Here is a 144,179-nt window from a genome sequence, read left to right as displayed (position 1 = left end):
AATGACAAATGTGAAACAATTCAAACGAGAAAAATAACGGCTTGATTTATGTACAAAATAATGAACGAAAAACAAATATGATATACAGCAACAACCGAACACCACTGAATTACAGGCTCCTGACCTGGGGAAAGGCACGTACAGAATGTGATAGGGTTAAACTAGTTTGAAGGCGCGCTAACCCTCCCCTAACCTGGGACAGTGGTGTAACAGTACAACATAAGAACAAACTATAAAAATCAGTTGAAAAGGGTTTAACTCATCCAATCGATACAAAGCAGAAATACATCTACCAAAAACACAGAGTGGACAGTTTAGAAACAAAAATCATGAAATGTACGTGGCTTTAATATGGAGCGCAAAAAACGCGTTTTGTCTGTGTAAAACGTATTAGAGGCGCTGTTAAATAAACAGTGTTGCCTATATTATGATTAAACAGTGCTATATCAAAGAACATGTTTCTTTTTCTTAAAGCTAACCTTGAATCTTCAAACATACAACATCACTCCTTCTGAAACTCTTATATCGACTGTGGCATGCACTTTCTTAGTTTATTTTTCTCATTAATATTTTCTTTGCATCAAATATCCTGACAGAAACCATATAAATATGTTTTACAATAAAATAGGAAATAAAAAAAAGATAGTGAATAAAGCACGACTAGGATCGGACGATATTCCTTCATATAGTACAGGGCGTCGGTGAGCGAGTGGTCTAAGTAGTTCCACTACTGTATCACTAGCTTGGTAGCACCGAGGTTGTGAGTTTGTACCCTATTTGGCGAAGGTGTATTTGACTGCAATCTCAATTGACAATGATTTTTAGTTTTCCTGCCAAAGGTCGGTGGTTCTCTACGAGCACTACGGGTTCCTCCACCAATAAAAACTGACCGACACAAAATAGACAACATTGCATAACAACGAAAAAAACTTGATATGAAATACAATCTTTCTGCTTCTTTTTTTTTTTTTGTTACTGGACTGCATAGGCAACAGTCAGTTGATACTTATATTTGTGTAGAAATTAAACATGTCAAAAATACAATGAATCAACCTACTTCCAGTTATGTTTGCATTTCTCACGGTTAAAGTAGACTTGATAAAATCATTTTCATCTTGGGTTTCCATTTCCACTAGTTTTCCTCCCACGTTATAACAATTATCCTATTAAAAAATTAAAATGAAATGACAGGTTTAGAATTGATTATAATTAAATAGATCTAATTCATCTTGGATCAAATCATCATCATTCTTTTGGTCGTTATTGTCTAATTGTAATTTTTTTATTACTTTTGAAAAACACGATTGCAAGGAGAGTCAATACGTCAGTTCTCTAAACAGATTATTCAAAATATATCTTTAAAACTTGAATGATCAAAGTTTTAATATACTTTTAATAATATTATTGATAAAAAGCCGATTTTTCAATTAATTCGACTTTGATAATGTATGAAGATTTCACAGTTACAAATGTCTATATGAATTAACAATTTCACTGGGTAAAATTCTTCGAAAGATATGTTACGCATTATTGTGATCTTTTCCGGACTCAAAGTAAAGCATTATTTGAACCGCCTTTTAAAATCTCCGTGCTATGCATATGAAATTAGAGGATTTATCTTTACTCAGCCAGAGATCGGGATAACAGCCTTTCTTAACACAAAACAAACACATTACTACAATATAATACAGGCGGATCTCAGTCTTTCGAAACAAAATACTGAAATCAACGTCAATTTATTATGAGAGCAAAATAAAGTCGTGCTTTGGTTTACAAATATCAAAATAATCTGACATATTTCCTAGTAATCATAATTATGAGGGTCTGGGTGAGGTTAACAGAATAGAGAATAATTGGCAAAACTGCAGAATATAGGACCCGTAAAAATAAGGAATAGAGAAAAAGAGGGCAAAAAATACAGAACAGAAAATATTGGGTGCTAAAATATAAAGCATTGAGAAGGATTGGCAAACAATATAAAGAAAAGTGAAACATAACCTAAAAAATTAAGGAATACAGAAATCAAGGACGCACATCCAGACCCTCATATTTTAGAACCAAATGTATATATGTCTTACCCGTGCCATTTCCCAGTTAACAGTGTCCTCAATTACTTTATACGTTGACGATGCGTAACTAAAGCATTCAGTACATGACGGAGGAACTGTAATGTAAAAACATGAATTATTTTACAACCTATGTTTTCTACGTTTAAATTGATTCAAATATATAACATACAATGATGAATAAAACCCGATTTTTGCGATACCATATATTTTTCAAAGTGCCATTAAAGTTTACTATTATCAATGATTATACTGTAAATGGAGAAACAAATGTTTTGCTCATATATTCTGCAGAGCTCAGTATATGCAATCTTTGCAAAATATGCTTTTGTCAGAATGGCTCAGCAATATATATTATGAAGAGATACACACAGTTATAATATCATATCATTATCACAAAACGATTCGAATGTTAGGTGGTTTGAGAACCTTAGAAACAGAAAATTCATAAATGGTTTCATTGCGTAAGGGTCTATCATGCTGATTATTCATCAACAGTAAATCATAAGCAGTATGAAATTTGATCATATATATTATCCAACAAATATTTAGTTAGTTTGTGTAGGTAATTATAAGTTGCTTGTTCTCCCTTTTGTTCTGATGATCCCAAAAATAGTAAACGTTATGTTAATTTTGAGATACAGAACCAAACTATCATCAATGGCGTTTGCTTTTGGAAAAATCTAATTTGATATGCAATGCCTTAAGATTAAGTTTAAAAGAGTCACCATAAGGGTATGGGTTTTTCCTTAGTAGTAATCCTGTTATAAAATGATATTGAACTTTTAAGTTATATGTTATTTAGGAGACAGAAAAATTTACTTTGATGTCAAAGTTTTCTATGAAGCTGAGCATAACCCGTCTCACTTATGGCTGAGATTTACGCCACTATGTTTCAGTTGACATTCTCTCGGAAGACATTCATGACGACATAGCATAACTACATAGTTAACTGTCCTTTGGTAGCAAGTCCCAGTTACTCACAAATTATATTCCAATCTTCAGGTTTTCACTACCATTTGAATTGAATGCAATATCATTTTTTGGCATGAGCAAGACACAAGGCAATTACTAGTTCTAATTTGAACTTTGCACTATTTTTTTATTGTTATTGATTCATTTACAGTGTACATGTATATATATCAGACTAAACATTGGGGTAAAATAAGAATGTACTTTCAGACAAAAATAGTCATAAATCGAGTGTATATGGAATCGGATAGTAGCTCTTACTGTGATTTTAATGAAAATATAAAAATAAGATGATGTGGCACGAATGCCAAAGAGACAACTATCCAACAAAGTTCAAGTGAATTGGATGTAAGCAATTATAGGCAATCGTACTGCCTTCAACAATGAGAAAACCGATACCGTATAGTCGGCTATAAAAGGCCCCGACATGAAACAGATGAAACTATTCCATTGAGAAAACTAGCGGCTTAATTTATAACTAAACCATTTACGAAAAACAAATACAAAAACAAAGCGTGTATTTGACAGAAGGACAATAGTCGTCATTACTATATATTTCAGAGCAAAAAGTATGTTAATTTCACCATAAAAAATACATTTTCATTTAAAACGTTTTGATGTAAACTATCATCAAAATATGTTTGTATAAATATATATCATCTATACTTAATTTGATAGTCTTTATTGAAAATTAAAAACAAAACTTACCATATAGTTGTTTCCGCATGATATTCAATCCAGTGTCTGAAAAAGTCGCAAGAGAACAATTTCCCGATTTATCTATCCGACAAATTGATGTGAATTCTGCAAAACTTGCTACACAACATAGATCTTGTTCAGAACATAACTGAGCACATTTGATTATGCTTTCTGCGTAAACGTCGAAGGTGTGTATGTTTGGCGACATTTGTCGGTAGTTTTGTATTTTAAAAGTCACCGTCATTGTTCTCCCGGTTACTATGTGTACCTTCATTACAAACATTATTATGATTATTTTCATATCCATTGTTAACCGAATTTATAGTTTGGTATAGTTCATTTATACACAACTTAATATAGCAATAATTTAAAGTATTCGTTTAATGATTAATTATATGCCATGGAAAAATTCATGTTGAAGTTACAGATAAAAACGGATTCAGTAAAATGTTGCTCTTACCCGCAACTTCGGAGAATCTAAAAATCTATCTTTATCTTTAATAAATTGTCGATATATAAATCTGACTAATTATCTATAGAAGAATTCAAGGTTCCGTATATTCTCTTTTATTGCTACAATCTTCAGTCATGGTAAGCATATATTATTTTCATTTGCATTGTAAAGAAACTCAGATGACAGCTCTACTTCATTTTGATAAATAAATTGTTCGTTTTAAAACTTCAACTATTAATCAAATGTATTGATTGCGGATGAATCCAATCAAGTTAAAACATTTAGTAATTATTACATTCTGCAATTAAAGGTTTTAGAAAGTTAATAGTTGTCAAAGGCAATCTTAACGGAAATAAATGAAATAATCAAGCTTTGAAATATTTATTTGAAATCCTAATATTGATAGAGGTATAAAATGTACAATACAATGTTGTCTTTGATCAACTACGTACGGAATGAACGTTTTATGTGTTGAATAATCAATCGAATGACAGGCCCAGATGACAACATACAGATTTAAAAACAATAAACTTCGTAAACAAATTGATTTTTTTATCATAACAATAAAAGTATATTTACACGTTTCAATTGTCATATATAATAACAATCCCATCCTCCTGTTCTCAATTATGTCATCCCCAAATGAGACTTATCACCTAATTTGTACTTACAATGCACAACATTACGGTAGCCACATGAGGACCATGATCACCTGAGATCACCAATGTTTTTGATAGGGTTCGTGTTAATCAGTTTGTAGCTTTCCGTGTAATGTGGTGTGTATTTTCATTTGTTCGTCGATTTTTTTTTTTTTTTTTTTTTTTTTTTTTGTCAGGGCGTTATCAATTTTTCTTCGACTTATGAATATGTCTTCTTGGTTTTTTTCGCCTTATTCTCATATTCAAACAACCGCAAGAAATTCAGATTGATACTTTTTTTACATAAAAGCATGGTTGTAAATTGATAAAAGTTGACATAAAATAATTGCATATATCAGTTCAATGAGTTAGTGATCGACTTTATCAATTAGATTAAGTGTTGTTTCGTTTCCTAGTAATGCATCCATGAATTGATGTAGCAATTTCAGACTCAAATGCAAATACAAATTCATAAATTAACATTTTTTTTTATCAGTTTGTTTTTCGGGGCATCTTTTAACAATGAATTCACGTTCTGAAGAATCAACAACTATTAAAATAAAATTTGCGATGATGGTAAATATTAATTATGATAATAATAACATGAATAAAAGAATACTTGTTAGAATAATAAAATGAATGATAACAATTGCAATCAAAATAACATAAGAATGATATTAATAATTAAATAATAGAAATAATGATAATAATAATAAAAATACAGAATAAAGAAACAATGACCAGTGGCACTGATTTCAAAAACAAAATCACTGTTAATTGCCCATATAGGAACAGAAACATTTATGTAATAGGACAAAATCACTGTTAATTGCCCATACAGGAACAGAAACATTTATGTAATAGGACAACGTAAACGTTGTCATAATCAAACATTAAACAATACCTTCACAAATCAATAATTTGAAATATCCGTTTCCACCTAAGATACGTTCTAGAGTTAATTTCCATCTTCATATCAAACTTGTTATGCCCTACCTACGATAGTAGAGGGGCATTATGTTTTTCGGTCTGTGCGTCCGTCCGTTCGTCCGTCCGTCCGTTCGTCCGTCCGTCCGTCCGTCCCGCTTCAGGTTAAAGTTTTTGGTCAAGGTGTTTGCTGAAGTTGAAGTCCGATCAACTTGAAACTTAGTGCACATGTTCCCTATGATATGATATTTCCAATTTTAATGCCAATTAGAGTTTTGACCCCAATTTCACGGTCCACTGAACATAGAAAATGATAGTGCGAGTGAGGCATACGTGTACTATAGACTATTTTATAATATGTGTTGAAGAATATCCTAACATTTTTGAAACCAAGATTCTTGTGGCAATCTGGATTTTTTTATAAAAATACAGAAAAGGAGTTCATCCACCTACGCTCACTTTTACACAATCTTTTAAGGAAAATCTTAAGACTTCATATCTTAATTAAAAATGGTTCATTTGTGATAGGCAGTTTTAAATGAAAACAAGTTTAACAGTATGGATAAGGATGTTCTAAATTAGTTAGATCTATCTTAATTTTATAACAGAGGTGAGAAAGTGTACGTAGGTACTGATGCCTACTAAATTAATTTGATAAAAGTTTAAAGTGATATTCAAACCCAACCTGATTCAAAAATATCAAGAATATCGGTTATAAACTTTAGGTAAACATCTTTATGATTTGTTCTGTAAGTCCTCGTCTTTGTTTAATATTTACATTTGCAATGCTATTTTCAAATCATATAATATCGTATTATATTCTAGCACTATCTTAGTATTGGGATGTTTTCTGTATTGCTTTTATGTACCGTTTGTGATTTTTCGGATTGAAACTGGAAGGAACACTTTTGATATCTAAACAAACTTAACACCGCCAACCGTTGAGGTAATTGTTTCTAGTGTAGAACATAGTCGGGATTTTGCTTTTGCTATATATATATTTTGTTTGTTTTGTTGTCATTTGTGGTTTTTCTTGTATGCAGTAGTAAGATATTCTCTATTGAATTTGTTAACATCTGTTAACACTCAGTCAATTTAGAGCATAAGGTTATGTGAATGAACTTATCTTGTGTTGGTATCTTCTGTTATTGTGCTGTTCGGTTGCTGTCTTAGGACCTATACACAACATATTTGTATATCTCCATTTGAAAGCTGTGACTGTATGCTCAACAAATTCTAGTACAGAGACAAAATTCAAATTCAAACAAGCGTTTCCAAATCTAACAGCGGCTAGGAACAACAACGTAAAAACATTCATCTCATGACATGTTTGTCATGAGATGCATGTTTTTACGTTATTGTTCCTAGCCGCAGTTAACAAACTTAAAACAACAAAAATAACAGACACGAGCCTTTCATCAATAGCGAATATATCATTTAACTTAGTCAGCTGTTACAGGATACATGAACACTAATGACATAAAAAAAGGAAGAATTAGAAACGCGCTTAGGACGCAAATTAATAAAGGGTTTTAATTTCTTTATTTAGTACTATCTATATTTAAATATATATAATTCGTCTCAAATTTAGCCCAACATTGTTAGATCTGCAAATTTGCGTGAGCAAATTTTTGTTCTTCTCTCAGCGGAATTTGAACCCCTGCTTCTGTGACATCCAAGCAGCAACACCGCCTGTACTGTGTCCAGCGCTCTTAACCACTCAACCAACTAGGCTATAAAAGGGCTATATAAATATATAGCTTTCGCTAGTCGAGTAATGCCTTTCTTCGTCGGCTTTATCTAGGGTTGTAACACAGTACATGATATATAGTTGCAAGTAGGATGGTCTTTCTTTCAGATCAGCTATGTTTTGTCTGTCGTAAAGGATAATAATGTAATGACCATGGCGTCACATCACATCTTAAGATTTACCTGCTTTATTGCATATGTTTTAGTCGCCAAAAACCAGAAATATAATAGTGTGTTATTGTTTAAAAACACATGTTCTGTGTTGAATGTATGCCTTATTTACCAAATACACAAGCTAAATCCATTTATTTACAAAGTAAATTATACGTAAAGGTAACAAATAATATAACAATTATAATTGAGTTAGATACTAAGTATTGGCAAGTCACGGTACTGACAAAAATGAAATTAAAAATAACATGAATAACATAGTTTAAAATCAAAAGGAATGAACAACATGTGTCATCCGGAAACATGCATGCATTTCCATTCTACCTCCAAAGAAATTTATTTATACAATCGTTATTTTTTCCATGAGGATTTTGGCAATGGCCTCGTGTGTAAGTATGCACGAGGAGGACTAAGTAAGAAAGTAAGTATGTGTCATCCAGAGACGTACATGCATTAATTGTACTGCTAGATAATTTATATATGCATTCATATTTATTTTCTTCAAGGATTTTGGTGATTGCCTTATGTGCAAGTATGCACGAAAGAACAATGTCAGAAAGTGAATACGTTTCCCTTAGCATTCAGGACAAGCACAAGTAAAAACAATTACATAACTGCAAACTAGGTAAAATTGATATCAAGGGCGGACCATTTGGGACTATCTATGATGGAATCAGATCTTTTATTAAAACATATTACGTTGGCAGAAACGGTATTGAATGCACTCTCTACAAAAGAGGAGACTAGTTTATAATTTTACCAGATAAAATGAGAGTTAAATGTTTATATGACATAAAAAGCATGGATAAAGGAAACGAATGTAAAAGATGCAATCTTTTGGAAAACAAACAAGCGTGAAGAACCTTTCGGTAAATAGGAGATCAGAGTTGTTATTTTGAAATAAATTTAGCATATTCGGCATCAATATAGCGCGATATTAGGATAATTTTAAGAATCAATGCAAAGTATGTCTCTATATAAACAATATCCCACAGCTTGATTTTCTTTTCAGAGTTTTCTGCAACGTTGAAATCTTTTTAAATATTACAAGAGCGGTACATTGTTATTTGGTTGAGCATTTTGCAAAATTTGAGACCTTGGTGGCCATGAAAATGTCGCATTTGTCATTGCCACGTTCCATCCACTTTTCCCAATTTGCTTTGTTTATTTTTGGCAGGATAAAGAAGATCTGTGTAATATTACATAGTTCATCCCTGTTTTAATGTGTTTGAGTTTCTCAATTTTACTTTTTTTTAGTGTCACGTTTCGAGTTATTCTTGTTTTTGCTGTTTTTGTTTTGTATTGCATTTACTTATTTTAATATGATCTTTCTTTTCTTTTCAGCTTGTGTCTCTTTAAAATAAGAAATATCAAAATGTTACCATCAAGTAAAAAATATACAATTAACATAACATACTAACTAAAAGGTAAGTTTGGAACTCAAAATCTCTAAAAAAAAAATAGCCTAATAGCAAATTCGGCCCAGCTGACAATGTTTCGGACTATTTAACAGTTAAAGTTGCAGTTAAGTATGGTTTTGTTTGTATTTAATCATAAACACTAAAATTAAAGTTGGATAAGGGATTTGAATACACAGAAATGATTTCTAGATAAATGTCAACATTGGAAACATCTGTGACAGTACTCAAAAGATACAACAAGCATAACTTATGCATTTGTTAAATTTCATGAAATCGGAAAACAAATTTAACCTAAAATATAAATAAAGAATTTTGGTTTAAAATACAATTAACCCCATATCGACAAATAAAGGAATAGTTTAAATTATAACAGGTCGGGAACACTACCTTATACGGATATGCATAAATTAGCTTACAAATGTCGTCGCAAATATAATTGTGTTTTTACGTATGACGCAATATCTTTACCTAGGATTTTGACCAATCAACTAAATGAGTAACAATGCATGATGGACTACTACGTGTTTACGAGCAACCGAGAACACGTGTTATTTACTGAAATACAATACTTTTTTTTCATGCATTGCGGGGTAAACAATTTTGCTTAGTTTTTCATCTTTTACATGTACATTTATAGTCCATGATATAAATATATTTATTAAAGGTATTGGTCACATGACGAAGTAACATTCAAGTAATTGTTTACAATAAACACGTGTGTGTGTTTACATCAAGCACATGGTGTGTGTTTATGTTCTATTTGATTGGATGGCATATAACCCGCAATGCGGTTTTACGGGTATATGCGCTCATGAGATTCGTGAAAAGCATGATTAAGTATTATCGTTTGAGAAAATAAAGTTATTCGAAGTTTGCCTATAGTTAACGTAGCAGCAGTTCTTTATTGTGGTATGTCTGACTCCGAGAAACTTCTAGATTCTGACCATGAATATTTGCCTGGTCCTAGTGTACATTCGTTGCCTGATGGTAGTTCTGGTTCATACTGGTAATAACGACTTGGTGGATACATTCTTGCTGTTTAAAACCTATCTTGACGGAAGATCGCTACTCTTCACAAAGACTTGGCCGTTGGCAATGAATACTGTGCTATCAAACTCAAGCAGGAAGTGTAAGTTAAACTTAAAGGTGAGGGTAACCAGATACAGTTCAATTTCAATTGTGAAATTATGGCCGACCTTGTTAAGCTTCAGAAGCGTATTCCTGATGAAGATGCAGCATGTCTTAAATTGGTATCTGGTGCTATCCTCAAAGTTAAGAAGCGTAATAAACTCATCTGCATTGCAGACAAATCTCCCGCAGGCTGGAAAACCGTCCGTGAATATGAGAGTGACGACCTTGCCTCCGACTCAGAAGATGAGAAACGCATTCGTTCTGCAGAAAGCCGTGCCATTAGGAGTATCAAGGAAAAGGAAAGACCTCATCCTTATAGAACCGTTACAGCTACTGTTTCTGCTCCTCCTGCTCCAATGCCCAATCAACATAATGTTCGACAAAACAACTATCAACAGCCGCCCTTTCGGACCAGCAAACGGAGGGAACCCTCATTTCATGACATCTGTTACAACTGCAACCAGCTTGGTCACTGGCGAACTCAGTGCCCCCTTTTCAGTACAAAACCAGCTGTCCCATGGACATCAAGGCAACAGAGTTAATAATAAGTATTTTAATACTACTTTTTTAGATGAAAGCAATCTTTACGGACAGTTTGAACTGTTTCTGTCACATGCTAAAGATTTTGATAATATTGATATTTCATCTGTTGCAAAGGGGGTAAAATATAGTTTACGCAAGCATAATTTATACAATTCTGGAAACATATAGGTGCAAATGAATTTGTTATCAATACTATCAAACATGGTTACGTTATTCCATTTTTGCAGACTCCTACATCTATGTAATTTAATAATAACAAATCTGCAAATGTCCATTCTAAATTTGTATCTGAAGCAGTTTCAGAATTACTGAATATCGAAGGTGTTATTGAAACTCAATTTCAACTGTTTGTTGTAAATCCGCTAAGTGTTGCAGTTCAAAGTTCGGGCAAAAAACGTCTGATTTTAGATTTAAGTTAACTGAATGTTTTTATTAAAAAAGAAAGAATAAAATTTGAGGACCGGAAAGTGGCTTTAAATTATTTCACAAAAAATTGCTATCAATTTAAATTTGATCTTAAGTCTGGATATTTTCAGTATGGCGTATGTACTAAACAAAAAACATATTTAGGATTTTGCTGGAACAATAAATTTTACTGTTTTACAGTGTTAGCCTTTGGTCTATCATCTGCTCCATATCTATTCACAAAATGTCTACGACCAATCGTAAAATATTGGCGAGAAAAAGGCGTAGATATTGTACTTTACTTAGATGATGGACTTTGAATGGGTAAAAATAAACAAGAAGCTTCCGAATGTTCATCTCTCGTAAAAACCTCCTTGTTAGAAGCAGGGTATTTAATTAACATGGATAAATCTATTTTTGAACCAGTACAATGTTTAGAGTGGTTAGGTTTAGTTTGGGATTCGTCTGATTTTTCAATTAGTATACCAGATAGACGGATTGATAATACACTTACATCATTGGTTGATATTTTGAATACCTTTCCTAATTTCACAGCACGTAAATTGGCTCAGGTAACGGGAAAGGTAATTTCTATGTGTCCAGTCATGGGTAACATAACAAGTTTAATGACCCGTTATTTACACTGGGCAATTGAAAACAGAGTAAAGTGGGATTTAAAGTTAATATTGGAATGTCCTGATTGTGTATTTAATGAGCTCACATTTTGGCTGAATAACATGAAAGGATTGAACAGAAAACATTTAGCAGGTTATTCTTTTCCTCACGTGCTTGTATATTCTGATGCTAGTAACGTAGCTGCTGGTGCTTACTCGATAGATATTGACTCTAATATTTTTCATCAGTTGTGGACTTTACAAGAGTCCCTAAAGAGTTCTACATGGAGAGAACTTTATGCTATTTTGTTGGCGTTGATGTCGTTTAAGAAATAAATGTGTTAAATGGCATACAGATAATAATAACTGTGTTTCCATTGTTCAGAAAGGAAGTGCAAAAGTACATTTACAAGAGATAGCTATTAATACTTTTAAGTTATGTTCTGAATTGAATATTACTTTAGATGTTGTTTGGATCCCGAGATCTAAGAATACAAAAGCTGATTATATTTCTAATCGGATTGATATAGAAGACTGGGGTACAAATAATTTTTTTTTTAAATTAGTAGATAATATGTGGGGTCCGCATACTGTGAACAGGTTTGCGAGTAATTTGAATAAAAAATTACCAAGATTTATTTCTAAATTCTGAAATCAAGGTGTTGAAGCAGTTGATGCGTTCACGCAAAATTGGAAAAATGAAGTAAATTGGATTGTTCCTCCAATTTCCGTTGTCTGTAGAGCAATCAAACATTTGATTTTATGTAAGGCTAGAGGCACTTTGATAGTTCCAAAGTGGCCTTCCTCGTCATGTTGGACAATGATTTTCAAAAAAGGTTCGCATTTGCAACCCTATGTAACTGATGTTTTAGAATTTCAACCAAATCAGAACATTTTTATTCATGGTATGAATAATAAGTCCTCGTTGGGATCTTCTGAATTCCTTTTTTAGTGTTTTAGCTATTATATTGAACGCTCAGTTCATGCAAGAATTTACTACAAGGCTGTTGAGCAAGGTCGCATGGTAAAGACAAGGCCAATCTAATGGCAAGGTCTCACCTGACATGGCCAGTGTGAAAAATAAATCTGGCAAGGTCATTTAAATATATTGTAAGCTAGTAGTAGTATAGTAGATTATATTTCTATTTGATATGCACGTTTTTCAGATATTTTTTTATGTGGAGTCTGGAAATCCTTGCCTAAGCCAGTCGACCAAGATTTGTCATCTTTATTTAACTGCCTACCTGAGTTCTGTCTCCATTCGAAGGCCGAGAATACCAGAAGAAAATACTCTTATGCATTTAACAATTTCTGTAAGTGGTGTAATAACTATTCTTATGTTAAACCTTTTCCAGCTTCAGATTTTTATGTTTCATTGTACTTAATACACGTATCACAGACATTTAACTCGTATGCTAAGGTTGAAGAATATCATTCAATAAGCTGGGCTCACAAACTAGCTGGCTATTCTAATCCGTGTAATTCACAGTTGTGTATATCGGTTAAAGAAGGAGCTCATAGAAAGATTGGACATGTTATCGTAAAAAAAAAAAAAAATCAAAAAAGAACCAATTACGCCAGATATTTTAAAGAAAATTGTTCATAAATATGGTAAAGAATAAAACAATCTTATAGAAATTAAAATTTGTTGTATGTGTCTTATTAGTTATGCAGGGTTTTTAAGATTTTCTGAAATGGTAAATTTAAAAAGATCTGATTCAAAATTTACTGATACACATGTCTCTTTGTTCATACAGAAAAACAAAACTGATCGTTATAGAGAAGGCACACAAGTTTTAATTGCTAGAACAGATACACAAACATGCCCTGTTAGTATGTTGGAGAAATATTTGTTATTATCCAATATAGATGCATCATCTTTAGATTATATATTTAGATCCATGTATTTATGTAAAAAAATCTAGATCTAATATACTGAGAGATCTTAAATCTTTGTCATATACTAGAGTTAGAGAAATTATATTATCAGCTCTGGAATCTATCGGTTTAGACAAGTCAAAATTTGAATTACATAGCTTGAAATCAGGTGGAGCTACTGCAGCTGCATCAGCTGGCATTCATGATAGATTATTTAAGAAGCATGGTAGATGGGCTTCAGATAAAGCAAAAGATGGCTATGTAAGAGAAAATGTAAGAAGAAAAACTGACAGTGTCTAAAAGTTTGGGAATTCAATTTTTATAAATATACTATATATGTGTATTATTCTTTGTTCAGATCTGCTTTGCTTTCTTTGTCTTTCGAAAGCCTGCTACACCTGTAGGCACACTTATCCTATTTATGTGTTGTTTTATTAATTAAATAATTTATATTCGTTTGACCTGGCGAATTAGAATATAAATATATTTATTAAAGGTAATGGTCACATGACGTAGTAACGGTCAAGTGATTGTTTACTATAAACACGTGTGTGTGTTTACATCAAGCACATGGTGTGTGTTTATGTTCTATTTGATTGGATGGCATATACCCGCAATGCGGTTTTACGGGTATATGCGCTCATGGGATTCGTAAAAAGCATGATTAGGTATTACTTAAGGGGTTCGTTTGAGAAAATAAAGTTATTCGAAGGTTGCCTATAGTTAACGTAGCAGCAGTTCGTTATATGTTTACCCACCCACCCAACCCTTTTATGAGTTGGTTATTGTTAATGTGGGCATATACAAATATTACACTATATCAATATGAATTTTTCCTCTTTTGTAGATAGTTTTTGATTGTGTTACTGTATATTCTATTATATGATTGGATTGGTAGTGTGCTTGCCTGAATTTATAGTGAAGGACTTTAGTTTGAAGAATTGTGAATGTAATAAATATTAAAGGCTGCTACACCTGTAGGCACACTTATCCTATTTATATGTTGTTTTATTTATTAAATAATTTATATTCGTTTGAGCTGGCGAATTAGAATATAAAGTATTAATTCGATCCATGCTCAGATTAACGAATAGTTGTTTCTATGCGAAGAAACGAGTGTTTGAAATACCCGAAATATAGCCATTAATGTTATTGATGATTGAAAGAAGATTTCAGATATTTGTCCACAAGACAGCAACGAAACAACAGTGAAAAACACAATTACCAATAATCTGAACTTTCATTCAGATAGAAGTTAAAAATAAGGGATAATCCTGGAACTTTGAATGGGTTCGTTAAAAAAGGGGACTTAGAGTGTGTCAAATATCTATACGAGGTCACTTAAATGTCCCAGCTTTTCACATAATTGATGTAATGATAATGTACCTACTTTTATGATTAAAGACTCTTAAATCGAGGAAGGGTATGTATTTATTACTTTGTCTCTAAGAAACAAACACAAACATTTTTTTAGAAAGACTGGTTTTCCATTATCTTGAAAAAAGATATTTACTATTATAGTATTCTGTGTAAAATTTATATATTCATAATTTGTCAGGTACAGTACATATATAAAAACTAATATCAACTATCATAAATCATCGAAACTGTTCAAGACATTTCTTAGTTTTTGTCTGAAAAGGTTAACCCAATCTATAAGAATTGATTTTTTTGGCATAGTTCATTTTTTTTTTGAGGGGGGGGATTTTTTGGGAATACTGATATGATGTACTTACTTTTAGATCAGGTTCTGATAAAAAGTTTACACAGCCATGCAGTGCAGATAAGTCTCCGTCTGTCGTTACATCCATATATAGTGTCGGGCAGCATGTAACGCCACAACCGGAACATGCTTGAAATTAAACAGTGTTTCAGTGCCATGTTCTTTGTGTTTTTCGAAGCAGCAATGTTTTTGGAATGGCATTATACAGGATACAAGAAATCCAAGAACAAATTCAAACAGTAAACAATATTTGTTTAATCTGAGCATGCAAACTGAATATTATGTTATATTTTACATTTAATACAGTGGCTGAACAAAAAAATTTGTTATGAGAGTACCAGACACTATATATATAAGGAGACAGATTTCCCACTAATTCCACGTGTTTTAAAGAGGTAGTAAACTCGTAGTAGCCCACAATGCATTGCTTTTCATTGAGTCGATTGGTCAGTTATTCAAGGCCATGTTTACCTTCTTTTTAGGAAATTACCATGCAAATCTGTACTGACGTCAGGAAATCTTGATTCACTAACGGTTCGAAAAGAGAGGCGAAAGATACCAGAGGGACATTAAAACTCATATGTCGAAAATAATCTGACCACGCCATGGCTAAATAAGAAAAAGACCAACAGACAAAAAATAGTACACAAAACACATCATAGAAAACTAAAGACGTATTGAAACACAACTACCGTAAAACGGTTTTATTAACAAAATGAATGCATGGGAACACCTTCTGGCATGGTTCATGATATAATGCCAATACTACTTGTTGGAACTGTATTAGAACACGCACGCTTCAACGTAAGTTAAATTCGCAAATGAAAGATATGGCTTCTGGACATTCATAATCGATCCATAGATAATCAACAGGTTTGTATGATGCTTAACAAAACTCATATCTTAGTTTATTTGGTTCACCGGCATACCAGTCGGTAAAGGGCATTAGTTTGCTGGGATTCCTTATCCATTCCATATCACTATCTTGATCAAAGTTGTATGCTCCAAGCCAATAATGAATTGCTGAAACAGAGAGAGAAATTAATTACTCTTCAATCCGATGCAACTGTTAACCTTGTGATAAAGAAATCTTAGTTTACAGTTCAAGTTTGATAGGATTTTGGAAATGTTTGTACTAAGGTTTCAATAATTGTCAGAGATGTATTCCTAAACCAATCGTTTGTCAAATCAAATAACCATTACTTTTTTCTTCTTACGAGGATTGCACAGACGTTATTTTCATAAACTCGTAAAATATGGCAGACTTATATTTGAATACGTCAGACGCGCGTCTCGTCTGTATATGTATCATCGGTGGGGCGCGAATGTGAAACAGTCTTTTGTCCGACTTGTGAACAGTTAGTACATTGAATTAACTAATGGAAAACATCAGAAATTTCAACAGCGATGCAATTGCTGTACAGTAGAGGATCGTGTAAGTATTATAAGTGATTGATTAGATGAAATAACGGTGGATAAAGGTTTATCATCTCCACGTGCATAAATTAAAAAGTTTACATATTTATTTTTTAATGAATGTCTACCTATTTTAGCTCATAAAATAAGGCACTAGTAAGATCTTAAAAATGTAGAAACTTAATTAAGCAATGTTTTTAAATACAATCGATATGATTGTGAATAAAGCCAGTGTAATTCTTAAAGATAACTGGCTATCTACAATGTCTATTTTTTCTGTTTTATTAAATCTCCAGTATGCATTTACACTAAATACTCATACCAAAAAATCAGATGTATAATTGAATGTTTTAGACGCACCTTTTGTATGCATATGTATCATTAGTAGAGCGGAAAACAGTCGCATGGCTAAATAAACTACGAAGTTGTAGAGCTCCTAGATTGCATATGTGCAATTTAAACTGAAACAAATATGTTAAAAAACACGCTCACCTCCAGTTGCTGCAAATGTTTCTTTAGCTATGTTTTTAATAAAAGCATTCTCCTCGGCGCTCTCTATTTCTGCTAAAAATCCACCACGACATTTACATTCCTCCTGTGAAGATCAATAATGGTCATCGTAAAAGTCTGAACTGCTTCTAAACACTGACTGCAAGCCAAATGTAATAATAGTACTGAATTTATAACAGAACATTTTAGAAAAATGACTTAACCTCTAACCATTACTTAATGATTATAGGTTAAAACTTATAGGTTATGTTACGACAAAATGTCCGTTTAAGACTTAACTTAATGTACGAATAATATTTCATGAATAATCATTGGACCCCATAAGCACAGGCCTAATTATTTGTAGACAGAGTCCTGACAGCATTTCGTGTTTTTGGGGTCTAGTTAGTTCGAATGTAGTATTGAATAAAAAACAATGTTTCACCTACCACTGCATTGGTCCAGTTTTTCGGATCATCGAAAACTTTATAAAGCGATGCTCCATAGGTGAAACATCCATTGCAAGTTATTGGATCTGAAATATAAACTGATAAATATCCACTGGTATTTAAGATATGTTCCTTGATTAACAAATATTTAAGGCAGTATGTGTTTCTTAGTTCGATCTTGATCAAACAGAAAACCAAACCAAACCAAAAGTGGAATAATGTACAGTATGAAACACGACATTTCCTAAACAATCAGACACACATGGCAGAAATAAACACATTATCAAAGTATGAATAATGTTTAAAGAAACGGAAAACTCTATGTGTTAGTCTTAGTAAAACCCCATCTACCAATCAGCTAATGTATGATATTTCATTTCAAATTACTTCGTAGGTATCATTTTGTTTATATACCTATATGGAGTTATTTCCTTTCAGAACCACATGTGATTCTTTTGAAGGAACAACTTGGACGATACCAAGTTTCAATGAAATATGCTTCAAGGTATATAATAATTACCTGCGTCAGGTCATTATTTACTCCTATTAAAATGCAAACTACAGAGTAGTACTTAAACATATTATTGATGTTGTTGCAATTGGGTTTTATTGTACAATTTTCTATCTTGACAGACTAGTTTAGACAGAAACAATCTTTTCCTCCGTTTATTAGGCTGGTATAAATACCTTTTACTCTTTTACATGACAAAATATTCCTAAAATTAACTATAGGTGAACACCCACGTTCTTTAAAAGAGGAGGGTATAATAATTAATCCTGATTCTCATTTTTTTTTTAATTGGTTTACCAGGCATAAGAGATCATAAGAGGCAAAACAATTATTCTGAAAAGTTCGTTAAAATTTGTTGAGAAAAATAATCTGCTTTTCCGTGATAAAAATGTCACGAAACAAGAGATTAATTAGTGAGTTTTATTTCACTTTAAAAATGAGCCGTAGGGCGTGTTTTTACCTAACAGCGAAAGAAAAAAATATCCCACTTCAATATGATCGAGCTTGTGGACATTCATAATCGACACAGGAATAATTAACATATTGGCATAATGCTAAACAAAACTCAAATCTTAGTCTATTTGGTTCACCATTAAACATTGATTTTGTCAGTTTGTGTGAACTTCAACTTTATAAATTTACCTAAGAGGTCGGTACTTTTTGTTAGACTTTTTTTCCAACGGAAATACTTCACCAACTATCTATAGGCTTATACTATCGTTTTCTCCACTGCAATATGTGTTTTGTTCTCTAACCACAATTAACGAACGTGTATTACCGTAAAGCGGGTTATTTTCGCGGGGTGTTTATTTTCGCTTATTTTGGCGAATAAATGAAAGTCGCGAAAATAAATTCCGCGAAAATTTATGCATACGATCGGTACTTTCTAATAGCTGAAGCGTTTTGTAAACGATCTATTTTTTTCCGGTTGGCAGGTCAATAACAGTATAGGTTAATTTTAACAAATTAATGCCAAAGGGCATTGTACATACATGTATTTTAAATCAAATGACTGTCAGGTGTGTATACGCTTATCAATAAGTGTCAAATAGATTATGAGTTTAAGGCACTCTATCAGGTAACTACCCTTATCAATTAGTGTCAAATTACATAAGAGTTGTAAATCGCTCATGATAATTTTACAACCTAATAAGTAAGTACATCAAAGGTCCGGTCAATTTCGTAACTAATCAACTGTTAAATTTACAAGAAGTGTGTATACCTGTGACAAATATCTAAGTTAACGGTATTCTATTTATTAACTGTAACAGAATATAATCAATTAATAAGACGTTATTCAGGTAAAAAAATCAATTAACCATAACCATAATAAGTATAGTATAAATTGAATGATAAAGTAATTGATAATACCTTCTAACATTGAATTTTACATTAGATATGATCCTATATTAAGTTATTTAATTTGAACTGAAACGGCGATTTTCTTAGAAAAATGACTTTAACTGTAACCAATACTTAATGGTTTTAGGTTCAGAATTTTCAGATGATGTTAAGACAAAATGTTCGTTTAAGACTAAACTTCATGTACTTATGATAGGTCATAAATACTCAATATCACTCAGTGATCCAATAAGCACAGGCTTAATTATTTTTCGACAGAGTCCGGGCAGTATTTTGTGTTTCTGGGGAATAGTTAGCTCAAAGTTAGTATTGAATAAAAAAAAATAAATTTCACCTACCACTGGATTGGTCCAGTTTTTCGGATCATCGAAAACTTTATAAAGCGATGCTCTATAGCTGAAACATCCATTGCAAGTTATTGGATCTGAAATATAAACTGAAAAATATTCACTGGTATTTAAGATATGTTCCTTAATTTAAAAAAAATTAAGGCAGTATGTGTTTCTTAGTTCGATCTTGGTCAAATAGAAAAAAAGCAAACCAAAAATGAAAAAAATACAGTATGAAACACGACAATTCCTAAACAAAGAGACACACATGGCAGAAATGAACACATTAGCAAAGTATGAATATTGTTCAAAGAAACGGAAATGTACATGGGTAAGTCTTAGTAAAAAACATCTTCCGATCAGCTATTGTATGATATTTCATTACCAATTACTTCATGAATATCATGTTGTCCATTCTTACTAAATTATGAATTTCAGACATTCTGCAAAGTAATGTTTTCGCAAAACATAATTAAATTTCTGCAAATAGAACACCCATGTGTCGTTTGTAATTTAAATGTTTTATTAAGAAAGACTTGTCTGTAAAAGCGACCATTACAATTCAAAACTTATCATATATAATACGGAGATGTGATGTTGACGTGATGAACCTTACGTCATAGCACCATCAGTTAAGACATTGTTTGCATAATCATGTTCTCTCCACAATCACAAAAATTTAACGATACATGATTATGATTTAATTTTTCCTACATAGGATTAGTTGCCTTACTATTGCCTTACTCATCAAGTGAATTTTGCGATCGATAATTTTATATTTAAATAATATTGAAACAAAACTCAGTGTAAAAGCAGTTGCGAATGAGGTTCCATGCGTCACTTTTTTCGGTAACAACACAACATTGCTCGGTAAAATCAAGACGACATGTTGATGTTTCCATGCTAAAACTTGCCGAGCGGCATTTCTTGTCATGAAAACAGAGCCATGTACATCCAAGCAATGTTTTTTGATCAATATCTATAGTATTTCCATTTCCCGTAATTTTTCGATCGAGTTCTATTTCAAATTTTACGTTTATTACTTCTTGACATATTGCTAAGAGTAAAACTACACGAAAGACAATGCTTTTCAAAATGAGACATGTCATATCAAGCCGATTGATAATATCAGATAAAGTAAGAGGGAAAAGTATCTCCTTATGATCAGATATAATTATATACAACTGATCAGGTTGATGTTATAGTGTATTTTTACCACAAATGCCGTTAAATAGATGGCATTAAGTACTATTCTTTTGTTTGCAAATCACATGGAACGGTATTTATTTTGCACTTAATGTAATTGATCGATATGAACTTAGACAAAGCAGACATTACAAATCCATCATTTTTTTCAAATATAATGAAGTAATTTTCCATTAAGCATAATTAAGTTGGGATGATCAAATGTTCCGTATATATCTATGCAATTGTTACTGTTTACTATTATCACCTTTTTCATAGAGTGATAGTTGACTGACACTTCCATTATTCTGGTTTTTTTTTTGTTTTTTTTTTTTTTGTTTTGTTGTTTTTTTTTTCAACGGAAATACTTCTAAAAGTAGGATGTTTTGCATAGGAGAGGTCATTCAAATAGAATAAAGAATTGTTGTTTGGTTGTTTTATATTTTACATATATTTTGACATTGCCCTACACAACAAAAGTAGAAAGAAATTAACTGAAAAATACGATATATTAAACTTCAACATAAATCATAATATCCGTGTATAAAATGTACTATATCATATATTAGAAATTGTTGAAAGAATGCTTTATAATAAGGAACTACTTGTATAAGTGATAAAGCAATTGTCCAAGTACAAATTCCCTTATAAAATTGAGAATGGAAATGGGGAATGTGTCAAAGAGACAACAACCCGACCAAAGAGCAGAAAACAGCCGAAGGCCACCAATGGGTCTTCAACACAGCGAGAATATCCCACACCCAGAGGCGGGCTTCAGCTGGCTCCTAAACAATAATGTGTTCTAGTTCAATGAAAATGGACGACACACAAAACTCCAAAACATATAAATGAACTAAAATTAAAATAACATACAAGACTAACAAAGGCCAGAGGCTCCTGACTTGGGACAGGCGCAAAATTGCGGCGGGTTTAAACATGTTTTGTAAGATTTCAACCCTCCCCCTATACCTCTATCCAATATATTTGTAGATAGCAAACTATGTTGACTGTTTACACATACGTGGCAATGGGTTCTCTTCGCATACTGATAACTAGACTGGTTCCCTGTCCTTTATCTGTTTGGCTCTGACAGATATAAGTATCTGAAATACCCGTATGTTGCAAGGGAGAGGACCAGCCTAACTGATAACCAGTTGAACTTTCACATGTTTTGGTCTCGAATGGAATTTGATTTATATGTAATATCGTAAATGTCGATTTTAGTGAATGTTATTTCAGTATTTCGACTTCAGATCACTTGCAAGAGATATACATATTTTCTAAATGGACAATAGTAATTATCCCTGATAATTGAACAAGGTCAAAACTCGGATAACAAGGTTATTATCATGTGCCCAATTTGACTGTCATAGAACGCAAGGATACTCTCGTTTAACTGACTTTTAAATGACGATATACGGTGACCCTTATTAACAAAAAAAGATTAGGGACACAGGTTTTCTATTAAAAGAGACCTTAAAAAAAGGCAACAGTAGTATACCGCTGTTTGAAATTCATAAATCGATTGAGAAAAAAAATGGGTTACAAACTAAAACTGAGGAAAACACATCAAATATAAGAGGAGAACTACGACACAACAGAAACACAGCATTAAAATTTAACACACACAGAAACGAACTATAATATAACAATGGCCATTTGCCTGGCTTGGTACAGGACATTTAAGAAAAAAATGGTGGGTTGAACCTGGTTTTGTAGCTAGCCAAACCTCCTGCGTTTATGGCAATGTTAAATATAACATTAAAATTACAACATTACATGACAGGACTACAATACAAATAAATGGGAGAACATATAGGACAGAGAAACATACGAATAATAGCTAACAAAAGGTACCAGGTTTAAAATTTAATACGCAAGACGCGCGTTTCGTCCACACAAGACTAACCAGTGACACCCAGATCAAAAAAGTTCGAAAGCCAAAACAAGTATAAAGTTGTAAAGCATTGAGGACCAAAAATTCCAAAAAGTTTTGCCAAATACGGCTACGGTTATATGTCTGGGATAAGAAAATCCTTAGTATTTAGAATAATTCATACTTTTGCAAACAGTAAATTTATAAAAAATGACTATATAATAGATATACATGATAACACCGAAGTGGTGACTAACTACAGAATAAAAACGGATACATAAAACAACATAAACCAGCACATAAAAATTCACAGCCGAGTTAGCCAAAGAAATCAACGCAAAAAACGTGACGTCACATATGAATTTCTGAAATTTCCCCAAAATAGGATAGAATTAGGATAGAATTCAAGATTTGGTTTATAATACTCATATAACATTTATTAATAACAATGAAAATTACAATACTAATTAATATAAAATGTAGTAGTAATTAGATAATTAATAGTATTATCTAGCTATGTCGGTGTTTCTTCTAAATCAAACTGTAAACCAAATATATCGTATAAATATGGTTGACCCAAACTAAAATCTAATTAATGAACTGGGTGGTTAATTATCTTTACCATAACACACGAATACAACAGAAAAAAATAAGATTTACAACTACAAACGATAAGACATTTGACAAAATCCGATGAGAATAACAAATATAACATCAAAACTAAATACATGAATTTTGGATAGAAAAGTACCGTGACACGTCTTAAAGCAATGCGAATTCACACTCAGCAAAACAGTCACAATCGGGAATAAGTCACGTTCGGTAATTAAAAGATCAGACGACGTAATGTCAAACCACAATCTAACACGTGGTAAAAATGTCCTTAGTTAGTTTGGACAAAGACACATCGTATGGATCGACCAATTCGTGATGGTGTCCGTAAAATTTACGGAGTGTCATTTTTAATCTGTCCTCCTCATAACTTTCTTGGAGCAGTTTCTGCGTTAGAAGCACACTCCTGTATATGAAGTCCGTATAGTGTGAACATGCACGAGCATAACGTATTAACTGAGATAGGTAAACACCATACGAAGGGGCAGAGGGTATGTTACTGCTGAGAAATGGGAAATTGATAATTGGGAAGTTGAAATCGTCCCGTTTATCATAGATTTTCGTGTGAAGTCGTCCATCTGTGTCAATATTGTGGAAAAGATCAAGGTATGAAGCAGTCCTTTTAGTATCAGTAGTATCCTTAATTTCAAGTTCACTGGGATATATGAGATGTAAGTATTGGCTGAAATATGGGTTATTAAATGATAGGACATCATCAATATATCGGAAAGTAAAATTAAAGAATTTCGCAAGGTGCTTTTTTTTTTGTCTTTTAGAAGGTTCTGAATGAATTCTGCTTCATACGAGTACAAAAACAAATCGGCCAGTAGGGGTGCACTATTAGTACCCATTGGAATACCGACTGTCAGTTGAAATATAAATCATCCAAACTCAACAAATATTACCCTATGTATCTCGACTCTTATGCTGACAAAGAAGCATACAGCCTGATTTATATCATATGACTGTTTTTCTAGCTAATTATATAAACATGCAATCATTTACCGGTTCAACATACTATGGTATTGTTCTTTTGCAATGAGTTGTTGTCTATAATCATTTTTATCTTGATGCAAACTCTGAAACGGGGATGAGATTTTTTGTATTTTGTTTTAATCTTACAATGAGACTAGAAATAAAAACTGATAAAATGTATATAAAAAAAAGGAATATGTGGTATGATTGCCAATGAGACAACTCTCAACATGAGACCAAATGACATAGAAATTAACAACTATAGGTCACCGTACGGTCTTCAACAATGAGCAAAACAAACTAATACCGCATACTAAGCTATAAAAGGCCCCAAAAGGACAACTGTAAAACAATTCGTACGAGAGAACTAACGTCCTGATTTATGTTCAAAATAATGAACGAAAAACAAATATGCAGTAAAGCAACAAACGACAACCACTGAATTACAGGCTCCTGAGTTGGGACACGCACATACAGAATGTGGCCAGGTTAAACTAGTTAGATAGCGCCAAACCCTCTTCTTACCTTGGACAGTGCTGTAACAGCACAAAACAAAAAGACACTCTACAAAACAATAAACGAAAAACAAATGTGATAAACAGCAACAAACAACAACCACTCAATTACAGGCTCCTGACTTGGGATAGACACATAAAGCATGTGGCGGGGTACAACTAGTTTAAAGGCGCCAACCCACCCCCTAACCTGGGACAGTAGTGTAACAGGACAACATAAGAACAAACGTTAAAAGTCAGTTGAAAAGGGCTTGACTCATCAGATCGATACGAAGCAGAAATACATCTAACGAAAATACACACCGTACGTGGCAAGGTACTTATACATCGCCACAACAAAAAAGACACTACGTACAGATCTGAAAGTACTCGCAGTTACTGTTGTCATTATTCTGACAAATGACACCAAGAGATCAATATATGGCCGTTAATTATAGACAAATTTCTATACATGCAATGTATATGTCAAGCTATTCATATCATACACCCGAGAAACTTCATTTCTTAACTAATTTGCTTGCAGCCTTTTGTCCTTTTGCTTCTGCTAAATATAGATAAAAGGTACTTTCTTAACAAGAAATATTGATAAACGTTTAAATACAGTTAGATGGCTGTCAAATTGAATTATCATGACGACTTAAAATATTAAAGGGTTCGACATAAATGTTACATAAGTATATATGTTAACTCATAAGTTTAAGTCATATAAATGTTGAAAAAAATGCGACACAAGTCTATGTTTTAATCTTGAAAAACAAAGTAGTGCATGTGAACGTTCACATATCTGCCAATACTAATACACTTAACCGTGGTCCTAGCAATATTAGAAAGTATTTGGTTTAGCAATGAATGTTCTTGTGAAGTGAAGCAGCATTTTTTATGTAGCATTCTCAATCACAAAAAAAAATATTGTTGGGGTAGCTTTGAACAAGCACCACGAAACAAGAAATTTCAGCATTATTTATATTTAACTAAAGTTAAGTCATTCTCATATGTCCAATTAATCGTTACTATTCGTCAGTGAACAACAGTTTCCTTAATAAAGCAAATTCTGAAAAAAACATTTTCATTATAATAATCACAAATATGCATCAGTCAGTAATGAACATCATTTTGTATTTAATTTAGTTGTTTTTGGCTTTGAAATGGCTTTCATTACTTGTTAGTTCTCACAGATCTGTACTTTGTGTCTTTTGTGTTTTTGTTACGGTTTTTATGTTCTTTGAATCGATATGATGAGTGAAGCCCTTTTAAACTGATCTTTATAATTGTTTCCTTATGTCGTACTGTCGACTTTAACAGGTTAGTTGGAGGGTTGGGTGCCATCAAACATGTTTAACCCCGCCACATTCTGTATGTGCCTGTTCCGTCAGAATACTGTAATTCAATGGTTGTTCATTGTTGGTGTACAATATATGTTTTTTCGTTTATTATTTTGTACTTAAATCAGGCCATCAATTTTCTCGTTTGATTTGTCATTTCGGGGCCTTTTTAGCTTACTATGTGGTATGGATTCTGCTTATTTTTGAAGTTCGTACGGTGACCTATCGTTGATAACTGCCATGTTATTTGTTCTCTGGTAGAGAGTTGTCTCATTGGCAATCATACCACATCTTCTTATTTTCACATACACAGAAAAGTCAAATCCTACTACGGTCAGCTTTGCATGTGGTAGTTATGACCTCAGTTTCTTTAAAATGTCTATATTTATCAACAGATAATTCTAGACACATGCGTAACAAATCCTGTCAGTACCCCCAAAAACAAACCATTGAGCTGATGTTCGCATCCGGTACTAGCAGTCCATTTGCTGAAATATCTAGCCAAAGTACCGAATAACCGACTACTGAGCGAATCAAACCTCTGGTACTAACGTTGCACCTGTAGCTTTACACGCCTATTGGTAACCTTGATTTCGAACGCACAACCACAAATATTTGAAAGTCACCGATGTATAGAAATAGGAATACATGAGAGGCTCAATGACCAAACGCTGCCTAACAAGTATAGCTAACCCCATTTGAGAATTTTGTCCCGAGGGGTTTAGTACCTAAGTTTCCTGTCAATTTTTAGTATTTTGTGCAATTGCTTTTACTGATTGTCGGACAAAACACGCTCGCATGATAAGACTAGATAAGTTAGGAAAGAAAACATTGCACTCTTTCATAACTCGTTACAAAGCTTTGTCTTGATTTTTTTTATCTTTGTTAATTTAGTCAAGTCATTTCAAGTTTGTTCAATGAAGCAATGAAAGATGTTCGGTTTCTTATGCAAATTCCTTTTCATAAAATTCTGGACATTATAATCTTGCCGATATTTTACTTATCATTTATTATATACCACATGTTAGGTAGCCATATCTTTCAATGTGTGTATTACTTTTGACATTATCATAGGGTAAAGACTTTTAAAAAAAGATTTACTTACGCATTATGTTTTTGTTCATATGAGTTAAAAGTTATTCATTATCCTTTTGGATGTACTTGTTGTGCGTTAATGAATAGATATGATAATCGACATGCTCATCTAACCTAGAATAGGTTTGAATCATAACAGATTTTATTTTCTTTTTAAGTGTTGCTGCCTTTGGGATATTCAATATTTGACAGTTACATTATATATTTTATAAAGGGTATCTGTGTACTAATGAATCCAACATAATTTGCCTCAACTATATTACCATGACTAAGAAATGTTTCTGTTATTGATGGTGACAATTTCGAGAATGGTAGACTGGATCAGGTTCAGGTTCCGGGGAAACGTTTTACACAGGTTGTACTTGACTATGCGGCATGGGTTTTACTCATTGTTGAAGGCCGTACGGTGACCTATAGTTGTTACTTTTTGTGTCATTTGGACTCTTGTAGAGAGTTGTCTCATTGGCAATCATACCACATCTTCTTATTTTTATATGTAAAATGCTAAAACGAATACTACTGGCTGATCTATATAAATACAAAATCAATTCAGTAAATACATTTAATTAAATTCCCAAAATAAATAAATACAAAGAAATTGTTTTAGTAATAAAAAAAGTAAAATCAATCTACACAGATAAATTGACTTCATATTAAGTTTTTCTAATAATCTAAAAAAAAACACCTTTATTAGATATTTGTTTTTAAAAATAATAATATTCTCTCAAAAAGTGTAATTAGATTTTAACGTTTATTTATTGAAAATACCGTTTTATTACGTAGAGCATGTGTCAAAGTTCCATCTATGACAAAGATAAAATTATCAACAGTGTTGTACTGTTAATGATCGATTAACATTTGAGCTGCGTTGGATAGAAAGCGGCCTTATGCAAATGCACGTATACATGTATATGCATAAAGACTTTGATTGATTTTGGAACATTTAAAAACAAAATAAAAAGATGAATTTCGGTCTTTTTTGTGGATTTTCTTATAACAGCTCGATTTACAAACAGTTACAGACTTTCCATAAAGATTTTCCAACCCAAAAAAGATGAAATGATATTCATTTGCAAACGGTCGATTTCTATCCGACGCAGCTCATTTGTTCACAAGTGTGATTTAATTTTGGGGAAATTCACAGATGTAAGGAGTAACTTGATCACATTCATAATCAACCGAAGTAAAACTGTAAGCAAATTTATACATTGCTAAACAACGCTCAAAAGTTACATTATTCGGTTCACCAGAAGCCCAGTTTGTAGCAAGCATTGGTTTGGTAGGATTACTTATCCATTCCATATCGCCATCTTGATTAAAGTTATATCCTCCGAGCCAATAAAAAGGTGTTGAAAGAGATAAGACGCGCTTAACCGATTTGAATGTTCAATTTAGACCGAAGAGTTGTGAATGGAGGGGTTAATTAGACATTATCACTTCGTTTTATTTAATTTCCTTCATTATATTAATCATTCATCTTTTTTCTTTTCCTTTTTTTTCTTTTCTTCCATATGAGTGTATAAAGTTTTAAAACTTGTTTTACAGACGCTATACAAAATACATATTCTACCGATACTGCTGATTACTTAACATCAGTGTGGTGCATAAAATGAAAAAGTCTTTTGAAGGGACTAAACGACATTTTCGTAGAGAAAATGAACATGACGAGGAGGCCATTATCAACCATACTTCAAGGAATGACTATGAGACGACCACAATAATCATCAAAAACGGATTTATTTCAGAGAAGGTAAATAATTGAACGAAATGTCTTCCACTTACCATCAGAGATTTACATAAGTGAACCTAGAGGTGAAACATTTCATACCCACAACTGCCGATCGCATATTACTCATTTAAATTCAGTAGAAGTTTAAAATGAATGTAGCTTGCATATTGAAGTATAAACAAACTAGGTTTCACCCACCATTTTCTCCGGAAAATGTATCCACCAAGTCAGGGAATATGAAAGTTGTTTTTCACTTGTTTCGGTAGTTGTTAACGTTTTAAACGTTATTTGTCAGTTTTTATCGACTTCATCTTTTTGCATTTACCTTGGAGGTCAATATTTTTGTTATACTTTTATACCATGACCATAACAAGCAAAAGATTTTTTGAAAATATGATGAGGATAATAGTTTGGTATTTAACGTCCATTGGCAACCACCACATTCATATGTACTGTGATGTTATAATGAACACTATTTGAACTAGAATGACATGCTTTCTAGATTTTTAAACTGGTACCTCTCAAGGTAGTAATGCGCAGAAAGACATGTTAAAAACCAGGACCACATTATTCTGACTCCGAGCAGAGCTGTCTTTACTCTTTTTTCTAAATGTCACGTGCATATTAAAGAAGCATCAAAACAACTTTAAAATCTGGTTCAAACAGACTGTTGATTGAATTCCTGACCTCCTACATTCGGTGCTAGGAAACTACCTAGGTGCCACTAGACTAACTTGATACTTCAAATTGTTCAATAAACATGGTATTTACTGGAATAAAGTCGGTGGCCGAGTGGTCTAAATAGACGAACTTCTGTATCACTAGCCTTTAACAACTGACATTGTGAGTTCAAATTCCGTACGTGGCAGGTGCGCTAGAATTATTCTTAAGTCATTTTTCTTTTTAACTGTGACATTGTCGGTTTTTCTTGCACTAAAGTCTTATGATTTTTGTTGTCCCCATGCTGTCTTTTGACACTACTACAAGTATATCTTTGATATGAAAGAAACATTGACTAGTTATTTGAGCTGACATTAGAATACTAGTTTGCAAATGTAATAACAGATTTATCTTCGAATATGATGCAACTTTTACTACTATACCTGTATACAGGTAAAATGATCACTTAACATTTTAGATTGAGTCTTTCGTTTCAAATATTTGTCTACCATTTGCATGAACTTGCTGATCGATTTTAGTTGTAGAATTATAATAATTTGCGTTTTATTTTTTCATTGTTTAATATGTTGAAACATAATAACCATTATCTTATTTCAAAATAACGAAGAGCAATATTTAATTCGAATATGTTATATCCATACGTGTGCATTACACAAATTGATACATGTTTCAAATAGTTTGCTTCGAAAGTAGCGGAATAAATGTTATTTTCATTATATTATTTTGAACTTATCATTTTACCTAAACATGTTCATAATTTAAATCATGATCAAAATGTTATTGTTACTAACTAGGTGCAATACTTGTTCTAAAAATATTTTGCATCGATAAACTACACTACTTAATCCCAAAAATAGTAGAATAGAGTCGATAGATACCAAAGGAATCTTCAAACTGATAAGTCGCAAACTAACTGACAATACCATGACAAAAAGCAAAACACCACGAAAGGATAAACAAAGTCAACAAAACAACATAGAAAACTAAAGATTTAGCAACACGAATCCCCTCAATAACAGGTGGTGATCACAGGTGCTCCAAGGGTTACGCAATCTTTCTCCTCATTGCGTCGGTTTAGTTAAGTAAGATTATTTTTATCCTGTTGTGTGTTTTTTTATATATAAATTTTTCTCTATCCATATAAGTCGTATACCCTTTGTATTATTAAAGGAGCAAGTTATGCACAAACATATTGATCTTACCTCCAGTTGTTGTATCTTTGTTCATTGCTGTTTTCCTAATATATTCTATCTCACCAGAAGTTTCTAGTTCAGCTAAATATCAACCCAAGCATCTACATTTATCCTGCAAATATTTAAAATTCTGTAGCAAGTAAGCACTGATTTCAAACGATCAATATTTAAATGAAACAAGTGAATTCATAATGCTCATAATCTCTTAAAATCATCAAATTACACATATAATGATCACAATCTCTTAAAATCAATAAATTACATTTATTATGATCATAATCTCGTTATTCTTTTAGAAGACATTTTTGTTCTAAAACGTGCCTAAATAAAACTTTGTCTCAAACGGTAAGTTGGTTTTAATTTGTAGTTTAGATGGAAGATGTCCCACGACATGTTAAAAATGAACAGAAATCTCGTCATTTCCTTGACTTAATCGAATCAAATAATACACAACATCGGATTATGCCTTTATTTACTCGTTCTGTCGTGCATATAATGCCAGGTGACGGTAACTGGTAGCTTGGGGATATCTGGGCCTCGAACGTTAAATTAAATGTAGAGTTATATGTTTTACTTCGTACTACAGGTGTTATACCACCAAATCATAGTACGTCACATCCGGTTGCATACGAAAATAGGTCGAAAAAAAATATTCCCTTGCATTTGACAGTTGTGGGTAATTGGTCCTACATTTCATTGCAGTAAAACATTTCTGGGTCATAAACATATATCTTGGGTATTTCAAAGCACCATTATTTTTTTATTTTGGGTTTCTATAGAATATTTTGGAAACTTGAGGTTACATGGTTACTAAAGCTTGTACACAGGTTAAAAAAGGGGGAAAATTTGATTGGTTAACTTCCAGTGACGGTTATTTTCTTATATGCCATGCAATGTTATGTGAAATTTTTTTCTATAGTACTGGACAGGATAACACTTTACTCGTGCCAAGTATTTCTTTATTTGAAACAAAGATAAATTCTGCACAATTTTTTGAAAAGTGCAAATTTAACAAAGACTAATAGGGGACAATCAATGGTGGTATTACACCTAATATGGGAAGCTGTACATGCACCTTTGACCTTGTGAGTACTCTCATTTGTTAAAATTTCTTGCTATTTAAGTGAAATATTACAAATAATGAAATATTCTGAGTGGATTGAGTCTCCAAAACACATTTTATGAGAAAGTTTCCTTGAAATAGGACTTTACCATGAATAGTAGTTGACAGAACAAGCCATACTTAGAGTTTTGGAGAGCTTTTTCTCCTTATTTCTTATATTCTGCTATGCTAGACAAATTTTCCTAAGAAATACTTTAATAAATATATAGTTTTTGGTAAATGAAATTATTTTTATAGCAGCAACAACAAATTATTCACCAAAAGATAAGCTTTTTATATACCACTCTGGAACGCGGCGTAAATTTAAGTTTTACGTAAGGACTTATTGAAACCTCTTTGGAGACAGTAAACTTTTATACGGATAGTTCATTCAGCTTGAATTCTTCAATTAATCATTTCTTATAACATTTCTATCATAAATGAGTGAAAGTTATCCCAAAATTTTTATTTATTGGCCTAAAAAGTAGAAATTTTGAGGAAATGAGAGGTATAAATGGACCAAAAGAGACCTTATAAGGACGACAAAGAGGTCCATTAGTAGTATTTTTCACCCTAAAATCTTCTTTTGTATAATATTCAACTGTTTGTAGGCAGATGAGATAAATATTTGATCATTTATTGGTCAACACTATATTCTATCATGATGCGGCTTGGTTTGGATTTTTCGAAGAAATTTTGCTCGAATCGCTGTAGATGTCGTCTTACATTATACTAGATTTTTCTCAAACTATTGAACTGATTATGACAACACTTAACAGGAATGCTTGAAATAACCAGTATTACAAAGGAAAAAAGTCACATTCAGTTTATTTAACAAAAAAGTCTTCTTTAGGTGTAATACCACCAAATCATAGTACGTCACATCCGGTTGCATACGAAAATAGGTCGAAAACAAATATTCCCTTGCATATGACAGTTGTAGGTAATTGGTCCTACATTTCATTGCAGTAAAACATTTCTGGGTCAAAAACATATATCTTGGATATTTCAAAGCACCATTATTTTTTATTTGGGGTTTCTATAGAATATTTCGGAAACTTGAGGTTACATGGTTACTAAAGCTTGTACACAGGTTAAAAAAGGGGGAAAATTTGATTGATTAACTTCCAGTGACGGTTATTTTCTTATATGCAATGATTTGTTATGTGAAATTTTTTCTATAGTACTGGACAGGTTAAAATTTTACTCGTGCCAAGTATTTCTTTATTTGAAACAAAGATAAATTCTGCACAATTTTTTGAAAAGTGCAAATTTAACAAAGACTAATAGGGGAAAATCAATGGTGGTATTACACCTACAGTTAGCTTTCGTACCATGATATATATCAATTAAGAAACGAGAACAAAAATTGGAGGAACATTGATATTGGTTTAAAATCTAACTAAAGTGTTTTTTTTTTTTTTTTTTTTTTTCAAAAATCAAGTCGCAATTAATCATTTCATAAAACGAAATATATTTACTGCCAGTTAACTGGAAATACCTCGTTCGCTATAAATAATCATATAAAGTTGTTAAAACATTAAAGACTGAAAAACAAGCAATTTCACGGAGCACTTAAAAGATTAGGTTGAGTAGGATAATCTCGCACAAGTACGTTTTTGTTTTGAAAAAAAAACATCCCAAAAAACTCATTACAGATAAATCAAATCCAGTAATGAAAAACCAACAATCACATATTTTTTACGAAAACATTTGGTTTTGTATATATAATTAACGCAGATTTGCCTAATTCATATTCCTGCCGGGGCAAACTACCAGCCTGAACAGGAGCCAACGTAGACTTCCTATACAATTTAAAAATAAGAGCCATATCAGCCCCACGTGGAAAATCCAAGACCCTCTTCCAGTCTAGTGAGTCGTTTACAATCTTCAGGACTTATCAAGAAGTAACCCTGTCGTTTTTTTTAACTGAGTGTTTAAAGAGCGAAGTATTCAAAGAAATAAATTCATCCCTTATTTTTTGAAATCACGTTCTATATTATGACGTCGTGCTAGTATTAATACGTCTCTGCTAATATTCAGAGAAGACCACATGTGGTAATGGGAATTGTTCGAACGTTAAGAATGCGAAAACAAATAATAGTCACACACGAAAAACATCATACAAAATAAATGAAAAGCTAACAAATGAAATAAATATATGTCTTTATTTAGTTGTTTATTCTACATTCCCGTTCTAATTTCATAGGCTAAAAATGTGATAAATAGATCAAAATGTAGCATTTTTTTCATCGGCCCTGACATCAACAATCGACCTATATAGGGACCTTGGCTAACGCTCTCGGTCTGATATTGGAGTCTTAGGCTGATACTAGGCCAATATTGAAAATGCCATTTAATAATCTATAATTATTAGCAAGTAAAATTCAAAATGTACTAAATACTAAATATATACATTCTTGTATATAATTTAAACTTCGCTGCCAGATGTGTCAATATAAAATACAAAATCCCGTTGTTTAGTTATATGTTTTAACATATCGTAAGCGTTAAAGGTATGGATATATGTAATACAATAACATGCGATATTTACTTACTACTGCATTTTGCCAGTCTTCAGGTTCATAAACAAATTTATAAAGTGATTTTCCGAAGCTTAAGCACTCATTGCAAGTTGGAGGACCTGAAATAGAAATTGAAAACAAATTTAAATTTGTCAAATCCTGTAGCCTCAGTTATAAATATCTGAAAACACGGAAAAATCCAAGTGATTTCATACTAGAGCGAAATGTCTATCTTTCTTTTTAATGCCAGAAAAGTATGTGTTTACCAGGCAAAAAAACGTTCACAGTTTCTATGTAGAGGATACCTGTTTCTGAAATCAGTTCTACCAGATACGCTAAATTATACTTTTAAAAAAAGACCCACTATACCAATATTTATCAAGAGTAATAAACGATCTTAAAGAACAACAAATAATCAATTAACTGATTGTTTATACGAAATTCATGATTGAAACTATTCCAATAATGGCCAATATGTTATCTCCGGGGAATGAAAGTCAACCAACAGCAATACCGACTCATTGATTAGAAAAAATGACAACACGTGTTTCTGGGTTTACTTTTATCAGGTAAAAAAAAGTTATCAATTGTAATGGTTCAGCGAAAGCAAATAGTAGAACAACACGACCAGGGCAAGAGAAAAACATTATCGGTTTCCCCTAAGAGGATGTCCAAAGATGTCGGAGCAGTGTTTATGTCACGAGCACGGTGAAACTAATACACACTTGTTTATCAGAAAGGCACAAAAATACATTTGATAAAAAGTAATTATCTCTTTATCATCATATTGATATTGTAAAATATCGTTTGCGCTGTACACTATGAAACTTTTTACGTTTACTCAATAAAAGGCTAATTATTTTGACTCTTAGCTATTATTTTACAGTATCAATATTCAGAAAATCTTATTAAGTTGCATAATAAGACACCAAATAATACAACAATAAAATATCTTCACAACAAGAAAACATCATATATCAAGCCATTGCTGAAAACGGTACAGCATTTTTAATACCGAACCTCTAATTTCGTTCCTGGAACACCATATGACCTTATATACCAAGGTTGAAACAAGTGCCAAAGGTAAAATGACAAGTTCATCGAAATAAATGGTATATTTCATAAATATCAACTATATGGTCTTTGTTGAAAACAATACGACATATTTATATCAATTGATGTGTTTTGGTTAACTTTCTTAAAACTTTACCCATTAGAATGATAAACACCAACTTTATATTAAATATTTGCAAATAACCTACTGTATAAAATACTGTGCATTGAGTTCCATTTCCAATTATATTCAGTTTCAACACAACAATGTTCAGATACATCAAAGCGGCATGTCGATGTTTCTTTGCAAAAGCTTGATGAGCAACATGCCTTGGTGTGAAAACAGAGCCATGCACAAGCAAGTATTGTTTGTTGATAAACATCTGTAGTATTTCCATTAGATACCAGTCTTTTGTTGTAGTCTATTGTTACTTTCACAGTAATGGCTTCTCCATAAGTTACCAAAACCAAAATTACAATCAGGAAATATTTCATTTTAAATGTTTTCAGACATTGTGAATTTAAGTAATGAAAGATAATACAAGTCTTCTATTCAGTTATTACTCAGTATTAGTGGTTGAATAAGGAATAGATGCACTATAAACATCTTTGTTATAACGCGCTTCTCATTGGATATAAAATATGTCAGATAAGTGGACCGCTTTGTTTTTTCTCTGTTTATCTATTTGATAAAAATCATGTAGTTAAAATAATCTTATTACGAGTGTAATATATTTTGTTCTTTCGATGTTTTAGAGCCTTTTAGTTCGAAAAAAAAATTCAAAAGGTTTTGTAAACATCAACTTGATACTTTACTTTTGCTTTTGGCTTAAATGTTCAGTTAATGGCGGTTTGTTTGTTTTTTTCTGTATTTTTTATCTAAATTTTAGTACTATCCATTTTATTATTACGATGTTCTAATCAACCCTGTATCCTAACGAAATAAGTCACACAAATATTATTCATACTTGTACCATATATAGTTATGAGTAGATATGTTTTTATATAATAACGCATGAATTATTTAATACAAACACTACTTATTTAGAAAATGCAAGTATTTTACACTCCATGTAATGAATGTCTGTCAATAAAAATAAATACATGTTTGAGTTTAAGTTCACGTTTAAATAAAACTGCGTTCGCACTATCATTTTTGGCAGTAATATTTTATAGATATTGCCAATTAATATGCAGAACGATTTTCCCAATATATTATTTCAACAAATATGATTGTTTCCTAAACTCAAATGTTGAAACTCTAATGTTATAGTTCCGTTGAAGTCGCTGTCTCAATACCCTTTACATGTTGCCGATAATATTTGAAGGTATTTGGAAGCAATAACTTTGGAAACTGCTGATAATTTATCATATTGTGTCAGTGTTTGTCTCTGATGGGACCACCCGTTCAGGTTGTTTAATAAATCGAATTGGCTAGTTGTGTATTTATTGTGTCTCATTCATAGAAATTCATAGTTATCGCTTCATCTCAGATTGTATGTTTATATGTTGCATTGTCTTGTTTAAGTGTGTAAACTATCAGAGTGTATAATAGTTATTTTTTTTTCAATCTTGAATCAGATGACATTTTTTAAGACTTAGTATACAACACTCTTAGCAAAGTGATTGACTTTTTTTTTCTTTTTTTTTTTTCATTATGGTTACACATGTTATTTAAAAACACGAAATAAAAAAGACATCATGGTAATCTATAGTTGTTTATTTTTATGTAATTTGGTATCTTGTGGAGAGTCGTCTCATCATACCACAATTTCTTATTTTTATATTGTTCATATTTACAAAACATACTATGAATGTTACCTTATACATAGTTGATTTTTTGTGATTATAATTTACAACACATTTGTTATTTAAGTTTAACAAGATTCGTCTTTAAATTATTTTGTTTTACATTTTCGATCTCACACTAAGTTTTTGTGCTTCCATCTTTAACTAAGTTTGACCAAAAATGATACATTTGTACAAAATAGTTCAGAAATGTTGATTATATTGTTAAACTATTGCTAATGGCAATGGTATAAATAGTTCCGTATCATTAGGTTACATACTATACCTGATTAAAATATCGGTAGTGACACGAATGATTGTTTGATTGTTGCTATATATGTATCCAAACGTGGCTGTTGTTTTATTCATACCACACAACAACAACAGTTCATGTAACCATATGTAAACCCTTGGGTAGGTTTTGAATAGAGTTTTCATCACAGAAGTTCTTGTTGTTTTTTTTTTCTTTTTTTTTTTTTTTTTTTTTTTGCTTATCTAGCACATCTCTTTTTTGCTATGAATTCTTGCTTTATGCCTTCGAGTATTCTTGTTCGGTTTTGTGATACAAATCTGACAAATTGTTTGAAAAGAAGGAGATTTGGTATAATTACCATTAATACAACTTAGAACCACAGGACGAGAATGAAAACAACTATAGCTATATAAAGGTCACCGTTCAACAATGAACAAAGATCATACATTGTAAGTAAGATACCACAGCTTCTAATTTTTAAAGAAAGTCCCGGCATGACTTCATGAGGAACAATAAAGAAGGGAAAACCACCGACATATGAACAAAATGGTTCAGTATCATAGTATCTTGTAACGTTATTTATTGCTGGTACAACACATTCATATGTTAATAGACTGTTTTAACTGGCCTCAAAACTTGTTGAAGAGTAGATATGTTTTAAATACTAACGGTATTATCTAATCCGAAGTAACTGTTCAGAATATCAGAATGCTGATTATAAGGTTCAGCAATGTTGATACAATATTCAAAAGGACGTATTCCATTTTGGTAATTTGTTACACACTTTTCAATAAGATGTGTTCCTATTCTGTTGTAACTTTTTTTAGTTTCTCAAGGAAGTATCTCTTTTTATAGTTGATTTTACCATATAAAATGTTGCAGCCGTGTGAACTAAAGAGTCGAACTACTGTATCACTAGCCTTGAGTTCGAATCCTTCACGTGGCAGGTGCGTTCAACTCCTATCGTAATTGACTAGGATTGTCAGTTTTTAATACAAAACAATCATCATATATTCAAAACCATCAGGATGTTTGTCAGAAGGTATTTGACGTCACAAAACCATCAGAATAGCTATTTGTCACCCATGTCTGAAATCCAAAGTAATGTGTCTATAGTCATGATACTTGCAACATAGAATTATGATATCAGATGGTATAGTTATCTGCAACTGAATACATTATAGAATACACGTATTAAGCAGGGTCTTAAATTGGGAAATCCAGAAAAAGACAAACGGAAAATACTTAAATGATATTAATTATTCAAACTCAAAATTAGATGAACTTCCTTCGCCATGCTAGAAAACGAAAAACAACAAAAGGAAAAACAACATTCTACAAAACACAAATTCGAAAACTAATTACTTTGCTACGCGAACCCATCAAAAACTCCGACAAAATTAGCATATCCTGCTCCAAATGTGAAATCAGTGGAAAAGCAATGGTCTACAACAACATTATAAAATTGAGCTTTGATTGATGACCAATATCTTGAACATTTCTATGTGTGTCATGAATACTGTCTAATAATATATATTTGACAAAGAAATGAAAAATTGTCTTGATAAGTTTGCGTTTAAATTTCAGAAACATGTAGATCAAGGTTGTATTGCAATGTAGTAATACAGTTGTTGTTTGGTAATTGTATATAGTAATTTGAAGATACATCAACTATTTCATAAACAGTTTAAAACAAAACAATAATCTTGTTTCTTATTCAATATTAGTCTTGAAATCATACACAAATTTACTTTCAGTATTGTACAACATTGTGTTTTCTAGTAATCTCTATGACGTTTTCATATACGTTTAAAGATTTCCGCAGTGACGAAGCTGATATAATAGTATATAATAGTATTATTCTATTTCAAATCTACAATGAATATCAAGTAAATCCATCAATTATTTCATGACAGGGCTTTGTATAGCCAACCTTTTTTTATTATTGACATTGGCCTATAGTTGTTAACATCGTTCTCTTTTAAAAGTTGTTAACATCCATTGATCTCTATTCTCATTGTCGGTCATAACTCATTTTCTTATTTTTTATTTGTGTCCGAACGGTACTGTAACAATAATATGAGAAATGTGATGTTAAAGAGGATTTACAAGATAAAACATATTCTTAGATGCATTGAACCATCTGTTCAACAAAATAACAATTTATTCATGCAATCAATGTCCAATTTTGCATTTGAATAACATTTTGTAAGAAACCATCATGTTCAAATGTATTATGATATGATTTAAGAAAAGGTAAAGCACTGATAATCAACGTATATATTTTTGTTACGCTGCATCATGTTTACCTTGAAAAAAAAACAACGTATGCTTTTGGATGAAATGTGAATTCTACGTATATTCTATGCAGTGTATCACGTATTTTTATAGTTGTATCAATTTAATATACAGTTAAAACCAATGGAGTTCTCAAAATAACAATAATTATTGTAAAACTAAAACTAACATGAAAAGTGCAGTAAGGATCTATAAAAAGTTGGTACTTTAAACATAAGTAAAGATGATAAATTCGTACATGTAACATTGATGTTATGATTCTATCTGTCTCAATCAATGTGGATAAGCTGTGTAGCTCCCATCGTCTCTTTCGATTCAGCCTCAATATAATAAAAAAAGTGTTACAACAAAAAGACGTTTAAATTCGCATACAAGCTTTGGTGTTTTTAATTATCGTAGGATCTACACTTACTATAATAAAATTTGAAGTTAACTATCTAACGTATTCTAATGTAAATAACACTAATTTTGGAAGACGATTAAAGATGCATTATAATTGAATGAAGCTTAAATGTTTTGTTAATATTAAAAATAATAAAAATAATTCTAAATAATTGGTATCCAAAGATTGACTTTATTGTCCCTGGGTGTTCCATAAATTTGAAAAGAAGCCACTACCTTGGTACGGAATTGAGTTTTATTCATCAATTTGATAGTCATTATTTCTTCTTGTATCTTATGTATAATTCAAGAAACATATTTCACGGCATAGGAAGGTAAATTGAAATAAGAACATATGAAGTGAGTTTACCTCAAGTGATATTGTTTTCTTATATTTAAATAAGTTGTTTCTATCAACACTTTTCTTTTTTCATCTCATTAAAAAAATATTACACGAATGGAGGTGAATATTAAATACCAAGGAAGAATAAAATTCAAAAGATAGTAATTCAGCCTGCTGGGTTTTGCAAAACTGAAACAAAAAGAAGACTGCATCAATTTGAATAATTCCTTTAAAAAAAGAAGTACACATTTGGGGGATATTATTTTAAACGAAAGCTGTAAACAAGCTGTGTCAATGTTCAAAACTCGTAGATTCATTTTCAATGCATGATTTAAAGTAAATAAAAAAAAAACTGAAGGAATTGTATGAACTCCAAATGCCCCATGACAAGGTCTTCTTTTGATGTGAATTCATTTCCCGTCATACAAATCCAAGGTCAGTCAAAATGTCTGTATTACATTTTCATACTGCTTAAATCTTACAGAACTTCTAATTGTCGATCATTATGTTGCTCTGTCACTCCTATTGACAGATTCCTGCCGAATTCATGCCTCAAATTGATATTTCGTTCTTTAAATGTTTTATTCTAAATAAATAATATGCATCCAAATATACAATTTCAAAGATATCGTCTTTATTTTGAGTTTTATACAGTGATGTTAACCTTACAACATGTACAACGTACATACATTTGTCACAAAGATATAGATAAAAATATATACAGTTTACGATACAGTAAGAACAAGAATCACCTCAGTCATTTTTATAATACACCCTAACGACGGAATTTGAACCACAGTCAAGGCAAGAGTAAAATGTAAGTTTTTAAACAAATTCCAGTTGTGAATAATTTACAGTAAATTAGTCAATTCAAGCTTAATAAAATAGAATGAGGTACATACACTAAGGGGAAAATCGAATATAATTTGATGACTTCGTTTCGGTGATTGATTAAAGAAGTATTTAGTTTATAAAATGAAACCACGGTAAATGAATAGGCTGAAGTCATAACAGTTGTTCAAGTGTACTTAATGAAATAAAATCAATAGGATTTTATTTATTGAATTGATATGTATTGAATGTATTTCCCTTTTTATGTTTTAATTGCTACATGAGACATACCTGTATCAAACCCGTTGTATGAAATATCTTTTTTTTCTGTACAATAGCATTACCAAGATAGCTCGTGCTTTAAAATGTGGGAATTTGAGCAATCATAACATCAGTTATTTCAGAGATGATTATGAGTGCCCATTCATTTCAAAATAGCGATGTTTTTATCTAGTTGGGATTTCCATCTAGATAATTATTGAAAGCCTATAGATACTTTTAACAATTTTCAAGATGCTTTCAAAAAGTATCTTTATGCTTCGAATAACTATATAAAGATGGTGGTTAAAAACATCTAGATACTTTAACAAACTATCTAGATGCTCTTTTCAATCTAGATATTGCTAACAACCATCTAGATACTTGTTAACAGTATCTAGTTACTTTAAATTAGTATCAAAATGTTTCGAATAATTATCTATATGCTTCGCATAAGTATCTAAATGCTTTGAACAAGCATCTAAATGCTTTGCACAAATATCAAATAGTTTCGAGTGTCAAGATGCTTGTCACAAGTAGATAGATACATCGCACAAGTAAAAGATACATCGCTCAATTAGCAAATACATCGCACATGTATATAGATACTTTGCAAAATAAAGGGCAATAATCGAACAAAAAACAAGTTACTTTTTCAAAATTGTTATTAGTATCGCCATACTATGGCGAGTTGTATTGACCATTCAAAGAAAAAAACCATGGAATTTTCTGCATGGTTTTACGGTTTTGTTTACCTCGCGGCTACACAATTATAACAGAATTATAACGTTCTTTGTCCGATTCGACCATCTAAAATTTTGAAAAAAATTGTTTTCAGTTCAACAATTTATCTGGATAGTTCTTCATAGCAACACGATGTGTGTTTGAACTATCCAAATACTTGTGAGATGTATCGAGATATTTTTGCGATGTATCTAGATGCGTTCAATACGCACATGTAGCTAGACGTAAAATGCATTTACAATGTAGACGGAACCATGGCGTTTCTTTACATGAATAGCAACTCATAGTTGTGTCATTGTTTAACAAACCTTAGACAGATTGCAAAAAAACCCACATCGTATCCACAAATTGTTTGATTGATGCTAATATTTATCACAATCATATATTTTGTATTTAGTCATTACAAAGATCGTCATGGCTTTGAAGAATCATATTTCGGTACATTATGCCTGATAGATAAAGTAGCTGTGATCAAATATATATGAACAATGTGTTTGGCGATATTTATCTGATTTGGGTGCTGAAAGCCCAGATACCGCCTTTTCAGTGCTGATTGCCCTTACTTTATCAAGGAAAACATAATACTATTGTCATCGAACAGTTCATTCTTTGGTCTGTTAAAAATTGGATTATTGTTATTTATGCTGTTATGAAATTAAAGCCATCACAAATTCGCCAATTCTTTAAATGTGTTGTTTTTATTCCTGGGACAGATATAAATCGAGATATAAAAGCAAATTGTACGTCAAATAAATATCTTATTAGATTTAACCAGGGATTTTTATATATCACAATCTATGTTTGTTGTCAGTTTTGCAAATTACAAATCATGTATAATGTTTGTCTGCTTAAATATGACATTACAGTATAACATTTGTTTTCAAACCCTTATTGTTTTCAAAACATACAGACAGCATCATCATAACTTATGTACAAAAAGTAATTGAGAATATATTCTGGCATTATGCTGGTTTAACGGTGCATGAATTCGCATACAAATGAAAAAGGTTTGTGACACTCAATATCACCCCATCCAAAATCAAAGTCTTTCCACATCACCATGCATAACTGATCCATCGGTCCATTAGGTTCTCCCGATTCCATATCACTAAATGGCATTGATTGATTGGGTTGACCTACCCATTCCATGTCGTTATCATTGTGGAAATTATAACCTCCGATCCAGTATCCCTTTACTGGGTGAAAAATATGAATGACCGTTTAAAAATATACATATTAAAGTACCTTTGTGTTATCTACTATTGACGGGTCATTGTCTTGATAGGTTGGATTATTACATGAAAAACTGCATAAACGAGAAATTGCAAAGAACATGTTAACGTTATTGAACGTAAAAAAATTTATATAAAGTAAAAGTAAGGTAAAATTAGAACTTAGAGAAAGGGTACTTGTTGATTTACAGATGTTTAGTAATTTGACATACGGTAACACTTTTTTTTATGGATTGATATCGTTAACTATGCTGACCTCTAGAATAGTTCATTTATTGTTATGGTGCTGGTGTCGCATTGACGTAAACCGCATATACCTCACTCTACTGATATATATAATAAAACTCCTCAAAGATAACAGGCTTATAATTTTATATACTGGACGAGTATTTTGTCTTCAACAGTTAAAAGCCAAAAAAGATATAAAATTGAAAAACATCCTAGACCCAATATTCATATGACAGTAATTCACCTCCGGTATTTCTGGTCAGCAATTCATCATTAATGAACTCATTCTCCTCCGAGGTTTTTAGTTCCGCCAGCTTACCTCCCAAGCGTTCACAATTTTCCTAAATGCATTTAAGAACAAGGGTTAAATAATATTGCATTTCAAAATCATATAACGTTAACCATATATCTTGCAGAATTATATTAAATTCGTTCTTTTTCACTGCAAGGAGAGTGATGATAGGTTATAAAATTGACATACACATAGACACTGACGGCATAGCCACAAAGGCGCCACGGACGCACAAAAATTAGCAACGTTTTTTTTTTTCATGTTTAGGATAACACACGTCTACATGGAGACATTGCCAAATTAAGATGTTGCTGTTTAGATTAAAGACAACAGTATTCTAAAGATTTGAAATCTCATTAATGCATAAAATGTTAAAGGAAAAACAAAAAATTAGGAAATTGCACAACTCCAAAAGAGCAAGTGAGGTCGCGTCGTCAGCGTTATCGTCTATAGCTATGCGTGAATCAGCCGTAATTCGAAACCATACTCAGAAAGTCAAAATCGACAATAGGACACACTATGTAAACGTATAGATCTTATGAAAAGCTTGTTTTTTGGTACACCTCCGCATCGTATCGGTCAATCAAGTATATTAGGGATGGTATTCGCATAACGTATTGATTTTGTCGATTGTACGACAAAATCATTGCTTTTAACGTATGATCCATATTTCACCACAATAGGGTTAACAGGAATGTCGATTAATCTTTTTGTTAACATTCAAAGAAAGATATTTATACATTAGGTGTAGTCTTTAGTTTCCATGTTGTTTTTGTGTACTGTTGTTTGTTTTTTCGTCGTTTTTTTTTTTTTTATTTCAAAACTAGATTTGCATCTTTCTCTAGGCAAAATATTGCTTTGGACGCGCCAAAATTACCATAACTTAATTTGACTATATCTGAAAGGTTTATTTTCGTCATGTAGCTTCTCTTTTTTCTTCTAATGTTTTTTTAGTTTTTTTATTTTTTATTTTGACACTTTTGGTGAAAGTAAATGCAGAAAAACAGTTCAGATGCACAAATGCATTTAGTTTCTATTGATAATAAGGAACACAGTTTGTGTCATTGAGAACATGTTATAGTATTTTAAAACATCGCAAAGATAATTAAAAGAGAATATCTATTTGTATTTAAACAACTATTCAGCCAATAATGCATTGTTAATAATATAATAACATGTCAATATTTTAACTAAGAACATTTAAAACTTACCTTCGCTGTTTCCCATTGGACGTGTTCCTCAAAAATGGAATACGAGGAAAAACCAAAGTGAATGCATCCTGTACATGGCATTGGAACTATAAATACATAATATACACATTCAAACTCAGGTGTCTGCTTTATGAAAACTGAACAAAGATTTTAAAAATAAAAGAAAAATGTGTATGAGGACACAAATGCCCCCGCTCCAACTTGCATTTTTGAAGTTAAAAAGGGGAATAACTCTAAAATGGTGCATGACTCACAATCTAAATCCTAACTCTGTCTGTGAGTGTTGGTTATTAACATTGTGAATGAGTTTCATAAACATTGAAATAGGCAAACTAATTTTAGAGTGCGGAAACGACATTGGGACGGACGGACAAGGATAACTCGTAATGCCCTCTTCCCCCCACCCCTTACCCCATGTCTACGGTGACGGTATAAAAGATGTCATATACGAAAAATACATGTGTGTATATAGTTTAACCTGCATATCCTTCGTATGAACCGATTCAAAATTTCCCCCGAACCTGTGTTATCCTTTGCCATTCATGTTACAACGCTTTAATGAGTGAGAGGTTTAGCTAGCTTTAAAACCAGGTTTAATCCACCATTTTCTACATAAGAAAATGCCTGTACAAAGTCAGATGTGTTTGAGCTTTTGATTTTGCCATTTGATTAGGGACTTTCCATTTTGAATTTTCCTCGGAGTTCGGTATTATTGTTATTTTTATTATTTAGTCCAATGATTAAAGTGACGGTTTCTGATGGCGGATTTGTATTTCAACTGATATTCTATGAGATTAAAGCCTGCGACTTTTGATACCTTGATTATACATTAATGATATTCTGAGAAAGGAAATATGTGGTAATCTTTTTTTTTCTGTCCTTTTGAAATATCTCCCACTGTACATATCTGGCTGCTTATATCGTCTCTAATACGTTGATCCAAACTAGTTTTTTTGTTTTGCAATTTTCAGATATTGCTGCCCCCTCATTACACTTCAAGCACCAAATTAGTCAATTTTCTGTACGCAGAGAGGAGCAAAACATGCATTTCGTCACCTGTATACGTGGAACCGTCCATCAAATCGCTGCATAAACAAACGTGACTCATCGCAAAACCGGACCCTCAATGCATTACACCAAAAAACACGTGCTTGTCCGTGTACCTTGGTCAAAACTTATCTAATTTAAGTTCTTCTTGGTTGAATTATACGTTACTTAACCCTGTCACGGACTGCCTAGGCGGACGTTTTCTTAAAACTTTAAAAACATTTGTGTACCAGCAGTGATTGAAGTGACTGTTCGGGTAACCTAGATTGAGCACTCAGATATACCGATCTTTAGCCAAAATAATGATGCGTGACCTTCTACGCCTATGACAACCATGACCTGATTCAGTTTGATTTATTTTCTGGCAAAGGAGTAAATATTGTGCCAGTAATTTGTATTTTAGAAACTTCGTTGATATCACAATACTTATCATTTGATTATTTGATATTCATTTATTGATGGGCAAATACGTGCAAATGTTTTCCCCTTTTTGCAGAGCTTTTAATCTCTGTCGAAAAAAAGCGTAACTTTTCAGCGAATCCAAATATATTTGTTTTATTTTTATAAATTGCCCATAAGTATTTCGTTTCATAATATATCTGTCTCGCTAGCTTTTGTTAAAAGACTGGAACTTTGATCATACTGCAATTTGAATCTTGATTGGACTCTTGGTTGCTTTTAATTCTACTCAAATTAGATTCTCCGATGAAATGTATGAACAATTTACATTTCTGTGAGAGACAAGATACGTTTGCTGTCTTCTGACGAAGCAACCTAATACGATGTAATTTAAGGAGCCGTCTCCAATTTAGAAGAGAGGAAACAAGACTTTGCAATTTTCAAATGTAAGAATTCAAGATCAGGAAGAGTTTAACTCCTCAACAAGTAATATGCATGCCTTCACTGTATATACGATGTTTCCAATTGAGTCTATGTCGTTTTAATTATTTTTATTATATGAAAAATTAAGAAAAGTAACAATTCATTGAAGATAATTATTTCGGGTTTGGCCCGGTGCAGATTTCATAACATAACAAAACATTATCATCGACTACTGTAGAAGCAGGATAACATGGCCAGAAGACAACAACAATGTTTATCAGATCTATAATTACGCATGTAGTATATAGTAGAATTGTATATAGCAGTTCACCTATATCTTAAATGGTAGTTTGAAATTATTTAATAAAATTAAGAATGGAAATGGGGAATGTGTCAAAGAGACAACAACCCGACCATAGATCAGACAACAGCTGAAGGCCACAAATGGGTCTTCAATGCAACGAGAAACTCCCGCAACCCGGAGGCGTCCTTCAGCTGGCCCCTAAACAAATATATATACTAGTTCAGTGATAATGGACGTCATACTAAACTCCAAATTATGCACAGGAAACTAAAACTAAAAATGATACAAGACTAACAAAGGCCAGAGGCTCCTGGCTTGGGACAGGCGCAAAAATCCGGCGGGGTTAAACATGTTTTTGAGATGTCAACCCTCCCCTATACCTCTAGCCAATGTAGAAAAAACAAACGCACTACAGTACGCACAGTAAAACTCAGTATAAGAGAAGTCCGAGTCCGATGTCAGAATAGGAAACAAAAGAAAATAAACAAAATGACAATAATACATAAATAACAACAGACTACTAGCAGTTACTGACATGCCAGCTCCAGACCTCAACTAAACTGATTGAAAGATTATGTCTTCATCATATGAATATCAGGCACAATCCCTCCTGTTAGGGGTTTAGTATTATACCGTCATAAAATATATGAGAAGAACATAACCCGTGTCATGCCAACAACTGGTTTTAGAATAAATGTGTTTAATTCCGATGCAAAGACCCTATAAGTGAATCAATATTGAAGCCAAAATATGCAATCTTTAATGACATGACAACAGTATCGTAACTATATCCCTTCTTAATAAGTCTGTTCAAAAGTTTTGTTAGCTTTTGAGGTGAATACTGACATTTTTGTGCTTTGTAAAGAATATTACCATAAAATATTGGATGTGAAATACCCGAACGTATAAGATGTCTGCATGTTGAGTTATATTTACGAATGATGTCCTTATACCGATGATAAAATTTAGTAAATGTTTTGACTAGTTTATGATATCGAAAACCCTGATGTAATAATTTTTCAGTAATACATAAATTTCTCTCGTTAAAATCTAAAACATTGTTACATACACGAGCGAATCGTACAAGTTGAGATATATAAACACCGTAAGATGGTGACAAGGGAACGTCACCATCTAAAAATGGATAATTAACGATAGGAAATGAAAAATCATCTCTTTTATCATAAATTTTTGTATTAAGCTTCCCGTTAATGATATAGATATTAAGATCGAGGAAAGGACAGTGGTCATTGTAAGTATTAGCTTTATTCAAAGTAAGTTCAACAGGATAAATTTCTTTAGTATACACACTGAAGTCGTCATTATTGAGAGCCAATATATCATCCAAATATCTAAAAGTATTGTTAAATTTTTGTATCAGATGTTGTTTCGATGGGTCTTTGCTGATTTTAGTCATAAATTGTAACTCATAACAATACAAAAACAGGTCCGCAATAAGTGGTGCACAGTTAGTCCCCTTTGGAATTCCGATAACTTGACGATATACGGAATCTCCAAAGCACACAAAAATGTTATCAAGTAAAAATTCAAGGGCAGATATAGTATCAAAGCATGTCCAATTGACATAGTTCTTTTGTTTGTTGCTACTAAAAAATGACCTAAAAGAGTTTGAACATATGTATTCGCATTCCGACTTTTTAAATGCCCATTTAATTAGGTGTGTGGATTTTTTCTTGATAAGAATATGAAGCAAAGTGGTATATAGGGTAGAAAAATCAAAACTTTGAACAGATTCAAAATCACCAATATATGCATGCAATTTATCAAGTACTTCCAACGAGTTTTTGACACTCCAAAAGAAATTAATTCCACTATTTTCAAAGGCCTTATTTGAACAATTTATTATCAGGATTTTAATTGTACCAAGTGTACTAGTAAGTAGAATAGACAATTTAGTAGTGGAACAATGACTTGAAGACGAAACAAATCTATATTAAGTATACTCAGTTTAAATATTAATAGCTGGTTGTTTTTCAGTATAACAAAATAATGGTGCAAATAACCTGTAGATGTCGTACTCAGCTCTCAAAATATGTTTTGTACCTATTCCTAAATATCAGGAAAAAATACGAATACTGTGTTATGAAAATTTGCTGTTACGAAATTTTGGATTATATCCTAGATTAAGGAATATATCTTCCTCTGATTCCTTCCTCATCTTTGTCTCTAATTGTTGTCCTGTTTGGTTTATATGCTCTTCATTTGTTTAAGAGCCAATCCGCCAGAAAACCATGCAATATTCAGAAAATCGTCCAAATCGACAATCACAACTTGACAAATTTTTATACATCATCTTAATCCTTGACATAAAATAAAAGAATTTGACCACTTAATTTTTCCCAGAATCGTATCTATTTTTAGTAACAGCCTCATTTGCATAATTCTGGAAATTCATAATGAAACCAAGGAAAAATCCAACTTTTTTATGCCTTTTAAGAATGACCCAGAAGCATATTAAATGGGGTAGTTGAGTTTTTAGAGTAATGTCAGCTGAAACTCATCCATTTTACTATGTTATGATCAATACAAAAGAAAATTTAAACGATTTGGCACATTGCCAGGAGCAGGGACACGAAGGCGGGTTTTTTCATACATGAATCTACGTGGTTTTCATTCGCTTCTATCTTGCAAGACCCATTCCGGATTTGTTTGCAACTTATATCGGTTTTAACTATGGGGTATGTTTTATATCAAAACAAAATATTAAGCTTGGCAAATGACTATTATATGTTAATTTATGCCTTGGAAGAATGATGATTTTAGTCACAAATTGACACATTTTGATTTTGATTTTAATTAAATTCGTACTTTTTCTAAACACAATTGGTACTAAAATGGCTCATAAAATCATTCGAACAAGTAAAATCAATTTGTCTGAAAAATGAAATAAGATGTATTTGTACTGCAAGTCCAAAAATAAATAAATTGTCTGAAACCAGGGAGTCCATCTTTTATGCTCTTCCATTGACTTATCTCCCTTGGGTAAGATCTCAAACATGTCAGCTCCCAGTGATGGTTTGGCAGACAAATGTTTACAGTGAAGTTTGTGACTTTAATAATCTAGGATGAGCATGTGGGCTATCCCAGCCTTATACATCTACATATTACAAACTATTTAAGATATCTGAATGCACTAAAGACCAAAATAGCATTTCCAAAAAAAATAATTACTGCCAAGAAATTTGACAATCATGACAATAATTTAGTGAATAAACATGATAAATATTGATTGGAAAAATAAGTCCATGAACAGCAAAAAGTGTTTTCAACGAGCAAAACAAAAGTATTCTAAACCATTCTTCGTAAAAAAAAAGTGAGCAAGTGGAACCACCTTGCTCGCACCAAAATTGAGATTGAGAGTGTCAAAACTGCTCTGGCGCACCATCAATAAATCAACGACACTCTCTCTACCGTGGTATTGAAACCAGCATTGGTAACCAAACATATTCATACAGATACAGACTACCAGTCATCTACATTTAGGAAGTCTAAATAATACTGAAAACTATGGTGTAGAATTTCCAACAGGACTCCTTATTTTATATAAGACAAGGAGTGGTTTATTTTCCCATGGTTGTTACATCATCTTGTCTTTGAATATGCTCGAAGTACAGGGACTTTTATGGAATTCATTGACATGATAGTCAAGCAAGATGTCAACATCTCCTCCAACCCTCTTCCAGCAAAGCCAAAGCTGACCAAGGATCTTCACCCTTTCAAAACAGGCTGTATACAGGACGAGTTATTCCAGTAGGAACAGGTACAAATCTTACAATCAATTTTCATTTGTTCCATATAGTCAATCTGAAATTAGGGGACCAACAATTGATACATTAGCTAGATTAAAAAAAGTGGGGGGGGAGGGGGGGGGGGTGTTGAAGGGGCATGTGAATATTCTTTTACACCTGACCTGTTTCTAAGACATCTTATTTATTTCCTATGGCAAAGTGCAAGCAAATAATATATATCCGTATATACATTGTTCTGTCTTTTTGACCATTTGATTAAAAAAGCAAGGGGGAGGGTTAGAATGGTCAAAATATTTATGTCTTGGTCACCTTAGGACAGAATTTTAATTTTCAAGCTATTAACCTGGGTACAATATATATTTATTTTCTGCTTTAAAAAATCAATTTATAGACCAGAATCATGATAATAATCAAAATCTATTTCAACATATTCAATGTTTAGCAGGTCAGTTTTTTATTCTCTTCCCCTAAGTTATATTTTCAGTTCTTACTGGAAGTTGTTCAGCTCTTTGTTTACTAAAAAAACTTTTATCTCGTGGAAAAGCCTCCTACAAATACATGTTTTACATACAACAAACTGTACATGTAACACTAGACAACTTTATCCAGAGAATAATATTTTATTAATGAACTAATAGGCCATTGAGACTAAAAAAATCAAAAGCATTGCAAACTTTTGTAAAGTTCAATTTTAGGACCCTACATGTACATGTATGTAGATTACTTATAGAGCCCTTTTTAAAAGAAAAACATACATTTAAACTACATGCACAGTGATGCTGCACTACCCTACATTTCCTGTCTGATATATTTTATTTCATGTAAAACAAAATTGAAGAATCATTTTATAGTTTAACACTTTTTATTTGTAGGGCTATATATATGCAAGCAATGCTCAATTAAGATGAATTTTTGTAAAAGTGACAATAGCCAGGTCAAACTAAGTACATGTATAGAAGAAGATATTGGTAAGTTATTATTAACTTATATATTAATTTAACTGTTTGTATAACATGGTAATCATACAGTGAGAGGTTTATTATCTAGCTATAAAACCAGGTTCAATCCACCATTTTCTACATAAGAAAATGCCTGTACCAAGTCAGGAATATGACAGTTGTTATTCATTCGTTTGATGTGTTTGAACTTTTGATTGGGGACTTTCCTTTTTGAATTTTCCTCGGAGTTCAGTATTTTTGTGATTTTACTTTTTCAAATATAAAAGGGGGAGACTTTTATTGGTACTTTTGAAGATATTTCACCTGTTCCATTAATTGATTGGTTGTTGGTAATGCTAATGTCCAATGGCAAATAGTTCATGCATGTTAAGGACAAGAACAAATTAAAATAAATACATTATTTGGATTCTTAATATGCTAAATCTAACAATGTATTTAAATAATTTAAGATGTTGCAATTGGGCCCCATTTAAAATTGGTTCACATTGATTTCAAAATGGTCCAAAATTTTTTTCTTATTTCTACACAACTTGAATTCTTGAGGTTCTTTTGATATACAAAATGCAAATGTTTTATATTTAGATTTTTAATTTTGGTCCGGTTTTCAAATTTGTCCACATTTTAAAGTCCAAAGGGTCCAAATTTTAACTTAGTTTAATTTTAACAAAACTTGAACTCTAATTACAATGAATTAGGGTTCTTTGAATGATAAATAGAAATAATCAAATATCCTGAATATAAATATGTACTTAGATTTATGATTTCGGTCCCAGTTTTCAAGTTGGTTCAAATGGGGTCCATAATTTAACTGTGTTTGATTTCAACAATAATTTTAAAGATGCTGATTCAGCCTGAATCTAACCTGTATTTTGTTTTTGGGCCCTATTATGAAATTGGTTTACATTGAGGTCCAAAGGGTCCAAAATTAAACTAAATTTTAAATCTTAATTTGATCTTGGGGTTCTCTGATATGCTGAATCTATTAAACTTTATCTTTATACCATATTTATTCTGTGTTAGAAACCTATTCTTTGTCAAATATTTAATCCCATTACAAATTTAGAGGTGTTATAGCTTGAATGTTCTGTCCAAACTTCATCTTCCACAAAATTTGTCCTTTTCTGAGATAACTGGTGTTATCTTTTTAAATGAAACTTTAGTGAAAAGAAAAGCACAATATGTGGATGATTATCTGATGTCAAACATTTTCAAGATGGCCACCAAGGATGGCACAAATTTCAACACTGGTTAATTTAATGAAAATTGTTAATTAGGGATAGTCGTGGTAGTTTGACTTGCTAAACAAAGTAAGGTTGTTTTTTCTTCCAAAATGGCAAACATTTTCAAGATGGCCTTATATGAAAATTGACAATAAGGAATTATAGCACTTTTGACATGCCAACAAAACAATGAATTTTTTTTTAAAGATGGACACAGCAAATAAAGGGTAAAATTTTCAATTTTGTTGAGTTTGATTTTAAAGAATATTGATATTTAGCTGTACTTTGACACAGAGAACAGATATAAAGATGGCCACCATTTCAAAGATTGTCACTAAAAGCGGTCAAATTATCACCATTGTCTGTTTTCAATGTAAAATTATATTGAGAGGTAATTTGACATGCCAAACCAAATGGAGGCAATTTTTATACGACCACAAAAAAAATTTTGTGGTCGTATATTGGTATGACGTTGGCGTCATCGTCGTTGTTGTCGTCCGAAGACACATTAGTTTTCGCACTCTAACTTTAGTTGAAGTGAATGGATCTCAATGAAATTTTACCATAAGGTTCAATACCACAAAAGGAAGGTGGGGATTGATTTTGGGGGTTATGGTACCCACAGTTAAGGAATTAGGGGCCAAAAAGGGGCCAAAAATAAGCATTTTTGTAACTTCCAGACTTAACTTGTGTGTAAGTGTATGGATCTCTCTGACATTGTACCACAAGGTTCCATATCACAAAGGGAATGCTGGGATTGATTTTGGGGGTAATTGCCTCCAAATTTTAGGAATTAGGGGCCAAAAAAGGGGCAAAAAACAAGCATTTTTCTAGTTTCATGACAATAACTTGTGTGTAAGTGTATGGATCTCTCTGACATTGTATCACAAGGTTCCATATCACAAAGGGAATGCTGGGATTGATTTTGGGGGTAATTGCCTCCAAATTTTAGGAATTAGGAGCCAAAAAGGGGCAAAAAACAAGCATTTTTCTAGTTTCATGACAATAACTTGTGTGTAAGTGTATGGATCTTTATGAAATTGTACTACAAGGTTCCATATCACAAAGGGAAAACTGAAATTGAGTTTGGGGGTAATTGCCCAAAAAGTTTAGGAATAAGGGGCCAAAAAGGGGCAAAAAATAAGCATTTTTCTAGTTTCCAGACAATAACATGTGTTCAAATGTAGGGATCTCTCTGAAATTGTATTGCAAGGTACCATACCACAAAGGGAAGGCTGGGATTGATTTTGGGGGTAATTCCCTCAAAATTTTAGTAATTAGGGGCCATTAAAGGGCAAAAAAACAAGCATTTTTCTATTTTCAGGACAATAACTTGTGTGTAAGTGTATGGATCTTTATGAAATTGTACTGCAAGGTTCCATATCACAAAGGGAAAGCTGTGTTTGAGTTTGGGGGTAATTGCCCTAAACGTTTAGGAATTTGGGGCCAAAAAGAGGCCAAAAAACAAGCATTTTTCTAGTTTCCAGACAATAACTTGTGTTCAAGTGTATGGATCTCTCTGAAACTGTACTGCAAGGTACCATACCACAAAGGGAAAGCTGGGATTGAGTTTCGGGGTGATGAATCATAAGGGGGTTCAAAAAATTGGGGGGGATTTTTTTTTCCTTTTTTTTCTTTAAAATTTTCCATTTTAAATTGGTTATTTCTGATTTATATATAAAAGCAAATAATAATGATATGGTTTGAATAGGTAAATTAAAAATTTTTAAGTTCTTAGACCACATTCATTCTGTGTCAGAAACCTATGCTGTGTCAAATATTTAATTACAATCCAAATTCAGTGCTGTACCAAGCTGGAATGTTGTGTCCATACTTGCCCCAACTGTTCAGAGTTCGAACTCTGCGGTCGTATCAAGCTGCGCCCCAGCGGAGCATTTTATTATTGCTGTAAAGATGTTAAGGGCTATTTGGACATGCTTAAAAGGAGTGGATAATAACTATTCTGCAAAAATGATTTGGCTTTAGTTGGGAGAATTTTGTAACTGCATCCACTTACAGTAAAAGTTGTCAATTTTATTTCCTGTCAGTGGTATATATGAAATTAGAAAAAAATGTGGTATGATTGCCAATGAGAACAAATGACATAGAAGTAAAGCTATAGGTCTTCATATGCCATATGGCCTTCAACAATGAGCAAGACCTATACTGCATATATATATTCAGCCATAAAAGGCCCCAAAGTAAGAAAATGAAAAAATATGAAAACTAACAGCCTGATTTATGTATGTATGTTTTGTGGTTTTCAGATCTAGACTCGCAGCTAACCTTTCTGTCAGTGGCAACAACAACTGAACTTTCACAGCAGTCAACATCAGATTGGGAGACTGATAATGCTTCTAACAGAAACAATTTCAACCAACCAAACAAGCAACAGAAACTTTCTAACTTTAAAACATCAGTTAAATCTTCCATGGGATGATGTCTCAAAAAATAACAGTTCATCATTTATGGAGATTTTAATGTTATGGTTTTTCTTTTACAAGAAAGTTAATGTACACTTGTTTTATAGTAAAACCTATAGCCGTTCAAGTATAAAAAAACACATTCAACATTATTGAAATTTGAAGATTCATATGACTTATTTTAATTCTGTTATCTCCAAGGATGTGATGTAAAGCATTATAGGTACAGAAATCTTAACAGCTATCCAATTTCATTCAAAATTCTTTATAAATTTTGTACTGGTATATATAGACTAAGTAATTTGTTTTTCGTCTAGTTATGGGATTTTTTTTTTAGAAGCATTTATGATTTTCATGTTTGTATTGACCACATTGCAGCAACATAGATATAGGTACCTGGCAAATCTTGCCTTGTTAGCATACTAGGCTCAAAGGGTCATAGAAAAATTTCCATCACTAAGTGTCTGTTAAAATCATCTGTTTACAGTTTTCACTTTTAAACCATCATCTTAATAACTTTAGAAGAAGTGTCATACATATATATATGTATACAAAATTTAAAAGCTTTTCAATATATATATATATATATATATATAAACAAGTCTAAATTGAAAACAACGTTCAAACCTATGATTGCGTTGGATAAAAACCGCAATTTTTATACGTGTGCATGCAAAACAAATTTCTTTGTAGAGGGGTCTAAATACAGCACAAACAACATTTTCCAAAAGACCAAAAAAGTGAAATAGTATATTTTAACAAAACGCATTTGACTAGCAGGTCGAACAACGGATGTTCTTTAACCCTGGTGACTGCCATTGCGATTGCCAAATAAACGGATCACAGATGTAACACAATGGATCTTAATTATATTAATTTAATACCAAACAGATAACAATAAACTTGCGGAAAAGATGGTATGCCGCAAACAAGAGGTGAAAAATTTGTACACCATATCCGGATTTCGACAATTAATGTCTCTTCAGTGATGTTAGGAATCGAAACGGTATTTGGAAGGCCATATATATATATATATATATATATATATATTGATAAAAACTATCAACATGACAAGATCTAAATACCCAAAATTTTTCTGAAAAATTGGACATAACATCTATGAGCTATTGTCCCTGAAATGTGTAAATTTACAAATTTTCACAGTTTTCTGCTACTATTCGACAACTATATCAATATATTATAGAATAAATTGCAAAAGTGTTCAAAAGAAACTTTTTTTTTACAGTCTGAACTTATTCTGAATTGTTTAACTTCTAATTTAAATTGATTGCGTTTGAAATATGTGTTTTTTATCGTTTTAGGTGCACAATTTGTCAATACGATCTATTTCGGCTCCTGGGAGCCTCTAGATTTATAATGAATAATTTGTATTTATGTATGATTATTTTCTTAATGTATTAAATGAAACATTAATTATTCTTTTCCATTTGATGTTATACTTATTTATAAGTCCAGATCCTATCATATGTCAGTAGTTACAAATTAGACGGCAAAATTGAGAAAATTTGAATATGCAGGTTACCCCATTTTGTTGTGGCATATACCAGACACCAACATTATTTGCCGAGCTTGATATTTTTTTTGATTGGGAATATATAGTTATACTTTGCAAGTAGATATGTTGTTTTACAATAATAAACGGGTCTTGGAGTATTTTGGCTCTGAAAGATGACCAAAATCAGCCATTTTGGACATGTAGCTAAATAAGACATATTGAAACAGTTAGATTATACATACACTTAATAGACAGCATTGTTAATTCTATGCATTCTTACACTTAAAGTGATGTATTACTAGGAACAACTATCAAAAAATTATAAATGTTACCATATTTTTTTATTTAAACCAGCGAAATATGCCAAAAAAGGCTTATTTTTGCTGTTTTCGAGCAATTTCATCTGTTAAAACATGGCGCTAAAAAAATAGCCAGATCGGTTCAATATTTTCCCAAAAAAATTTGTGTGGTTATTAACATTACTAAGGTGCACCAATATGCCAAATATGAACTCATTTGGAAAAAGTGACATTCGGACGGTTTTGCATGGTTTTCTGGCAGATTGGCTCTTAATAACAAAACAAATTGGCACCGTTAATGCTGTTGAAGCTCAGTAATATTAAACTTCTGACAATTAAAGCTTACAATTTTATATCCTTGAACTATTTTCAGCTCGTTTACAATATTTAGTATTTGATTTGTTATTTAAAAGAACATTTTTGTTTTTGTTTAATTTGATTAATTGATTTGTGTTTCCTTTTTGTTGCCTAATTTGTCAATAAATATATCTAATATGAACATTAGCAAACTTATTTCATGCAGCAATTCATATTTATTTTCTACGAATTACAGTGCAAACTCATCGAAAAGCTGCTAATGCTATCATTCATAATTAAACCATTGATTGAAAAAAGTACCATTAGCATATTATCGCAAAATATATATCATTTTAACTTACGATAAGAGTTTCGTTGAATAATCTGCCATCCTCCTAGGGATTCTTTTTCAATGAAACATTGCCCGGAAGAATCAATACGACATGTTGATGTTCCTCTAGCAAAGCTCGCCAAACAGCATTGATGATCTAATAAGCATATATTTGCACATGAAACCATCGACTTTGAGTAAACATCAGTGGTGTTTTCGGTCAGTAGAATTCTAGTGCTGCCTTTAATATTAAACGTTTCCGTCCTTAAGATTTCATCATTTGCGTTTACTGCTTTAAACAGACGTGTTGTAATAAAACAGACGACTACACAATAAGGAAAACGGCAAATTTTCATATTCAATCAGGTATATGTTTCAGTGTTGCTATTCTGAAGTTAGACAGACTGGTGTCGACATTGAAATAAGATTTTCTAAAATCAAATTTCTTATAAATATTAAAAAGGTGTTCCTAAAATAGATTTTTCTCATACAGCCCAATTGTAAGATAAGTAGTATTATCGATAATATTTATTTATTAGTCGATAAAATATAAACGATAACAATGCATATACCCACATTAAAACACTGCATTGTGTCATACATAAAAGTTCTGATGTCAATATCAGAACATCTGTTGAGAAGTGAAACCTACTTTTCAGCTAAAGTTTAAGTAGTTTCCATGGGTTGGAAAAAATCTTAAGCGCACTGTTTGCTTTCCTTTGCAAAAATGCTTATGTCAATATAAATTATACGAAAGTTGAAAATATATTTCAACCGAAAGTGGAGTACTTTCCTTTTATGTGTACAAACAAAAAGATTATGTAAACATTTTGATTCTTCATATATTTCAATATTTCAAAAAAGACAAATCTTTATGAATCCATGTAGCAATACATCAATACAGCGGCATTATTCAAAACATCATCATTCAAAAGAATTCAAAAGAATAACACAAAAGGCGTTTAGTGTCAATTGCGAATTGAAACAAGTTTTATACAACTTACACAAAAGATAGTTTTTTTTAAGCCTTATACCAGTATGTCTACCTTTTATACTATTGTTTTATGTGATCTACCGTTTCCTTGAAAATTGTAGTTTATATACTGCAAAATCGACTTTCGTGGTCTTCGATAATGTTAGATTTTACACTCGTTAGGCCATCAGAATCTTCTGGCCTCGGAAAATATCATTTTGCGCCATTCTTTAAATAAGGGTTAAATAAATTCATTTATGTTTCGAATGTTATTCTATGCGATTTGAAGTCCTATCCTATGTTTATTATAGCCTTTTTCTAACTATACAAATTATACGAATCTAGTAGATTTTTTCTCTTCGTCAGAAACTACCATATCATATCCCAATCACTTCCGGTTTGTTTGCAAGTGGACGCACATCTCTGTAAGTTATTGATTAATTTTTTTCTTTCCCTTTTGTTTGGACATATGTTTTAAAATCTCTTCGCCGAAACCTTTTGTTTACAATATGCTAGAATTGTTCCTTTTTAGTTGTAGAGTTTCAATGAAAACATTTTGTGTTTTAATATGAAAACTTGCGTGTAGAAATCTTTTTTTGAACAGCCAAAACAAATTTGCAAAAAGTAAAATAACACAAATACCGATTTTCGTGGAACTTCAAAACGGATAGTCCCTAATCAAATGGCAAAAACCAAAGCCCAAACACACCAAACGAATGAATAACAACTGTCATATTCCCCACTTGGCACAGGCATTTTATATGTAGAAAATGGTGGATTATACCAAACACAGTCAGAACAGCAACAGTGGCGGATCTAGAGGGGGCGTAGAGAGCGTACGCCCCCCTTTGATTGCACTTTTTTTGTTTTTGTTTTTTGTAAAATGATTAATCAGACTAGACTTCGTGAACTTTGCCATTTCCCGTGTATTTGATTTTTATGCGACAATTCTTTACAACTACAAAGGCGTATTTTCCAAAATTGTATGAAAACTAAATTCAACTATCCGTTTTTTTATCTGAATGATTCTGAAATATATAAAGCCTTACAATAAGCACATTTTAAGTATGCATACAAAATGTTTACAGGATGTCATTGTCCTATATTGGATCATAATTCAAAACATTCACTCATTTGAAAGAAGGAATTCAAATGGGCATGACTGAATTAATACGTCTATCCCCACCATAATTCCACCCAAACGATTTTTAGGCTAGGGAGTACATAAGATTTAAATAACGTGAAGATACTTCTATCCTCACCATAAATTCACCCAAACGATTTTTAGGCTAGGGAGTACATAAGATTTAAATAACGTGAAGATACTTAGAACAAATCGGTTAAAGATAATGCATATTTTAAGGTTGTTGTTGTAGTATAAAACACCTTGGGGTGTCAGATTTGGCCAACGAAAGACCTGCCTACGGTCGGTCTTTCGTTTGATCAATCCTGACAACCCTCGGTATATTATACGACATGAACAACCTTAAAATATGCATTATCTTTAACTGATTTGTTCTAGATATCTTCACGTTATTTAAATCTTATGTACTCCCTAGCCTAAAAATCGTTTGGGTGGATTTATGGTGGGGATAGAAGTATCTTCACGTTATTTAAATCTTATGTACTCCCTAGCCTAAAAATCGTTTGGGTGGATTTATGGTGGGGATAAGCGTATTAATTCAGTCATGCCCATTTGAATTCCTTCTTTCAAAGTAGTAAATGTTTTGTCATCTCGAATTATGATCCGATATAGGACAATGACATCCTGTAAACATTTTGTATTCATACTTAAAATGTGCTTATTTTTAGGCTTTATATATTTTAGAATCATTCAGAAAAATAAAAAACGGATAGTTGAATTTAGTTTTCATACAATTTTGAAAAAAACGCCTTTGTAGTTGTTTGCCCACATTTTGTTTGTTTTTTACTATTTTACAGAGAGTGTATACCTTTATAGAAGATTGGAGTGGTTACAGGATTTTAATTTAGTGAATGAAATCCGAAATTCTGAACTTATAAGACACAAAATAGCAACGGTACAATAAAACATTCACAAAATAAATACAAGCACTGTCAAAGCCCGAACAAGGAATCGAAGAAAAGACAAACAACGGTCCACTAAACTCTTCACAGAAACAGTACACTAACAAACAAAATCCCCATAAAAACGTTGTTGATCACATGTGCTTTAGCAGGTTAAACATATCCTGATAACTGACACCAGTCATTTTGCTCATGGATGTATACGATACTCATGACGTGAGGAATACGTTTGATTTGATCAACAAGTTTAGAAAGTACTGAATGAATCTAATAGAGAGCATATCAGATCTTCCTTCAACAAGTTCCATAACGGACAAATTGTTAATATATTATCAGAGACACCGTTGGAAAGATCCTAGGACGCCAAATCAATATACGAATAGTTAAGACTGCTTTTTAACCACTAATCCTTCATTTGGTAACTGAAGCTGAAAACAAAAGACATTGAAAAACGGACAACACGAATTGAATAAGAAAATATTTAATTCTTAAACCGCCCTTAGATACAAAAAATGACAATAAAAAAATAGTAAAATTTAACTATTTTTTAGTAAGCCCGAATTCGATGTTATAAAAATCAACACGTAAGTATCATGCTATAAGAACATGCTTTGAATGTGAAGGAATGTATGCAACCTACTATTAAGATCATCTTTTAATTTGAATATCATGCATAATTGTTTCAAAGAAAGAAAAGATGTTCAATTGAATTCGTTAAAGTTAGAAAGCATTTTTTGTAACAATTTTATATCTATTATATTGAGCTTTTTCGTACAGTATCAAAGTAGGAATATGATCATGATATATGTATAAATTTGTGTGAGAATTATCTGGCTGATTTTTACAATGGACAATTATCTGAACTTTGTCCAGAAATACCATTTCATTATTCTCTCTCTCTCTCTCTCTCTCTCTCTCTCTCTCTCTCTCTCTCTCTCTCTCAAAATGAATGCATATATAGATATAACATGACACAAAATATAGGCAAACAACAATAATCACTTGACGAAAAAGAAAAGTAACCGAACAAAGCATTACATGCACAGCTGATACTTTTACAAAAACAGAAAAAAAGACAGACAGGATTTCGATGGTGAAACATATCTCATGCTTGTGTAGTACTTTGCATTAAATTAACACGCTAAAGGTTATCTCTTCCTTATCTGCGTCAATCACAATAAATATTTTAAAGAGTGGGCGTCAATTTGAAACAATTACAATAACATAGGACGTATCATATCAATTGAAAAAGAAATGAATACAAGTGAATCTATAATTGTTTACATTTTTGTTTACAATAATTGCAGTTGCACGTTCATGATGTTGACCGAGGCTGTCATAGGAAACATAGAGCTCATGCGTAAATAATAAAAGATCTTTTCACATATCATGAATAATGGTTGTTATAACGTTTGACATATCTGATCTGTATATTTAGGTTGTTGTAGTCTTTTTGCTGGCGTATTCTGCATGTAAAAATCAACGCTTTAAAATAAAACTAGGACAGAAAAGTTCAAAATTTGCTTTCCATCAGCTTAGAACATTTTTTATCTTGAAACATTGAACCTAATTATCCGGAATAAATATTGGTACCTAAAAAGTTTATGTACCATTTTTCTCAAATAATATGTTTTTTATCGCATACAACATGTAAAAAATATGAATAAGAAGATGTACCAATGAGACAACTCTCCATCCAAGTCAAAATGTTTAAAAAGTTAATAGTTATAGGTCAAAGTATGGCCATCAACATAGAGCCTTGGCTCAAACCGAACACCAAACTATAAAAGGCCCCAAACTAACTAGTGAAAAACAATTTGAACAGGAAAACCAATGCTCTAATCTATATAAATAACGAGAAACGATAAACACCTATGAATCACAACAACAAACCAAAACCTCTGAACACCAGGCTCCGGACAGGTGCATAAACATGCAGCGGGTTTAAACTATCTTGTTGGAGCCATACCCTCCGACTGACCATGTACAATGATGCTACGGCACAACACAAGAACACACTATACAAAACAATAAACGAAAAACAATTATAGTATAAGAAACAGCAATAAACGACAACCATAAAAGTACAGGCTCCTGACTAAGGACCGTACATATAGAATATGGCGGGATTAAACTTTTAACAGGCGCCAACCTTCACCTTAACATGAGACAGTAGTGTAACAGTACAACATAAAAAAACATACTATAAGTTATCAATTGAAATGGCTTAACTCGATCAAAAAGACATTTAAACAAAAACAAGTAACCATATACTGTACGAATAAGTTTTATCTATGACACAATATAAATACAATACTAAGACTAAAATGAAAAATTGAGCTTGCAAATAAAAATTGAACTAGTCTTAGTCTATAAGGCTTAAACAAAATTATGTTCTCCGCTTTGCAACTGTATTTATACTAGTTACATGTCCTAGTGGTGTTTTTATGATATAAAACATAGTGGTCATACATGTATGTTTAGGAAGCCGTAAATAAACAAATAGATAAACATAATAAATATTAGTACTTACAAAGAGACGTGGCTTGTTATCACGATTAACCGATAAACTTACTGTCTATCGTTATTACAAAGACTATATATTAGACACATGCATCATACATATATACATACTTAAAATAAAGCAATATCTGGGACGAAAGATGTGATACAGGAACATATGTATCTGAAAATGCATTATATAAACGGAATATTTAATGACAAATAACACTTATATAGATATATGTCTCATACATTCGTGTACCCACACACATTTCTTTGATTACCAAGGAAGTCTATACTTTTGTTCGTGGGTAAATTTAGAATGTAAAGTATATATTTGGCGTTAAAAAGGATTTTTATTTATAAACAAATAATTGATCTATAGACTCTCAATACCCCTCGTGAAAATGTTGAAGGTTCATTCATACGAAAATTTTCAAAAAGAATCTGATTATATAAACATTTTGTGTATAGACTAACCATGCGAACTGTGCTGAGCAAAACTTCATAATATCAGTCACAATATTCTCGTATTTGATACAATATATATGTTTTAGACTAAACCTTGACCATATTTTTTTTAGATTTAATTAGACTACATGTAGGAAGCACCCCATAGCTATCAATTTAAAAGAAACTATGGCATTAACATTTTGAAAACAAAATGTGTCAGAGAATATAAGAAACAATAATATGTAAATAATATATAGTGGAACAGATTACTAGAAATTTTTTTCACTTAGTTTATTAAGGATTATTCAAAAATACTAGAGAATGTTTTGCACAATTCTGTATTTTTTCAAATGGTTGTTCCAATAAGACTACACCATGTACACCAAATATACTAACCTATTTGGAGATAAATCCGCATTGTTACGTTAATTGGTAGAATATGTAATATAGCCGTTTAACATTCTTAATAGATTTCGATTTCATTTTGTGGGACTGTTCTTTCAATGACATACAAAATGCTGTACATCTATGTTTCAAGATGCAAGTTGCTCTCTTTCATATAAGTATTTATTGCCAAAGATCATACATACTCGTTGAAGTCAACGTTTTGAATCAGGTAATCTTAAAACATTTTGACTTGATGGTGCATCGAAAAACATATTAAATATCCCCAAAAATGACTAACCTTACTCATAACTAAACAAGGTCATTGATATTTATCATTTAATTAAATGACGTTGCAAAAGAAGATGTATATTGATTAAAGCACAACAATTCAACCAAACAAAATAATCGAAAGAATAATGTGACATGATAACAAGTAGACATAGGAAATAATAAACTTGACAAATGTTGGTGCAAGTGATATGGATTTACAACAAAATAATTGTGTTTCCTTCTTTTCAATGAAGGTTCGGAATTTCACGTCACTAAAGCCAATATATTTCTGAAGTTCATTTGTCTAAGTATCAGTGCGAACTGAAAGGTGCAACGGCAGAGCTTACGGAAGGGAAATTCTAATTATACGTGTCGAATATGAAAACACAAAGAAACCGAGGCAACCAGAGAATACTAATTAAGTAGAAAAATGCGTAATGCGAATGAACACCACTAATAACAACCCTATAAAGTTAAATGAACAAGATCAGAGCATGTTGATACTTACCTAGAAGGAATAGTAACAACAAAGGGTGGCTGTGACAAAACAGGTTCAAGAATGTCAAAGAGAAATTTAGTAGGTTATGGAAAATATGGAGATCATCAGTGTTGTCATTCAAAACAAATGTCAAGTTATTTAACAATTTGGTTATATCGGTACTACTGTATGGATGAGAAACCTGGAAAACAACAGAACAATACAAAAAGAAATTAAACACCTTTTAAAATAGATGTCTATGACAAATACTGCAAATAAAATGGCCCAACACCATATCAAATGAAGACCTTCGTATCAGAGCTGGAACACAGAAATTAAGTGATGATATTATGGAACGGCGTAGGCGATGAATACCAACAGTATATGTGCAGTTGTATTGCCATGGAAACCAGACGGAAAATGGGAGATTGGACGTCCCAAAACCACATAGAGACAAACTGTCGAGACAGAAAGAACGACATTTGGATGGAACTGCTAGTCTACAGCAAGGAAAACAGCTAAAGACCGTTTAAAATGGACATAAAGGAACCCGGGCTTTAAATGCCGACCGGCATGAAGAAGATAGATGAGATGAGGTGAGAAAATGTAGTACAGTCAAATATATAAATTCCAACATGCTGGTATAAATGATACAGAACACATGAGACATACTTTATTTAGTTTATGCTTATCCTGGTCATTTATACAGTGAAACATTTTATTTATCAATTAATAGCCGCTTGTATGGACTATAAACACGTTGGCAAACTTTCTCTCAGGAGTCAGTAGCTGACTTGAAACTTGGGGAACTTTTGTTTCTATCCTACATACATGTGAGGCATCAAATATGTTATTCTAACAGTCTTGTAGTGCAGTTAAGTATTTTGTTCATTAAATAAGTTTTCAATACAATAAACAGGATAAATGAACAATATTATGTGAAGAATTATAGGGATCATACTTCTTAAAACAAAATATTCTGTTTGAAGTAAAAATTAAATATGTATTGTATGTAATCAGGTATATAGAAATGTCTGCTGTTTGAATGAAATAAAAGGGGGGTTGGGTATGGTAAGTATAGATATGTTTATAAAAAGTATACACATAAAACTTTTATATCGTTTAATGCAGGAGCCATTGGAAAGCTGGAATGCGATCGGTAAGTATTGGCTTCGGAAATTTAATGAAAAATATAATGATGCCTTTTTTGTATGTAAATGTTTAAGTTTAAATGGTTTAGATATGAACCAATTACCACAGGTTTATCAGAAAATTATAAATACGTGGTCAGGATTCATTCAAAATATTGATACAGCTTCAAATAAAAGTGATATTTTAAATACGAGGATATTTGGAAACTCTTCTATTCTGTTCAAAAATAAATCATTGTTATACTCTTCTTTTTTTAAAAAGCGATATCACAACTATCCAGGACATTTGGAAATCAGAAACTACAGATTTTATTAGCTGTAATGAAATTTATAGGAAGCTGATTGATCGGAGAAATTGTACTTCCGAATTTTCATAAATTAAACAGGCAATTCCTTAAAAATTTCGTGCAAATTTGGAAATCTTGCGGAAACAAGAGTTTGCATTATGAAAGGAAATTTAAGATATCAAATGACCTTGAGATCATTAACTTAAACAACCAAACAATCAAACCATCAAAGTTAAAACTCAAATATATTCGTTCGGTTTTAAATAAAGATGTATCTCCAAAATGTAAAATTAAGTGAGAGGAAATATTTGGAAACAATATACTTTGGGAAAATATGTGGTCGGGATTAAAACAGTTGACAATTGAAAATAATGTAAAAGAATTTCAATGGAGATCCATGCACAATAATTTATATACTGAAGAAAGATTAAAACAAATGAAGATATCAAATGGAAAATGCCACATTTGTCAAAATGACAACAATATAGAAACCCTGCAACACTTATTTTTCAGTTGTTGTACATCACAGTTAATTTTTAAAAATCTCCAAGAAATACTTATCAAATCAAACATAAGAATAAATAATCCTCTTGTTGAACAAGATATTTTGTTAGGTAAAAACACGGGAATACTAAAATATGTTAATTTTCTATACATAATTATCATATATTCTAAATGGACTCTATGTAAAATTCTGAATTCAATAAAATTTAACAAAACGCCTAAAGCACCTCAAGATATTTATAATATCTGGAAATTATATATTATAACTTGAAAAATAATCTAAAATTTGTTCTTCTATTGAAAGGCATAAACATCATCGATAAGACAAAATTGGAGTCGGTGATAACGAAAATTTAGACAGTATAAGCTTGAATCAAAGTACATTTTTTATGGTTTATTGTATAAGACTATGGATTTTATCAATTTATTCAAATATAAAAAAAAATGATAAAAAAAGTGTTAGCCTATCATATTTATTGTAGTAAATGCACATCTTTTGTGTGGGTATCTTATTATTTACTTACTATTTTAAAATTAAGGTATAGAACTGTTAGATGCTTCTAACATTATATAGATATATTTTTGACACTAATTTAAATCCAAGGTAAAAAGTGGACTACATTTGTATTGCCTTCTATTACCCCTGGATAGATGGTTCATTTTGTAAACAGGGACCCTTAGCCTGTTCCTGGACGACTAAGGTAACTGTATACAGGAAATATTTAGGAATAAAACGTTTATATGTTAAAAAAAAAAATAGGTATTGCTGAAACACATTTTTTTTTTTTTTTTTGGTTAGTGGCGTCCTTCGATGCAAAATTTGAAAAAAACCTTGTGCAATTTGCAATGTTGTATAAAAAAATATCCAACATCAACATATAGCGCTAGCTAGCATTTTAAGTTCAAGTATGGAATCTCGTAAAGTTGTTGGGGAATATTTTAATTATATGATATAGACTCTTTCACTTTCAATTTCCAATAAGATTTGATAGTTTGACCCTTCTTTCCTGAATTTGAATAAGAATAGAAATTTTCGCAATGATTTGAAAAATTTTAAAACGGTCGTCAGTTACTAAAAAAGTTACGTATATAATAACTCCCTTTATTAACCAAATTGGTATTGATTCTTGAATGAAATGTTGGTAAATACGACAAACTTGCTTTGTTTGGAGCAGTTTATTTGGAATTAACAACTTTTTTGTAACTTTTTTAATTAGTTTTCCTAGGTTGTATCTCTTTTCATAGTTTATTTTGCCTACTTGAAATAGTATTGCTTTCCATATATCATGTATATGGTTTCTCTTCTCTTTCTTTTATTTTGAACTTGTCCATTTAGTGCTCAGCATGGTCAGTACTCACCAGTAACTTTACAAACGGGCTACCCTTCGAGAGTAGTCGAATCTATCAAAGTGAAAAGGTAGATTTTTCATCATCATATTTCGTTGAGCGCTGGCAACTCCTCTTACTTGTTATAGTTTTATAAAAATGCTTACTCAATTGATTTAAGTTCGTCTATTAATTGCTCACTTCATTAATATATTGATGTATAATGCATTATCAAATTCATATTAGTTAAAGAGAGGCAAAAGATACCAAAAAGCTTTTGAAACTCATCCATAGAAAACAAACTGACAATGTCATGGCAAAGACGAAAGACGACGAAAAGGCAAACAACAGAACACAAAATACAAATCTAAAGACTGTGCAACAAGAACCACACTCAAAACGGGTTAATCTCAGGTGCTCTGGAACGGTAAGCAGCACCTGCGTCACATATGTCACACGTCTTGTTGCTCATGTAAGTACAACCCGGTGATATATGTATGTAAATTATGTACTAATACCCCCATTTAGCAACCGATTCACATGTTTATTATATTTTTCTTCACCTCGTCTTATACAAAACAATCATCATATATTCACAACCATCTTGTTGTTTGTCAGAAGGTATTTGACGTCACAAAACTTTCAGAATAGCTTTTTGTCACCCATGTCTGAAATTCAGGGTGATGTATCTTTACTCATGATACTTCCAACATAAAAATATGATATCGTATGGTATTGCGAAATCTAGAGAAAGCCTACGAGGTCGAAACAAGTAGGACAATAAAAAGTCTACTTTAATAGAGGAACGGAAATACTAAAATGATTTTTTCGTAATTATATAAAATTCCAACGCCATGGTAGAAAATGAAAAACGACGAAATGACAAACAACATTCTATAAAACAGAACTTGGGACACTTAAAACTTTGCGACACAAACTTCACCAAAAATTCCCAAAGAGTAAGCATATCCTGCTTCACATGTGATATCTGTCGAAAAGCAATGATCTCAAAAAGAACATAATAAAAGAGCGCTTTAAGTTATGGCCAACATCATGAAAATTTCTAAGTATTGTTACCAATACTGTCTAATACCATAAGTTGATGAACCAGGTTTATGTCAAAGAATATCTCGTCCTTTTTGCGGAAAATACCAAGACCTTGTTGATAAATATTCCGTATCAACTTCACAAATAATACCTGATGGTCTTGAAGTATAGATTCTAGGTACTAACGTTGTCAATCATCTTAATTACGTGTTATAGTGTTCTTTTATTTGTCTTTGTAAATTATTTATCTTTATTGTTTAGTCCATTTTTGGTAATATCCTTTTAGCGTGGCTCGGTACTTATACAGCCCGTCATTGTGTTATTGTGCTTATGTATTTTTTTGTACTCTTGTCTTTCATTTTTGCTTATGTGCTTTGTCTATATGCCATTTTGTTTTGTTTTTTTTGTTCACATATTTGTTTGTTTTTATAGTGATTATGATTATAACACAATGCTGTACCCCTATTTTTGACATTTTAACTTAATATGTCTGCTTTTTTGTTCACACACTGTTGTCAATATAATGGAACTTGATGCGACTATCAGGTTTAATCTACCATTTTCTACATAAGGAAATGCCTGTATCAAGTCAGGAATATGACAGTTGTTTCCATTCGTTTGATGTGTTTGAGCTTTTGATTGTTCCATTTGATAAGGAATTTAACGTTTTGAATATTTCTTGGAGTTTGGTATTTTTGTTATTTTACTTTTAAAAGAAAAATAAAAACTTGTCTTGACACTCTTGCGTTTAATTTCAGAAACATTTATATAAAATTTATATAGCAATATATCCATACAGTCATAGTAATTGCATCTAGTATTTTGAAGAAACCAAATTAGTTATCAAAGGTACCAGGCTTATAATTTAATACGCCAGACGCTCGTTTCGTCTACATAAGACTCATCAGTGACGCTCAGATCAAAATAGTTAGAAAGCCAAACAAGTATAAAGTTGAAGATCATTGTGAATCCTTTTTATTTCGAATAACTCATACTTTTACAAACTGTAAATTTATAAAAATGACCATATAATTGATATTCATGTCAACACCGAAGTGCTGACTACTGGGCTGTTGAAACCCTCGGGGACGAAATGTCCACCAGCAGTGGCATCGACTCAGTGGTGTAAATAGTTATCAAAGGTACCAGGCTTATAATTTAAACTACTTCATTAACAGATTCGAACAAGACAATAATCTTGGTGTTGATTATTGAATATTGATATTGAACTTCTACACAAATTTTCTTTGAGTATTGTACAACATTGCGTTTTCTGGTAATCTCCGTGACGTTCTTATATGTAATGAACTTTGCAATGACGAAACTGATATAATGGTTTTGAATGGCATGGTTCTTTTTCCAATCTACAATGTTTTTCAAGTGAATCCATCAATTATATCATGACAGGGCTTTGTACTGCCAACTTTACAGTAATGTATTCTTTTTTATCATTGACATTGGCCTTAAGTTGTTGACATCGTCCTCCTTTAATAGTTGTTAACATCGTTGTCCTTTGATCTCTAGTGTCATTGCAATCATAACTCATTTCCTTTTTTTTTATTTATGTCCGAAAGATACGAGGTATGAGAGACGTAATGTTGAAGAATAACATATTCAACAAGAAAAAAATATTCCTCAAAAGCATTGAACCATCCGTTCAACAGAACAACAGTTTTATATGCAAACAAATGTTTGAGATTACATGCAGAATAAATTTTTAACAAATCATTATGTTTAAATGTATCGTGATACGCATTATCGGTTTTAAAAAAAAGTATAGAAAAAATAATCAAAGTAGTTAGATATGCATGTATTCCTCCTTAGCGTCATTTGGACCTTGACAAAAAGTGTGCGTTGGAATGGGTAATGCATTCTACATAAATTTTTAGCAGTTTATAACTTCTTTCTAGAACCAGAACGTTATCATAAAACCAGGTTTCATTTACCATTTTCTGCATAAGGAAATGCTTGTACCAAGTCAGGAACATGACAGTTGTTTTCCATTCGTTTGATGTGTTTAAGCGTTTGATTTTGCCATTTGTTAAGGGACTTTTCGTATTGAATTTTCCTTGGAGTTCGGTATTTTTGTTATTTTACTTTTTAAAGTACAGTTAAAACTCATGCATTTTCCAAGATAACATAGATCAATGTATAACATAGAATAAAAGGAAAAATACATTCATTTAATACTCTAGAGATTCAAATTTTAATATGTGGATTCATAAGAACTCAAAAGAACTTCTAGAAAATTTAAAATCTCGGTCATTCTTTGAAATAAATTCTATTAAAACCTTCGATATTTTCACCCTTTACATCACCACATCACACGAAAAGTTAAGAAATATTCTACAATGCTTTTCTCAAAATAAATTGTAACATATTTCTACAAATTTATTGTTTTGAATATTATTTGGACTATTTTGTTATCATTTGGGCCAAAAATAAAGCATGCTACACCGACGAACAAGTATTAAGTGTGCTGTAGTTTCTCATTAACAACATATTTGTTGGAATTTGGAGGTACAATTTCCCAGCAGCTTGTCGGCTTTCCTACAGGAACCAACTGTTTACCTCTCATGGCTGACCTTTTCTTATTTTAATATGAGTCGGTGTTCTTTCAGACACTTATATAAAACAAGAAGATGAAAGAAGCTAGGCCATTCAATTTTGCCTACAGAAATATGGATGATGTTCTTTCATTAACAATTCTAATGTTTCTGATTGGGTCCCATTTATATATCCTCCTGAACTAGAGATTAACGAAACTCTGGATACAGTTTCCTCCGCTTAATATCTACCTGGAATTTGACAACATATGTCATCTCAGGACCGATATTTATGACATCCGAGATGATTTCAATTTTGAATTGTAAGTACATTTTTCAACTTAAACGATATTCAACAGCTTGTAGCTGCTACTCAAACTTTGTAAAACGTCATCTGTGTCTGAGAAAATATTGTACCTAGACATTTGTCAGAGAACGTCTCGTCTTTTTTCACAAACAATTCATCGGAAAGTACCAAGACCTAATAAAAAGATATTCAGTGTATACTTAACAAATAATACAAGATGGTTTTGAGTTATAGATTATAGGGCTGAAGTTGAGAACCTTTTTATTTAGTTAACAGTTTTCCCTTATTGTCTTTGTGCTATTATGATTCTTTTGGTCATATGACTTTTATTTGACAGGGTATTTATGCATCCCGCTATCGTGTTTTTGACTTTCGACGTTCCTGTTGAAGGTTGGTCTTCAGGTGTGATTCGGACGAAAGAGGTTTTAACAGTGTTTTTACCATTTTGTTTACCCTTATAATAATATTTACCTATGTGCTTTATCGATTGCAATTCGAGTAATGCCTGTACCAAGTCAGTAGTATGACAGTTGATTGATAGCGTTTGATTTTGTCAGTTTTTATAAACTTCCCCATTTCAAATTTACCTTAGATTTCGGTATTTTTATTACACATTTTTGTTTGAATATTTAAGTAGTTAATTACTTCATTGGGTTGTATAATTTTTAAATTATTTATTATAGAAAAGTTACATGCATACAAATATATTATACTTTCAAATATATCTTCTTTATGTTGGTTTTCTTCAGTGATATTTACCTTACAACGCACAAACAAACAGTTGTCGCCAAGATCACAAAAACCCATTTACACAAATTTCATAAATACACAGATTACGATACAGTAAGAATAAAATGCATATTACGAAAACCAAAACTTGACCTTAACACCCCTACCAAGGCCGAGAGTCATAATTTCTACATGTTAAATAAGTAATAAACGATAAAAATAAATACAATTGTTTCAACACATGAATGTAACATATCCGTCTACCATGAGAAAGATTCCTCATTTGATTGAAGTATCAGTACACCATGGACATTTTGATAGAAAAAAACAGTTCTGACTGAGCAATACAAGATCTTACTACATGTAAATAGACAATTTGGAAATTATATACATAAAGTCGATAGAATCTATAGTTTTTTTTTATTTTTTGTGAAAATCAAGCATTTCACAAAATAGTTTTACAAATTAGCTGGAATTAGGACAATTTGTGTCTGAACGATATTGACAGTTAGATTACTCGCATATCTAACATTACAACCGCTATCATTCAAAACCCTAAATCTATTAATGACTAGTATAAAAAGAAGATGTGGTATGATTGCCAATTAGACAACTCACCACAAGATGTTTTACATTATGTCACCTTACCAAAAATGTCAGTGTCACCATATGATAAATAAACTCATCAAAGATACCAGGATAAAATTTGTGTACACCAAACGCGCGCAGACTCGTTAGTGACGCTTGAAGAGAAAAAAAGTTAAAAAGGCAAAATAAAGTGCGATTTTGAAGAACATTGAAGACCCAAAATTAAAACAATTGAGCCGACGTTTTAAAAGTAACCTGTTTTTTTACACTAAATAATCAAGCGTTATTAGAATAATGCCAAAGACGCATTTTGAAAAGCAAATACAAAGACAAATGGTCATCTTTTACATTTTGTCATTTCGGGGCGTTTTATAACATACGAAACGATATGGTTATGGTCCTTTTTGACTGCCATTGGGTTACATATATTTGCTTATATCTACATATTTTATTATGTCTGCAATTGTTACTATGAACGTTAACTCTTCAAATCATCCTTACCTCGCGGCTACATAGTTACACTTTACAAACGTAGTATTTAAGGTGGTACCTATCACTACAGGGAGATAACTCTGTAAAAATCAGCTAGACGTTTTAATCACGTTATATTGTTAAGGAAATATTAGGCTTCTCAATGATCAAAATTAGTGTTTGTCAAACTGCTATATAACTAATGAATTTTTTCTGATAAAGTGGTTGGTTGAAATTTTGAAATTTTGATATTTTTGTCAAAGGGTCAAAGTAAACATTTTGTCAAAATTTTATGAAAATTAAACGAGCCAAATTAATATTAGTCAAGGTGTTGGGTACCACCTTAAATACATAAATATGATAAAGGTGGAAGCTGTATGTATATATCATACCGTATATTTTGATTTATCCTGCAATCAGCCAACTATTGTTCAAATAACAGGTACACTAATAAATGTTTGTTTTATTTGTACTTGTACACATAAAGTCTCCTGTTATCCCGAATCTATGTTGATCAAGCGATAACGTGAATATATCGTTTTGCGTAACAGGTCATTTTTGGGGATCCTCTTTGTGCTCCGCGTTTTAACTATGTCGATTTCTATGAAAAATCAGTGACAACTATTGTGATTGGAACAACTATAACTTTAAGTGTCGGGTGTAAATTACAGAATAAAACCAACATATGTACATTGTCGGAAATATAAAGTGTATTTGTACTCGCTACAAAACAGAAGAGAGGTCGTTGGGCCCCGCTTTTCGTCCTGTTTTTAATCTGATAAAAATAACTTTTGTATTTTGCCGATAATTTACATATATTGTATATTTGATGTTCAACTTATGATTTTTCTTGGAAGTGTTCATAAACAGTGATATATAATTCACTTCCATGATTAAGTTCGAACATTAGTCATGGCTATTGAAATTTGCAAAATTAAAAGTTAATTATATAAGTTTTCAAACAAATTATACACTTTAAAGAAGGAGTTCAAACCACAGTCAAGGCAAACCTAAAATGTACGTTTTTAAACTATTCCAGTTGGGAATTAAAATCAGTAAAGTAGTGGTAGATTAAAGACGTGTTGAGTTAAGAAAAAAGAAACCATTATAAATAATGAAACAGACTCAATAACAGTTGTTCGAATGTTCTTAACGAAATTTGGTCAATAGGAATTGAATTTATTTGTTGTAAATACGCTTTATGCAATAAGCTCGCGCATTAAAAGACGTGAATTTAAACAATTATTAAACCAGTTGTACGACATTTTGTTTTCGTTGTTTAACAAAGCTTAGACGGATAACAAAAAAACCACATCAAATCGTACCCAAAAATTATTTGTTGCTGCTTATATGTTTTATAATTACAGATTTTATAGGCAGTCATTACCAAGATCGCCATGGCATAGTTGAATCATTTTTCGATACATTTTGACCGTTCTATAAAGGAGCTGTGATCCAACATATAGAAACAATAAATGTTTATGGCGGTATGTATCTGATGAGGGTGCAGGAAGACCAGGTACCACATCTTCAGTGCTGGTTGCCCTTACTGAATCAAGAAACAATATAATTATAGTGTCATTGAATAGTCTATGTTTTGGTCTGTCAAAGTCTGATTGTTGTTTTGATGTTGTTATGCAATTAAAACCTTCACAAATTCGTTAGTTCTTTTATTGTCTTGTTTTTATTTCTGAGACACATATTGATTGAATTGAGACATAAAAACTAATTGTACGTCATGGTCATAGGTATTACTTTATTCGATTTAACCAGGGGTTTTGTATATCAATATTAACGTTTAGTGTCAGTTTTTGTATATTCCAAATTTAAACAATAAAACATGATAATATATGTCCGCTTAATAAGATATCACATGCCGCAAATTCTTATGTACAGTAACTAATTGAGAATAAATACTGGCATTAATCTAGTTTAACGGTGCATGAATTCACATATATATGAAAGTGGAATGTGACAAAGGCAATCACCCCATCGAAAATCATAGTCTTTCCACATCACCATGCATAACTGATCCATCGGTGCATCAGGTTCTCCAGGTTGAATGTCACTAAATGACATTGATTGGTTGGGTTGACCTACCCATTCCATGTCTTTATCATTGTGGTAATTATAACCATTGATCCAGTATCCCGTTACTGAAAAAAATAAGATATGAATGACCGTTTATAGATAGACATGTAACAGTACCGTTTGTTTTAACTACTATTGACGGCCAGTCTATGTATAAAAAGTCTGGACAATTGCACAAAAAAATATCGGAAGGAGAAATTTCATAGAATATGTTAACGAAGTTGACACATACAGTTATTCATATAAGGTCAAGTAAAGTAAAAGAAGAACTTAGAGAATGTGTAGTAATTAGCTATTGTGCTCATTTCCATATGCTTGTCCCATCAGCAACCTCGTTACTGGGGTTACTGGGGTCTTTTGTTGTTGTCATTTTCAATGTATTTGCAATTTCGGAATTTAGTTGTTGGTAGTATATGATTAAAAGTCTTTGCTACATTTAGTCCCTTCTCTTTATGTGAACTTGGAGTCAATTGAAAGTTTAACATATGTTAGCAAACTTTCCAATTTAAAGACCAACAGTTGACAATAGATTCTTTGTTTGTGTCATTTGCTTACACATGTTATCTTTGATTCATGTCTGTTTTGCGTTAATTGAAAAGTCTTTTATAATTAATAAAATGCCGGGAGTTGAAGCAGATTTCAATAGGCTTGTGATCTCTACTGAAACTGATTGTCTTATTCCTTTTAGAAAAGAACAATGTATTTGTGAAGGTTATCCCTTAAGTTTACGGTTGGAATTTAAATCTCAGTATATGTCCATTATTTTCTACTTTAATATTGAACAGATCCAACTTGAGATAAGAACATGTATATGCGCAAGTATATCAAACGTCGTCATATGCTCAAATACGTTTAAGATAACTGGAAACGTTATCTATGTAAATATTATTAACTTTTAAGTCAGGAATTTCCTTACAACAAATCGGCGTGACCACATTTATTTCATAGATACACAGATTTGGTCTGGAAGTTCGGTTGTAACTGTAGCTAGAAATTTTGATTTTTTTCCAAAAGGTTATCAATTCCACACCTTACTAAGATCTTTAAATAGTGTTTGTATCATGAATACTTGTACAAAACACTCATCAAAAATACTCAGGCTAGTATTTTGTAACACCAGACGCGCGTTTCGTCTACATAAGACTCAGTGGCGGTCTAACCAACCGTTGATTTTGTTTTTATTTTTATTGCTATTTTATTTTATTCTATTGTTTTCCCGTTTGAATGGTTTTACACTAGTAATTTTTGGGGCCCTTTATAGCTTGCTGTTCGGTGTGAGCCAAGGCTCCGTGTTGAAGACCGTACTTTGACCTATAATGGTTTACTTTTATAAATTTTGACTTGGATGGAGAGTTGTCTCATTGGCACTCATACCACCCCTTCTTATATCTATGAACATATTAAAGATGTATGATCCTACACCTTTTTGATACTTATAGTTTGGTATTTCATAATTAGATATGCGTATATCAAACTGTTTATAACGTCTTTATAATTGTTTATTGGATGTGTACTGATTAATATTCTAGTCTTGTAAATCATAGTTTATATATTAGTAATAGTTGGCTCTGAACAAGCTTTCAGCAACTGCGAGTACTCGTATATCGGTACAATGTTTTTAAGGGGCCGGGTTGTTGCTGTTTATATCCGAGGGAGGGGAATTCGTGCTAATCTGATGAGTCAAATCATTTCAAACTGCTCTTTGATGTCTTTTCTTAAAGTGTGCTGTTACACCACTATCAAAGGTTATGGGAATGTGTGGCGTCCACACACATTTTCAAAACCGTCATATACTTTGTGTGGGTGTCCAAAGTCAAGAGCCTGAATTACAATTGCTGTTTGTCATATCTATTTATTGTTCATTTTTTGAAGCATAGATAAACCTGTTTTTTTTAATGTTTAACATTTGGCATGCCACGTTATTTATAGCTTGCTATACTGCATTGATTCGATCATTGCTGAAAGTTGTGCATGGACTTATTATTATCAACTGTCTCGTCATTTCGTCCCTAGTCGATAGTTGTATGATTGGCAATCTAACCACATCTCCTTTTTGTATACTACAAAAAGGTCAGTGGTAAGCATTATTATATGTTGATGCTTTTTGATCGTTAACATTTTAGCCTTTGAACTCCTGATAATTTGACATACGGTAAAAACAATTTGCTTATGGATCGATATCCTAACTATGTTGACCTCTAACATTTTTTTAATTAATTTAGTGCTGGTGTCTCATTGACATAAACTGCATATACCTTGTTTTACTCATGTTTTTGGTAAAACTCCTAAAAAATACCAGTCTTATTATTTTATACGCCAGACGCGCGTTTTGTCTACAAAAATTAAAGGCCAAATACAGTACAAAATTAAAAAGCATTGAAGACCCTATATTCATATGACAGGAATTCACCTCCGGTATTTCTGGTTCTCACTTCATTTTTAATGAACTCATTCTCCTCTGATGTTTCCAGTTTCGCCAGATTACCTCCCAAGACTTCACAATTTTCCTAAAAGCATTTAAGAACAAAGCTTTAATAAATTGCATTTCACTGCAAGGAGACAAATGATATGTTATGAACTTGACTTAGAAATAGACTGACGGCATATCCACAAAGGCTCCTCGAACTCACGTAATTGATGCCTCAGGTCTTCCTGCATACATAAACAAATTAAGATGTTGCTGTATCTGCACGTTACATGTAAATGTCAATTTCTGTACAAAGTGGGTGACATCCTGAAGTATGCTACAGATATTTCTAGCATTCACCAGACAACTTGAATATATATGTTGAAAAAAGGGCGCTTTGATGTTGGAGTCGTGAGAAATACAGTATATAAGTTTACTTTGAACAGAAACATGAAACTTATATATTGAATATTCAGTTTTGGAGTATGCTTATCTCAAAGTAATAGACAAATATTTAATAAAACCTATTAAATTCTTAAACGAAGTATATTTAACTCTGTATGGATTAGAAGGAGGCAATAGTATTATCAAGATGTTAAAGGCTTAAAATTCCATTAGGAAGAAACGAATCACGTTAGAAACAAAAATTGAGGAAATCGCGTAACACCAAGAAGATCGATTCAGGTTGTGTCGTAAGGGTAATCGGCTCTTGCTATGCACGCATAACCCGCCATCCGACACCATTTTTTAAATGTCACATTCGAAAATACATGTAGGACACAATGAGTAAATGTAGAAATATAACGACTATTCTGGTGTCTAGGAGGGGCCTGATGGGGGGGGGGGGGGGGGGGGGGGTCTCATCACGGATCACGAAAATATAAAAAAAAATAAATATGTAGAAAAACGGATCACGATAGCGAAAATGCGCCGATCACGAAGAACGAAAATAACCCATCAGGCCCCTCATCTAGTACAGCAAAAAAAAATCTCGCTATAGAGTTGATACATGTACGCATCGTATCGGACAACTAAGTATATTAGTGATAGTGACCGTATAAATCAATTTGTGTCGATTTCAGTTGTTCTTCCTCATAAATATTGAAGCTGCTTTTATGCCAGGAGTATACCCATGTAAATGAAGTGTGTACAATTTGAACATGTCAGGGAGTAACTTTTTAATTGAGATATGATAACGCCATAGGATACACCACGGGTTATGTTACTGCTAAGAAATTATTAAAAGTTAAGAAATTTAAAGTTGAAATCTTCACGTTTGTCATAAATTCTAGTTTGCCCTTCTGTGTCATATAAAACACTTATACCTTTGGCTAGGAGACAGATCTTTCAAGTAATTTACAACATGAAGCAAAGTATAATATGTACTTATTTATTATCACAGATGGGAACACTTTAACTGGCATGCCTTTATATTTAATAGTAAGCTTAAGGAGTTTAGAAATAAATAAAATATATTTTGCATAATAATTTTACGTGTTGTTTTTTGCATACGAGTAGATAATTGTGTTATTCACCATGTTACTTGAATTTTCAAACAGTTAAACAAATGCGTTAAAAAATGTTAATTTTGGAGGAAAATTTACGAATTAAACAGAACCTTCAGGCGGCAAAATGTTTGCCTTGGATTTTTGGAAAGTGACATAATAACACTATCATACTAATAGTGTGTTTTAACGCATATTTGTGCTGAATGATAAGTTGAAGTTACAACATTGCAGAGATGTTCAAAAATGATTATTCATTTTTATGTCTAAAATATATTCAGTCAATAATGTATTGTCAATAACAAGTCCATATTTCAGCTAAGAAAATTTTGAATTTACCTTCGCTGTCGTCCATTCTAAGTGGACCTCGGAAATAGAATACCAGGAATTTTCAAAGCAAATGCATCCTGTACATGACATTGGAACTAAAAAAATACATTATATACATGTTTAAAATGGATCGTAAAATGATATGTAATTTTATTTTTAAAACATTGTTTTGCTGGTTTCGGTTGAACGTTGATAACCCCACCCCACCCCCTGAATGGCAATGCTAATACTTTACACACACATATCATACATAAAAGTTAACAAAGATTTTAAAAAAATCACATACGATAAACAAAAGTCATTGTATGTTGTGACCAGCATGTGCAGCTACCATCTCTTTTGTATAAATCGATTGAAACGTTCTTTCGAAATTGTGTTATTCTTTGCAATTCTTGTTACAACGCTTGGCGTATTTATTCCAATGATTAAGGTGACGGCTTCTGATGGCGGACTCGTTGATTAACTTTGTTCCAAATATATTTTTTTGGTTTCAAATTCAGCGACTTTGACGGCACCGGCAATACATTAATATTGTTCTGATTAAGAAAATGTGTTGTAACAGTTTTGGCGAATTCTTAATCATTTTTGTTATGAGAAAACTCAAAGAGGAGTTCATTCTTAAGAGTAAACCAGGATAATCAATTCAAGATAATTATTCTAGACTCGACCCGGCTCAGATTTCATAGTGGAAAAACGGTTAGTGATAAAATATTATCATAGGCTAACGTAGAAAAAAGGATATCGCTACCAGAAGACAACAGCAATATTACCCAGTAAACATTTTAACTTACGATAGCAGTTTCGTTGAATATATATCCATCCGTGTAGGGTTTCGGTTTTAACGCAACATCGCTCAGAAGTATCAATACGACATGTTGATGTTCCCGTGGAATAGCTCGCCAAACAGCATTGTGGATCTGATAGGCAGATATATGCACATGAAATCATGGTCTTAGAGTACACATCGGTGGTATTTTCGGTCTGAAGAATACTAGTGCTACCCTTTGTTTTAAACGTTTCCGATATTACATCTTCATCATTTGCGTTTACTACGTTGAACATACGTGTTGTAATAAAATACAAAACTGCACAATAAGGAAAACAGCAAATTTTCATATCAATTTAAGTATATGTTTCAGTATTGCTAAAATGAAGTTCCACAGACTATTATAGACTTTGAAATAAGATTTCCAAAACAAAATATCTCTTTAAATAGATTTTCCTAAAAATATTTGTTTCCTAAATCAACTGCATTGTCAGATTCATTTACCAGTCGAACGATGATATTCATAAACCCACGTAAAAAAAAACTGCATTTTGTCATACATAACAGCTTTGATGTCAATATCAGAAAATCTATACGGAAGTGCAACCTACTTTTCAGCTAAATTGAAGTAGTTTCCTTGTGTTTGGAAAGGACTTAAGCTCACTGTTTGCTTCTATTTCCATATTTGAAGAAAAAAAAATAGCTCATGGAATACAATGATTGTAATCCGTATACCAACAACTGGAAACTCGTTACGAAAATGCTTATGTCAATATAAACTATATGGAAGCTGAAAATACATTTCAACCGAAAGTGAAGTTCTTTCCTTTTAGTTGTGCAAAAAAAGATAATGTAAACTGTTTGGTTTTTCATGCAGTTTTATATTTAAAAAAAAACAAGTATTTTATGATTTCACGTTGCAATACAGCGGCATAATTGAAAATATTTTCATTCAACAGAATTCAAAAGAATATAACAAAATGCGTTGTAAAATTAATAAAACTAATATTCAATGTCAATTTTGAACTTAAGCAAGAATTTTAAAAATAACACAAAAAATAGCTTTATACCCATATTTCTACCTTTTTTTATAATTTATCTTGGATAAGTTACGATTATGTTATGTCATCTACCGTGTCATTAAAAATGTTGATAACTATACTGCAAAATCGACTTGTGTGGTCTTCGATAGTCTTAGACTCTACACTCGTTCCGTTTAAACATATACTTAAGACAATGAAACTATTCTGTCCTCGGGAAATGTCATTTTTCCTGATTCTTTAGATATGAGATTTAATAAATTCATTAAAGTTTCGGATGTTATCTTATACGGTTTGAAGTTCAGTAAATGACCATGTGCTGGATTTGTTTGGTTAGCCAATCGTATGTTTATTAATGCCTTTTTCAAACCATATTAGTTATTCGAATCTAATTGATTTTGTTTGTCTTCGTCAGAAACTACATAAGCATCGCCCAATCACTCATGTTTGGTCGCAAGTAGACGCATATGTCTTTAATTTTTTATTTTATACTTTTTCTTTTGACAAATATTTAACAGTCTCTGAGTCGAAACGTTTTTTTTTTTTTTTTCATTATGCTATTAAGTGTCCATTTTAAGGCGAGGGTTTGAATTAAAGCATGTTGTGTTTTAATCTTTTTTGAACAGCCGAAATCCAAAAAAACAAATTTGCAAGACATCCTCAGTTACTTCGACCGTACCTGAAAGATGTAGTAAATGTAAGATGAAAATTTCGGATTTCTTATTATCTGTCTTAAGTTAAGTGACTACTTGACTTTGTTATCCTGTCAAATTACTTTATGTTAAGTTGTAAACGTCAACGGAAAAAGCCGTATTTATGAAAACAATAAATAAAATTAAATTTCATGTCATAAAATGTTAAGCTTTAATTTGTTCTTTTAGATTCACTGCATACATAAAAGGAGTTAGTTCACCAACTAGACAAAATATACAAGGCTGCGCTTTTGGGTATCATACTTATGTGTAAGTGAATAAAAAAACAACCGACAGAAAAACCTGTTCTTTGGTTGCATCATTTAAAAGCAAACGGGTGTAACAAATGGAAATGTACTAGCGCTGTTCTGAAACTTCTGAAGAAAAGTATTGGTGCTGTTCGATCTAAACCGAGGATTATTGCAACTTATCGACATTCACTGTGTTATCTTCTTCTGTTGTTCTACACCATGACATTAATTTATAATTCGTCTTCTGTTTTTTGTTAATTGTAATTGTATTGTCATTATATTTGGGTTTTAATCAAGATCGAGTCAATTTTAATTTTTCACATTGAATTAGATATATCCAAATTTTAATTTGTAATACCAAACTTACATTTAACTAATAATATTTCGAGCAACAGTTTATTTTAAAAATTAATCTAGGTATCCTTATTTTATTGTAATCGTTTGTTCTCCTTATCCGAACAGTCGGTTGGGGTTAATTTATGGTGAGTGGTTTACTCATGTCCACTTCAATTCCTTTTTTCAAATGAGTGTAGCTTTGTCATCTCGAATTATTTTCTTAGATAGAACAATGGTATCTTGTACAAATTATTTATGCATTCTTAAAATGTGCATATTGTTATGCCTTGTATATTTTAGAAACTTTAAAAAAAAACAGATAGTTGAATTTAATTTTTATACAATTTTGAAGATAAGCTTTTGTGTTTGTTCGCTCACATTTTGTTTGAATTTTGCCATTTTTCAGAGTGTATATACCTTTATAGAAGATGAGATTGGTACCAGGACTTTTTTTTAAATACCAAGGGGACAATTAAATTTATATGTGAAAGAAAAACAACCACTGCCTTAGTCAAACAAGAGAAACGAAGAAAATAAAGTCTACAAAACTCTATAGACAAAACAATAAATTAAGAATCAAAAACCCACAAAAATGGTGGTTTTTACAAGTGCTTCGGAAGGTTAGACAGATCCTGGTGCGCTATTGTTCATGGACTTATACGATAACTAAGACGTGAGGTGTACGTCTAGAAAAAGTCTACGAGTTTAGAAAATGTTGAATAAATTGAACTGATATCATCAAAGATCTTCCTACAATAATTCTATAAAAGACAAATTCTTTAGATAGTATTAAAGACATAATTGGAAAGATCATCGGACAGCACACCAACTTACAAGTAGTTAAAACTAGTTTTTTTAGCAAGGAATCCTCTATTTGGTATCCACAAGAAGCTGAAAGCAAAAGACATATTGAAAACCGGACAACAGGAATAATGGCAAAACAGATTTTATTTTTTAAATCGCCATTTCTGGTGTAAATACAAACCCGGTGATAATTCTATATCGATAGGGGTCAATATTCGGGGATTTTAATTACGACAATTGGAACGTGTCTGTCGTCATCTGTGAAAAAGATGTTCCATAACGGTCCATAAGACCTGGCTTATATCAACAAGAATGAAAATAGTCACAGATGAAATTAAAAGAAAATACATTTTCCAAGGTGTGTAGAATTTATGGATTTAAATGCTGGGTGTTTTTTTTTTTTTTTTTTTTTTTTTTTTTTTTTTTTTTTTTTTATGTGAAATAGATTATGCAGAGAGTATGTTTTCATCCTTTATAACTTCCGTGTCTAATGGGAAAGTAAAAATAGCAAGAACTCCTCTGTCAGCTGCCCTGGACTGCTTATGATGTCTGTATACACGGTAATTTTAAAAATAAATAATTTGAAAAGTTTTAGTGATTGGTTTTATGATGTTTTGGTTGGAATTAATATTACCACCGCTGTAATTACGTGAATTTGAATTATAAATCTAAAATATTTTTCGTTAATTGTTTATAAAGTCATTATCCTTTCGTAAGCTGTCATATCATATACCTTGAACTTTCAAAATTTAGCTATGTAAGGAGGTATTAAATGGATAAATATAACTGGCAAAGACAGGTAATAGTTGTTATTGTTGTTGTTGGTAACTAATCATGCGATCATACTGCGAACTTCCGTGTTAAGAAATATGTAGGTTCACAAATTGATGAGGTATATATTTACTTAATCAGATGTTTCAATATTTATCAGTTTATCATATCAATTAATTGCATTCAAATTTAATTATTTATCTTTTGTTCTTAATTGTAGTTTCAATTCCGATATACAGTATATGTACAATCAGTTTACATATTTAGAATGTAATGATTATATTCGCTTTGTTGTTTCAATTCTAGATATATAGAAATTGGTCTCGCCTCGACGTCGTCGTGGGGGTTAGAATTGGGAGTGCTGTTCAAGGTAAAAACAGCGTCAACAATGTTTGTCTTGTAATGAGGTCAGTTAAGGACAACCACTAGAATTTAGTCAATGATATTTGGTAAACAGTTGATAGAATATCCATACATATTTTTTGTTCCAGTCCTATCAGTCATGATCTGTTAGCTTGTACAGATAGCATAATTTACGTGTTATGATTTGTGGTTAAATCAATTCGAGATGAACAACTAATGGTAAGTCAATGATATCTGGTGTGCAGTTGTATTAGCATTTGCACATCTCATTGTCGTGGATATTAGATATCTCATTGTTCATTGACCTTGAAATCTTTGTATAGTTTACATGTTAAAAATTGTTTTTATTTCAATTCAAATAAACAACTTATGATAAATTAAATGTTTCATAAACTAAAGGGTATTTATTGTATATTAATAATACGAGATTTGGTTTATACGTCAATCAGTCGATAAGACAGCATTCAAACAACACAAGGAACAAGAAAAGTCATTTTCTGCATGAGTAAAACAAACAAAAAAACTTCAAAATATTTAAAGTAGCATTTATAATAATATGTATTTCTGGTATTTATCTTTTCATATCATATTTTTGACAATTCCAGTCTTAAATTCAACTTTTTTGTTTTAAAACTTGACAAAACCTTTTTGAGCAACAAATTGAAAACAAAAATTTTATAACAACAAATGCGTTCTTTTGACTTGTTTTCTCAGAATTACCGAATTTACAAACCTTTCTTTCACTACATACTTTATTGTCAGTTACAATAAAATTCAATAAGTAAACATTTTAGAAAAAAAAAATAACAAAAATACCGAGCTCCAAGGAATATTCACAACGGAAAGTCCCTTATCAAATGAAAAAATCAAAAGCTCAAACACATCAAAGGAACGGAAATCATCTGTAATATTCCTGACTTGGTACTGACATGTTCTTATGTAGAAAATGGTGGATTAACCTGGTTTTATAGGTAGCTAAATCTCTCAATTGTATGACAGTCGCATAAAATTCCATTAAATTGACAACAATGTGTGAATAAAAGAAACAGACATAATAGGTAAAAATGTCAAAAATAGGGATACAACAGTCAACATTTTATTATAATTCGGTCTTTTCAGACATATAAAAACATATATTGTTATAGGCAAAATAGATAATTCCTTAAACTTTGACCTAAGATAGCGTCAATTAACATTTTAGTTATTCGGATGATTAAAAAAAATCAGAACGAGTATTTTTTTTTCAATTTTGATTTTTTTACAGATACGACGGTGATTGTTATAAATGCATTAGAGTGATATGTGTATCTATTTCATTTAGTAAATTAGTAAATTGCTGATTTATTGATAGATTTTGTATGTTTAACGCCACTTTCAGCACTTTAGCTTGGAGGCCAGATTTTTGATTGGTTTAGGAAGCTGGGGTCTCAGAAAATATATTTGAAAGTGATAATCATTTTAAATTTTCTTTAAAAATGGAAATAGAGTCGATATATGATATTCATATATATATATATATATAAAAATTTGTAAAGGTAAGATAATTGCAATAAACACATTATTTAGGTCTTTCCACTTTTCTGTGGAAAGACCTATTGGTTTTCTTCTTCTGATTATTAGGTCTTTCAACTTTTCTGTGGAAAGACCTATTGGTTTTCTTCTGATTATTATTATTATATTTTTTTTTTCTTCTTCCGCCACTTTTTTTCTGACGATGCTTTTTTGTTTCGCAAGATGTCGCTTAGATTTTTTGCATATGATATCGAACAGTTATTGCGACTTTGAAACTGACTCTGTTTAACCGAAAACTTTTTATTGTAAGAGTTATCTCCCCAAACACTATTTTTGTTGTGTGCGCATCTCCTTCGCAATCGTAAAAGATTATGACAAATTTATGTCACCAATTTGCTCGTTATATCCTCAGGATCTTAAGAATAATTTTGACCGAAGCGGTCCAGAAACTCCATATCAGAGTTATTTCCCCTTCTGTATTTAAATTAAGTAAAATGTAATTGTAATTGGTAAACCATAAGTGATAGGGACCTAGGGTCTTTTGGTTTGAGGTCCTTAATGCAAAAAAAAAAAAATAGGGTCAAGGTCAAAGGTCAAAGTCATTTTTTAATTTGGATTTTGGCTAATTTTCACCTCTTTTCGCTTAGATTTTATGTGTATGATATTGAACAGTTATTACGATTTTGAAACTGACCCTGTTAAGCCGAACACTTTTTATTGTAAAAGTTATCTCCCCAAACACGGTTTTTCTTGTGTACAAATCTCCTTTGCAACCGTTAAAGATTACAACAAAATTATTTCACCAATTTGCTCGTTATATCTTCAGGATCTTAAAAATAATTTGACCGAAGTGGTCCGGAGGCTGCATATGGGAGTTATTTCCCCTTTTGTATTTTTAATAAGAAAAATGTAGTTGTAACTTGTTAACCATAAGTGATAAAGACCAGGGTCTTTTGATTTGAGATCCTTGGTCCAAAAAAAGAGAAAATAGAGTCAAGGTCAAAGGTCAAGGTCATTTTTAAATTTAGATTTTGGCTAATTTTTACCACTTTTCAAACACGATATAAAATATCGACAACATATTTTTACTTAATTGTTAGTTGCGACATGTCGTAACACTTACATATTGGTTTAAAGGGTGTGCTTACATCAAATTAGAGTTTTCTCCCCTCTTTATTTAAAAATATGCATATGGTGATATAACTCATGAACCAAATATGATTAAGATCTTGGGTTTTTTGATTTGAGGTCCTTGGTTGATGACCTTGAAATTGAGCTCAAAGTCATAGGTTAAATTGACGTTCTAGATTTTAACCCTTGCTTTTACCTCATATGTATACATGATAAAACCATGGGACTTTTTGCATTTATTTGCAAGCCATATGACCTTAAAAAGGGAACCGGAAGTGAACCTGTGTAAACCCGAAGAAACTATTTTTTTGTACTTTTTAAATGTAGAACCATACATTTTTGGAATAAGTGTCAATTAAACAGTTAAATAATACCGGAAGTAACCTTTTTCAAACCGGAAGTAACAAATTATCTTCCTTATTCAAAACATATTGTGTAGAAACCATATATTTTTGGAATCAGAGTACTTTAAGCTATCATTTGACGCTGATAATGAGATCTTAAACTGTATTTTACTATTTTCATATCAAAATACTTGTTTTTTGGTGGAAAGACCTGCAATTGTTCTGTGAACAATTGGTTTTTAATTATTATTATTTTTTTCTTCTTCCGCCACTTTTTTTCTGACGGTGCTCTTTTGTTTTGCAAGATGTCGCTTAGATTTTTTTGCATATGATATCGAACAATTATTGCGACTTTGAAACTGACCCTGTTTAACCGAGCACTTTTTATTGTAAGATTTATCTCCCCTAACACTAGTTTTCTTGTGTGCGCATCTCCTTCGCAACCGTAAAGGATTACGACAAATTTAATTCACCAATTTGCTTCTCATATCCTCAGGATCTTAAGAATAATTTTGACCGGAGCGGTCTTAAGTTAATTTGAGTAGAAAGACCTTCAATTGTTCTCTGAACAATTGGTTTTTAATTAATCTTATTAGGTCTTTCCACTTTTCTGTGGAAAGACCTATTGGTTTTCTTCTTCTGATTATTATTATTATTATTAGGTCTTTCCACTTTTCTGTGGAAAGACCTATTGGTTTTCTTCTGATTATTATTTATTTCTTCTTCCGCCACTTTTTTCTGACGGTGCTTTTTTGTTTCGCAAGATTTAGCTTAGATTTTTTGTGTATGATATCGAACAGTTATTGCGATTTTGAAACTGACCCTGTTTAGCCTAATACTTTTTATTGTAAGAGTTATCTCCCCAAACACTGTTTTTCTTGTGTACACATCTTCTTCGCAACCGTAAAGGATTATGACAAATTTATGTCTCCAATTTGTTCGTTACATCCTCAGGATCTTAAGAATAATTTTGACCGAAGCGGTCCAGAAACTCCATATGAGAGTTATTTCCCCTTCTGTACTTAAAATCAGTAAAATGTAATTGTAATTGATAAACCATAAGTGATAGGGACCTAGGGTCTTTTGATTTGAGGTCCTTGGTCCAAAAAAAAAGAAAAAAATAGGGTCAAGGTCAAAGGTCAAGGTCAAAGGTCAAGGTCATTTTAAATTTAAATTTTGGCTTATTTTCACCCCTTTTCAAACACGATATAAGATATCGACAACATATTTTTACTTAATTGTTAGTTGCGACATGTCTTAACACATGCATATCGGTATAAAGGGTACGCTTACATCAAATTAGAGTTTTCTCCCCTCTTTTATTTAAAAATATGCATATGGTGATATAACTCATGAACCAAATATAATTAAGTCCTAGGGTCTTTTGACTTTAGGTCCTTGGTTGATGACCTTGAAATTGAGCTCAAGGTCATAGGTTAAATTGACATTCTAGATTTTGACCTTTGCTTTTACCTCATATGTACACATGATAAATCCATGGGACTTTTTGCATTAGGTTTCAAGCCATTTAACCTTAGAAAAGCCAACCGGAAATGACCTTGTGTAAACCGGAAGTAGCTTTTTTTTGTACTTAATTAATGTAAAATTTCATAGAACCATATATTTTTGGTATCAGTGTCAATTAAACGTTTGAATAATACCGGAAGTAACATTTTTCAAATCCGAAGTAACAAATTATCTCCCTTATTTAAAAAATGTTGTATAGAAACCATATATTTTTGGAATCAGCGTACAATAAGCTATCATTTGAAGCTGGAAATTACATTTTAAAACAAATTTCACTATTTTTTTATATTAAAATACCTGTTTTTTTGTGGAAAGACCTTCAATTGTTCTCTAAACAATTGGTTTTTAATAATTTTTTTTTTCTTCTTCTGCCACTTTTTTCTGACGGTGCTTTTTTGTTTCGCAAGATGACGCTTAGATTTTTTGCATATGATATCGAACAGTTATTACGATTTTGAAACTGACCCTGTTGAGCCGAACACTTTTTATTGTAAGAGTTATCTCCCCCAAACACTGTTTTTCTTGTGTACAAATCTCCTTTGCAACCGTTAAAGATTACGACAAAATTATTTCACCAATTTGCTTGTTATATCTTCAGGATCTCAAAAATAATTTTGACCGAAGCGGTCCGGAGACTACATATGGGAGTTATTTCCCCTTTTGCATTTTTAATAACAAAAATGTAGTTGTAGCTTGTAAACCATAAGTGATAAAGACCTAGCGTCATTTGATTTGAGATCCTTGGTCCAAAAAAACGAAAATAGGGTCAAGGTCGTAACACATACATATTGGTTTAAAGGGTGCGCTTACATCAAATTAGAGTTTTCTCCCCTCTTTATTTAAAAATATGCATATGGTGATATAACTCATGAACCAAATATAATTAAGATCTGGGGTCTTTTGATTTGAGGTCCCTGGTTGATAACCTTGAAATTGAGCCCAAGGTCATAGATTAAATTGACGTTCTAGATTTTGACCTTTGCTTTTACCTCATTTGTATACATGATAAAGCCATTGGACTTTTTGCATTTAGTTGCAAGCCATATGACCTTCAAAAACGAACCGGAAGTGAACCTGTGTAAACCGGAAGTAGCTATTTTTTTGTACTTTTTGTATGTAAAAGTATATAGAACCATATATTTTTGGAATCAGTGTCAATTAAACAGTGAAACAATACCGGAAGTAACATTTTTCAAACCGGAAGTAACAAATTATTTCCCTTATTCAAAAAATATTGTATAGAAACCATATATTTTTCGAATCAGCGTATTATTAGCTATCATTTGACGCTGGAAATGACATTTTAAACCGAATTTTTACTATTTTCATATCAAAATTCTTGTTTTTTTGTGGAAAGACCTTCAATTGTTCTCTGAATAATTGGTTTTTAATTTTTGTTTGTTTTCTTCTTTTTTATTATTATTTAATTTATATCTTAATTTGAATCTCTAATGCGACTTCTAGAATGCAATGGTCAATATTTATTTTACGGAGATAATAACCCATCAGTATTTGAAGATTTCTACTGTTTTTTTTTAAATATCATTTTAGCGTGTAGAAACTCGCTTAATTTTCGTTTTTATTAAATCTCCAAATGTTTTACCGGTCTTGAAAGGACAGAAATATCAAAATATTGAAATAATGAAATAATAAACTTTCATCATTGTTTGCGGTACTTTTGGTTATTATACATATTACCAAGTTCTTTATTTTCATCTGGAAACATGTAGTTTTGGATATGTACACTCAAAGTATGCTTTTTTAATGATCATATATATATTAAATGTCTGGATGTTTTAAATTAGATAAATAACTGAACAGTTATTATAAGACATAATAAGGGTATAACAGAAATTATTGATACAGGAAAATGAGGAAAGAACCGACATTATTTCAAACCAAAAAAAAAACGGTTTTGTTCATTCTTTTTTATTGTATATATTTTAGCTTTATAAATTATGACAAAGACGTCCTTCATATATTCAGCTGAAACCATCAAGGAATGGAAATAAAAAGTCTATTTTTTTCATCAATATTTTATGAAATGGGGAACCTAATGAAGCATTGAAAAAAGAGTTCAAAAAGACATTTTTACCTTTTATGATTCCTTAATTTTATTCAAATCAATTTAACTATTCCGAGACCATTTACATCAATGTAATTAATTATGGATATTGTCTATGTATTGTGTATTCAATATAAAATAAAAACTTTTAATGACATAAATGCTGTTATATCGTTTCAGTGTTCCTGCATGTCAAGAAAATAATTTATTGAGATGGAAAAGTTCGTAAAACATATCAAAGAAAGGGTTTTCGTCAATTATGAAAATGAAGAAGTTAAAAAGATAATGCGCTACATGAACACATATTTGGCTACTTTCCAAGACCGCTTTAATCAGACGACTAATGACTATAAAATTAAATGTACCAAAATGTGTGGTAGCATGAAAGAAAAGACAAGAATTTGGGAAATCTGGATCAAAGACAAAAAAAGTTCTTACGAACCTATTTTGGAATTTGATTATTTGGCAGTTATTGGCCCGAAAAAGGGAACAGAAGTTACAAAAAGTTCTCACGTCGGTTACATGAATTTGTATCTGGAAAGTGACGATTGTTGGTTGACTGAATCACAAACTATTTTGTCACCCAAAACAGTAAATACGGCATTTTTAAAAAGACTCGTGGACATCATGAAAACGTGTCCTGCATCTACCGAAAACTTTGAACTGAATGCATATAATTTTCTCCGACGGAAACATAATTGCGATTGTTCTTTGTGCAAAGTTGTACAAATGTCTTTACAACAAATTACAATGAAAGAACTCACATTTAAATGGACAATTGAAGACGCAGAAAATAAAATAGATGCATATTGCTACAACCAAGAGAGCGGAAAGATCCAACACTCTAGTAGCTCTACAGTTCTTGTGAAATTAGATTTTTTGCCAGCTTTCAAAATAGGTGAAAACACCAAAATGAGTTCTACTCGCCCATACTTTCTTGTGCCAAAAGTATGTCGCCATCAACATGAATATTGTTGGAGAATGTCCTTCTGTATTGAGGAAATACAGGAATTTAAAAACACATCACAATTCCATAGGGATGCTTACAAATTTGTGAAAGCCTTGATTCAAATGCTTGATTGGAATGAAATACCATCGTATGAACTAAAAAATGTATTATTTCGTCACATAAAGGAATGCAAAAACGAGGAAGATAATGCGCTACCGTGTGTTTGCGAGGTACTGACCAAATTTGGTTACTATATTAGAAAAGGAAAAATTCCACATTATAATGATCCAGACTTAGAATTTGGAAGGTTCTTACAAAGTAAAGATTATAAAGCTTTTGGGGAATTTCTCATACATTTAAGCCAAATATTGGGAAAAGGGCGACTCACAGGAAAAGAGATGTTATCAGTAGAAGGCATGAACAAGATTCTATGGACCAGTTTGATTAGAAAGGAACTATATGAGACGGCAGATGCCATTGTTAATGGGGAGTTAAATCAAGTTGATCTTTGTTTTACTTTCGAGGCAGAGTTAGCAAAAGTCAAAACACAGTTTGAAACATACAAAATGAAATGCGATAATAGAACATGTGCAATATTTTGACAAAAAGAAATAAAACTGTTCCAAAAAAAAAATATTGGAAGAAAAGAGAGAATCATTTAAAGTATCGTAATTTAGAGTTGAACATAAAAATAAACACGATTTACACGATATTCCATGAATCTCACACGAATCCGGCAACAATTCTATTAATTGTATAAATAATACAAATTGAGTATATCGAAATACGATAGCATCAGTTTTTAAACACATGCATATTGTATATTGAAATATTGAATATCAACGACCTCAAGCCCTCAAAAGCAAAACACGCTAATATGAGATAACCGAATGATAAGGGGTTAAAAAATGTTAACGTCTATACCATGTTTACATGATAAATGAATGAACTTTGAAAAGAGAAAATTGCAGATGATTGATTGAATAGCTACATGTAATAAAGTGGTTGATATTTTAGTTATAGAATAACTAGTCGAAGAATTCAAATATAAAAAACATATTCAACGAGTGACCGAACACCACGAATGCACGTAATTATTAGAGTTGTACGGTCACGAGTTGAATACTTTTTGATATTTGAATTCTTTGATTAGTTATTCTTTTTATTATATTGACATTTTTAATGGAATTAAAGTAGAAAATGTAGGGAACTATATCATTTTCTACACATTCACAGCTTGTTTTGATGCGACGTCATCGCCGACGTCTTGACAATACCTTTTGTTGTATGACGTCAGAGGAGTAAAATAATCGAGTTTATTTAACATGTGAAGATATCGGTTATCATTTCACTGGGAAACTACGGTAATTCATTGCAACCAACGTAATAAGTGGTTTTAATTTAAAAAGAAACATCTTTATTCAGTGTACTTTTATTTTCATAGAAATATTCCCTTGATTCCTACTTATTTTTAAACATGTACACAGTTACACAAGATATACTTCACTCTCAAGTATGCACACGTGTATGATATAATCGCTTGGCACAACTCTATAATGAAACTATATATTTAATGCCTACCCAGCGTTATTGGTGAATGTATCAACGTTGTTTTGAGCTCAATGTTGCAAGAGAAAACTATCACAATGACCACATGGCGATTTGATTGCATTACTATTTTACATCTAATGGTCGTTCAACGGATTTGTAGTTACATGTGCAGTGCAACGGGTGCCATATGTGGAGCACGATCTTCTTACCCAACCGGAGCACCTCAGAATACCCACGGTTTTGGTGTTTCTTGTAGCTCAGTCTTTAGTTTTCTATGTTGTGTTTTGTATACTGCTGTTTGTCTTTTGTGATCGAGTTTCGTGTTGCTAGGCACTGTACTTGCAACCTTAGGCGTTACTGTTTGACGTGAACTTGACTGATCGGTGAATGATCGGTGACGGATGTTTGACTGATCTATGAGTGATCGGTGATCGGTGACCCATAGAATCCGTCAGATAAGTCAAATAAGCTATGTGAGAGTTACCGTGACAACGGTCAGCTATCGATCAGTAAATTAATTTTATGCACGGATCGGACGGATACGTATATATTTAAAATTCTTATGTAAACCGAACTCCACAGTGTTTACATTCAATGAACCCGGGCCTCTACGAAGACACCTCTACTCGTTAAATTGTAATAAATTTGGTTGCAATAACAAATAAAAAAAAATATAAATTACTGTTCACGCATCATATGTATTACTTCATATCTTTTTATTTAAATTTGAGCTAAATAATTGCATAAGTGCAGAATAATGATATACTCAGAATGTTTATGTACCACTTATAAGCGATAAAATGTTATCATTTAAAATAAATACTCTATTTAGCAATTTCATGTCACTAGACATGCTAAATGATAAAAGTAAAAATAGCATAACAGTAAAGATGCTTAGAGCTTTGTTTGTGTTGATTATAAGTGTTGTTTTAACTATTGTTTTAAATTACCTTTATTTCTTCTTTTGATAAAAAGTAATGCAACTTTACTTGTAATTATTTATCTTAAAGGCCTCAAGATAGAATTTAGATATAATCAGAATTAAAAAAAAATAAACTTTTGTTTTTGTGGAATAAGAATGCAGTTATTTCTTTATTTTAATACAAATTATAAACCGCTATAAGATTTCAGTACTTTTTGTACCTCAGGATTGATTGTTTTTCATAAAATATGCTGAATTTTAGGGAAAGGATACTAAATGTGTATTCGCGTTGCTTTAAATGCAAATATTTCTTCTCATATTGGCAATAATGCAATTTCAATTGCAATCAGTCCTTATAAATGCTTTTAGATAAGTAATTTTGTATTAAATGTGAATAAATGAAGGATAAATATTCTTTTGTTTTTTTTTAACTAGAATTCAATCATTTCTTCATTTTAATGGAAATTATTGACCGACATTGGATTTTTTGCTTTTTTTAGTTTATGATTGGTTGTTTGTCATAAAATAAAAGATTATCAGAGAAAATGTACTTACATTTTGTTTGTATTGTTTAAAATTACCTAAATTATTCTTCTTTTGATAAAAAAATGTTGCTATTTAATTTGTGGTTAGTTATTTTAAAGGCCTCAAGATAAGTCCTTTTTTAGATTTTAGATACAATCAGAATTAAAATACTTAAACTTATGTTTATGTGGAATAAGAATGCAGTTATTGCTTTATTTTAATACAAATTCTAAACTGCCATTTAATTTCAGTGCTTTTTGTACATCAGGATTGGTTGTTTTTTCATAAAATATGCTGAATTTTTGGGAAAAGATACTTAATTTTTGTACGCGTTGCCTAAAATGCATATATTTCTCCACATATTTGAAATAATGCAACGTCAATTGCAATCAGTCTCTATAAATGCCTTTTGATAACTAATTTTGTATAAAATGTGAATATTTGAAGGATAAATATACATAAACTTTTGTTTTTGTTGAACAAGAATGCAATCATTTCTTCATTTTAATGGCAATTATTGACTGCCATTTGATTTTTGTACTTTTATAGTTTCGGATTGGTTGTTTTTCATAAAATTAAAAAAAATATCCGAGAAAACATACTAAAATGTTGTTCGCATTGTTTAAAATTACCAATATTTCTTATCTTTAGAGAAAATGCAGCAATTTTATTTATAATTTGTTATTTTAATGGCCTCATTTGAGATAAGATTGTTTTAAAGAATTTTCAGATTATAAGGATACAACTTTAAAATATTGAAAATAGTACACCAAAATTTTCAATAACTGATCATTTCATTTTATTTTCCAGAGTATATTCGGAAATTAATAAAATTAAAATCGCGATATAAACACCGTTTTAGAACTCTCCGAGTTTGAAAATATATAACCTTAATAAAAACCAAAATGATCATTCTTTAATGAAAATATTAAAATTTAGTTTTTATTTATATTTTTCTTTTCATTTAAATTCATTAAACTTTGCTGAATGATTAAAAAAAATGTTGATCAGTCTACTTGAACGTTTCCTATATGTCGCCATTTTATTCTGAGATTCCGTAATTTATATTAGTTTATCATGTGACGTAGTAGAGTTCAATCCGTTAAATAGGTCGATCGGTCCTATCCGTCCTATCCGTCTGATCAGTCAATTACTTTTACTATAAGTCTAACGGATTGGTGACGTGAGTTTGACGCGAACTTGACTAATCGGTAACTGATCGATGACCGCTGATTGATCGCTAAAACAGTAACGCCTAAGGTTGCAAGTACTGTACTGTCAGTTTCTTATAAGTTTTAATATCCCTTTTGTATCTTTCGCCTCTCTTATAACACTTGAAGGCTCAAGATGTGATGTTGCGGTAAAACTGATATTCATTTTTTGAGTTTATTTCTAGTTATCATATTTTGGTTAATTAAACCATGTTGGAATTTAATAGAGCGATTCATATTGATACCTAGTAGAAGTTCAAAGCTTGCCTTATCTGACTGATATTAAGGTATCCAGTTTATCCGGGGGACATTTGTCACTGTTAGCATAGTCCAGTGAAAAATTTTCGTAGTCTGTTGTATTTCTATTTACACCAATATGTCATCAAATGACATTGGATACCCTGCTTCTATCATGCCTTTTAATAATATATGGTCAAATCGCTGAAAGACCCCCTCCTGAAATATTGAAAACTATCATTCTGCATTGACAATAATATCTTGGTGTAAATTAGATTCACCCAATCAGGCTAATGCCCTCATAAGTGTATCTATTACATACATGTTAGAAGATTAGTAATAGCTTGTTATTTAGAACCAATGAGTAGGTCGATAACGCTCTTAATCGGCTGTTTGGGTTCTTTTTTGTCATATAAATCGCAAAGTTCCAAACACTTCACCTTGTCAAATTAAAGATTTTCATTAGATCCTATGATGAGACTCGACTGTCACATCACGAATACATCCTAAACAAAAGATTTAAAATAGCATGTATCAATATTTGTTTTAATGTATTGTAGTATACATGTAACTTATCCGTTTTATTCGATTAATCAGATAATTCATGTAAATAAGGGTGAACAATTATTTTTTAATGTAGAAATGTTGTTAGTGTAGAATAAAACAACATTAAAGAAAATTTCGAATTATTTTAATTATTAGTATTATCATTTAACATTATTAATGATTCCAACAGTTGCGAGTTCAAATTGTGATGCAACAAGTCATCGGAAGATACCTTTCACAAAAAAATAATTGTTCGCGTGGATGTGTAAAATTACCGTCATATATCATCTTTGGAATTAAGTTAGGGATGGTTGATTATTAAAAACATGATGAAGGAATTATTTCGATTCTAATAGGACAAATACGGTATTTTTATAGGTCGAAGCGTACAAGAATACCTTAGGAATGTTTGGCTGTTCCTATTTCCTCCCAAATAAACGTGTACAAAATATACCGAAAAAAACGGTTCTGCAATGGAATTATGAAATAAACAGATTTAAAAAACTTTTGATAAATAATTTTAACATTTATTATTCTAAAATAGAACAATTGATATCAAACAAGTTTTTGTTTCTGTTCAGAGATTTCTTTACGTCACAGCTCATAACGATGGTGGAAATGGCGGGTGACAGTTGAACATGAAGGCAAGACACATTTATTCCTTATTTTCCATGTTAATATGGATTGTTCCCCCAGTGATTGAAGCGTTGGTGAAAATGTTTAAATCGGACAGTGGATTTCTCGCTAAAGAGGATGAAACAGTGTATTGGAAAGCTCTCTACGTTGCTTGTCAGTTGGACTTTCAATGTAGCTGTCCAAAGATTTAACATTCCGGTGTCCCGTTACAGACATAATAGCCCGGTCATCGACTCCCGCTCTTTTCAATCCTGTTGCCACAGTGGCTCTCAATCAGTGGTTTGTGTATCTGATAAATAGACCAGCTTCTTCAGATATTCTTGACATCATACTTGCCAATTTGTTTTTTGCCAATTGGTTGTGCAGCATACCATATAGTTGGTTTAGGATACTGGAGTGCTTGCTGAAAAAATGCTGTACACCTTGGACTAACCTTTCCTAGATAAAAGTCCAAGCTAAACACTGGACAGTGAATGTCCCCAGGTTTAACGTACATTCTTACGTCCCTTGAATTTCCTTTTGAGTCTACACCATGGTGTGTTTTGCCACACTCATTGTAAGTCATTTTGTAGTACTCTTGTCCTTTGTCATCTTTACATTTTGCATAAGTTGTTTTCTTCAAATCAGTAAGCCCCTCCTGTCCCCTCCTTCCAAAATTCAGCATAATGTCCCAGAAAACTTTATTTTGGAGAGTTACTGGAAGATACCACTGGAATACAGCTTTTGGATATCACCTTCAGCTACAGCCTTTTTTATGTACAGTTATATCTTTCCCTTCCCTTTTCAATTTTTTCATCATACCCGTGATTACATGATTTGATGGCATAAATGATTTGTTAGTAATTATGTTAATTTCCCGATTATAAGGAGGACCAGTTATATGCCTAGAAATAGCAGATCGACTTCCGACGAGTGCTGACTAAGAATAATCAGTGCCTTGTTTGGTCTGCAAACTTGCATAAAAGTAGCACAATCTGTCATTTAGGATAGTTTCATCCAGTTCCTCAAAACTGCTGCTGTACTTATTTTCAGTTAGCCAACCTGAAATTATTTGTACCATTTTTTTACGTATTCAAGTAATTCTTATAAAAATTTTTATTTAATTGTGATAAATTTTATATGCATATAATTTATTTCAAAGACTTGATTCATATAAATAAATAATAGAGGACTGTATATTGCTTTATGCATGTTTTAATTTAGCGTTTTATGCCAAAAGCATGTTGGTGTTCGTGCATATTTTGTACATGTAGACTAGAGCGACCTACGTATACAGTATTCTATCAATCTTTTTATGTAGACTAAACACATGATATTCAGCTTGTCTTCTTTTCATGTACATGTTCGTGTCATTCAAAATTTTGTAGTGAAAATAAGTTATGCTTTTGCTGTTGTAATACTTAACGAAACAGTAAACCCTGGTAGTATTTTGGAAGTACACCTATCTATAGGAGGATGGGGTTCTATTCCCCACTGGGGTATTTTGTTTACTACTTCAGCATGCTCATAACTGTTATAATAATTTATTTAATATATTTTTTTAAGTATGCTTACATATATGATAAATAACACTACGTCAAGTACAATAAAAATCCAAATATCAAGGAATATTTTTATTTTAATTCTACATCTTGACAATCGAAAGTACATCTCATTTAAGAATACAACATTTGTAATTTGCATCATTTGATTTTCTTGTTATTTAAGTTATATTCCATAACACTGAAGGGTAAATTTTATGTTTGAAAACGGTAAAAAAAATATTGCTAGGTTGCTGACTAATTGCCGAATACCATTAGTACGGCATTACCTCACGATTTTCTATATGTATCATTAAAATGTTTTATTGAAACTAATTTACCATCAATTTATGATTGTATTTTCTTTCCAATGTAATATTTTTGCATTTTATGGTTTTTACCTCTTAGAACAATGTAGAAGTTTGACACCCCATACTGTCTGCTGGTTGGTTCTTGGCTCAGTTTATGCCAGCGCTAACTTTTCAATTTCTTCTTTGCTAGGCAGCTCCTTAAATCTTGACTTTTTGGCAGGTGGTTCTTGATTTATACATTTAGCAGTTAAGTCTTCATCAATCTGAGATAGTTCCTCATCTGACTGTGACTGTTCATTATTTTCAAAATTGAATATGGTGTCCTCTGTCAATTTTGAGAATGAGGAACTAACTCTGGCATTACATATCTCGTGTCTGAAAACCCTTTTTATTCCTCCATCAGCCATAGATTGTATTGTGTACTGCCTGACGGCATTGTGTTCCATAAAGTGGTCTGTTATCTTATAAGATGCCCCTTTATAATCTACTTTAAGTCCAATTTTCAACGGCGATACTGTGTATCTATACATTTTGACAGCAGACGATGAGTCATCGGACATGTGCATTTACATGGGAGGTTTGCTAAATGGACGGAACAGCCGTAACAAACGCTGCCGGTTGCAGCCATTTTCAGCCATTTTCATATTAAATAAGCTTTTAAACACTAATAGAGGATAATTATATGATGTTTTACATCAATAACTGATAAATTTTATTTAAGCAGTTATACTAGTAACGGGTTTTACTACTGAAACGGTCATTTTTAACTGAACAACTCTTAAATGCCTGAATTTACCGCAAGGAAAAATGTCAAGATTTTTTTCAGTTGTTCAGTACATGTTCAGTACACTAACTACTGCGATCGATTAAGTAACAGTCAGTACTGGTTCAGGTAATTAAGAAAAAACGACTAGCGTTAAATCTAGTACTGACAAGTACATTTTAGTATACTTCAGTTCATCGATAGAATCGTTGTCCAGTACTTTTCAGTGTATCAAAATAATATGAGGATAGCTTCCCTTTGATTAGCAGAGGAATCGAAATAAAAAAAAAAAAGCGAAAAAAAAATTGAATGAATAAATATAAAGAGACATGATCGGCAACCGTACTGTAGATACACGGTTTTGTTAACATGCGATTCATTTTCATAAATTGGTAATTTATAACATAGATAATAACTGTTAAAATATTTGTATGAAAATAGCAATAACCAAATAACATTCTAATAATTATTCTTTAATGGTTATGCAAATATAAAATATTGATGACTGTAAACTGAGACTACAGCTGTAAATCGATTTCCGTAAAGATTAGAATGATGAAAAATCCCGATAGCTTTCGAAAATATCAACGCTATGATTTCGCGCCGTTTGTCTGGTCTTTTGGTAGTTTCTTGCTGTGTCCGACAGAATTAACGTAAGTATATATTTTGAAAATATTTTGACAGTTTCGATTGATATACATTCCTTACTTTACACAAGGATTTGCAAATCCTTGCTTTACAAGAGTGTTTGTTTGATTTGTGAACTAGTTGAATGATCATTTTCTGTTTATATCGACGACTTTCACAAGAAAGGGGGTTTGGTTATAATACATCTGTTCATTGAAATTCCTGTTCTTCGACATTTAAAACAAAATAATCTAAAACGAGCAGCTGATCAATATCAAGCATTAATAGTATAAAATTTAGCCTTAATATCAATATAAACATGGACAGCAGGGGCGGATCCAGCCATTTCTAAAAGGGGGTTCCATACCCAGGATAAAGGGGGTTCCAACCTTATGTTCCCATTCAAAAGCATTGATCGTCAAAAAAGGGGGGTTCCAACATATCCTCATATTATTTTGATACACTGGGCAGCTCACAGTGGCGGATCCAGAAATTTTCATAGGTAGGGTCCACTGACTGCCTAAGAGGGGGCTCCGCTTCAGTCATGCTTCAATGATTCCCTATACCCTATATAATCAACCAATTTTTTTCCCACAAAAGGGGGGCCCAGGCCCAAGCCCCCCCCCCCCCCCCCTTCCCTAAATCCGCCTCTGGCTCAGCTGGGTAACATTATAAGTGACAAGCATAATTTAACAAGGGAGCTGCCTGTCGGACCTAGACCATGTAGACTATTTTTTTAGTGTAATAGTCCAAAATCGGACGATTAGAACTTAACATTGTTTTATATGGATTAAGTTAAGCATTTGCTTTCAATGGTTTTTCAACATTTTATTTATACAATATCAGAAATCAAAGTTTTATCTTTATACACCAATCTCAAGTTTTTTTTAAGAAGGAGTTACCGAACAGCTGCCCCGCACAATCGGTTCCTACTGTGACATATTAACATAAGCATTGTGACATATGAAATTTACTGGAAAGTGCATAAACTCGATAGTCGTCTATTTTGATGTAAAAAAAAATCACTTTGTTATGTATAAGTGGCAACTTTAACCTATAGATCTACCTGTATATTTAGCATGCTACTAAATTATATTCCAATCTTAATTGTCTAGGATTGTCAAATTTGCAAATCCTTGCTTTTTTTCACCCCAAGTTAATTTGAATCTTAAATTTAACAGCAATACACCAAACTACATAACAACTTGGGATTCAGTAAGATCAATATATTACTAAGATAGTTGTATAGTTTGATGAAAATCCAAGTTGATTTGAAAAAGTTATTAAAAGAATTAAAGTGTACTATCATTCTAGCTTTTTTACCTAGATTTATTTAATTCTTAAATTTGACAGCAATACACCAAACTACATAACGACCTGTGATTCGGTAAGATAAATATATTACCAAGGTAGCTGTATAGTTTGATGAAAATCCAAGTTGATTTAAAAAAGTTATGAAAAAAATTAAAGTGTACTATCTGACTTTTGTCCGAAATTGCAAATCCTAGCTTTTTTACCTAGGTTAATTTGAATCTTAAATTTAACAGCAATACACCAAGCTACATAACAACTTGGGATTCAGTAAGATCAATATATTACTAAGATAGTTGTATAGTTTGATGAAAATCCAAGTTGATTTGAAAAAGTTATTAAAAGAATTAAAGTGTACTATCTGAATATAGTCCTAACTGCAAATTCTAGCTTTTTTACCTAGATTAATTTAATTCTTAAATTTGACAGCAATACACCAAACTACATAACGACCTGTGATTCGGTAAGATCAATATATTACCAAGGGAGCTGTATAGTTTGATGAAAATCCAAGTTGATTTAAAAAAGTTATGAAAAAAATTAAAGTGTACTATCTGACTTTTGTCCGAAATTGCAAATCCTAGCTTTTTTTACCTAGGTTAATTTGAATCTTAAATTTAACAGCAATACACCAAGCTACATAACAACTTGGGATTCAGTAAGATCAATATATTACTAAGATAGTTGTATAGTTTGATGAAAATCCAAGTTGATTTGAAAAAGTTATTAAAAGAATTAAAGTGTACTATCTGAATATAGTCCTAACTGCAAATTCTAGCTTTTTTACCTAGATTAATTTAATTCTTAAATTTGACAGCAATACACCAAACTACATAATGACCTGTGATTCAGTAAGATCAATATTTTACCAAGGTAGCTGTATAGTTTGATGAAAATCCAAGTTGATTTGAAAAAATTATAAAAAAAATTAAAGTGTACTGTCTGAATTTTGTCCGAACTGCAAATCCTAACTTTTTTTACCTAGATTAATTTAAATGTTAAATTTGATAGCAATGCATCAAACTACATAATGACTTGAGATTCAGTAAGATCAATATATTACTAAGATAGCGTCATAGTTTGATGAAAATCTAAGTTGATTTGAAAAAGTTTTAAAAAAAATTAAAGATTTAAATCTGAATTTAATCTTTTTTTCTACCTATTAATTAAATTCTTTCATTTCACAGCAATGAATCAAACTACCAAATAGACTGGTATTTTGTAAGATCTATATATAATTTAGTTAGATGAGCTGATTTACACCATTGAAGACTAAATTTGAAGGTCCAGACTAGTCGAGACAGGTCGAGACTGGTCGAGCCTTGGTTGAGACCATTTCAGACTACACCAAGTTCATCAAGTACTGAATCAGACTAATTAAGTAAAGTCGAGACCTAGTCGAGTACCATTAAGTACAGTTACGTACTGTCGAGACAATGCCGAGACTAGTCGAGTAAAATGTGTGCTCGACTTTACAGGTCGAGAACAAAAACTGGTCTTTTCAGACTCAGAGCAGTTTGTAGTGAAGGTTTGAAGGGTCCAAAATTAAACTTTGTTTGATTTCAAATAAAATTGAATTATTGGTGATTTTTTATATGCTGCATCAAACCATGTTGTTAGATTTTGGATATCAGACCATTCTAAGTAAATTAAATGTCCCATTTCAAATTTTTAAGATCATTGACCACATTTATTTTGTGTCAGAAACCTATATTATGTCAAACATTTGATCACAATCCAAATTCAGACAGTATCCAGCTTGAATATTGTGTCCAAACTTGCCCCAACTGTTCAGGGTTCGACCTCTGCGGTCGTTTCAGGCTGCGCTCAGCGAAGCATTTTATTTAATTTTCATTTATTGTCTAATTGAAATGCAGTATGAAATAACTGTGTTCTAGGGCCATGCTTGAATGCTTTCTCCTACCTAAATAAAAGTTGTTGTAATTGTGATTTTCTTCTTGGAATATAATTTTAGAGTACTAGTTCTTACAATATTTGTTACACAAAACATATATAAAATAAAGAAACAAGTCCATTCTTAATATCATATATATGTTTTTTTGTAGATGATTCCCAGCTAGAAAAATGAAGCAGTCTACAAATGATAAATGTGCACTTATGATTTGTAGGAAATATAGACAGATGTCAATTGTGGATGAATTCATAATTTTGTGTATATTATTTATTGTTTTTGGAAAAATGAAGAGCTCAAACAGCACTGTACAGTACCATGAAGTGATGTTGGGATTAAACTGGACAAGAAGCAAATAGTACATTGAATAAATAGCACACTAATAATTTGTTAGAAAGATCATACAACTCGATGGCTGTTAATACCTTGGATAATTATTGATTTGGAATTATAAGTATTCAAAGTCTTAGTGCATATTTTTGTAGTGCATCATCATGCTCATACATGTATCTGAATTTAATGTGCCTTGGAATAATAAAATTTCATAGATTCAGTGAATATTTATATTATAGTACACCTGAATTTTCTGGATATGTTGCAATGTTTACCGCCAATTGACTGCTTACTGTGCTTAAAGTCTAAATGTGTACCGATACATGTATTTCTGATAATCTTAATTACAAATGCACTGTTTATAACTAAACTGGCATTTTATTCTGGTCAAGCATATTAACAATACTTCAAAGTATCATTTTATTTATATGACCATTGATCACAGCTATGTTTGCTATTAAACAAAATTCAGACAACAATAAATATTCAATTACATGTACATGTAATTATATTCATGATATTGTAGTCTAGTATAATATAAATTAGGGAGATGTGGTATGATTGCCAGTGAGATAACTATCAACCAGAGACCAAATATGATGTTGCGACAAACAACCGCTGAAAATGTGCCTACCAAATTTAAGTAAGGGTGATTGTAAGTTAAGTTTCTTATTCTATACTTAAAATTAGTATTTGCTACTCCTCAGTATACATGACGAAGCATGTAGCATTCAAGAAAAGAGTTGAATGTCTTTCATCAAACTATTTCTTTTTTGAGGTAGCATGCTTAAAATCTAGTTAAACCTAAATCGGTCTACTACAAATTAAAGCAGGTTTCTTACATACATGTATAAAAATGGTGTCCATAATATGCATAGTGTTTGCCATTGATGTAAAGCCACCTTCATTCATTGAAACAGAAAAAAAACATGTGAATACCAGTGTTAATAGAGGTCACCAGCTGGGGTCGAAGTCACATTATAAAAAAAGTTCAGTTAATGCTATGATACAATACCAGTAATGCATAGATGGTAATAGTATGTCCCATTATTTGACCGGATTGAAGGAGTCCAAAACTTTCTTGTAGTCTGGATGGGGGCTCCTTAAACATGTTAATTTTTGTATTCTTTAAATTTATAGACCATTTTTCCTCATCTTTGAAAAAAGTGTTAATTCAGTTTAAATTCTTTTGAAAATCATTTTACTATTAGATTTTATTTTATTAGTTATACAAGTGTATGATTTCTTCATTCTGTTCTTCATTCATTTCTGTAATCAGTATTGTAATTTTTATTTACAGCCGTTATTCTTTATACTGTGGCTCCCCATTTTTCTCTATTCTTTATATTTTTTTGCCATTATTCTAGATTGATTTAACCCCATCCAGACCTACATTACTGCGGAGTCTTATATTTTTAGCAAATTCCCTTCAGGAAAAATTGTATTCTTGTGGATATTTAATTTAGTGGGTTTGCCAACGTCTAAATATAATTCTTTAGAAAATGTGTACTTCGTTGAACATTTAATTTTGTGCTTTATCTATTACCATGAAATCCAATATTTGGTATCCCAAACACTAATGAATCCAAAGTAGCAGACATCTACCCGTTAACCAAAAATTAACAAATGTCTTAAGGTCAACATATACTTATAAAAAAGTTTTTTGAAAATTTTAACTAGAGAATAAAAAAAAATTAGATGTGGTAAAGTTGCCAATGAGACGGAAACCCACCAGAGACTCGATGACCTAGAAGTTACCAACAGACAACTATATATAGTTCACCGTACGGCATACAGCAGTGAGTAAAACCAAGAATGTATATATAAATCCTTGGGAAAACCCAAACAGCATATTTTCTCCAAAGAAAATTTGGTCACGAAGATTGAACCTCCCCGACTGTAATTTTGTAAAATAACCTATTTTATCTCGATTATGATTCATTACATGCACTTAGTCCTATAATATAAGACTTCGGAGTTTCATATTATTTACATTCAACGTTTTTTGTCGGATATTTTTTTTTTTTTACTATCAATGTTGAAACCCGTTTCAACATTGATAGTAAAAAAAAATTATCCGATAAAAAACGTTGAATGTAAATGATATGAAACTCCATAGTCTTGTATTAAAGGACTATACATGCACTGTGTTTCTTATTTGAGTGTCGTAGAGATTCACACGATACATATAAACGTTGTGCACGATGTTCCTATACAACACGACGTTACACCAAAAATGCATGGGACGTCAAAGAGTGTTTTCTGAAATTTTGACGTCGATCAATTAAATGTGTTAGTTTCATTCGTTTTTTTTTTTATATCTCATGGGTTGATTCTGTCTCTGTTATTTTTGTGATGTATTTTTACCATGAATTACCTCAAGTTGTAGAAATTGATTAACAATGTTTACCCTTAATTCCCCTTAAAATGCTGTATTGTCGTAAATAATGTAGGAAGGCAAAATTGGACGGAATTATTAAATATACAGTTTTCCATAAATAAATTAAAACATAACTTTAGAAGCACAAAACTTTAATCACAGGCTGCTAAAATTTTATGGTGCATATCATATGTCATTGTAATTTTTCCATATCTTGATTCAACCCAAATACAAATATATCCGACACTCTGCAAGTAAATCATTTTTTTTACCCTTGATTAATTTGAAATGAATTGTACTTTCCTTGACACACAATTTGTCGAAATACAGCCCTTTAATTATTTGAACCCCAGCTTCAAAATTATTTCCCCAGTCACCTATAGTTTCTTGCTTAAGTTTTCTAACGTCTGATGTACTTTTTAAATTTTAGAAATCTATTCCTGGATCGTCCGTAAAAACGGGTAATACAATCCTGGGTTGTATTATTTCAATGAAACTGTTTTTGTCGATGTTTGCAATTAGTCTTTCAGTTACCTCCGTTTCATGCACAAGTTTATTTTGACGAAAAGGTCCGGCTTCGCTAGTACATGAATTAGTTGTTTCAGTACGACAGGTATAACATGAGTAGCAGGACAAGTCGCGAACTAAAACTTTTCGAGTACTTGTACTTTTAATTTGGTGAATGTACCTTACAGAAGGGGCGACTTTAAATGATCTATATCTATTTCAGGGTACTTCCGCAACATAACAAAAAATTCACCTTTAACATATAGAGGACTGCCTTGGTGTCTCCAAATTGTCTTTGCAAAATTTGTACATAGCATTGGCATTCTGAATCAAACATTTGCCTCTAGCAACAATAAATCACTAAAAGCTAAAAATGGTTATAAAATATCAAAATTTAATCTGTGTAGAATCTATGTTCCGAGTTTTTCAATATGCACTAATCTTTTTTTTTGACAGCCTTCAATATCTTTTTCCAAATTTCACGACACGATTTGTTTTTATTATCAGGAACATTTAATTGAAACAAATTTAGCACATGCAACGTCGGAAACAAACGTTTTCGGATTTTTCGACGTTGTCACCCATTTGGACAAAATGACTACCGTTTTGTAATGTTTCGTAGCATTTTATTCCTTTCAGACCCAAGCATGTAGTTAATAAAAAACAAATCTAGGCATTGTGTACTCTTCGTGTATCTAACTTTTGTTTTTATAAATTATAAATAACTTATTGAAATATCAGGTAAAAAAAAAACCCGCATTAATTGCTTTGACAAATGAAATATCAACTTGGACAAAATGACTACCGTTGAAAAACGACTGTAAAGAGAAGATTTTATAGAATCTACAATATTTGAACTCACGAACAATGAGGCAAATATTTGTACTATTGGTAGATGTTATTATTATATTACCATTTTTAGACATTTTCTTCTATATCTACTTATAAAATACACTTTCAGTCGTTGAGTCAACGAAAAACGTCGTTGGACATTTTTCTTATTCCAGCTTAATATGCAGTCGCCGAGTCAAATGAAATTTGACAAAATAATGACTTAATTGTCACAAAGAACTGACACATGTCGTTGTTCTCGCCAAGTTTCAGGAAGTTTAGAGAATAAGAAATAGGATCACTATACATAAGAGTTAAAACAGTTGTTCAAAATTGTAACGTTGGACATCCGTTTTTTCACATATAGCTTTGTTGTTTTGATCCTCAAATATACTAGATATTACTAAGCATATGACCAAGAGCTATCAGAACATTATTGAAAACATATACTGAATTTGTTTTTATAGTGGTTAGTGTTTGCTAACATTTTTTTTTTTTGTTTTGCGGAGGAAATGTCGAAGATTCTTTTTTAAATCCTATGGGTTGTAGGAACAGCGTGCGTAACGTTAGACCTTTCAATTTGCATTTGTAGTGAATAAAATTTCAGTTTTCAACTGATTTTACCGGTTCATGTAACCACGTTCCTCCTTGCTCTTTTACCGAAGACGAACACCTAAAAATACAATTGTATGTACCACCAAACGTTTACAAATGGTTTATGGTGTTTTAGCATTTATGCATATATTTTTAATCATATACAAATATGTTGTTAATATCTGTTTCCTTGTCAACCATGTCAACAGAAACCACTTATAACTACAACAAACACATTTTCGGGAGACGGATTTATAAAAGTTTTTCCAAACTTGTTTCCGAATCCCATATTTGAATTTCATGTACCATTGTACTCCTTAATTGTTATAATTTTTCATTAATAAATACTGTTTAAACTAAACACATTTAATTTGCCGCAAACTTAATATTCACTACAGTTAATGCCGTCGACTGGATTTAAATTATTTTTTGTAAATAATTTGTGAAAGGAAACCCCAATAAATACAAGACAAGACAAAGACAAAATATTTTATTTCCTCATACACCATGGACACAAACGTGTACAAGAGGTCAAAACATGATAAAGTATACACATAAATCGACAGCAGAGTAATGTATAACAGCACGTGATTTTCATGACATTGAGATATATACCTTATATGTTACCTATTAAGTTTCAAGAATTACATTAGTACAGATATCTTCCTATTTATTCAGTGATTGTGAGTACCTAAATATATATATAATGTATAAAAATTGTATCTACAACACATAAGTAATCTTTCTAAGAAAAGTACATACTTTCCTATACACCTTAATGTTGCACAATGAAAGTAAACCGATTAATTTCTGCCCTTGAAGGATATTGAAAGTAATAATAAGGTACGAGATTTTGTCTAAGAAGTGACACACTAGGATGTGAACAAACACACATATAATGATATTCGTCGCCAATATTTTAATTACATAGATGACATATCCTATTTTCTTTTAAAATATTTTTCAATCCATACAAGACACGGGCTATGATTACCCGCAAAGAGTAACAATAAGAAATAAATAACCAAATATATGTGACAATTTAATAAATTCCAAACAGAGTAAAATTGTGCGTTCGCTGTTACATGTAACAGGATGAATAATATATCGGTATAAGCTAGTTCGGCATTTCTACGGGTTACACGTCAGTATGACAGCAACCGAACGACAAAAGACATCTTGAGAGCAGCATGGAGTATTCCAACAAAAGACCGGAGTATATAGACATGATAGAATACCGGTATAGCAAGCTCTAAATCGTCCAAAGTTTATAAAAAAAATGAAAACAACATGTTAATAATTTAATGTGTATTAATGTCATTATCAAGTTGTGAATAAGTCAAACAAAAACAATAAAAAATCTGAGACGATGGTCAGTTTATTTCTTTGAAACAGGTTTACGTCTATCAAAATCACTCACAAGAGTTTTTGTGTCGGACATATATTTGTATTTATCCAAGCACGGTATATTAAAGATAAGGAGATGTGGTATGATTGCCAATGAGACACCTATCCACCTAAGTTCATCGGAAGTGGATGTAAACAATTATAGGCAACCACGCGGCCTCCAACAATGAGAAAAACCCATATAATAGGCCCCGAAATGAAAAATATGAATAAATAAATTGAGAAAAACAATTTACCAAACACAAATATGACAGACATGAACCAACAACAACCACCGAACTACAGGCGGGGTTAAACATGTTTGAAGGTGCCAAACAGCCCCCCCTCCTTTTTTTTTTTTACCTAGGGCAGTGGTGTAACAGTACAACATAAGAACAAAATATAAAAATCAGTCAACAAAATTGATTGGATTATCCTGATTGTTTATAAATATTATGTTATTAGAACAGTGTTTTGAATAAAATTGAATTATACATGTTATACGATGTTTTTAAGTTGTTTCGAAATTGTTTAATGTTACATGTATTAAATTTACTTTATGCGTAGTGCATTTTTACGATTATGATGTGAAAAATAAAAACTCCCTTTCAATGCATTTTAATACAGTTTCTCTTATCATCGTGACTGGAGTGTGATACAAAAAACTTTTGATTATTAGAAAAATACCTTAATATGATTAATGACAGAAATTGAGAGGAAAACGGAGATAAAATAATATTTCAGAATTTATTTAAATTCATTCAAGGCTTGTAATACTGGACAAGAACAATTTTAATAAGAAATTAAATCTTACTATATGAGATTTGATCATATGAAAATCTAATTTTGATAAGTATAGCAAGTTCAAGAAATGTATTACTGGACAAGAATGAGATTTAATGACGAAATATTTTTTTAGATAAAATTTGCATATATAAGCTGTCTATTAATAATGTTCAACACTATCAGGGGTTACAAGAAAGAAGTAGGCCCGGTAAGACCCCATTTTGCCCCCAAAATATAGCATTTTTACAAATTTGTTAAAATTTAAGCTTGTAGCTATTTATTGGAAAGCATAATACTTTCGTTACATAAATATTGGTTGTTTTTACCATACAATGCACATGCATCAGGTACTAGCATCATTAATTTATGCAAAATTATTAAAATTTTCACAATTTTAACATTTGTGCTAATTTTTAGACGGTTTTTGTCTAAATTAAAAGTGGTCGCACTTGTGTTCAGTCTTAATATTTAGATAAATGTTGTATTTGATGATATTACATCAGAGATATCAAGGTTGAGACTGAACACGAATGCGGCCACTTTCATTTTAGACCAAAAAAAACATCTGAAAAGTGACGTTTTATGGCATATTTGATAGATTTTCATACTTAAGCTTGAATTTCAGCGTCTTTAATGAACAAATCAGTTAAAATATTTTACAAAAAACGAATTGAATGGACTGAAGTAGACACTTAAGTGTTTAAAAAATATAAAAAATCTTTTATCAGATGTAAGTCAAATTTTAGGCCAAAATTAGCCCTTACCTGACCTTCTACTTTTAGGGGGGGGGGGCGATTAAAGACTATGCAAAAACAGTCTAACTTGCGAAGCCTACTTTGATATTCTATATGACAAAAAATGGTGATTCTGTTTGTAGATTTAGGACTTTGAACACAAAAATTTCTATTGAAATTGGTAGATGGCAAAATAATAAGAGAGAAAATTTTATTTGTACTTTCTGTAATTCCGGTGATATTGGCGATGAGTTTCATTATTTTTTAGAATGTTCGGCAATAGACAAAAAGAGACAAACGCTGTTTAAACGGGAGTTTTGACCCCCAAGAACGCCACATTTTGCAATGAATTTTATCGATATTTTTTAACGTTTTCAAATGAAATAAATTGAATGGAAAATTTCCCGACTTGGTGAAGATTTCCCAATTGGCTTCAATATTTACAAACAAAATGAAAAGTTTATTTAACATTTTTGCAAAAACAGTATGTTTATTATTTTTCAAAGGGAAACCTTTTTTGTTTTGTATGTGTTTATTACCATCACTAATCACAGTGAAATTCCTAATTATTAAAGATCAAACGACCTAATCAACATGACAAAAACGGCACGTGTCGATAAAAACTTAAATAACTTTTCAAATATTGAATTGATTTTATGAAAATAAAAATTATAAGATCAAAAATTAAATTATCTATCGAATGCATACCCTTAACTCACACTAAAACATCTATTACATGTCCTGAGTGCACTTTTTATGTTCTGAGCGGTATTTAGACGTACCGTAATTTTAGTGGCCGAATAAGGCTAATTCGATAACCAGGTGTTTAGTGTTCGGTGACCCGTATCGGCGCACACTATACATGCATGTATCAGACAAATTAACAAAAAAGCTAATCGCCAACCCAATCAAGGATGTCCACCTCGGCTTTAAATCACATGTTACAGTCGGTTGAAAGTTACCTGTGTATATTTAGTTCTAACTTTTAATCCCAAAAAAAAAGAAATGCATGCATATGCACAAGCCTTACATGTTTGCACATTTTATTTCTACAAATTACCAAACTATTTCAACTCTCTTCTCGAATGTACTTTTAAGGATAATGATACAATGTAAAAAAGGGGATTAAAATAATCAGTTTTAAAACATGCTATCGTGTTACCATTAAAAAGACAAACTATACAAGAACTGCACATAAGGTTTAGACATAGGCTTTCCATGAAGATTATATAAAATTAGATCATGATAACTTGTATGTATACCTATGGAAGATTTGCATGTACTTTCACGGCAATGGCTGCATGACTGCATTCTCTATAGACGACACGTTGATGGTCATATTTTTTTGGGAAAATTGAAATTATCCCACACCAAATTAACTCTTTTTAAACACTTATTTCCTAAATGAAATCATATTATACACAGACCTTGCTGAGTGAACATGTTTAACTTGAGATAGAGATTCTGAATAAGCATTATTTTTGAAACATCTTCACAAAAAAAAAGAATCACAGTATCACAGCTTCACGTGTTACGGTCTATATATAAATATATACTTACTTTGAGCTTCAAAACATAATATCATTTTTGAAAATGATCGATTGATAATTGCTTAACGTCCAGTGGCAAATATTACATGCATGTTCAGAATTTTTTTTATGAAAATAAAATGGGCGTTGATGGCAGATATTTCATTGTTCTCGTTAAATTAATTCTCAACTGTTATACACTATATGGGTAAACCTGTCTACTGTTATTGACTGTATGTTGGTCTTGTGATGTCTTCTGCATATTGTTTTCGTGGGGTTCCTGTCTTTTCACTTATACCCAATATATTCTTACAAATGTACATTGAATTTTATACTTGTCGGGTTGTTAAAATAATTTAATGTCGTGGTAACGAGCAGTATTTTAGATTTTAAAGTATAGTCGTGGAATAAAAACGTTACATACTTGGACATTGCTCATTTTCTTGATCAATATAACTGACAAATAAAACCCTCAAAAATTCTATTCATTTTTACTGTTAATTTTCACTGAAAAGAACAATTTAAACACAACACGTGAGAAAATAAACGGAAGCTTCAAACAAAAGTGTACATTATATAATAATAAAATATTTCAGACTGTCTGGTGGAAGAGTAAATGTTGATATTTGGTTTAACGTAAACAGAAACATTAGTTCATCAATATTATCATTTATTATACATAACCGCTGGCAGTGACATTTTTTTCAAAATATAGATAAGGAGATGTTGTATGATGCCAATAAGACAAATTTCAATCAGAGTTTCAATGACAAATATATCAGCAATTATATGCCTTCAACCAATACAGACATGTACAGACCGAATAATCTGTCTCTTGTGTGTTTATACTTGCCATTTCATATTTAATTTGTCAACCGACCACAGGAGGGACGACATTCTGCATACGACACGCATATTGGACTGATATTATGGATGGGTCGCAGTCACCTGGACAATGGAAATTTGTTGGATGATATTATACACATAAGCAATAATATACAGTTGTGATGATTATATAATATACATACATGTATACATAATAATTGAATTTGGTATTTGTCATTATATGCCGGGTATAAATGAAGTTATCCCTTTATCAAACTGCTATTTTCCGGGTGCTTTTTTTTTGTACGGGATGGACATTATAATTGAATACTCGTTTATTAAAGTAATTTTAAAAAATTTTGGGTTTTTATTTTGGTCAAAATTCTATTTTATAAATATTAGACTCTTTTTTTCATTTGTCATTAAAAAAAAAGAAAAACACCAGAAAACAAGTAAAATACGAAGCCAACCAATATCCAAATTAAACATGTAATTTAAAAAACAAAAAGCTATCTTACATGTTTTTTTTTTTTTTTTTTTTTTTTTCGGTTTTCGGGGGGGGGGGGGGGGGGGGGGGGGTGATCATTTTTATTTCAATTATCTTGAATATCTAAAATACACAATACATGGTATTTGTTGCTAAGGTTTACGTATTTACGTATTTACTCACGGATTTGACAACTATTTTTTGACATTTTATTTGAAAATCGTCGTTTTTTAGCGACTCATTATGCAGCAACGAATGGAGACTTAAGGAGCCTTTTATGTTTTATGCTGTATAAACAATATTCTTTAACGGTTATAAATTTCGATTTTTTTTTACTTGCTAACTAACGAAGTATTAATAAAAGCTTGTGTCTAGTATTTTTACAGACCTCGAATAAAAATTCCTGTCATTACGGAACATAATCTTTATAGATACAATTTACCAAAAAGAAGTAAAAAATACATTACAGTTTCCATGTAAAAGTCATTTTCGATCATCAATATTTCTTTCCATTTGAAAACTTGCTATATTTTTATGATTGCAATAGAGTATATTTGATATTAAAACATGAACAAATATACATTGCAAATTGAATGATATTCAATGAATTTTAATCTCATAAAACTACATGTCATAGTTAAAGTAAAAATTGATTTTTACAATAACAAAGTGTAATTGTCAAGTCCGATTTAATCAATTGAGTATACATTTTTTAAAGATTAAAAGTTGTAGAATTTAACCGAAAGCCGTTAAAGCTAGGTAAATTTGTACGCAATTCCGAAAAAAACATATTTCATTTTCGTTGTAATTTATGCTCATTTAACCCTCACATATATTTTATTTTGGACAATTGAACAAAGCAAACAAATTTTCACAGAAGGACATGAATATAATTGAGGTATCAGGGTATTAAAAACAAGCTCGAAAAAAGGGAGACAAACCTTATTAATCTACACAAACAATTTTATGTCAAAATTGATAGATTTACCTGGTACTGGATGCTACTGAAAATTCCCAATCAACTATTTTATCGATGAACTGACGTGTACTAAAATGAACTGAACAGTACTGGATTTAACGCTACGGTTTTTCTCTTAATTACCTAAACCAGTACTGACTGGTACTTAATCGATCGCGATAGTTAGCGTACTGAACATGTACTGAACAACTGAAAAAGATCTTGACATTTTTCCTTGCGGTAAATGCAGGCATTTAAGAGTCGTTCAGTTTAAAATGACCGTTTCAGTAGTAAAACCCGTTACTAGTGAATATATGAATTTTATGAAGATAAAAATGAAAACAACGAGAATGCAAATAGTAAGTTTATCAAACATATTTTTTGTGCTAATTAGAACACAGCTTTGTTTACAAAGCGTAATAGGGACGTCATATTAGAATCGTTTCTCATCCCAGTTATCTTGCCACAATTCTATTTTTTAAAATGCTTGTACTTAAAAAAAACTTGTCAAATGGGTCTATAAATGAGGAGGGCAGGTAGTAGTAGTCTTCTCCCTTCTTCCATCCTAACCTCCTTTCTTCCAATCCTCTTCTCCTTTTTCCCACCCGAAAAATATATCTCGCCATTAAAAAAGTTAAAAATAAAGGTTATTTGTTTTTCCCTTTTTAATTTAAAATCTGTGAGGTCAACGGTCAAAGGAAGAGCTTTTTCACCTTCAGTTTTCCTGTGACATAACTTGACAAACCGAAAGCCTCATTTATCTTGTTACTTGAACCAAACCACAGTGTTGTATGCAATATGTAGAACAAACGAGAAGGGAAATTTTTAAACGATCAAACGAGCAATTATACCGCTTCCGAATTTCAAAGAAATTTAAAGTTTGATTTATGTTGTACTTACATTAAGGAAAATTCACACACAGTATCACATATGAAAAATTCGAACCGCTCGATACCATCCAGATGCAACTAGAACAAACACATAATAATTGAAGATTCTCGTAAAAGCGAACACATTGAAAATAAATTAGAAAAAAAATAAAAGGTTTACTAATATGCCCTTTTCTAGAATTAAAATAAACAAACTCCATCGACTCGCAACTTAAGTAAACATTTCTAAAGACATGCTTAAGCCTTGTATATAATTTAACTGAAATTGTGTAATTTTATTTAATTCACCAAAATTACATCACTGTAATTTGGCTTTAAGATTGAAGTTTATATTTATATATTCCCAAGTAAAACCTAAGCTTATGGTAAATCCGTAGTAATGCATCCACTAGTAAAAGACTTTTCATAATCCAACCTTACTTTGAATCACTATCTGAAGCTAGTTTACATCATTCTAAAAATACAAGACTTACATACATGTCACAAAAATATGGTAGTATCAGGTTTTCTCAGAGTTGGAAAAAGACAATCGCAGACATTAATGGGACTGATTACATATTACTCTTCAGGAAAGGCTAATTATAACAACATCTTCAATTATTATGGCATGAAAATGATAATGCTACATTTCATTTCCAAAGAACATATTATTGTATAAATAGATATAAGAAGATGTGGTATGAGTGCCAATGAGACAACTCTCCATTCAAGTCAAAATTTAAAATATTAAACCATTATAGGTCAAAGTATGGTCTTCAACACGGAGCCTTGGCTCATACCGAACAGGAGGCTATAAAGGGCCCGAAAAATTACTAGTGTTAAACTATTCAAACGGGAAAACCAACGGTCTGATCTATATAAAAACGAGAAACGAGAAACACTTATGAACAACATCAACAAACGAAAACTACTGAACATCAGATTCCTGACTTAGGACAGGTGCAAACAATTGCATCGGGTTTAAACATTTTAATGGTACCAAACCTTCACCCTTATCTGAAACAATAGTGTAACATCACAACATAGAAAGACACACTATAAAATATCATTTGAAATGGCTTAACTCAATCAAAAGACATATTAACACCGGTGAACATACACTGAATAAATAAATTTGATGTATGATACAATGTAAATACAAAATAAATAAACTTAGGGAAGAATAATAAAAGTAACAAGTTATACCGCTGTGAAATGTTAAACAATTTAAGAAAAACAATATGCTTGAACAAAAATATCAGCCATTTGCAATTACTTTAAACACAGGTAAATGAAAATAATTTTGTTGTTAGGTATACGTGTACAGTTCAAATGGAGAAAGGAAATATTTTTACAAAATAAATAATTTTGATGTTCATAGTACGAAGAAGTGAAAATTTATTATAATACCAAACACTTATCAAAGTTGGTATATAGACCAGACCCTGAATAAGTAAACATTAAATAACAAAAAAGCATTACAATTAGTTTCAACAGGTCAAATAAACAAGAAAGTACGATTTGAGAGTACTCGCAGTTACTGATAGCTAGTTAAAAGCCAAAAACAATTAATAATAAATAAATCATGCATCAGAGACTATAACAACTAAAACACATCCCAGGGATTTATTATTTTAACGTCATGGACAGTCAAAGAAGACATGACCTGTGCAATGCCAAAAAATAAATGTATCGACAGGCAGTAGGATAGTTGGGAGTTAACCTCTTAATAGATCAAAATGAACGTGAGTGTGTCTTTATACATCCCGTTTGAAAAGAATACAAATTTAGTTATGTTTTAATTTGCTGATGACAAAATCGATATAAGTGCCAATGTAAACTATATTCAAAGATCTAATTACAACATTGGTAAGATAACCTTTACTAATAAGTTTGTTTAAAGGTTCGATGAGTTTACACGGATCACATAGTGATTTCCGCGCTTTAAGTACAATATTACCGTAAAATTTAGGAAGTGAAATACCGTTTTTAATCAGTTTTCTACAGGTACAGCCAAATTTACTAATCAAATCTTTGTATCTATGAAAGAATTTAGTAAAAGTTTTACGTAATTTATGGTAACGAAATCCTGACTTAATAATTTACCAGTGATGCATTGATTACGTTCGTTAAAATCTATGACATCACTACACACATGGGCATAAGGAACGAGTTGGGATATATATACACCTTATGATGGAGCCAAAGGAACATCGCGTCTAAAAAAGGAAAATTAACAATAGGGAATAACAAGTCTTCTCTTTTGTCGTAAATTTTAGTATGGAGACTTTCTTTAGAGATTGAAATGTCCAAATCTAGAAAAGGACAACTACTGCTAATTATGTTAGATTTAGTTAAAGAAAGTTCTTTTGGGTAAATTTCGGTAGTATATTTAGAGAACTCTGGATTATTTAACGAAAAAATATCATCCAGATAATGGAAGGTATTGTTGAATGTATCAACTGAATCAATAAAATGTAACGATGACGTGTCTTTACTGAGTTTGGTCATAAACTGAGATTCATAGCAATACAGGAATAAATCTGCTATTAAAGGGTCGCAGTTAGTGCCCATAGGAATACCTACTGCTTGTCGATACACTTTATCGCCGAAACGTACATATATGTTGTCCAGGAGAAAATTTAAAGCTTCAATCATATCTTCACATTTCCAGTAAGTGTATCTAGCATGAGTATATTAATGCACCAATATCTTTTAATTCAAAATTTTACCATCTACAGAGCAACTAAGGATTGACTTTTTCTACAATCAAATTAATTTTTATTTATTCTCAACAAAGTGCAATTGAATATTTAGGGCCAATTTTGATTTTGACCATTTGTGGTTATTCACATCTCGAGTTTAAAAAAAAATAAGTTCATCATGATGGCTTAGTTGTCAAAATACATTGGGTACAGTACAATTGGTACCGTTAATGTTATCAACACTGTCAATTAAAGAATTTGTAGAAATAAAAAAATATGTTAGTACGAACACCTTTTGGGTATGTACAAACACTCCGCAGACAATAAACGACAAAGCCTACATGCACATGTGCAACAATTCCAGTAATAATTACATTCGGTTACTTTACATCTAGTGACTCACGATTTTGTAGAATTGACTGGTCATCAGTGTGATAATTTAATAGAAAAATTACAAAATCCATAACACACTTCATCAAAGATATTAGGCTTATAATTTTGCAGGCCAGACGCGCGTTTCTTGTACAAAAGACTCAACAGTGACGTTCGAATAAAACACGTTAAACGGCAAATTCAAGTTCGAAGTTGAAGAAACTCGAGGACCTAAAATTCCCAAAGATTTTGCCAAGTACAGCTAAGGTAATATATTCCTGGGGTAGAAAATCCTTAATATTTCGAGAATTCATAGATTTGTAAACAATTAATAAAATGGCATCATTTAAACTCATATGTGTAGTCGTCAATTTTCAATGCAACCCATATTGATGTTCTACACTTCGACATATATAGACACGTTGGTCATGAAGTGCATAAAGCTTATATCTTAAGTTGAGCGTAGGAGAACTGTATATGTAAATACCTTTGTGGGGTTCATTGTAATGTTAACTCTGCAAAGCACTTGTATCAAACAAAATGTTGGTGGATCTAAAAGATGAATGTTGTCAAAGTTAACAACGCAATTATATTAATCACAAGCGCATGGACATTCTAGTTGGTTATTTTAAACAATGTTGGCAAATATAATTGATTTGAAGACAAATGAGCAAAAGGGCGAAGTCTGGATAAATGTTTTTATTAAAAACTTACTTCTAGGTAGTACCTTAATTGTCTTGGGCACTCAAGTGCAATTAACTAAAATTTGAGCAAGATAACAAAACGCAAATAATACTTTATACCAGCGCATCAAGGAGCATTTGTGTTTGCTCATAAGCATAAGATATTTTATCGCCATTTAATGTCCCTGAACTCAGGACTTGACTCGGAATTTGATTTTTACTACAGCAATGCAGATAGTCGTAAGTGATATGCAATTCCAGTATGAAAACATGATTTCGTATTATAACGACAGTAACCATGGGGATTTGGAAAATGACAACACACGATGCAAAGACAAACAGAACTATTTATATTTGCAAATCCTGTATATGTGTCAAATCATTGCCAAAGACAACAAAATCGATGAAAACGTTTTAGGAAAAGGATAAAATATACGCAAAACTAAATGCATCACAGTTCAAATGTATGTTACAAGGAAAGTGTTTTAACAAGAGAGTTCTCTTTTAAACATGAAATAAAAACGTTACAACAAAGAGACCAGTTTACCATTTTCCACCAATCTGTATTAAACAGAACAGCAACCATCACAGAGTATATAATTGGCAATTGTTTAGGGACAAAGCTAAATGTGATCCTAATCATACCATTGTTTTGAACTTTTATACACAAAAATTGATAAAAAAAGAAATTGAAAACAAAATTAGAGAACATGCTATTGGAACACACGGACTACAAAACTTGACATGACAAACATCTGTAACCGGTTGATTTTGCAATTGAAAAGAGTGTATATTCAAACATATCTGTTAGATAGTTTGTATAATCAAGATTAAGGCAACTGTTGGCTATTATAACTTGATTATTTGAACGTAAAAAATCAATTGTGCTCTAGTCTTTGTTGTACAAATACGTAAATATTCTATTATAAAACCATTTTAATATGCCGTGATCGTACAGTAACCGGTTTTGAACGTTCAAACGGACATTATCAATGATAAAGAGTTCAAACCTTGTACCCGGAATGACTTTTTTTTCACATTTGTCTTCTCTTTGTAACAGTTTTGTCGTTCCATATTTTTGTAATGCTTTATAATTATACCGCTTTATTTTCATGATTGTGTTGTATTGATGTTTGATTTAGAATTGCCGAATGTTGGACTTTAAATTCCAGGTGTTAACAAAACCACCACCAATAAAAAACATTTCAAAAATGAAATTTATACTTTAAATTAACTTGCCATTATACATATCAGATATAAATGAAGGACGTTGATTACCAAAGAGACAACTACGCAGTTTGTGTGCATATGTATTGACAAGAATTACCAATAAGGTACTTTAACAATATAAATTATTAGTAATTAGATACCAGCTATCGTAGATGAGTGGTATCATTCACGGATCAAAGACTATTGTGATTATCGATGAAAACGATCGCAAGTTTAATCCCCGAACGTTTTTGAGAGGTTAAAAGGTAGTAAGTTAAAAGATTATATGTACCAAGTTAAAAAGTTAGAATATAGGTTAATTTCTGTTGACAATGGATTCTTGAAAAATAATCGACTGTTAGAACAATAGTCTGACATCAGAGAAATGGATAAATTCATAAACAAACAATTTTCATCAACAGATAGCAGTCAAACCAAACTGATATATACTTTACGATAGCAACAATTTACAAACAGCAAACTAAGTCCAATATTACTTTCGTTTTCTGATGGATATATCATCCCGATTTACACCTTTACACAACTAATCATTAATCAGTTAATGATAAAACAGGTCAATAGTTTGAGAAAAGTTAACTTACGAGTTATTGTCATGATAGTACTTCATATTGATAATAGAGAAACTACAAAAGGACAGAAAGATACCAAACAATTACAAATTATAATTTTATCTACTACTTTATTTATTTAAGGCTTATTGCACCCATGGGTGCTTTTAATTATTTAAGGCACCCCGATTTGATATAAAAGTTCTCTTATTTCACTTAAACAATTAAAACATTTGATTGTCTAACCTTTGTATTCAAGCATAATAGATGAGAAATAATTGTATACGCATATAAAGACAAGATGTATCGTTTACTTTTTTCTTAAAAGTTTCTTCTTTGTGATACGTTTTACACTGTGTAGATTTAAATGTGTCCTTTATGTCCACCATTTAAAGCTGTACGAATCTTTTGGAATGGCGTATTCATAGTTTTGACTTTCCTGTTTTATCAATTTTCGTATTCCTTTTCTTGATTGTATCATATTTCCGGCTTTCCAAACATTTAATCACGATCTTAATCCATAATCACGTGTCGTTTACACGGAAACTAGTATCATACATGTTTTGAAATGTCCTTTTACTGTAATTTATTAATGAATTTCATTTGCATCAATTTTATGGTTCCTAAATTATCTCATTATATGCATTATATATAAGCAACAATTTAATGAAATCAATCGGATCTGAAAGTATTTATCAGTATAAAATAAAGAGAAGTGGTACGATTGCCAATGAGACAATTATCTAACAGAGTCTACTAGACTTGGATTTAGGCAACTATAGGTGGACACGACAAAATGTGAAACACTTCAAACGAAAAAAAAAAACCAAAACGTTCTGATTTATAATAAACTATAAACAAATAACAAATATAACAAATATATATTACAAACTTAAGACAGGCACATATAGAATGTGGCGGGGTTAAACATGATTTTAAGAGCTAACTCCTTCCCTGACTTTAGATAGTCAAATTTGTAACAGCGCAAAATAAGAACAAACTGTAAAAACCTGTTGGAATTGGCTTACCTGATCAGATTGGCATGAAGCACAAAAACAACTACCATAAAGGAAAAACCACAAAGTGCCGACGGATGAACTCGCATTTACCGAAAATAAGTTCACATCACGAAACAACCAATAAAACACGTTCTACCAGACTGACGTATCAACCAGTACCCAAAAACGGATTTAGTAAAAACAACAACAAAACAGTAAACAGTCTGAGAAAAGCACGACCTTATTCAATACCAAAATATTAGTACACAACACCGACAGTATGTACAACGATACGCTTTCATAAACTTGTAGCAAGTTTAATTTATTAAAAAAACAAAAATTAATGTCACATGTAGTCCCGACAAAAAACAATATTCAACATGTTCAAAGATCGTATTACGGTGTAATAATGATATCCTTTGAGAATAAGTTAATTCAAATGTACAATGAGTTAATATGGATCGTATTTGAATTTACCTGCAACATGTGCAATATAAGCAACCTTACTGTAAAATTAGGATGAGAAATCGTGTTTTTAATACGACAGTTATACAAGAACATCCAAATGTTTGTATCTATGAAAGACGTCAGTAAAGGGTTCAAATAATTTATGATAACGAAATACCCGATTTAATAATTAACAAGTTATACTTGTAGTACGTTCATTGAAATCTAGAACGTCTCTTCAGACATGGGTATAGTGAATGAGTTGGAAAATTTACACACCGCAAGAAATGACCAAATGAACATACAGTCTTAAAAAAGAAATATTAATAATAGGAAACGAATAATTGTCTCTTTTGTCGTAACTTTTTTTTTTTTTTTCATTATGAAACTGAAATATCCAAATCTAAATAAGAACAATTATTGCTGTTAAATGTGATGTTTTTAAAAGTAAGTTCCTTTGGGTAAATTTCCGAAGTATAATTGGAGAGTTCTTCATTATTTAAAGCAAACATATCATCAAGGAAATGGTAAGTATTATTCAACTAATTCATTCAATGCAATTTATGTGGATCTTTACTGAGTTTGGTCATACACTGCAATTCATAACAATACAGGAACAAGTGTGTTATTAAAGAGGAAAAATGTGTGCATATATGAATACATACACCCGTAGATAAACTATATCACAGAAACGTACATAAATATTGTCAGGGAGAAAGTTAACAGCTTTAATCATAACCTCACAATCCTAGTAAGAAAATTAGGCAAATTAACCTTTTCATTCCAGAAGAAAGCTTAAAATGAGTTGCCTCAAACAAATCGGTAATCGGATTTTTCAAAGGACCATTTAATTAAAAAGAAATTGTCCTCTTTGATAAGACTGTGCGGTAGTGTCGAAAATTAATAACTGTCAAACGAATTGAAATGACCATCCAAATCACGTTATTTATCGAAATTTAACAACAAAAACAGTTTAGTAGTAGAAACATTACCAGAATCATCAAAAAGAAGTCTGCGTTTCAATTTAATTCCTTCCACTTTGGTCGTTAATAAATTTCTTCTTACAGTGCTTTTTATACTCAACAAGAAATAAAGAGGCATCATCTTTATATATATAGTAATTTTGTCATTTTTAAGTTGATATAACTGTGATTTCATGAATAAACTAAACTAAATAAAGATATAACTGTTGAAGTTCAAATGAGGGAAATGTTTGACGTATTGAATGACAGATTTACACAGTCGTAATGTGTGCCACTATATATTTTCGTGAAAGTGACAATTCCTCTTTGGTTTTTAATATTCATAGTTTTAATAAAAAAATCTTAGTTTGACCTGCAAAAAATGATCATGGATAATTGGTTTTTACTCCAATGTACTATATCACAAATTGTTTTAATTTCAAGTGTCTGTACATAAACTAATTTTATTCAATTAAACTGATATTATTATATCCGTTTATAACCTTCACAAACACAATTTGTCACTTGACGTGTTCATGTTGCACAACTTTCATTGTGCAACCATAGCAAATTAAATGAAATGAATACTTTTTTATATGCAAGATTAAATCTGCAGGACAGATAGAAACTGTAGATATTATTAAAGAAAAGAATAATTAGTTTCGGAAGTTTGATAACTACTGTAATGAGATATTGTTTTTTAAACACCAAGTATTAAAATAGTTCATTTTGAATTTTACTTCTTTCAACTTGTTGAAACGGTTCTGTTGACGACAACAGTTTTATATAAAGCGTTAATAATTGTACAATACAACATGTATTTTTTGATTGATTGATTGATTGATTGGTGTTTAAGGCCACTTTCAACACTATTGTGCTAATTCGTGGCGATCAGTTTTTATTGGTGGAGGAAGTCGGAGTGCCCGGAGAGAACCACCGATCTTGGGTAGGAAAACTAACAATCCTAGTCAATTAAGATTGAAGTTGTGTGCACCTGCCATGTGCGGTATTCGAACTCACAACCTGCTTGTGATAAGTCGTTCGACTACTTAGACCACTCCGCCACCGAGACACCCAATTTTTGTTTGTTTTTCAGAATTTTTAAGCAAAAACAATTTGTAACATTGTATTATGCAGTTCTGTTAAAACTGTATCTGTGGACTCAACGTAATTAAGAGAATATCACTTTTCAGCCGTCTTAGTAAAAAAAACAATACCAATGACATGAATGATGAAATGATAAAAATCAAATAGCTTTAAATATCTGAAAGTTTAAAGTTTTTTAAACCTTTCATACTAGAAAAAGAATGATTACAAATCAAACTGAAATGATATTTTAGTGCACCCAGCCATCATTAAACTTAGTAAGAATAATTTTGCCTTCTTATATCGACTATGTTTGCACTACAACATGGACATAATCATACTTAGGGGAAACCTGTCTAAACCAAACCTTTTGAAACTGAACGTTTTGTTCAATTTCAAAAGGTGTTTGTTTAAACAGGTCATACTAATGTAAAGTGATATTTGATTTTAACAGTTGATGTAACTATTTATTATCAATAATAATTACTGAATATAACGGAAAGTAATATTTACTTTAAACAGTGATATTATTTCGTAAAACTATTTTTTAAAACAGATTCTATAACTATAATCTTTGTTTTAAATAAGTTATAATACTATATAGATTTATTTATTTTAAACCACCTATATTACTTCGATTTTTTTTATCTATCTTAATCAGATTATACTGCTATAAAAATATTATATAATTTTAATAACTAAGATATTCCTATAAAATAATATCAATTGTAAACATGTTCTACTACGTCATGTTATATTTTTTTCAAACAAGTTATATGTTTTATCAGTTTTTCAACGTTTGTATAAGGTTTTTGATTTTCAAATATTTTGGTGTCGAGTATCGTTGAGAGACATTGTTTGTGGAAATGCACATCTGATGCAGTAAAATAGGTTCCGTTTATGTTATAAAATAATTATAAAAAAAAACTTCATATTTGGACATTCAAACTCATAAGTCGAAAATAAACTGACAACGCCATCGCTAAAAAAAAAGACCGACAGACAAACAGTAGTACACAAAATAGACAAACAGTAGTACACAAAACATAGAAAACTAAAGTCTGAGCAACACGAACACCACCAAAAACTGGGGGTGATCTCAGGTGCTCCTGAAGGGTAAGCAGATCCTGCTCCATATGTGGCACCCGTCGTGTTGCTCATGTTAGTAAAAACCAGATAATAAGTCAAATCTGTAGGTCATATTCGGGAAAAGGGGGGACGAAATTGTAGTTACGACATTAGGAACATTTCCGTTATCATCTGTGAAACGGATATTCCATTACGACCAACCAACTCGTGATAGCGTCCGTAAAACTTACGAAGGGGTGATTTCAACTTCACCACTTGGAACTCTTGGTTTAATAGCTTCCTTGTGAGCAGCGACCCTTTATCAAGGAAATCGTGATAGGAAATACAAGGCTAAGACAAGATACTTGTATCTACTTTGGCCATTCTTTTTTATGAAACAAAGCAGGACCAACTCTTTAGTTTGGAATGGGGAATACTTGTGTGTAGTGTAGAAAAGTCAAATGTACTAATACTATTACAAGATGAAAGAGTCATAGAATTTATGTACTCTAAATGATCTTTGAAATTTTTTAGTATCCATATCTGAACACGCCACCTCTAGAATAGGTAGTTTCACAATAACTTTGAAGCCGGGCTTTGATTGCTGATAACATTCATTTTAATAATTTAGAAAGAGGTTTCGTCGAGCACTTGGAAGACCAAGCAATATACCGTTGTGTGTAAGGACACTTGTGTAGTTTAGGTATCCAATACAGTGATGGAAGATCCAGTTCTTCATCTTTGGTTGAAATTCCAAAGGAACATAGAACAGACCTATGATTATCCAGGATTTCCTCTTTAGTAAGTGTCGTGGGGGTATATGTTGAGTTTCTTAGTGAATTGGCAATACCAAATTCATTCATCAAGCAGTTAATGTAATGTGATATACACACAAACACGATGTTGCTTGGGGCTTTATCTGCGGGGACAACATATTTGTCATGGAGGTAGGACAAGTGTTTTGCAACATTTGGGTCTTTAAATATGGGTTTTCAATTAATACGTTATGCTCGTGCATGTTCACACTATACAGACTTCATATACAGGAGTGTACACCTTATGCAGAAACTGCCCCAATAGAGGTATGAGGAGGAAAGATTAAAAAAGACACTCCGTAAATTTTATTGATACCATCACGAATTGGTTGATCTATACGATGCGTCTGTGTCTAAACTAACTAACGACATTTTTACCACGTCTTAGATTATGGTTTACAATCTACGTCGTCTGTCTGCTAAGTACCGAACGTGACCTATTCCCGAATATGACTGTTTTGCTGAGTGTGAATTCGCATTGCTATACGACGTGTCTCGGTATTTATACATCAAACATTCATGAATTTAGTTATAATGTTTCTTTTATAAGTGCGATATTGTGTTATGTCTTATCGTTTGTGGTTTGAATTCTGTATTTTCGGTACATTTCACATACGTCTTATATGTCAGTATAGTCGAGTTAATTTCCATTTTCCATGGATAAAGTATTGTGTTAGTCCAAATAATTATGACGTCGTCACAGCATTAATTTAAAATAGCCTATCAAGACCGTCATAATCATGATAATTATTTGGACTATTATTGTGAAAACAATTGTGAATTTTTGGATCTCGTTCCATATAATTGTATGAATTTCAAGATTATATATACGTCACAAAAATACGTCACTTTTTCTGGCATTGATCCATTCATGTGACGAAGTTTGTGTCCTGTGCTGTCGTTAGTTCATGGTAGATGTCCGTTGTTATTCTGCGGTTTACATGTTGTAATGTACTATTATATTATTTATTCATGCATTTCTCTGTGTTGGGTGTTCTTGCGTTTGTTTGTACTGTATTCCTGTCACGTAGTGTTGTCATTTTAGCTATATTTTTTAACATTGCCATATAAGCGGGTGGTTTGGCTAGCCATAAAACCAGCTTCAACGCACCATTACTTCTTAAAATGTCCTGTACCAAGTCAGACATATGACAGTTGTTACCAAATAGTCCGTTTCTATGTATGTTGGCGGTTGTTTTTGTTGCAGTTCAGTGTTTCTGTTGTTCCGTTGTTTTCCTTTTATAGTTGATGTTTTTCCCTCGGTTTTAGTTTGTAACCAGGATTTGTTATGAACTAATAACCAAAAAAAACCCCTTTTCCCTTGGGAATCTGCGCATAGTCAAAATAACTGTTTGGGTATGTGCACGTAGTAAAAATGATTTTTTTTAAAAACGTTGAAAAAATAACCAGTTGTCGTCTGGCGAAAATGACAGCAGACTCAAGATTTGGTTGCAGTTTTGTGTTAGGCATAGAAAATATTCCTCAACAAAAAGACATACAAATGCAAAACATACAACAACAATAGCATTGTCTAATATTTAGTGTCAGTATAACAATAAATCTGTGACCTAAATCAAAAGTTAATAATAAAATATCTAAATTATATTACCTTGAAAAAGTTACTTAACGTCTGTCCTGTCTGGACCTGATAAAGATAACCTTTTCTCTTTATTCTGTAGATAGTTTGGATATTAAGTTTTTACGAAGGCCATAATTGTACATGTATTTAATTTCTCCTTATCATTTGAGTCAAATTGTAACAAAGTTAAGTATATATTTCCTTCTCCTTAGATGGGAAACCCTTAAGACTTTATTGATACTTATATCTTATGTAATATTAGTAACATTATTGACTCTTTCAAGTGTTTCAAAGTTGAGAATCAAAAACCCTTGACAATTTTTGTAACAGGGAGTATCGATTTGTCTATAATATATCTTTATTTTTAATCAGCTTTCTTTCATCGACTTTTTGTTTAGTAATTGGATTTAAATCTATTGATAATTTCAACATGATTGGACAAAAACAATTGTCGATTTTGAATCTCATTTGCCTCATTTATTCATTCAAATGTCAGGATTTAGAGAAGTTTGTTGCCCCAATACTGGACAACAGAGAGGCATTTCGTCTCCTGGTAGATGAAGGCTTCTCTTTCCTTTGCAGGGCCGGCTTAAGGTTCCTGGATGTAGTGTCCGGGTCTTTGGCGTTGATCCAGGTGAGTTGGACTGTAACCTGGTTAGAACTGGCAGTAAATTTCCACTCAGGTTCTTTTCCTTCTAACTTTATTGTGGCTAAAAGCGCTTTCAAATCGTTCGATAATTCCATAATAATTGTTCACGAGGTTGACGGTTCGGAATACAACTCACGATGTAATAATACCACATCATCTTATTTTATATTGATATTTTATATTGATATTTATTTTTTGTAAAACGCATTTAGTGGGAGTTTTAACTAGCTATAGAAACAGGTTAAACTCACCATTTTCTTCGGAAATTTTACAACCAAATCAGGAATATGACATTTGTTTTCCGTTTTGTTCGTTATTTGATATAAACTAACGCTTAATTTGAACAGTTGTTATGGACTTCCCCACTCGAATTACCTTTAAATGGAGTTTGGTATTTTTTGTAAATACTTTATTAGTGGTATAATGACATTTAAAGCGATATGTAATCATATTTGTTTACAGTGTAAAAAAAACCCAGTCAAGTCTGTAATGCGCACGCATGATTAGTCACCAGCAAGGTGTGATATTTGTTCAAATGACGATTTAAACCTCTTTGATATACACGATTATTTTGACCTGATTATATTCGTGTTTGTTTTTCAATATTTCATTGAAAGGTGATATTTTCCAAATCTTCCATACAAATTTAGATTTTTATAACTGTCATTATTGTTTTTAAAAGGAACTAATATTAATAAGGTCACATATTAAAAAAAAGTTATAAGTAAAACTACAGTACTGTATATTTATTTACAAAATAACACTTTAAAATCTGTTTTCACTGCAAAATACATCGGCATCACTCCACAATCTTAAAAATTTAACTGTCTCGAGTGAAGAAATATCGTATTACACTCGATACAATGTTAGACCTATATTTATTTCATTGCTGTCATGATCAAATCACCTTCCCTTTTATATAAATTTCGGTCAATGATAATATTGAAATGATCTTTGAATTTCAAACTTTCCCTGAGAAGCCTATACGTAATTGACTGAATAGTGTCATGGCTAATTGAATGACCTTGTTTAAACTGGTCAATTAATAGGAGTTTGACACTTTTTGATAAAGGAGATGTCAATGATAATTGCTAACTATGAGATACGTATAGATTTTTACATTGGTACCAGTTGATTATCAAATCCTTACATATTTACTTATGAATTATCGGATTTATCTAATCGAGATAATTAAATCAACGAATAAAATTCGATAATTAAAATATCGAGATTGGACAAATCCGTGAGTAACTATGTGATAATCTGTTTATCTGATGATAACCAAATGCATTTTCATTTTTGATAAGCGAAACTCCCCTTTGAGTGCCTTCCACATTCCTGATTTCTACGTCATACAAATATAAAGTTGTCTATTTAAAGGTTATGCACATTAAACTTAGTCAATCATCTATTGATATTATCGGCACCATATGTTGATTAAAGTTTTTTAAACAATGGGTCGTGAAAGGGTTAAATTGCCAAATAATTAGAGAAACAAGAATAATGTATTGGGAAGTTTACTTAAGAGTGAGATGTTGTGCTAAAATAGATAGCAATGATTATTAATTGAATATAAGTTGTAGTTAATCCCCTTCCCCCATAATCATGTTACATGTACTTTAACTTATAATTTGTTAAAATATGTTTTAATATCAATATATTGATTTTTTTAAAGAAAGATCCGTTAAACCATCGTTTGTTGTGTTTGACATAGAAATCACATAGGGACCCACGGAGGTTAGAAATAATAGCAAGAGTTTGTGATGTGGATATCGCCTTAATAGTATAATTATTCTTGCAGGGTACGTATAGGAGTGCTTTTCCTTACATCGCAGTTGTATAAACGCCATCCATTTACTGTGCAAGATGAGTACTCTTTAGCTCAGCTGGTAGAGGGGTGGCTTATTGTGCCAGGGATCCTTGATTAGAAACCCGGATGGTCTAATGATAATTTTGGGAGACAAATCATGCCCTCTTGTTATTTACACATATATATATATATATATATATATATATACAATGCACAGTGGACACAACGTGCCGATCTATGAGTATTCGCAGAGATAAAGGATGATTCAAAGCCAACTTCAACTTAATATATAAATCATGATTCCCCAGACTAAAGTATGGATCAATGAATTTCCAACTGATTTAGTGTATTGGCGGCGCCTAAGACGTCTTCAGAAGTTTACGAAAAGCATACCTTGTGTAATGCCATTATATACGTATCGACAGCATGTAGGTCCGTTAAGCAATTCATACTTAGTTATCCAAAGGTGTTCATAACTGTTAAGCAGTACATAGTTATGTTTTTTTTTAAACAAATCAATGCTTGTACAATTAATGTAAAGACAATATTAAAAAACGTATTAGATTTGTATTCTCATCCAAAATATATCAGTGCGCATACTGTTATGTTTACTATTTTTAGCGCCAGAAAATGCACGTGCATGTATAATTCAGATAAAAAAAACATAGATAAAACATAAATCCTAAGAGTTCCTTTCTGATGGCTAGACAAATGGGAAATCTATAAAGGAAGAACCAAGGACATTGAAATAAGAAAACTGATCTGTCCAACATTTCTTAGGGGGTAATATTTTTTTACACTTAGTCTATGTCTTAAATTTTCCAACCATAGTTGCTGTTCTGTCCGTTAAATGTTATTTAATTGCTTTTGACAAATTTACTACCTTATCCAAATATTTTGTGGAATATTAAAGCTAGGAAATATTAAATGACAGAAAAACGTGATTTCGTATCTTTTTTGAAAGCCGTCCTTTTAAAGTGTTTTGAAAATTTTTGAATTGGCACCAAACCGTTTTACCAGAAACATCTTGCTGACAGTTCCATATCCTTACATTACATATGTAAAATGCGGAGGTGCAAATGTATCATATACTGAACGGGATAGCCGTTACCATATAAGGTGTGTCATTTCAATTCTTTAAACACGGGAAACACATAAGAAACGTTATATGTGCTTTGAAGTGTAATGTCTCTGATCAAGAGTGATCACTATTAATTAATTCATTAATAAACGATGTATGCATACTTTAGCATTCTTTCCTTTTGGTAATTTACAAAAAGCGTATTATTTCTTTATGACTTTAGTAGACAGGACAGCATGTTCTACATGTTCTATTCATGCTGTTCAAAATAGAAAAAAATAAAGAACAACAATATGTGTCGACATTGTGCTTTTGTTGTTATTGAATTCATATTAATTGAGACTTGAGAAAATCGAATCCTCTTCCTGATCTGTGGAAGTATAAACATTAGCGAAAAATTTGAGAACGATAACTTGATAAATAATCATCATTTAAAAATCCGCAAACAATTATCATAATAAGAGTCTACTATTTCCTCTGTGAATGATTGCTGTCGCTACACATATATTGTTGCTTTATCTTTGATTTTCTTATTATTTTTTTGTTATCTTTATTTATTATTTCGTTGGGTTTTTTTGCTATGGTCTTGTCTGTGTTTATTTGTCTGAGGATTTTTGAATGTCCACTTGCTATGTGCTCTCTCATTCTAGTCCTACTTGTTGTTCGGCAGTCTCAGGTTTGTGTCGTTTGAGTTAACTTTATTATTCCTTATCTAGCTAGGCACTTGGACTTCCGCCTTCAATAAAAGCTAATCGCCATCAAATAGTACAATAGTGTTGAAAGTGGCATTAACACAAATCAATCAATCAATCTTTTGAATTGACAAGAATTATGATCAGCTCTAGTTTTCTATTTATGTCAGATTAAGTGAATAAGTTAATTCCTAATTGATACAATCTCATAAATCCTTTTCTTCAATATGAAAACGAAATGCTTGTTTTACTTAAAAAGTTAATTAAACAAAAATACCGAACTCCAAGGAAAATTCAAAACGGAAAGTCCCTTAACAAAAAATTGTAAAATCAAAACCTCAAACGAATCTAACAAATGGAAAACAACTGTCCTATTCCTGACTTGGAACAGGCATTTCCTTATGTAGAAAATGGTGGGTTAAACCTAGTTCTATAGCTAGCTTATCCTCTCACTTGTATGACAGTCGTGTAAAATTCAATCATATTGACAACAATGTGTGAGCAAAACAAACAGACATAATAGGTAATTAATGTCAAACATTGGGGAACAACAGTCAACATTGTGTTATTATCTTAACCAGTATAAAAACAAACAACTATGTCATGCAAGAAAACAAAATGGCATGTATACACTCTATAGACAAACCACATCAGCAAAAATGAAAGACAAGAATACAAAATATGACCAAAGCACAATGGCGGGATGTATAGATACCTGGCCACGCCAAAAGGATATTACCAAAAATGGACTAAACAGTAAAGGATAGAAATATACAAAGACAAATAAAAAGAACACTATAACACGTAATTAAGATGATCAACAACGTCAGTACCTAGAATCTAAACTTCAAGATTATCATGTATTATTTGTGAAGTTGGTATTGAATATTTATCAACAATGTCTTGGTATCTTCCGATAAACTTGTTAGGGAAAAGAACGAGACGTTCTTTGACATAACCCTGATTCATCAACTTTGTGTTCAGATAATGGTGACGTTTTATAAAGTCTGAGTAGTAGCTGCAAGATCTTGAGTACCGAATGGGTTGGTTAATGTTTATCGCATATGCAGGTGAAGTTGGTATATTGCTGCTAATGTGGGGGAAATTTCAAAATTAAAATCGTCTCGTTTGTCATAGATTCTGGTACTGAGATGACTGCTTAGTTAAGTTCGAGGTATAAGACTAAAAATGAGACGGAGGAAGCCGTGTCTGTTGTTTCTTTAATTTCTAGTTCTGGAGGATATATTAATGGAACCTAATCAGACAAGTTTGGATTGTCAATCATCATCAATATAACTGAATGTGAAATTAAATGATCTGTCTTCCTTGTTCTAATTGGTTTTGACAAGTGTCTGAAGGAACTCTGACTCATATATAAATAAGAAGAAGTCGGCAAATAGAGGCTATAGTTCGTTCTTATAGGAATGCCGACAATATGTTGAAAAAGTCCACCTCCAAATTCAACAAATATGTTTCAGCATTTTCAGCATACTGATCACTTGTTCTTCGGTGTAGCATGTTTTACATTTTTGTTCACTATTAACAAAATATGTCGTATGGTATATCAAAGCAATACATTTATAGCGTATGCTACCATTTTTATACTGGAAAGCATTGTGGATTATTTCTTTCAATCTTTCAATTTGACATGGGAAATCACCACTGTACAAAACAAAACTGTCCATACCAGTAACAGTCATTTTATGACTGATAATATTTGTCAAAGTTGAAACAGTTTTATATTTCACTGTGGCAGTTATTTTGTAACTGTTGTAACTTTAACAGTGTTTGTCTCTAACATAAATCGACTGCAACAACGCTGAAAATAGTTGTCACAGTCAAAATAGGATGGATATAACTATTTTAAAGTTGTAACAGTTGATTTATAACTGTTCCATCTCGAAAAACGTTACAACAGTCACAAATAAACTGTTTAAACGCCGAAAAGGTTCTCACAGTTATAATACGACTGCTGCAATTTATAACAGTTATTTTATAACTGTCGCAACTCGAAAAACGTTGAAACAGTCATACATAAACTGTTTAAACGCCGAAAAGGTTGTTACAGTTATTAACTTGTCTGACTTTTGTTAAGATCAAGCAGCTATGATGAACATGATAAATGGTGATATAAAAAAGAGTGAACACGCTGAAATGTCATGTCTGCTTTACCTATGAATGAATTTATGTTGAAAGTCTGTAATATGAAAGTTTTACTACAAGTATCACATAAAATTTACATTATCAAAAATCCATGAAAAAGAAGTCACGGTTAGATGAATCATGCCAGACAGATGATGTACACCTTACAATCATTCCATACCCCAAATATAGTGGTTTATAGTATCTGAGAAATAGATATAAAAACCATGAAATCTAAACATTGTCCAATGAACCATGAAAATGAGGTCAAGGTCAAATGAAACCTGCCAGTCGGACATGTACACCTTACAATCATTCCATACACCAAAATAGTGATCCAATTGTTTATAGCATATGAGAAAAAGACCACACCACAAAAACTAAACATTGTTCATTGTCCTGACAAGAGGACTTGACCACGTAACTTAAACCTTAAACACTGATCGATGAAATGATGTCAAGGTCAGATCAACCCTACCTGACAGACATGTAGACCTTGCAAGGAGCCCATATATCAACATGACCAAATATAGTTATTCTATTACTCATTATAAGAGAGTATTTCACTTTTCAAGCTTTCCCTGAACCATGAAAATGAGGTCAAGTGCAATGGACATATGACAGACGGAAACTTAGTAACAAATTAGCTATCTGCATACAAGATAAGAAGTATCCAGGTATTTTAGCTTCTAAAATGTGAATCTGTATACAAATAGTTTACGCCGTCGCCGCCACCAGATTATAATACCTATTTCTTGCATACTGCGACTTTTGTTGCAGGCGAGACAATAAAATGATACTTTGAACTATTGTTTAATATGCTTGACCAGTATAAAATGCCAGTTATAAACAGTTATTTAGACTATTATTAATATACATTCAGACTTTAAGTACAGCAATCAGTCATTTGACACTAAACAATCGTGACGGACCGTGAGAAATCCTCATGGGTAGTCAAGGTCGTTAAACTACCCCTTATTGGAAGTAAACAATTGCAATGTTATCATTAACTTCAGATGTGATGAAACTAGGAATTCTCATTATCCAAATTGCTTTTTTAAATGAATAATTATCCAAGGTATTCATGAATTCGGATATGATACACTATTAATATTAAATGAAACTATGAATTCTCATTATTCCAAATTGCTATTTTAAATGAATAATTATCCAAGGTATTCATGGAATTTAGATATGAGGCACTATTAATATTTACTGAAACTATGAATTCGTATTATGCCAAAGTACTATTTCAAATGAATAATTATCCAAGGTATTCACAGTCATCCAGTAATGTGGTCATTCTAACAAATTATAAGTTTGCTATTTGTTCAAAGCACAATTTCCTTCTTGTCCAATTTAATCCGAACATCACATCATGGGAACATGTTGTAAGCGTATTCGTTATTTCCAAAAAATAAGTAACACAACATTATGAATTCATGCACTGTTTCACAATTTGCAGCTATCAGAGTGACTCGCTGACATCTATATTTCCTAAGCATAAAAATGCATATTGTAGCCGGCTTCATATTCTGGCTGGGAATCATGATCATGCTCAAACCAATGTGAATTCTACAAAAGAAATATACATTTAGATTAAAGTACTGTAATATTGTAACTAATCTAATACTATATACCTAACAGAAAGTCAAAATTTAAATAAATTTATTTACCTAGAAGAAAACTAGTAATCCTAATTTGCTTGATAACAACATGAACAACTTGGACTTATACATTGAATTTAAATGTCCCATATAACAAGGAGAATAAAACATTTTTTGGGGGTCTTAGTTCTTAAAGATGGTGTCTTTCTTTCTAAATTCATGTTTCCTTAGGTTTGTACTTTTGTTGTAGGGTTACTGTCTAATTGAAGCTTACACCAAACCATACTCGTTTTGATCAATTCTTTAAAGTCAGACGTAGTCATTTCTCTCTAAAACACAACAGGTGATTTCTTTTGATCATGTTCATAGGAAATAGATTACAACAAAGATAAGTTTAAAGGATGAAAAAAATAACAGAATTGTAATATAAATTACTTTTTTTCTTTTGATGTTTTAATGAAATAATTTGCGTAAAAAGTGTTTTGAGGGAAAACCATGGTCGTCTATTATCTGCAATTTGATGTTGTACCATACTTTGATAATTGAACATGAAACCCAACTAGAATCTAAGAGGAAAGTAGGCGGAGCTTAGCTATGGTACAACATGTTAATTTTGATGTTATTCCATGGCTGAAGCTCCATCCTATTTTCTGAAATATATCCACCTCTCATCTATTTAGTTAATATTTATGGAGAAAAAAAACATGTGTAATATTTTTGGAACTTTTAGTGTTTGGTAATAATCCTTATAATTGTGTTTTGCCGCTTTTCAAGAATTTGTATACATATGATTATAAATGAGAACCATTAACCAACCCTTATTTTTGTTTTTAAAGTTTTGTTATGCTCACACAAAGGCCTGCTTGATGTAAATCAATAAATGAAATTAAATAGCAAAGCCATCTGTACAAAAAGCTAAAAGGTAAATTTACGCACTTTTTCAAATGAAACGAACAACCTATAGAATAAAAAGAATTGTACAATATCTTGAAAATTAAAAAAAAATAACAATAAAACAAAACTTACAATCATAAGAATAATGTTTAATATCCTCGTCAGAGGCGTATTAAGAAGGGGGATAACCATATATGGAACTGCATACATGTTCCACTCCTAATGAATGCTTAGTTTGTTCCCCAACCCCCCTTTTTTAAATCTATATACCACGTGTCTTACTCATTAGCATATTAAACAAACTCATCCTTTGGATTCGTTTGTGTAAATATGTTAACTCGTAAGAACCATGGTATATATAGTACATAAAAGCAGTTGCTATGCTATAGACTTTCCCTTTGTCAAGTGCATATAGGAATTTTTTGTCATGAATGAATAAACTTTTTTTGAGGTAAATGTAGAATCTTTGTCCTAAGGTATAAAAACCCTACCTTTTAACATTTTATGCTAAAATAGCTAAAATTCCTTCTAAAATTAAGTAGTAAACAATGAGTTTAATTTAACATCTTTTGTGTTATACTTTTTACTTATTACAGCTTGTATTAAATAGTGTTTTACAGATTTTACCTAAGAAAATACTTAATTTATTTTATTTTAGTTATATTCCCATTTTTATGTTGATAAATCAATACTCACATAACTTTTAAAAACTGCATATTTTCTATTCAAAATACCAGAATAAAATTATATCATGCTGTTTAATATTTTTCCTAATTTTTTTAATTTATTTTGAATATATCCACAGTTTGAAGTGGACAATTAACATTTGTGGGCATCATTATAAAATCATCTTTAATACCCATGACAGTTTAAAATTCATCCCTCAAGGCAATAAAGTATTGTGTCTAGCATGTATATAAGAATTCCTGATTATTACCTATTCAATGTTAACATCCTGAGTATTACTTATTCTAATTTCACATTTGCATGGTCATGAATTCATGTTCAGTAAATATATTTTAATTCTTTATTTTAAATTTGATTTATTGGTATTTTTTTAGATTTATACAAATGTTCTTTTAACTAAATTCTGAGACATACCATGTAGTTAACTAAGTCAATTGTGTGACAACTTACTTGTAAATACAATATATTTTAAATATTCTGAACTTCATGAAATACTTAGTTACCATGTTTGAATCTATGACAAACGAGACGATTTTAATTTTAAAATTATAAATTTCCCCCACCTTAGTAGCAATATACCAACTTCACCTGCATATGGGATATACATTTCCCAACTTTTTCGATATTCAAGAGCTTGCAGCTTCTACTCAGACTTTGTAAAACGTCACCAGTGTCTGAGCAGAAAGTTGATGAACAAGGGGTATGTCATAGAACGTCACGTCCTTTTTCTAAAAAAGTTCATCGGAAGCTACCAAGACCTTGTTGATAAATATTCCGTATCAACTTCACAAATAATACATGATAGTCTTGAAGTATGGATTCTGCGTTCTTTCATTTTTCTTTGTTCTATTATTAATATTACTTTTAATGTTTGGTTTGTTTTCTGTGATATCCATTTGACGTGGCTCGGTACTTATACATCCCGTCAATGTGTTTGTATTATTTTTCATTTTTGCTGGTGTGTTTTGTATATGCGACTTTTTGTGTTTCTTTGGTTCTTATAACGTGACTCTGTACTTTAAAAGATCCCGTCATTATGTTATTGTTCTATTATATGTCATTATGTTATTGTTCTATTATAAATTTGAAAATACTTTGAACGACAAACGACACATTAATTTTACTCGCGTAGTGGTATTAACCATATGTGGATTCTAAAAAATTCTAAAGAACTTCTGGACAATTTTAAATCTCGGTCTATTTCTGAAATTAATTCTAACATAACTTTTGATTTTTTAACCCTGTATACCAACATTCCCCATGTGAAATTATAAAATTGTTTTGAATAAACATTGAACGACAAAAATTCTTCTTATGTGACGTTTACATTTTCTGACGTCAGACACGCGAAGCAATGAATGTGGTTTTTAATTTGATAGATGCTTTTGTGCTTTTTTGTAAATGATTGCTTGTTTTGATATTGTAACACAGTGATGACTGCTGTACCCATATTTTGACTGTTTTATTTATTATGTCTGTTTTGTTTACGCATCGTTGTAAATATAACGGAATTTGATGAGACTGTCGTACAAGTGAGAAATTTAGCGCTATAAAACCAGGTTCAATCTACCATTTTCTACATTTGAAAATGCCTGTACCAAGTCAGGAATATGACAGTTGTTGTCCATTCGTTTGATGTGTTTTGTCATTTGATTTTGCCATGTGATTAGGAACTTTCCGATTGAATATTCCTCGGAGTTCAGTATTTTTGTGATTTTACTTTTTACATAAAAATTTATGCTTACAGATGGCATTTTTTGGTTTGTTTTCACATATCCAATGTTAAATATAATATAATTATAGATAAAACATTTATCATGTAAAAAAGGCAAAAAATCTGCAGTCAGATGTGTATGAAGATAATGAAAGGAGATGAGGGATATATATATATATCAATCATACATCAACCCAACAAAAAAGTAACCAAAATACATGTAAAAAATATGACTCATAAATAGAAAGTCCTTTAATGATTAAATAAATAAAAAGACACTCAAATGTTATAACTATATAACATTACATGAATGTAGAACAGAAAGTCACAGGACAAAAAGTCGCAGACAAAAAATCACGGACAAAAAGTCACAGGACAAAAAGTAACAATTCAGTTTTTCATATTATTTTGTTTGAAAAAGAAAATTCTAATTTTTAAAAAAATATTTTTACATTTTTCTTGAACTGTTGTATATATAAACCAAAATTTGTAAATTACAAAATTTATTAAAAAATATCAATAATGATCAAGTCAAATTGGCTTGGTACTTAAACGGTTAAATGGTGCCAATACATATTTCCTTTGCATGATTAAAATTTAATAAATCTTCATTTATCAAGGCTAACGAACAATTTCCTAAACTGTAAAATGAATATATGAAATAAAAAGTAAAATATTTCAGGATCTTTCTCTTATATATTCAAACAATTGTCAACAAATTATTTTTGACTTTTTGTCCTATCAAATCTGTGACTTTCTGTCCTGTGATTTTTTGTCCTGTGACTTTCTGTCTGCTTCCCACATCACACATGTAACATATTTGTTGATGTGGATGGCCATTCATGCCAATATTCAAACCATGAATAAAAGGAAATGTTGGGTAAATGCCAAAGAGACAGCAGCCCCAAAGCAAAATCAACTAAAAAGGCATGAATGGATTTTGACTAATAGAGCACAATCTATATAAAAACTGACTAAGTTCACATGAAAATACATATATATGCATCTTGGGTTCTACAAACATTTTAAGGACAGGTAAGCATATATTATTAAGGTTCTAAGTATATAAAGTGATTTTATATTCTATGCTAGATCTAATATGTATTTTGTATTTCTTTTTAACTGAAACCCATGTAGCAATTAACATGATAAAATATTTATAGATATTTTATTCATTGTAATTATTCATATTGCGAAAAGATGCAACCTCCACAACCTTTTGTTCAATATGAATCCTTAAATACATGATGAAACAATTAACACATTTTGTTTAATCAACCTTTTTTAAAGGGCAACTGTTAGGAATCTGCATTGTTTCAGGAAAGTTAATTGAATAATATTGTTTTATTTTGTTGATTAGTATTATTTTGAACCATCATATAAATGCTCACTTTCAATGCTCACTCTCAATCGATTTATGAATTTCTTATAGTGGTATACTAATGTTGCCTTTATTATTCAATGCTTATATTATTCATTTAATTAAACTGTTTTGTGGCCATGACTCATATTTGAAAAATATACTAATAATGCATTCTTGTTAAAGAAGTCACCGAAAATTAATAATTTTCACAGCAAAATATATGAATATATTTGCTTTGTAGTAAAATTCAGCATGAATTTTCTCAAATTCTATTTAATAATATTTTACAAACACCTTCAAAATGCAAGTAAGTATTGTACATCATCCAAAAGTTAATTAAGTAAAACCAGGGAAATACTTGTAAACCAGCATTAGCAACACAATATATGGACATGTACATGTGAAGATCGATTGATTGTTGGTTATTCAAAATCAAGTGACAAATATTGTATGCAAATTTAGAACGAGCCAATGAACAATGCATTAACATACAATATGTAGGTCCTATAATAAACCATCCCGCACTACCTAACGAATACCCCACATGAAAAGGGTTTAACAGTAAGTCAGAAGAATATCAAGAGTGACCTTATTTCCCATCCTTGTCTCCTTGTGTCAACCTTGGTGTGATGTATGTGAAGTGGATAATGGATTAAAAAGTTGAGTCAGATTTATGTTTGTAGGCACATGATTATGAGAATTTCACTCATTAGCAGTATTTTGGAAATCTTTACAACTGGAACAAAGATTTAAATAGAGCAATTTGACTTATGGTGTAGTAGGTAGGGTACCACACTTAGGTCACAAGGTCCAGTTTAAAAATTGCCGCAGGTCACTAGCCATAGGTGACTGTTCTAAGCTGATCTGATTTTTGGTTTTGAATATTCTCAGAATGATCCTTTAATAAATGCGATGTCATGTTTTGTCGCACCGCCAATGAGGTGTCATGTTTTTCAACCCCCCCCCCCCAAAGAAAAATCACAGCTCAGAATTTGTCATGTTAGAGATCCACACACATATATATACAGTCTTCACAGTTGGCCACAGACTAACCAGCCCAGACTTGTAAATCTCTATCGGACCTTTAAGAATTTCTATCATCAACCAATAAAATCTATACAAAACTATCAGAAAAAGTTGCATCTGGCTA

At 31.6% G+C, this 144,179-nt stretch overlaps 1 protein-coding gene and 2 long non-coding RNA genes across 3 annotated transcripts; 2 read left to right on the top strand and 1 right to left on the bottom strand.

Moving 5' to 3' along the window:
* Positions 1-50,788: 50,788 nt before the first annotated feature.
* LOC127704744 (uncharacterized) lies at positions 50,789-56,920 on the top strand. The gene is made up of 3 exons (XR_007983471.1): positions 50,789-51,623; positions 52,485-52,580; positions 56,059-56,920. It is a non-coding gene; the product is annotated as an uncharacterized LOC127704744 (long non-coding RNA).
* A 19,688-nt stretch (positions 56,921-76,608) lies between these two features.
* Positions 76,609-130,474, bottom strand: LOC127704752 (uncharacterized). The gene is made up of 4 exons (XR_007983482.1): positions 130,421-130,474; positions 81,065-81,150; positions 79,224-79,320; positions 76,609-76,878 (listed from the first exon to the last, which is right to left on the bottom strand). It is a non-coding gene; the product is annotated as an uncharacterized LOC127704752 (long non-coding RNA).
* Positions 85,775-94,316, top strand: LOC127704722 (uncharacterized). Its single transcript, XM_052208921.1, has 2 exons — positions 85,775-85,836; positions 92,838-94,316. The coding sequence occupies exon 2, from the start codon at positions 92,871-92,873 to the stop codon at positions 94,206-94,208; it is 1,338 nt and encodes a 445-aa protein (XP_052064881.1). The 5' UTR covers positions 85,775-85,836; positions 92,838-92,870; the 3' UTR covers positions 94,209-94,316.
* Positions 130,475-144,179: the final 13,705 nt, after the last annotated feature.

This window comes from Mytilus californianus, unplaced genomic scaffold (assembly GCF_021869535.1).
Source record: "Mytilus californianus isolate M0D057914Y unplaced genomic scaffold, xbMytCali1.0.p SCAF_6, whole genome shotgun sequence".
Lineage (NCBI taxonomy): Eukaryota > Metazoa > Mollusca > Bivalvia > Mytilida > Mytilidae > Mytilus > Mytilus californianus.
This window is presented reverse-complemented; position numbering and strand designations above follow the sequence as displayed.

Excerpts from the sequence above, each read along its gene's own strand:
- LOC127704722 (XM_052208921.1), top strand. The coding sequence starts at position 92,871 with ATGGAAAAGTTCGTAAAACATATCAAAGAAAGGGTTTTCGTCAATTAT.